At 41.7% G+C, this 144,179-nt stretch overlaps 1 protein-coding gene across 1 annotated transcript; it reads right to left on the reverse strand.

Moving 5' to 3' along the window:
• Positions 1-69,441: 69,441 nt before the first annotated feature.
• CACUL1 (CDK2 associated cullin domain 1) lies at positions 69,442-117,212 on the reverse strand. The gene is made up of 9 exons (XM_065843869.2): positions 116,814-117,212; positions 110,530-110,656; positions 106,202-106,304; positions 95,890-95,985; positions 91,863-91,965; positions 80,074-80,163; positions 76,835-76,973; positions 73,599-73,642; positions 69,442-72,464 (listed from the first exon to the last, which is right to left on the reverse strand). The coding sequence occupies exons 1-9, from the start codon at positions 117,085-117,087 to the stop codon at positions 72,424-72,426; spliced, it is 1,017 nt and encodes a 338-aa protein (XP_065699941.1). The 5' UTR covers positions 117,088-117,212; the 3' UTR covers positions 69,442-72,423.
• Between the last annotated feature and the right edge of the window lie 26,967 nt (positions 117,213-144,179).

Consider the following 144,179-nt stretch of genomic DNA (forward strand, 5'->3'; position numbering starts at 1 on the left):
CAAGGGAGGAACAAACATGTAGCTACATTGCTCGAGAGTGCCATCCTTCACTTCATAGATGTAGCAACCTACCCATGACCCATATAAAAAATGGGATGTTATATCCCACTCCAGAGTCCAGTCTCACCTATCTGAGCTGGATGGGACACAGGAGAATATAATACCTATATATCTCTACATACCCAAATCCAGAATAGGAGAGGGACCCGAGGGTGGAGGTTGCAAAGAGACAATAAAAAGGGGGATTTCCTACTTCTTTCACCACCCAGTGTAACCATGCTATTTGGTGATAAGCGACATGCTGCAAAAGTAATTCCTAAAACCCGTAAATGTGATTGTTTAACTTCATGTGGGAGAAAAGTGTGATCTGATTTAAATACTACAGAAGTAGGAATTGAGTAGGCCTGAGATGTGGTCTCTAGTATAAGCCAGAAAACACGGAAAAATGAACAGGGAACATATGTAAATGGCCTTCATACTGCCCACATCCTACTAGAATTGCTATGCTTTTGCTGGGAAAGAAGCCTCACAATAACATCAGTGCACACAAAATAATTGAAAATCTCATTTTTAACTAAGTGCTTTTTCTGTTTTGTTCCCAAGAGCTGCAGAGTAAATCCAATAAATATCTTCATTGTATTCCTATGAGAAAAAGGTTTATACTTTGCTATGTGAGAATAAAAATCAAAATATCATCTAAAATACTCTTCAAGGTCACCTTAATGTTCAGGTCTCAAAAACTTGTAAGTAACCTTTGAGGTTCTTTTATTTCAGTCTGTACCAAGTAATCTTCCTGCATTTTCTCTTACCTTTAACTGTACTGTTTTCACCTCTGAAACCAGTAACAGGTACACCTTCTGTTTGAAAGCTCCCACTCTATTTCTGTTAGTGATTTTCGGTTTGTTTTGGCTTCAGGCAGAAAATTTCTTCAGTTCAACTGTACTCTACAGCCAGGACCTGGAAAGATAATATTTAATAGTGGCTTGAGTAGGAAAAAACATTTCAGCATTTTACCCCAAAGAAATCCCCTTTCTTCCTTTCAAGATTGCAAATATTAATCTTGTTTCGAATTTTCTAGGCTAGGTGGAAAAGTCCTTCCTGAGCTGAGTATAAGTCTATTTCGCACACAGAATTTTCTCATTAAAAGAGAAAAGGTCACAGAAACTGCATTACTGTTCTACGAGAACTGTTTTGACATTTGAAATGTATAAGGGTGCCACACATAGGAATGCTGATTAGTGTCTAATTGACCGTAGTCTTCCTTGAGCCAAGGGAAATTGTTATATCTAGAGCCAGACCAACACTTCACAGAAACATTTCACAGCAGAGCTTTCACCATCTCTTATGCAAAGCTGTCCAACTCTGTACAGACACTGAGTACAAACATCGTGAGCTGATATGTGATGTACTCAAAGTGGTAAAACTCTTAAAGTGCTAACACTGTTCCTTACGTGCCTGTCTAATCATCCCTGTAGTTCCTAACTAAACCAGCATGATCCAGGAATAAGATCTGATCCTAGCACCTGTACCTGTAAAGCTCAACAGTACTTCTGAAGCCCTCTTCCATTATTTAGGCTTTACAGACCAAGAAATTTTCTTCTGTCATTAAAGTCTCACAATTTCAGGTGTTTAGTTTTCTGCATTCTTGTTTATTTGATATACATCTTCTTTTCCTGTATAACACAACATCTTTTCCATCACAGAACTCCTTTCAAAAGAGTCTTTCATATTCTTCCAAGAACGTTCTGTGCAGAGCAAATCAGATCAAATAGTTCTTGCAGAGCCTACAACAAAAATAGATGCTTTGCCTATTTTGAATGAAGTTGAGCTGGGGCTTTCTTTAGCAAATTCTTCTTTTGACCAGCCAGAACAAGGTTGTGTATCACACAATTTAAAGACAGGGCAGCCTGTCCCTCCATTTCTCATTTAGTCATATAAATGCATCCTCTCTGCTTCTGCTGTGGACTGAGGCATTACAGTCTCTAAACATCATGTTTACAACTAAGGGTTGTGGGGGCTTTTTTGTTAGCTTAGAGTTTGTTGTTGTTGCTTTTCTCAAATTCAAGGTACCAAATTTTGATAAATTCAGGATTCAGCTTAGAATAATTCATTTAAACTGAAGGAGAGCTTAACAACCTGAATGAAGAGGAGGCTTGAAATTAAGTCAAGAGATGCTTGAAGTTGCACATTAAATATGCTCTTACTTCTATGCTAAGAATTCTTAGTCTGCTAAGCTAAATGAAATTAGAAAAGTGAGCTTAGATGGGCAAGATCTTACACTAAAATAAAGATAACAGTGTAAAAACTGAGGACAAATACAGGCAGGCTCCTGGAAATGAAGGTGCTCAGTCACAATTACCGCAACAAGGTAAAAGTGAAATGTAGAAGTTAATAAACTTGTACTGTCAGGAGCCAGCTAATCCCCACTGCCAGGTCCAGCAAGAACAGGCACATGGAACTTGGGGGTGAAAAGCAAATGGGACACCTGTCCTTGAAAATGGGAAGGGAGAGGAAACACAATGAGAAAGTATGACAACAGCTTTACAGGAGGTTTTAGAGCAGATTTACAGGCAGAGTTGAGAGAGAGAGGAGACAGGACACCAAAGGAAGCTTTTGTCAAATCAACATTCTATCTAGGTTCTAGCTAACTGATTTTTCTCGACCCAAGATATGTGGTAGCTCTTCTCAGTTAGTGTTTGCAAAATATATATGATGTGGTAGCATATAAGAAACCATCAGATGTACCAGAGGAAATTTAAATTACCCTAACTGTGAAACAGGTGAAGATCAGCAACATTTATGAAGGAATTGTCCCAGAAGGCAGCAACCATTCATGTTCCTCAAGAACCTTGCTTGGGATCGACCAGCCTTCGTAGCTCTTTTCATTTTATTATGTTAGCATGAAAAGCAGGACCACACTGACTGAATTGGGTAGAACCACCAAGTTTGGAATCAGAGATGTTACAGAAGATGACTGCACAATAATATAGAAAAACTTTGAAAACCTCAAGGAGAATGGGAGGAACTGGGGTACATTACAGAGGAAAAACTTGTCATAAAAGACAGGATCAAGGTTATCTGATAATAAGCATTTTCACTATGGCTTAGGATGGAGCAAATTCTGTCGCAAGTCTAGACAAAGGAGCAGACAGTGCAATGAAAATGCAAGAAAATCTACTATTTTGTGACAGATTCTAGCATTAATTTGCCCCTACTTTATTGCAATCTCTGGACAATTTTCTTGCTGTAAGTGTCTACTCACCAGAGCAGAATTGCTCTGTATTCATTAAAAACACTGGGGAGGATGGTAAACTCCAGGGCAGGTGAAGGTGTATTTAAGCTAAGAAAAAATACTAATGAAAGAACAAATTCACCATGGGCAAATTTAGGATGGAAAGTAGAACACTTCTAAGCAGGAGGGCAACAAATTGCCCCTCGGAAGTGCTAGTTTTTTAAACAATCGAGGTATTGTGGGGGATAAAACACCTGTTTTAACAGAAAGCTTGATACATTTATCACATGCATGTGGTATGATTGCCTGCATGGTTCTTGGGCTTCAGGAGGTTCCTTTCCATCATACATCAACACAGATTTAGACTTTGGACTTTGCTCACTCCTTCTTCAAAATAACTCCACTATCATCATTTTCAACAGTATTCCCATTGATAATGTTCAAAAGATAGAAATAAAATTTATATGCATTGATACCCACACACATGGGCATGGCTGAGACTAAGTCCTAAGATGTTTCTAGTGTTCTTTGATGGAAAGATTTGTGCATTAGTGCCTGTGCAAGTCAACTAGAACAGCGCTTGAATATTTGCCACATGAACTCTCATCATTGCTGATCTTGGCACCTGCTCAGAGCAGCTGATCTACAAAACAGGTAGAAAGGCAGGATCAGCAGAGCCACACTGTACATACATTTCAGCTCCAAGGCACTTCAATCAGTACAATCACTGATTCTTCTTTCTCTGCCCCTGCCTTCCCGCAAAATTGCCACCCAGAGACTCGATATGAGCAAGCTTCATTCCCCACATACCCACACCCTCAAGGGTTCTTTTGCAAGCCAAACCCATGCAGGAATTAATGACCAAGAAAGAAGTTGGCAGGGTTTTTTATAAGTTAGGTTTTGGTATAGGCAGTTTTTTGGGTGGTGGTTCTTTTTAAAATTTATATTCTATTTAATTCTATTATGATCCACGAGGTATTCATGTTGAACATGTGCATGCACAATTTTGGTGAAAAATAGGGACTAGGTGAGCATGTCTGACCATCTCCCAGTTGTCTCGACAGATATCAATAGGATTTAAGATGTGTATTACAAATCCTTCTGTAAAACTATCACTGAAACAAAGACCATGTTAGCACCCTTACTACAGTAAGAGACAATTGCTGTCCTCAGAGTCCCTGTAGACAGGATGTGCAACACTAGAAAAAAATATACAAAAGTGGGGCAGAATCTTTAGAAATATCAGAGATGGAAGTTTCCTTTTTCATTTATAATTATGATTTTAGGCAATAGTGCTGACATATAATGGTAAAGTGTGCTTACATTTTTTATAGTTAAGTCAGGACTAACCTGGGAGAAGATATGTGAAAATAATTGATCTAAAGGCTGAAATGTTCCTTGTACAAGGAAGGATTGAAACGAAAAAGTATGAAGGCAGATTTGCATATCCATCAGATCCAACAATTCCCATCCCCACCAGAAAAACTGGCATTTCTCCTCTGCTCGCAAGCCCTGAAGGAATGCAGAGTACAATACCAATATGTGCCCCAAGCTAGAAGAGACTGTGGGAATTAGCTCCCAGAAACACCTGCAGATTAAATGCTGAGGCCTGGAGAAATTTAGAGTTAGAAATGTTCCCTGCAGATGTAAAAATTCAGGAGCCAGGGTCACTAGATAACCTCAGGTCATGCATGCAGCGTAACCCTTATGGAGAGGCGGGCTGGCAAGAAAAGCTAATGGCTGATCATAGAATCATAGAATGTCCTGAGATGGAAGGGATGCACAAGGATCATCGAGTCCAATTCCTGTCCCTGCATAGAACAACCCAAAACTTCACACCGTGTGTCTGAGGGTATTGTCCAATCACTTCTTGAATACTGTCAGGCTTGGGGCCATGTTGAATACTAGAGTTAGGTTAGGTTATGGTTGGACTTGATGATCCTGAGGGTCTCTTACAACTGAAACTATTCTATTCTATTCCATTCCATTCCATTCTGCCTCCCTGGGGAGCGTGTTCCAGTGCTCCACCACCCTCTGGGTGAAGAACCTTTTCCTGATAGCCAACCTAAACCTCCCCAGCACATCTTTCTACCATTCCTTCCCATTCTATCATCAACTGCCAGGAAGAAGAGGTCAGTGCCTCCCCCTCTTGACTGGCTGACAATGCTGTGCTTGATGCACCCCAGGACATGGTTGGCACTCTTGGCTGCCAGGGCACATTTCTGGCTCATGTTCGTCTTGCCATCAACAAGAACCCCCAGATCCCTCTCCTCGATGCTGCTCTCCAGCATCTCATTCCCCCATCTGTATATACACTCAGGGTTGCCATGTTCTAGGTGCAAAATCCAACATTTACCCGTGTTAAACTTCGCAACAACAGGGCAAGAATGCTGCCTGGCCAGTGACATTTCTCTACAGCATCACAGAGATGCAGTCCCTGTGGGTCTGGGGTCTGAACCCCTTCCAAGGGAAAGGAGCAGCCAGACTTCTCCCTGCCCCGGTTCCTCTGTCCCGTCCCGGCGGCTGCAGCACCAGGGACAGCGCCCGGCCCGGAGCCCGCGGGGGTCCCGGCGTCACCCGGGGACGAGCGTCTGTCCCCAAGGCGTGACAAGGCGGGTCAGCCCAGAGCACCCCTGAGGGGCAAGGACAGGACCCTCAGAAAATCCCCCTGCACATGAGAGTCCTTGCACCACATGCAAAATGTACTTTGCCCACAGAAACACTCAGTGTGCAATCCCTGAAATAAAGAGGCAGGCCAGTGATTACACTGAACCCAAAACAGAAACAAAACTCTCCTCAAAAGCTAAAGAAGGAAAAAGCAATTCCTACTTCTTCACTTTGAGGGTGCTAGAGCGCTGGAACAGGCTGCCCAGAGAGGTTGTGGAGTCTCCTTCTCTGGAGACATTCAAACCCACCTGGACACCTTCCTGTGTAACCTCATCTGGGTGTTCCTGCTCCAGCGGGGGGATTGAACTGGATGAGCTTTGGAGGTCCCTTCCAATTCCTGACATTCTGTGATTCTGTGACATGATCCTGTGTGATCTGTTCTGGTGACTCTGCTTTAACAGTTGGGTTGGACTGGTTGATCTCCAGAGGTCCCTTCCAACCCCAACCATTCTGTGACATACCACAGAATGGTAGAATATCTACTTAGATATCTACTTTCCTGCATTATTCTAAAGTGACCATCTACCCTGGTGATGGGTGAAGGGCAGAAGCAGAGAGGAGCAACAGCTACATGATGTCCTGTAGTGACCACACTGCCATGAGTAAACTTGCTGTATTCGTGGGGCAATGAGTTCAATTAATATTTGCCAAACAGAGTTGAAAAAATCCCAGAGGGCAAACAGCATCCCAACTGGTCTTAGTTGTTTATATAAAGTAATAAAATCCAGCTTTCATTTAATTAACCATCCCGCCAACAACAATCTGCCCTGGAGCTTTGAAAGCTGTTAATACTAAAGGTTTGTCTGAAGAACTGTCGTCTGGTTTGATTACAGTTTGCATAATAACATTACGTAGATATAAGAACGCTATTTGGAAATGCATTGTTCTGCTCTCATGCAAACTCATCTTAAAAAACAAAACAAAACAGAAGAGAGATTGGACTTTAATAGCCTACATTATCAGGGAACAAAAAAAAACCCCTACTACCAGCACTTGTAACGAAGCTTTCTGTATGTTTTCAGCACAGTTCAATTTAGACTGATGAAATGATATTAAAAAAAACCAACTTCAAACATATTCACAGCCAGGCTTGTTTACAGTCACCTCACCCTCCAAACATACAGATCTATATTTGCTATCAGGACTATTCTCTCTGTGTGTTTGTGTGCATTGTACCCATTTTAGCTATGCTTCAACATCTGGATTTATTCTCTTTCTTTGTCTCCATTTCTTTTCCACAATAGAATTTGGCTCCTTATTTTTTCCTTGTTTCATAGTGTCACTCACAGCAGCCACTAAAGGCAACCATTGCTGGACGAGCAAAATATGAGGCAGAAAAGGCTTAATGTGGGAGAAATGAGAGGAACACAGAAGGTGAATGACCATATCATGATGACTCCCATTGCCATGCCTTGTCCCCACATAACACTCCTGTCATTTATTCTCTCATGCTATTCTCATATACGTAGCACTGGTTATAAATGGAAATAATCATGACTGGAGATTCTCTTCTCATGAAAAGCCACATGAATTTTCCTGCAAATTTCAGTCTTGACCAGGTTCTTCTCTGTCCTTTTCTTTAATGTGTTTTCTTTAGAATACTTTTCTCTAGCTCTGTTAGTTTTTCCCCATCTTTTTATCTAATGAAAGAAATTAGAAACCACAAAGAGCATCAGGCTCACTTTACTGTCACTCCTTTTAACTCGCCTGTTTCAGCCCTTCCTTTGGATACTCTTCCAATGTTTAATGAATCTTGCCAAGCAGGAATCCTGCCCCATCTGTAGGTTTCCTCAGCTCATGCTAGCCAGTCCTATTATGACCCCATGGATACTATCAATTCCTTTACCTGATTGGCATTAGATTATGAGTGCCAACTGTTTCATTAAACAAGTGGCCTCCACTGTTTTATGAGTGCTGATTTCATACTTGTTAACCAAAGCATGCAGGAACCTTGACCTGGAATTTCATGTTCTGTCAGCTTTCCTAAAAATTGGCAGTAAAACACTGCAATGTCAAAATAACTAATGGCTCAAGTGCAGTTCTTTCTGATATTATATAGTACATAAGAAGAGTTGGCAGAAATGTTTGAGGTCTGCCAGTCCCGGATGTTTATAATTCTTATATCACTTTACATATATTTTTTTTTCATCATTGCAGCAAAATAATTCTTTCCTATCAACAAACATAAGTATTGTTTCAGATGTTTCACTCCTAGTAGCAGAGAATCAGGAGAACCATATCCTAATTAGGGCAAAATGAAAAAGTTCCATAGAAGTGTGCTGTTATATGCTAGTTAGGACTTATTATCTCAACCTCATTTCTCTAGTAGAACCCCAAGTGTTCAGAGAGACTTGCAATGAACATTATTTATCCAACAAGGTAAGACCTGCCCAAGCAGAAGACAACTTTAGTCCCTGCAAATGTAACAAGCCAAGAATCTCACAGTGTTTTATGCACGATAATCAACAGGTCTTCGTGACACCAAGCAAAGATCACTGTCCTCTCCACACTAGCGAGGGTGAAGCTGAGGCTGGATGATTTTTACCCTGGAGCAGAACAGATATTGCTGGTATAACTGAGAAGAGAATATTGATATGCTAATACCGCACCTAGACAAACTGCCTGCCCCTATTACTATATGAGGTGTCATCGCTGGAGAGGTAAGGAAGAAGGATAGGCAAGAATTTCTAGTTAACCATTCTCCCCTTCCCTTGTTTCCTTTCCAACATTGCAAAGCCTAGATTCAAGCACACAAAATCAAAATACACAGCTCTAGGCAACAAACTCCTCCAAAGCCTTTTCTGAAGATGCCCACACTGGTTACAGTTTTACTTAACAATAACGTTATACAACATTCTCATTAATAGCAAATGAAGGAAGAAAAAAAGACAATTCTGAACTCACAATTAGTCTCTTTGAGCACTGAAATAGTCTTCTTACAGTCATGAACCCAAATTATCTTCTTTTGGATAGCTTGGAGAGGAGCGGTGCACCTTAAAAACAGAACATAAAACATTATTTATAGGGAGTGACTAAGTATGATTTTTATGTAGAAGTTCAGAAGAAATGGAGTTGCTATGTTTATTTAAGTTATTATTTTGTTGTTATTGTTCCTACTGAGTATTTTAATTGAAAAATACCTATAAGAGTTTCTAGAATATTCAGGAAAATGCACCATCAAATGGTAATCTATAAAATTCTATTAAATCCTGAAGTAAGAGTAACAGCTTGACACCACGCTGAACAAAGTGAAATACTTGTGGAACATATGGGATGACACTGGCACTGACACAGTTTTCTGTGCAAGGCTATGGGTCACAGCCTTCAACACAGAGCTAAAGGGCTACTCTGCTTGCATCCACATCATGAGCCAGAAGAAATCAAGTCCATTCCCTTCTGCTCCCCAGTCTTGTTCTGGTTTACACTGACTAGCCTTGGCTACCGAGGGACAGGGCTTCAAGCTGAAAGATGGCAGCAGACATGAAACACACCTTTGAGGTCTGAAGACAGACTGAGGCCATAAACTGTGTGATGCGGGTCCTCGCATCCCACGTCTTCTTCTCAGCAGCGTGTGTCAGCTTAGCCATGCTCCCAGGTGAACAAAGACCTTCTCTCTCTCCTCAGGTAGCTCCACATGAACCCTAACAAGAGGAGATTTGTGCATCACAGATTTCAGCAGCTGGCATGGATATACCTGTTAACAAGAAGAGGCTGCACCACTGTGATCCTGAGGTACAGCCAGGTAAGTGGGCCAAGAGACCCGTGATCGCGCCAGCTTTTCTACAGTGTGCGGATCTCATTTTTTAGGGTAGAGTTTGTAAAATCTCAGCCTTTTCTCTGGTCCATAGTGAAAGTTAAAAGCTTTGAAATTACTCAGAAACTATTTTTCTCCAATTCCTCTGAAGCACATGTTACCCCACAAAGCAGCAGCTCTAGAGATGTGTTTCAAATCTCTTCGTTTGTATCCTTGGAAAAACGGAGCTACCGTGAGTTTAGAGCCTGAATTCCTGAGGTCTATTCGCTGATAAACAACCTTCATCTAAGATTTAAGCTCCTATTTTAATCCTAAAAACCCATCTTTGCCTTTGGTGCAAGAACACGGCATGATGGAAATACACCCCACCCAGCCTCCCCTTCCCCCACTTTAGTTTTAAATACTAAAGGTTATAATTTCCCTTCACATGACCCCTGAACCAAACCTACGTAGCCCTGGGTTCACACCTCGCTTCATAACGGAAAGTTTTAACAAATCGTGATGAAACCTCAATAGCTGAAAGCAAGACAAAGGCATCTTTTAATCGTCAAATTAGCTGGAGGGAAGAGCTGGAAATGCTTTCAGTCTGGAAAGAAGGGGAAATCATTAAAGGAAATCATCCCCTTTTCTTTTTCCCAGTAATTAGAAGAACCATCTGTATGTTCATTCTACTACTGTTAAGGGTGCAGATTAGCATTTCAGAGAGATTTGAGTTCAACCAGAAATACTTTGATGTGTTAACGTGAATGATGCTAAAATTTCTAAGGTGCTCAATGTTATACAAGTTAAAAAGGGTACACATGTCACTTTCCAGCCACTCTTTTCAAATGACTATTCAGTGAAACCAAGTTTACATTCAGAGAATTTTTCTTTTATCTCCATAAGCATATTAAAAAAACTAATATGTTCCCATTAAAATAAATGCAGTCTTTACCTAACACCCAGCTATAACCCAGTGGACCTATACTGCCAGACTGTGCAGCATATGCTGCCATAATGAAATAAAAATTGTACAAAAGGCTTATAAAATATCCAGACATAAACAAGTTAAGTAAACCTTTTATTAATGACTGTTTTTACCCAACAGGAAAAATAATCCCTCAGATATTTCTTTTGTGATTTAAAAGGGTATAGCAAAATTCCAGGCACAAAGTCATAAATAACTAAAGCACACTGAAAAGAGAAAATGAAAACAGAAAAGTTCTACAGACTTATTTTCACATATATAAACCCCAAGTCTCTAGTGTGGGACCACCTCTGGTTAATCTGGAAACAAATCTCTCCCACTATTAGTTCTCTGAGTACTATAGAAATCTGCATTTGACCTGGGGCAGAATGGAAATTATAGGATAATATAATAGACCCCGCAGACCTCATAAATAAAAGACTATAGGATGTCTAAATCGTTCAATACAAATCTCTCCATGATTGAAATTAAATAATATGGATAAATGAAGCTGAATCCAATTTTCCCAAGATCCTTTGTGACTGACCAATTCTCTTAGTATACTTGTTCAGGCTCAAAACAAAGTTCTGCCCATTTATTTACCAATAAATAGTAAAGTAGAGCTCCAGCAAGGCTAGAATTGCCCTCTGTGGACCCAAGTCTGTCCTCATCAGCCATCATTATAACTAATCAATTAACTTAAAAGAAAAATGCCTGTGTCAGGAAAGAGACCTTTGAGCAATGACCACAGCTTTAAATTTCCCAGCCATATAGTGAAAAAGCATCTTTTCCCTTGAAACAAAATGAACTTGCCAAGGAAAAACACAATACTCTAGAGTTGAGTATTGCAAACCACTAATAGCCATTTCTTACAGACCCTTCTGCTCAGGGAAGCTAAAGCCAGTGATGTCTGGGATGTTATTCTTTCTGGGCCAATTTCCAGGACATTCTAATGACAACGAGCTGTATTGTTTTGCCCATGGAATCAGAAAAGCAAAACAAAATATATAAAAAGAGAAGATACGCAAATAGAGGTCAGTAAAAAATTTAATCTGGTTTATACACACAGGAATTTGTCCTGTTTCCCCCCATGCTAGGACGTGGTCTGTGGAGAACCCGACTTCCTCCAATTTGGAATTTTAGTCTTCAGAACACACTCTAAGGAGGAAAATGTTGCCGCTCAATCTGCAAATGAGGAACTAAAACATGAAGTAACTAAGCAACTCTCTCAACAGGAGAAATATATAATAAAAGAGACAGAGACAGGTCTTAAAACCCCATTGCTAACCCCTGCAATACCTTTGCTCCATAAATGAAAGCAGAACGTGGAGGATGCTTGCCCAGATGGTAGTGGTTCAAATTTGAAGAATGACAAGAGGAGAAAGAAGCAATTTATTTTCCTGCATTAATTTTGCAAAAAAAGTTAATGTCATGGTTTCATTTCGCCACTGTGTCCAGGAGTTTTGTTCTTGACTTCTGCAGACCAAGGATCTTACCAAAATGATGAGGCTAACATACTTTATTGATTAATTAAATTGAAATTAAATGGTACCATGTAGCATACCTACCTGATGGAATCTGAACACACAACACACCCTCAAAACAAGATGGGAAGCTCTAATGCCTTCTCAGCATTTGTGTTTAGCAATGAGAGGTTTTCCTGCTAAAACAGATTCTCTATTAATGCAGTATGGTAATCTGTGGCAGAAGTAGATATTCACAAGGACTAAATTTAGCCTACTGAGATGTGTCTCTTTGGGTTTCCAGTGGGGTCAGTCTGACAGGAGACTACGAGCAGGTAATTAAAAAGCAGGTAAGTTTATCTACTGAATGGCTGGGTACCCAAATTTACCTGTCCCTTATAAAATGGCACCCAAGGAGTCTATGGTTTCACACTTTAGAAAGCCTTCATCTCCATTTGTGTAAAGTTGAGATTTTACTGCTACTTCTGGTTTTTTTTTTTGCTGTTCTGTTAATCTTAATAAGTTTAAGAGCTACTAATATGTGTCAAGATTATATTCGCTTATTACCACCTGTTACTCCTTGATTTGATTACTCAGACACTCTTTAACTTACCTTTTACTGTATATATAACTTCAACATCAAAAGGGCCTAGAAGTATGGATCTGAATGAGCATAGTAAATTATAATAATTTATTATAGCTACAATGCTTGCCCCCACAAAATACCCCATCACCAAGGGAGCAGTTTCCCTTTTGTCCCATTTTTCCCTGAAGTTAATACTGCTTGATTGCAATGAATCACAGTAGATGGTGCTTCCCATTATCAGGACAGCAAAAGTAGTCTATAATTCATAATGAAACAATTTTTAAGCCACTTGAAATGCTTTTTGCACTAAGAGTTGCCCTATTTTGTCCTGTGTACAGCAGCAGTTGCCTCCATCCAGTCCAGCTATTTGGTTGCAATACATAGACTTATTTCATGTGACTGAAATTACAAACCACTTGAAGGCTACAAAAAGGCTGCAGAAGCAGCAAAGAAGAAACAAGAGAGCAAAGAGATCACAGAAGCTGTGACTGCCTGAAAAATACACTTTGTGTGGACGGGGCTTAGAGGACACAAATCACTAGCATTTGCTCATTCGTTAAAAGTGAAACAGAAACAAAGCCCCGAGAGCCTGAAATGCAAAAACCTGGGATATCTATACATTCTTGCCATGGGGAAAGGCACATCTAAGTTGTTGGAGCAATTCATATGCATCTGGTTATCCAAGATCACACACCACATCCATAAACTGAAGAAGGAAACCTGGAAGGCTCAGTGAAGGTGTGCATTTGGTACAAAGGGGAGGGAAAAAGAAGCTACATAGATTCCCCTACAGTTCACCGGATCAACCTGATAGAGCCTTCCAAGTCATGTAACGTGGACACAGTTTACTGCTCTATAGCCACCATCATCCTTGACAGCACAGCTGGGAACAGGATAACCATAAATGGGTGCAGCTCTTTGGCTTCCAGGGTTTAAATATGTGTTAATTATCCAGCTGGAGAGTCTACAGTTACGGAACTGGAAGCAGAAGACATTAACTCCAGCCAAAGAAGGAATTATCCTGTTCTAAGACTCTTGCTGCTTTTAGGGTATTATTTGCACCAGGCGAGGACAATGCAATCTGCACTGTCCCAGCACATTATGAGGCATTTGGAGTCTTCCTCTTAAGTCAGCAGAGTTTCTGTCACTGACTGTCACGTAAACAACTTAGAGTTTTCATTATTTCAATACCCAGCTATCTAATAAGTTGTACCATAAAAAGCAGAATTACAAAATCCTGGTTTCTTTTATATATATATGTACACATATATTTTATATTTCCCATAACACAGCAGCTGTCCCACACTCATGTCCATTATGGCCTTCTCACCACGTTGCTCTCAGCTCCCCATTATAACCACCAGTTAGTGATGACTCACTGGCACTGGGAATATCTAGTATAGAATATCTAGTAGTTAAGTTAATGTTCATTCTAGGGATAAAAAGAAGCTGAAGAACGAACACTATTGTGGGACTTGTTTGTTAAGCAGATGTTCCTCAGGTTTTCTAATCCCACAGAAATGTAATCTTTCATGGGAACCCACTCACACGCACATTGTGCTATCACAGCTACTACATTTTACGTGTCAATAAAATTTTGGTGTTGAAAGTTTGGTCTTTCTGCCTAACATTATGATGCCTAATTATTTTATACAGATGTTATCTACATATCCACAGTTATCTACAGAATATCTACATTTTTTAAAAGGAAAAAAAATTACAAATAACTCCAAGAATAAGGACCAAAGAAAATTTTGGATGGCAATGATGCACAGTGATTTGTGAAAATGTGTTTGAGAAGGAACATGAAGAATCATGCAGTTAATGGAATATATGTTATGTATATATTACATAATTGTTATATAAATGTTATATATAAAGCATGAATCAAACACACTTTTGATACTTCCACTAGGGATATGACTCAGGTGTGTAAATGAGACTTGAAAGGCTTTGTATGAAAGTACAGAGAAATACTCCCCTAACAGGAGGCAAAAGGGGCGAATTATGTCTGTTGAATGAGGTCTGGAAAAGTTACTACAAGTCAACACTGTCCAAATCTTCCTGTTCTTTGTCCTTGAATAGTACTTGTGACTTTTTGAGTCATGAGCTAAATCCATGACTAAATTAATTTAACTTGCTTAAAGAATGGCAGCACTAGGATATCTAACCTATCTAGTCCAGCCGCCCATCTCTAGTAGTATCTCTTGGGAGAGGAAAGGAGGAACAGAAATAGTATATAGTGATGCTTTACCTGTGATGGCCTTCCAGCAATCAACAATTTGGGTTCTTTTAAGCCAGTGGCTTAATCCAGAGAGTTTTGTTCCACAGGCTTTTCTTCCACAAATTTGACCAATTATTTTCTCATCTCTGTTCATCCACATCCAAAACAATCTGAGATTGCATCTGAATGCCTGACTTCTTCAACCTACAGAGCAAGCAAAAGAATATAGTTATTTAGTACTGCTAAAGGCACAAATTGAACTTCAAAACAGGGGACTACATTGCCTACAGTACCTGGAACTTCTGAATAATTAGGAAGAAATACTGTTGGGATGTTGTCACTAAAAGTGATCAACATAACAGATATTACATTAAACAGATATCAATGTTAAATTTTAATAAGTTTTTGTTCTCTTATCCCTTCCTCAGCAATTCTCTCCTGCCTTCATTAGTTAATTAGTTCTGCCTGGAGCAGTAAGCTTGTGATGATTAAGAAAGAAACAGAAAGTCAGACCCTTGGAAGCTTTGATCATTTGTTCACTCATTTTAACTTACAAATCTTTCCTTTTTTTCTGTTTGAAAATTGCTATAAATTCCCACAGGAGAGTCTCAAGCGCTGCTGCTGGGCTTCTTTCAGGTGAACATCCAGTAAACATCTTCAGTCTTGTGTTGCTGTAGAGTTCTCCACAGGAGCTGGATGCCATGGAATAAACACATTAGCCAGCCACTCAGAGCTTCTCCAAATGATTAAGCATCTCTAATGAGATACCAAAGATGTGAATAAGTTCAGCATTTTTGACTTTTTAATTTCACCCCCTCAACAAAAACCAGTAGAAGGCAGCCATGAAACCATGTTCATCTGGACAGTTAATTCACCAGTTTTAGCACTTCAAGAAGTTACCACAAACCTCATGCAAAATCAACAGCAGTGTTTACTTCTCCATACCATGATCACGTCTCATTTGTCCTGCAGTAACCTAATTAATTCGTGATTTAATAATTAAGAATATCTTGCATCTATTATTCCTCCTAACAAGATCAGCAGCTTAGTCTCAGATGCAAAAGAAACTGAATATATTTGAAAACTCCATACATATGATCTGAAAACAATATTGATTTAGTTTGCATAGGTAGTGTTAATAGCTATAAATATTACTAAAAAGAAACACAAAATATGTTTTAAAAAAACATCTTCCTTCTCCAAGTAACAAACTGCATGATGAACCTTTTTTGTTCAAGCACTATCTACAAGAGATTCACACATTTCCCAGCAGAGCCACTGGTTTCAGGTTAGGCAATTTATTGGAATTTAAAACCATTGGTAATACAAAACTATCCATAACAGCACTTGGATCATTTTATTTACTGGATGACTGCAAAGTTAATATGGCAACAATTAATTTCCCAACTTAAACTGTTTCCAGAATGATAATCACACTGTAAAAGCCTGAATATAACTGGTTTAAGATGTAATTTGCAAACCAAGACAGAGATATATTCTCCAGCTTCTCTTTTAGGGAGAACTTTTTTGTGATATTAGCCTGCTAAAACATCAGATTGAGGCAAAATTAAGAGAGCAGCATTAGGAATCAGGAATTTCTGGGTTGTCCTTAGTCTACCTCTGCCTGAGCCTCAGGAGTGTAGGCAGTATTTTAAACATACAGAGTGCTTCAAGCACTTACCCCTGCAATTATTAATCACAGAATATTCTACTTTGAAATATTAGAAGAATAAGGATCTATTCGTATTTTATTCTGAAGATGTACAAGAATGAAGTTTTGCCTGTGAAGCTGGGATTCCACATCTTCCAATAAATTTACCAAAACAATAGATGTCTGTTCAAAAATCTGCGCCTTGACAAAGTCATGTATTTCACCTTCCCAGGCTCATCAGTGGCAAGGAATTCAGCTGATTAAGCTCTTGAGTTCTGGATCTTTTAAAAATCAGCTTCCTCTTCAGTTTCCATTGCCTTGCCAGCTCACAGCAAGGACAGCTAAGGAGCAGCGGTGGCTTTGAGACAAGCCTATGACTTCTTTCCTTCAAAGCTCCCAGCTCTGGCCACGTACTCAACTCTGCAGAAGCTGAAGAGACTTTTCTTCTTTTACCATTATGGACATGCCCAGGTACAAATTTCCACATGCCTGTGCTAAGCAAACCAGCCAACCCGTTGTAACATCAAGGCTGCTATTACAGTTCAGAGGTTGATTTACTTTGAAATGCAGAACTCCCTTAAATAGCAGAGACGGCTGATGGAGCCCCAAGTTCCTCTCCTGGCCTCCTCTTTGCTTCTCCCCCTCAGGTCTGCACTGAAAGTGTTTGGGCAGCTGCCCAGCGAGCTGGACTGGGGAACTGATCTGGCTTAAAAATAGCACAGCAAAAAGCAAAATGATTAATGAGCAGGGTTGGTTGATGGGCCGTTCCCAAACTGCTGTATCTGTGACTCACTACGGCAGGGACTGGAGGTGGACCGACCTTTGTGCCTTTCTGATAGCGGAGTAAAACATGTGGGTGTTTGCAAAGCAGTGCAAGGGGTGCCCACAGGTCTGAGAGAGATCCCCGGACTGAGATCCAGAACACTGTACCACAGCTCATTGATTCCTGAGAAAAGCTTATTTGATCAGATCATTTGCCTGTGTTGCCCCAAAATGTCCTAATTTCAGGGTGTCACTAAAGAGAGCCATTCATGTATTTTTAATGTTTTCCCTGTACATATTCTATTGCCACCCAATAGATCCAGTTAATTTTTCCTACATCCCACATACACACATATTTTTCAGTAAGTGGCAGCCAGATCCACATGAGTCACCCTCAGAAATGATCTTTTCTTACAAAGCTCCAACGGGTACAAAAATTGCAGCCAACTCATAAAAACCGACCTCGCCGAGTCCATCCTGTAAGTGGCATTGCTGATTGCTTCAGTCATACATGTGGCAATTAGCAAAGGAGGAGAAAGAGCCTTTTATGCACAATTCCCAGCTGTGAAAAGATCAGTGTGGCTGGCATGGGCTGTGCTGCAGTGACTCCAGCTCTTGGCTGGGTTTACTGACACACTCTGTGTTTCCTGCTCCACACATGGGAATGGAGATGGGGGTGAGGTCTGTGTTAAAAATCAGCACAGGCTCAATGCGACCTCCAAGTTTTTCAGCAGAGTTTCAGTGGGGCATCCAATCACTGCCTCAAAATCTGGCCCCATGTGACTATTGACTGTAAAGGTGAACAAATATATGAGTTTCCCAAAAGAGGCAATTGGCATAATACAGGCAATACAGAACTACCATATCTAAGTTCTGCTTATGAGACAACTAAGAAGGAGAAAATCCTTTTTTGTGTGCATGTGACGCAGAATACTTTCTGATGCTCCTCTCTCCCTTTCTTCCAGCTCATCTGCATCCAGAAATAAGTAGATTTTTTAAGCAGGTTTTTCAGATTCTTTTGTCAGACAATAAACCTTTCTTGCTTCTTCAAAGTATTAGCTGGGCTAAGGCCATGCAGGACAGCAAGTACTATGTGTAATTGCAGTGTGAATAACTAGCCACGCAGAACTACTTTCCTCCCACTGATTTCGTGCTGTCCCAAACATCTACCAGACTCTGCATCCACGTTTATTCATGCAATAGTCACCTTCACAAAGCTCGGTGGGACAGATCTACAGCTTATAGAGACTCAGTACAGAGCAGTACCACATGGTCCCCGACATCTGTCCCACAGAAAAAGCCCTGTCTGCTAAGCTGGGAATCAGATTTAGCAATATTTGCCCTGCACAATCAATAAGCATCCTTTGAAGGGCTGGATCTGAAAGTTCAGTTATTACACTGAAAGATTTTCTTTGATACCTTCTACCTTAGCCTGTCATCACTTTTTCTTCTAAACCGTGACTGCTCTGTAAAACAATTAGGTATAATAGGTATAATAGGTATAAAAGGGATGTTAATATTTGAAAAAAGATTACTAAGTACTTAAAGCGTCCTTGAGTAAAACTAATATAAATAAATACAAAAATAAATTAAAAGAGTGAGTGAATTACGCTGAAAATCATCCGCACTTTGAAAAATATAATCTTATTGACTTCCATACAAATTAAGTGCTATGGAGAACACCGAAGTGAAAACTACACTTTCGTCTACAAAAATTATCGGAAAGCAGTTAGGCAAGGTGATTGTTGTGCAAATGTAGATCCAACGCAATCACAAGGCCTAGGCGTATTTTCTTATAAAGCATTTTCACTCTTCCTAACACATTGTTTTAATATCTGCTCCCTTCTAACAGCTGTTGATTTAGGCCTTTCTAACCAGCCCCATTTACATTTTCTTAAGCAGAAATATTTGCAATTATGAACATTCACACATTAATACATTTTATATTTTTCACGAAATACAAATTTGGTTGACCAAGGAATCTGTGCTAACATAAATTAGCCTTCGTAAAGCATTTAATATACTGGTACATGGCATTTGGATCAAAAACCACAATATACGCAAAACCGATGTATTGTAGAAGGCAAGCTCAAATGTAGATCACATATATCTGAGAGACTAAAAGGTTATCACACCATCTCGTGGGAAAGGCCTATTTGGTTGTTCTATAAAACGTGCAGATGTCACAAAGGATAGGTTAGCACCAACGGGGCAATCAGGGAATGAAACAACAGTAATGTATCCCACAGGGACAAAAAACCAGCTCTGCCTGCACACATGCCAGCCTTGGCCATAGGAAGCTATGTCAAGGCACAGTGCAGGGTCACAAATGGCCACAGGTCCCAAATTAGCACTTGTCAAGATGCACAGCTGGCTTGTGCACCAGCTTTAATACTGTGTGTAAATAAGTACTACTCAGAGAAAGCTGTCCCTACAGTGAAGGTAGTTGTCTCACAGTCCCTGTTAAGTAAGGCTGTGTGCATGCACAGGTACTGCAGAGCAGCCAAAGAAATCTGTGATGGCCTCTGGTTGCTAGAGCTCAACCACAAGCCTTGGGTACAAAAGCAGAGGAACATCATCCCAAGGGACAGGAATGTTTGGTGGCAAATGATACAGCCTCAGCAGTATCATAGAATTATAGAATCATTTTCATTGGAAGAGACCCTCAAGATCAAGGCCAACCATAACCTAACACTGGCACTAAACCATGTCCTTAAGAACCTCATCTACACATCCTTTAAACCCCTCCAGGGATGGTGACTCCACCACTGCCCTGGGCAGCCTGTTCCAATGCCCAACAACCCTTTCTGTGAATATTTTTTTTCCTAACATCAAATCTGAACCTTCCCTGGTGCAACTTGAGGCCACTTCCTCTCATCCTGTTACTTGGGAGAAGAGACCAACACCCTCCATGCTACAACCTCCTTTCAGGCAGTGGCAAGGCCAAAGCCCAGTTTTAGGAGCGCTCTCACGGATCTTCTTGATGCATCAGCCGCAGTCCCTGACTGCAAACTTTTTCCAGCTCTGTCCTCACCTTCTGCATGGTCCCACTGTTCGGAGCCTTTACTGAGGTGAACAGTTAGCTCCCTTGGTAGCCCATCCTTCTCAGAGTATCCATCTCCCACAAATAGCCAACAAAACCCTGTTGTACCAGGTTGTCGACTGTTCCCATCTCATTCCTGCCATTTACAGCACCATGGTTGGGTGCTGGGAATTTGCTTTGCTATTTGCTCTTTCTCAGTTTCGAAATACCCTCTTGAACATGCCAGAAAAACAAATACTCTGGGGCTGCTTTTCCTCGACTTCACTGTTCTTGTGAAAGATGTGAAGGAGCTCAACATGAATTCAGCCAAGTGGAGGTTAAAAGGTGAAGCTGTTCCAATCCATGCAGAAACAAAGAGAACATCGATAATGGAGGGATTATTAATCTACCAAAGGCATAATGACAGCTGGAGGGGGATAAATTAATGCTAAAAATAAGGCACAAAACATTAGCTATGAAGATAATTGGACTTAAAATCTATTCTCTGAGTGTATGGATTCTCTCTTGCTTAAAAATCTTTCTATAGATTTTAAGATTTAAGTGATGATTCACTTTCTAGAATGTATTCTGCAGCTCACAGAGGACCTGCAATCTTTAAGCAATGAGTGATGTTGCTTGTGCTGTTTACAGAACCAAATTAGCCAGAGAAAGGCCCCCTCTTTCCTGAAACAATATACACCTCAGGAACTGAGAGGAGAATATACTTATTTATGCATTAAGAGTTAAACCATACATCTGTGTCTGATGCCAGGGATTCGTTTGTGCATTTGCCAAGAATTTTTCCTTCTACTTAAAGCCATCAACAAAGATGTTCATGAACCACGTGCTACATCCCTGGGTCACAAGCACAATTTCAGATCGAACTTGGAATAAAAGGCTCTGATGACGAAGGCTCAGGAGTTAAATTGAATTACAGGAAGAGCAGCTGAGCACGTGCTAAACAAAAGATTGTTACTGGAACAAGTATTGACACATTTAAAAGCTGGACAGAAGCAATTCAAGAATACTTTGTGTGTGTGTGTGTGTGTTCATTGCACTTGCTAAAAGCATGCTGCTCTCATGCTGTTTTAATCAGGCAGCAGTACACAGAATTAAGACACTCCTCCCAACAGACTGTCTCTTCATGTGTTTCTGCTTCTGCTCCATCTGTAACTCTTCTCAGCATAAAAAGAGATAACCACACAGCAGAGGGACCGTGTAGCTTTCATTTTAATGTGAGAAAAGACAAGAATTCTAGCTCCTTCTGAGATGAGCAAGGGATCTGCTCCCACATCCATGGATAATCATGGAGATGATCCCACTGGTGACAGCAGGCTGTGTGTCTGACCCATAGCTCTGTAGAATGTTTCTGCTAACAATGCCATGTACCTGAAATAACGATGAAATCTATGTTTGTTGGATTTAGAGCTTGGCTTTGGTTTTTGCTTTGTTTTGGTAACAGTTGTTTAAAAAAAAAACCAAAAGTGTGTTTTCTTACTATCTATTAAGTCTATTTATGGAATGGTGTCACACAGGAGAGCTGGAACTGTATGAAGTCCTTAAATGGATCCACAGTTAGCCAAAATTCTTTAAAAGATATGTGCATTTAAAAAATTATTATTAGAAAGCGGACTCTTACAACATCAGTCTATCACATACCATTGCAAATCCCAGCATTTGAATCTTTCCAAAGGGGTGCATTGCACCCAGAAATACCTATTTCCAATGCGTTCCTTTGGTAGCTGTAAATTACAGTTCCGGAGCACTGAAACCCTTGGAGACCATGAAGCTGGTTCTCTCAGCTGCCTGCACAAACCCACCCCATCCTGTCCTGCAGGCACAGCCCTGCACATTTCTGCTTTACCAATTAGCAGCTGCCTCTTCCCAGTTCATGTCAACAAGAGTTTCAGCTTAATACACTGCCTGGCAGGATGAGTGCTCTTGCTCACTGGGTGAGTAATGGATTTTGCAGTTTGAGGGAAGAATTAAAAAGGTATTCAAAAATCCTGGCTTAGGATAAACATTAGGAAAAAGTATATATATACGACTGGAGCAAAACAAAACAAACAAACAAATTTGATGCTAGGCAATGCTTTTCCCATTTGGGGTTGCTTCACCTTTTCTTCCATCATCAAAATATACAACATCAGTATGAAAAGTCAAAGTTGCTTTTTGAGAAAATAACAGCAACGTGAAAATTAAATATTTGGGCAATTCTGGAGTGAAGCTTTACATGTTTTTACATTCATTCTGTTCCTTTTATTCCTCCCCTGCCCCCAGCAGAATCTATTTCCTAAGCTCAATTCAAATTCACAAGTAATTCCTTTCCTCCCCATGCTCTCAAGAAACCCTCCAGTCTTGTGGTGAATTTACCACTCGAAAACCACCCACCCCAGCCTTTTGCGAAAGGCACTGCGTCTCCAGCCCCTCCTGGAAACCCACCCCCCTGAGCTATTTCCCTTCCCTGGTTCCATCCGACACCTTCCCCTCTGCTCCTCTTGCCCACACAAGCAGCTATTAACAACACATCTAACTTTCCTGAGTTTCAGATGTTTTTTGCCCGCAGCATCACAGAAGCGTTGGTGGAAGGGACTTCTGAAGGTCACATCCTCAAGCCTCCCCCTGCAGCAAGACTTCTGCCCACACTACACCCGTTCTGCAATGGCTTCATTTAAATGAAGGCTTGAGAGCCTCCAAGGGTTTCACGGCCTCTCTGAACAACCCATCCCAGTGCTGCACCCTTATCATGATTTTTTTTATTCTAACATCCAGCCTACACCTTCCCAGCAGCAATTTGTGGCTGCGACCATCCTGAGTTCAAGCCACAGTGGATTTAACTATCCAAGTCTCATCTAACTGCAACTTTCAGTATTCTGATATGGAAAGACTTAAAATGCATAGGAGCTGGTATTGCTCAAAGCTGAAAGAGCGTAAATGGAAGGATTAGGATCACTTTGTCAATGAGAGAGTCTAGCATATAGCCTGGGTACTCTCCTGATGGGATTTGAAGCCCCCTCAAGCAGGGGCTTCCAACAATGTTTTTTCAGATGGTCTCATGGAACAAAGAATAAAGGCAGAGCACTGGGTTTTTTTCCTATTCTCTTCCTCCCTATAGCTTTTTCAGTGCGATCAAAGAAAGGATGTCTCTAACATCAAAAGAGGGCTTATGGAGGAAAGCGGCTCCTGCAGCCCAGAGCTTGGATATTTTTAGTTGGACATCCTTGCTTACATCAACTTTGTGGGTAGCCAGGCATTTGCCCTGATAACTACATCTGCCCACCCTGTGCCTGGCAAGCTCCACTCTTAAAATTATGGCCATCATTTGCAAGGCATGCTCTGTGTCCGCCCGTACAGACAGATGTACTGTACACTGGGAGAAAACTATGCTTATACAAGAGTTAGGACACCGAATCTAGTCCTCCGAATTCACATTCCTCAATTCACCTGAAGTTTCCCTAGTGTTGCCATACCTACAGAGCCAAAGCATCATCCAGATAATAGCAGCACCTCCTCCATCCCATTTATAACCAAAGCTCCAGGCCAGTCACCGCATGGTGCAGCCTGACAAAGCCTCACCGACGTTAGCAGAGCTGGGGTGAGAATCTCCGCTCCCGGTTGCGGCATCTGTGCCAGCAGTTTAGGGTCTGTGCCCTCAGACAGCTGCCACGTGCTTCACGGGGGAGCAGATTCCTCCCGTCACAAACCCGCAGCTCAAACAGGTCGCTACAAGTCTTTGAAGGGAACAAGCAAAAGACATGAGCAATGCCAAGCAAGAGTAAGAAATGCCTTGCAACAAGCTGCATAAACATCGGTCTTTTCATTCAACAAGCACAGCAAGTTCTGGAATTAAATAGAGTCATGCTGTCAAGGCTGCTGCTGTTCTCAGCACAGCGGCAATGCTGCCCAGACCTCTCAGCTACCTTGGGACTTACTGTGTCTGTGCAAAGTGGCACACACATGTAGCAAAGCATAGGTGTCCTCTAATCTTCGATTAATAGTTTTATTTCATAAAAGAGACAAAATCAAATGTACATGCAACCCCATCTGACTTTGATATGGCAAGGAACTGAGTGATCTTATCACAGGGTTTAGACCTCTGGAGGAGTACAAAGAGCTTACTGACGTTGTTCATCAAAAGTTTTGCCAAAAATTCGGGCTCTCACCTGAACAGGAGTTGTGGCATGTAGTATCTGTAGTCCATAAAAAAGTTCTATTATGACCAAAAGGTGAAAGCCACACCAATCTGAAATATTGTACCAGGAAATCCCATCACTTTACTTCCTGGTAATTTAATTTTTGGAAATGGAACTTGAAGAAAATCCTAAGGCACCGCCTCCAGCTGACAAAGACACTGGTATTACAGAATCTCTTTAATAAATAGACTCAGCTAAGCATTAAGAGCATCTATGTTTTCTGTCCGCATACCTCCTCCCAAGGGCCTGGTCCAAATCCAACTGGTGCAACAGAAACCTCTTGAACTTGCAGTTAAATAATTCACAATGGCAAATAGTCTACAGTCTAAAGGATTATTCTAATGATTTTATGCTAAAGTAGATAAAGAATATACTGGATTTGTGAAAAGAGTTATTTTGTCAGTATTTGGCTTTTATTACAAGATTTCAAAGGAAAAGTTGTGAATTCATTATTTCAATTGCAATTCAGTTCCATAAATCATTCGCAAAGAGGTACCTGGGTCCCTCCCATCACCTGGGTTTCTGACCTGCATGACAATTACAAAATAAACCCCTCAGGTAATTTGAAAGCTAGCTAGAATACCCTGGTGTTTTTCAAAATTAGGACAGAAATATGTGTAAAAGAGAAGCTGTTCATCAGCAAAATGCTGATAGCTAAACACATTTTGCTTTTGAAAAGCGAAGTCCTACTGGCCTTTGTCAGATAGACTGCAAAGAGTAGGCAGAGGTTCGTTTTAAATGTGCTTGTTTCCACTGGCAACCAATGGAACAAAAGGACAATCAGATTTAATCACTTGATTTCAATGTGCTATTTTCAAATAGGTTTCCTTTAAATGATTCAAGAGACAAAAAGAGGGAGAGAAAAGTCAAGCAATAAAATGTAATGATTCTTATTAACTGCTATGTATTGGCTGTTGCATAGTTTAATTTTGGCAAGAACTGCGAGTTTTTCACATTTTCATCAGACGAGGTCTTATTTCCAAGCAAAGCCACAAAACTTCAATCTAGACTCCAATTCTTTTGTTTGGATGCTCATTTCAGAGTGGGTCCGTTTTAACTTAATTTGCCCCATAATTACGAATAACCGAAATAACTGTCTGTCTAAAACACCATCTGCATTTCCCTTTAATAAATCTTGATACATGAATCATCTGTATTTTTACGCTATTGCCAGAAGGACATAAAAACCTCATACCCAAATTGGAAATGCTATGAGGCTAGATGACATTTGCAAAGAATGCCTTGTCAGAACAGTTTTCCACTTAAAGTTAATAAGTTTATTTTCCATATATTTATTACTGTCAATAGAAGAACATTTTGTCCTGGAATAAAATATTTACAGACTTTCTATGTCATTGTTGCCTGGGTCTTCTAGTTCAAAGAACTGTTCAGAGGCTTTTAAACTGTTCACCATGACATACCCATAAAGAGATACTTTCACTGGGCTCTCTGCCCTTTTTCTGGTGTATTAATGAGCACTGGGAAAGTTTTTCCTTGAAATCTAAATGGTTTTCTCAAATGGACTTAGAAAAGTATTATTAATATACGTATTTGTAGTATTATTGTGTATTGCTAATAACGATTGCAAGTGATTTGTAGCAGCACCACAGGACACAACCAGCTCACAGACCTTATATTGCTCATGCTTGATTTAATTTTTTAATAGATCTAAATCCTTTTACATCCTGTTCAGACTCTTCAGGCTTCCAGTTCAGCATGTCTGGGGCACCTCTGAAACAATACAGCCAGCATATTACTAAGCCTTTTATTCTCTCCTCCACACTGCTTTCCTCTTCATATTTCCCCATCCACTATTAACCTTCATGTTCTTTGTGAAATTTGGCTATTCATTACCACACAGTCACACGTGCATCGGTGTTTCTCTTTGCAAGGAGCTGTAATGTGTTCTGAAGCCTTAACATATTAACAGCAGCACAGCCTTGGCAAACCCGCTCTTCCTAAATTCTCTGTCTTCTGGTATTTTTCCTGGGGTTATTTTAGCCCATTCCTGGTCAGTGCCCAGTAAGTTTATTACCAGGAACTTGGGCAGAAAGATTCTTGCACTTACCTCCTGCATTTGTTTTACTTGCTTGCCTCTGATTTCTCCTGTTCTTTACCCCTATGTTTCCTGTATTCTTCTGTGATTCCTTTTAAGCTGGTTCTCAGATGCAGATTTCATGTATAATCTAACAGTATTTTCTTCTATATCTCTCAAGGGAAAGAACATAGAGCAAACAAAAGTAGAAAACTGCTCTTTTGATGAGAGAAAAAAACTTGTGTGATGCTTTCCAAGCCACCACCTTGTGATGAGATTTCGCTACCTGGTAATTTGACATGATCACCTAGAGTGAGAATAGCGGGGAGGCTGCCAACCCACACTGTTCCCACAGCCTGTAAACCAGTTCCAGTTCCTCTTTGAAACAGATCTGTTGTTTCAAGAGTTTGTCAATATTCATAGCCTTTTCTCAGGAGTTGCATGGTTTTTCACCTTTAATGAGGAGGTTGAAAAGTTGGTAAACAAGCCAAGGAAGGTGTAAGATAATAGGGGAAAGGTTCAGACAGAATAAAGATTGCACTGCATTGAGGACAAATATAAAGACGTCCTCTGTGATTTATTCAGTACACAATGAACCACTCCATATTTCTGAATTCTCAGGGCAGACAACAGTTCTTTGATGGATTTAAGGTGAGAGGTGATACTAGTACACACAAAAATAAGGTCAAGAAAACATTAATTATGCTGCAAAGTATGGGTAAAAACGTCATGAAAAACATTCACTGCTGGCAAGAGAGAACAGGAGAACGAAGTTCAAACAGGATTTTAATTAGATGCCTTGTTTACTGTACTCTGTCAGACACAAGCTATCGACAAACCATGGCTGCAGCCATGCTTGGGGACTCAACATGGAGAAAAAAAGTTATACCTATCAGTGTAACTTCAAACTATTTGTAAAGGCCTAGAGTTAAGCCAGGAGATCAGTTAAGCTAAAGGAATCAATTACTGCAAACCAATGTAACATCCTTTTCAGACTGTGTAACAAGCTTTAAAGATGGGGAGCAGCAATAAATATCACACATACTGTAGGACTTCTGTCTTTCATTTGACCAAATTAACAAACATGATCTCTCTAGATAAAAATGTTATGGGGCAGGTGCAAAATCCCTCTCAGGCACAACCAGCAGTATTCACTGCCAAACATACCTTTCCTGCACAGTAGCATTTGGAGTAGAAGGATCTTGCTCCATTCAGTACATCTTGCATGGACCTGGATGATAGACTAGAAACGATCCCTGTAAAAATGCATACAAAGGCCAGCTGGAACTGGCTTCAGGAAGGTTTGAGGACAAGCTTAGAATATAAAAGGATCTTGTCAAACTAGAGAAATGATCTGAGAAAAATAGTATGTGACTGAAAAAAGATGAGTATGAAGTGCTATGTTTAGACAGGAATGGTCAGCTGCATGGACACGGAGTGTAGAACGGCACAGGTCACAGAGGCAGTCACCTCCAATATCCAGCTAGATGGAAAAACATCATCCAGTGAACAGAAAGCCTCCAGATAACTCACTCCTTGGTTCACATGGACCCTATTGCTCTCTGGAGTGTCAAATGTGTCAAACCATGTTTTTTTGACTGAGAGAGTCCCTGAAGGAGATCCTCCTTGGACATGTTGGCCTTAGCTCCAGTGACCCCTGCTGTAGAAAGCACCTGGGTCTGTGTGAAATCACCAGTTTATGGGGACCACAGCTTCAGCCAGATGAACCAAATCCTGTGAAGAACACATTTCAGGCAACAATTCAGATCTAAATGAACTGTGTTTCCTTTTCTCTGTCCTATTTTCATCTGATCCATTTTCACTTTGTTATCTGTTATTCCAGCGTGCTATTTGCTGTACATTTGGACGTTGAAAGCATGCACCTATTATCATGGATCAGATTTAGCAAATCTTTTCACTTCTTAACCATCACTTCTCTTCCACAACCTCCACTTCTTACCACCTCCTCAACAATTCTTCATGTAATCAAAGAATTTTTCACAGCTTTACTTCCTTACCAAATGAAAATATGTCTCATTTTACAGGTTGGTTGAGTATTGTGCATGGTTGATGATTTTATGAAAGGTCTCTGATATATTCCATGCATTGAGGAAAGCAAGGTGGAGACATCATATGAGCTGGTTCCACTCCTGTGCTCTATCTCTGGGTAGGAAATGAGAGAACCAGTCACCTCCACGCTCCATGACGCTCTCCAGATCTCAGCCCTGCTCCAGGATGGAGCCGATGGTGGGGAGCGCTGCCTCTCACACAGGCTGGAGATGGTGCACGCACCATGGTCCACCCTTTCCCACGTTGGAGAGGTGGGTGATGTGCAGCTGTGGGACGGCTTTGCTCATTACAGAGGTAGTTCCTGAAATAAAATTACCCGTCTGAGGACACTGGAAAGTGGAAATATGAAAACTTTCCTTTGGAAAGTCGATATCTAAATGTACAGGCTGACGTTAAAGGATATTTCACGTCAGGGAAGAAAACCAGGTACAACAAGGACATCAGAGAGAGCTGTCCTTGTGGACACAGCATGAAGCACAGATTGACAGGGCTTGAGGAAAGCCCTGTGGGATGAACACAGTCCACCCCACTATGAACATCCACAGCCTCAGCTGTGCTTAGTTTGTACCTGTCTGAGATGAGAAGCATGGATCAAAAACTGTCTTTCAAAACCTTTAGATCATAGGATTTTGAATGTAAAAAGGGCAACTGTTTCTTTACAGCTGGGGAGAGAAATAACTTAAGAAAATTAAAATTTATGGTGAATTATAGCGAAAAGAAAGCTGTCTTCTCTTACATCTGCTATCCCCATCTATTCCTTGTATCCACTTTATTTTCTGGCATTGTATTTTTATTTTCTGTACAAAATGAAGCAATGAAAGACCTGATCCCGTCTGCAAGGTTACTTCGGGGCTTGCAGTTTCCCTAAGCAATTAATGTTGAGTTCATACAGCTCTTCCCCTCCTCTAGCATGTGAAGCAGCTGCCCTGGCGCAGAGATAACCTGATGCAGAAATACAAACATGTACCTTACTGCAGGGGAGCTCAGGGTGCTCTCACTGCCCTTCCCCACATTGGGCACAGCCAGACTCTGATCCCAGGCAGAGGACACCTGTCATTTGTAGAAAATGAAATGTTGTTTTCCTTTGTTTTGGGCAGCAACCCATGACAAAGCGTATCCCTCAAGATCACTGCAGTTTGCCACAGAGCAAACAAGCCCAAAGGTGAAAATATAAGTATTGGATCTGGATCTCAAGAGACAGGACTGAGACGTGCAAGTTCACAGGACTGGCAGCTGGCTGCTGTAGCAATAAGGTTTCAGGCTCTATCTTGCTTTCTTCTCTCATGCTTATTAATATTTCACTCTGAGGCGGAAGGAGTACTATTCATTTTATATGATTAAACATCTGATAACTATGATTCATTCAATACTTGACTGCAGATTAGATAAAAGGCATTTCTCTGAGTCTGTCCTAAAGAACAAAATTAAAACATAAAAGCAGATGTCTAGGGAGATACAAAAAAAATCACAATATTTCTCCAACATTTCCTCTTTTTCAGTCTCATTACAGCAGAAATTACAACTGTTTTTATTATCCTGTCTTCAGCAGACAAGCATCACGACAGTGAACAATAAAGGCATTTTTTTATGAAATTCAGACAACTCTAAGAACACAAAGGTATGATTGCAAAAGGGAAGCATAGAAAACTTTTGGGAGAAGATTGATAGTTGTATAGTATATAAATCTCCAAAGACTGCTGCTGGAGTGACTAAGCCGAGATTTAGCAGATCAGGAGGTCAATATCCAAAGTATTTTATGACTTTGTATTTTGGAGCAATTGCAAACCATAAACCAGATTTGCTGTTCTTCTCATGTGTTGCCCTTCAACCATTCCTATTGCTAAATCCACTGCACAGCAATTCATTGAGGACTTGAAGTTATTGTGGCTTTTGCATGCTAGTTAGACTGATTATGAAATACATATCCTGCCAATCTACTGACTGCTTAGATTTTTGCTTTAACAGGCATTTTTCATGGAAATAGTTGTGATTTGATGAGTCTAAATATCGTTGTCAGTAGGGTACTGCCTGCTGGTTTGGAGATTAACTGTGTGACCAGAGGCGGTCAGGGATTTTCCATCTCGAACTTCAGGAGCATTGCTACACAACTGTCTGTGGTCTTCACGGCACCATGCAACTCATTTCCTCCAGACAGAGCATATTGAGAGAGGAATGTGCCAGTGGATGTTTCTGAGTTATAATAATTTAACTCTAGCTGTTTTCATTATCCTCTCATGGGAATAAAAACCCAAACACAGTCAATTCTGAACATAATGAAAGACATTCTTCTAGCTCATCTCAATGACTTTTAAAATGTGTCTTGCAATGGAATATAGAAACATTGAATAAAAAAACCCTTACTTTCTTATGTGAAGAGCCAAATATTGTGCAACATGATATTGAATTTCAGTATTTAATTACATGCTGCCAAATTCAGCTGTTTAACCTGTGGTTTCCCTGAAATGCTAGCAGTCGTTTCAGATAGTCTTTATGTCTCTGCCTCAAAGCCCATTGAAATGTATCACAAAATGTATTACAATCTTTCTATTGACTTCAATTAGTCCTAAATCAGATTCTCAGTGTTGGGGACATTACTGCAAAAAAGACAGGGCCAAGATTCTAGTCTTATTCACAGATGAATAGAAATGAGATCTTTGCAGTGCAACATTTCTTAAGGTATCAGTATCCAGGCTCTGATTCTGCACATACAGAAAAGGACAAAAAAATCATGTCCATTAGACTTTAATACCTGATTAATGAGTATTGGAAGCACAGAAATAATTTTAGAATTTCAGAGATTACATAGAATATTCAATTGTCCTTAGGGAGAAAAACTATTTTTCTGCCAATAGGCTCAAGTACAAAATACTTGTAAAAACAGCTGAGGACTGTCCAGATACGTAACTGCTAAGACTACGGCTATGGTACATGAACAGAGAGGCAGAGCTCCATATATTCATACTTGCATGATCATGCATCAATTAATAGATCACACATTGTAGCACTCGAAAAATTGAGAAATACAGCCTATATTAATAAAGAGGATTTTTCCCTATCAGCCATGGTACCTACCCTGTATTACCCACAGATATCCAATAGATAACCATCCTTTTTCAGGCTTAAATAATTCATACAGCATGTGTTTATTGTGGTTAGTCCTTTCATGCATCTGTAACCTCTGTGAGACTGAAGCCAAATAAAAAATAATTCTGCCACTTATGTTTCTTATGCAGCATAAACATAGAATCATAGAATGGTTTGGGTTGAAGGGACCTCCAAAGCTCCCCCAGTGCCACCCCTGCCATGAGCAGGGACATCTTCACCAGCTCAGGTTGCTCAGAGCCCTGTCCAGCCTGGCCTGGGATGTCTCCAGGAATGGGGCATCCACCACCTCTCTGGCCAACCTGGGCCAGGGTTTCACAAACCTCATTGTAAAAAATGTGTTCCTTATATCTAGTCTGAATCTCCCCTCCTTTTCTTTAAAACCATCACCCCTTGTCCTATCACAACAGGCCGTGCTAAAAAGTCTGTCCCCATCTTTCTCATAAGCCACTTTAATGAACATCATAACATTTATCTTACAAATTTTTTAACCAAGATTTTCATTGCACTTGACAAACTTGTTTCTTCTGCATGTAGATTCAACAGACCTTTCTGTAAAGCTGTATTAATCTGAGCCAAATATGAACTGCTACACAACCTCTTGGTCACTGCTTTCCTGCAGCAGGAAATGCTGATAAGCTGTGATGGGGCCAGGACCTAAAGGCAAAGGAGTTGATTCAAGGCTTATATTAGTTTCACTTGACATGCTCCTAGATTTAGATAGAAATGATTAATCCAATCTTATTCATATAGCAACAATTTTTCAATGGTCATTAGAGTTTACTCTGAAATATCAGTTTGGCACTGAAAATTATTTCAGCTGGATATTTCCTGTTCTGCTTCAGGTGCACAACACACACTCACTCCCAAGCAATGACAGGCCACATCAACTGAATTTTATGCCAGTTTCACTGGCACTGATCAGAAGCATCAAACCAGCCAGAGTAAAAGAAATAGAAATCTTCTTGACTGATATTTGCCTTTAAGTCAGAAAATGTAAACCAGTCAGCACACAGTGTATCGAGCATATAAATGTCACTAACAATAAACACACCTTTTCCAAATCGCATGGGGCCATAGCTGAAACAATAAACATGCTCTGCATTGCAATTCTAAAAGGAATGGTTTTTTCAAACCATAAATCATGGCTTGGTCTGAATGAGTATATCAGGCTATATGAGAGGAGACCCTGAGTCTTTCTGAATCCAGCTACCCAAGACATTGCGTGTCTGGAGGTGCTGCAAGCAACTGAACGCACATTGCCTTTGCTCCTCTGAGAAAGCAAACACCAAATAGCCAAGATCTTGATCCTTTTCCCTCCTGCACTCCAACTAAGCCAGCGTGGAGATGCGGAGCTGATGGCCCAGGCTGGTCATAGGGAAGGAAGCTGATGCAGAACATGCTCTTCTCCCACAAGTAGGTATTAGTCTGCTACATCTGTGGCCAGAAGTCCTTCCTGCCTCCATCTGCTCAAAGTTTTTAAATTGTTCAGGTTTGGGGGTAGGGGTGGTGGTGTTTTGTTTGTTTGTGTTGGTTTTTTTGTTGTTTGTTCTTTGATTTTTTTACTAGGCCATGTGGAAGAGCCAGGACAGCCCTGGTGGGGTTCTGCTGCTGAATTAAACTAGAGACCAGGAAGCATTATTCCTTCAGCAGATTTCAGCACGTGATTAGCTTTTGGATACCATGGGTAGGTACCATGGCTTACAGGGAGAAATCCTTTTTACTAATAAGGGTTGTATTTCTTGATTTTCCAAATATCTGCAAAGTGAAATTGCCTGTCTGGTAAAAGAGAATGTTCTATTTGAACATCAGAAGTCTCAGGCCAGAATGAGGTGATCTAAGCTGATCTCCTTTTCTTTGCACATAATCATTTCCTGCCTCACTGGATGGCAGATGGTACCATCTCAGAACAGGTAAATGTGATCGCTGTGCTCATACCTAAGGGCTGCGTGATATAACAACTAAAAAGCTGATCTATACGATAACACATGATCAATTCATCTCTCTAAACATACGTAGCTAATACGTTTAAGACACTTTATAGCATTCAAGGCATTCACATGGGGTTAGCAGATAGTATGCAGGACTAGGAAAGACCAACACCCTCTTGGAGGCACAGCTGGTGGCCAAGAAAGTTACACAAAAAGGTGTTAGATCCATGTATTCAAGCAACTGAATCAAGACCTAATTGACATTACTAGAAGAATTTGCCATATAAGAGACCTAAAAACCATGTTACTTGCAAGTAAATAATTACATGGAAGTATTTAGAGTCAGCACTTTCATGAGTACATGGAAGTATAAAATAGCAGAAATGAGCATCAGCCATTGATTGGATAAGGCCAGTAACACAAAGCAATCAGAATCACATTGCAAACAGAGCTAACTAAAATTCAAAACAAACAAACAAACAAAGTGCAATGAATTCTTTCATTGATATGAAATGTATGCTGAATGTTCCTTTCTCAAGCAGAGAAAAGGCCTACAGCAGTAAACTGGTGCCAGACAGACTCAAGTGAAAGGAAAACAAAAAGAGTTAATTTACACAAAACACTCAAGACCATTTATACTCCATTCAAAATGCTCACCAGTCTCCATTCCTTCCAACCATCTTAGCAAGCCTTGATGCGCCTTCCCGAAACACACACCTCAGCCCAAACCAGAAACTGTGCTTTGAGAAGAGGATCCTGGGTTCAAAATAGCAAATGCTCCAAAATTTAAGAGCATACAGCGAGGTCCTCTCTGGCTTTAAATTCTACATCAGTAGACACCAAGGAGGAGCAATGTATTATCACCTTTCATTTATAGGAGTTCACACAAATTCTAGGATGGCTGAGTCAAATATATCTCAACAGAGAGAGAATGGGAGTCATCCTCTTGGGCTGCAGCTGTCTAATCTCAGTGAGTTATCAAGGTGTGTGCTGTAATCAGTGGATCGGAGCAGGTGATTCATTTCCTGCTGCAATAGGTGCAGACACCCTTTCTGGCCGTGTTTTCTCTCTCCATCTCCCTTTCCATAATGGGGTGCTGGGCCACCAACTAAGATCAGACACCTGCCTTCTAGGTTGCTAAACTAGGTGTGATTATTCAATTACTGCTGACCCAAATGATTTGCAGCTGTTTCATATTCAGCAGCTCCAGAAGCACACATGCTGTTCACTTTCCTGTCCTTCTGATAACTGTTTACTTGCCAGGAACATGTCCAGAGTGTCAGTGCTTGCCAGGCTTTACCCAATGGAACCTGCTACTTCACCAGAGGACAGGTACATTTTTGTATTATTTGTTGGAAAGAAACAGGAAAACTAGCCTTATTTGGTCAGAAAAAAAAAAAAATCAAAAGAGAAATCACAAAACTGCCATTAAAAAACTGAAAGATTAAACAGGAAAGATACAACGAATGAAGTAGAAAAAATCCAAAGGATTTTTAAAGAAAACCAGTATTACCATTTTCTACCAAAATTCAGAGCTGACAATAAGTGACTCCTGCAAATTTCCACCACTCTGCATAGTATTGATCTACTTTCTAACCTGCACGTCTCAAATCTGAAGCTATGATGGCTCCATTTTGTAACAACCAGTGATTATATAAAAGATGAAACATGATCTGGCATAAATGGCAGATGGCAAACTGGAAGACTTGGGGGATATAGTGTCAAATACAAATTCTGAAGTTTAGAGACAAGGGACACCCACACACACTTGAGTTTATTCTTAAGCTGCATTAAATTCCCCATATCAATCAAAGCACTTCATTTCCCTTGCCATAATCTGTTTGTGTGGCATTTCTGTAAATAGCTACTCATAAGTATGTAGACACCTAAAAATAAGTAAAGTTATTACCACAAAGAGAGAAAAGACAGGCAAAAATTATCTCTGGACCTCTGAACAGCCAGAGGATTTTGTGTTATCTTTGCTGTCCTTGGCTGCATTTCAAAGCCAACTGGTATTGTACAACTTGAAATGTCTTCTTTTTTCCCCTCTTTTCCCTGAAACCTGAAGTAAAATAATGTCTCTTCAAAATGTTCTGCAGATGGTAGGCTTCTTTTGAACAATTATTTCAGGAGAGAACCAAGATAGTTTACTTTAAAGATGTTACTTTGGTGCCTTTTTTTTCCATGCTTTTTTTTTAGTGCTAGAGTTGGACTCGATGATCCAGAGTCTCTTCTAACAGCAATGATTCTATGATTTATGGGAATTGAACCTTGGCTTCTTTATGCTTCCAGCAGCTGGACCCAGAACTACCCACAATCAAGGGAAGGTAATTCCTGTGCTGTAAGCAGACCTGGAGAACCAGGAATCCCAGCAAAATTAGCTCACCTATATAATCATTAATGAGACTGCTGTGAGCTAGGGCAGAGCACACACCAGGAGCTGCCTCTTCTGCTGTATTCCCTCTTCCACCAGTTTTTCACCACACAACTGAGGCCAGAACCTCAGGGGTTTCTCTCTTTGCTCACCATAAATACACTGCAAGACACTCTGGTTTGGAAAGCAGCTGCTGTACGCTTTAATGAAAGGCCGAACCCTTATTCAAACGAGCAACCTCATATAAAAGACATGCTAATTTACTTTTAATTGAAGTGTTGACATTAAATATGGAACTTGAATTACATTAACCGATATAGCAAACTAGTCCAAGCTGCAGGATCCCTACATTATGATTAGCATATGCTGCGTGACTCAGGAACCTACACACAACTCATGACTCTGTCTACCCATCTCTAGATCAGCATTAAGGAATGCTGGCAGCTCAGTGAACCCTGCCTGGGAGAACAGCTACATGCAGCTCCGTAAAATTCCGTTTTCTCTAACTTCTATGGCAGTAAACTCTCCCCACTTCAATACAGTAAAAATAATGGTTAAAAAGTGCAGAAGCATTGGCACTTGGGAGGGATTCCCAGGGAAAAATGGAAATTCAGAGAAAGAAGAAGCTCTTTTTGTTGTACCTACAGCAGAGTCAAAAAAGAAGCTGACAGCAGGAGGGACTCCTGGGGTCTGAGGAGAAGTTGCATGGGCGATGGGTGCTCTTGGACTTCTTGGAGCGCTATGACTTGCAGCCAAAAATCCTTCAGAACAGAACTCAAGCAAGAAAAACATTCATTTTATTGTTGGATTTGGAATGGTTGGATTTGGAATATTTTGCAAAAAGTTCAAGGGTCTGTTCCTTCTATTGGCACAAACCTATGATGAATGTACAGGGCTCAAGCTCTGGGACCAGGTGTCTAAGTTACAAGGGCCTCTCCACAGAGCAGGGTCAGTCTTCGTTTGATGAGGGATCACTGAATCAGAAGATCCCATTTCCTTGAAGAGGTGAGAGAAGTTACACCTGTGAGGAGACTGAGAGCCCAAAGAGGTGCTGCTGAAATCCTTAGGACTTCAATGCTATAAAAGACAGGCCTCAGCTGGGCGAGGACAATGTAACAGTTATACTGTTATATCAAGTTTCTTGGTGAGAACTTTCCTCAGTACTAATCTTCCTTGTGGCTTTATGAGAAAATACAGCAAAGAAAAAGTCAGTGATAAAACAGCTGCCCATTAGCATGACCATGGCTTCGAGAGCAGGAATTGCAATTGTGCCTCTTGGATTGATTGAAAAATCAAGGCACCTTAACAAGCAGCAAACCAAAGAGTTTTACGATTTCACATTATATACAAGAAACACCTGTTTTTTTCAGTTGTCTCACCAGCACACCTTGAAACAGATATGATTCACAAAGACTGTTAACCTCTCTGTTTGCTCTGTTTGATGTTAAAACTGTGTTTGTGAATCAGGTGGCTCAGTCAGTCTCAACGATCAAGGCTGCTGTTGGAATGCCATAGATCTGTAAAACAAACCTCCTCGAGGCCAGGGTTTATCAGCTTTGGGTTTGCTTGAACTAAGCCTGGCCTCTTGCACCGTCTCACAGCTCACTACAGATTATGTAGCCTCGAAACACCAAAACCATAAATAACTCCTTCCAAAATCAATTGTAATCTACATATTTACGCCAACCATGTTCTCCTGCAGTTGGGAAGGGATTAGCCTTTGCTTATGCCAGGAGTTTGCCTTGCATTGAAGAAGATAACAAAAGCCCAATAAATTACATGTTTGGTGCAGCACCAGCCATGTGGAAGTTCAGAGTCAGTTCTACTGATATTCACTTAAGGGAGTAACTCATGTCAAAGCCCAGCAACTTGCAATCCAAATAAAACAAGGAAGAAAGTTTGCCCTTTAGTTTATATGTGCATTCATAACTCACACAGGCAGGATTCTCCTTCTGCATATTGGGAATGCATTTCTAAGTTGACACCCGCAGCAGTTTGCAGTGATATTTCATAGCCAGTTTATTATAGCCTTTGGGATGGAAAAATGGATGATCATTAACAAAACCAGCACAAGCATAACCATTAAAAATGAGCCTTAGAAACCAGCCAGGGTGGGAGAAGTACCTTGAGACAAAAAGCAAAACTCTTTGCAAAATACCAGATTCAACAAAAACCTTTTCTAATACCAGCTTCAAGAGTTTGACTTCACAGCTGTTTTACAATGTATTCTCAAGCCATTTACTTCACATGCTTTCATGGAAAGTGCATCATACTTTGTTTTCCGTCTTTAGGGATTTCAGACTGTGGTCAAACAATTATGTATACATCTGGCTCCCTCATTCAAATTTGGGTCACATAAAGTCCTATCGCTGATCACACTAGCTCTCTGTAACTTCTATTTTGTAATTAATTGCTCTATTCACAGAGAATAGCTGGCAGAATTACAGTTTTGGACGTGGAGCTGTTTTAAATATCAGCCAAAATTTAGTAGTGCTCATTTTATTTGAACTAGCAGGGTAAGTTATCTATTTCTACTTTTTAACTCACACTTACCAGCCTTTATCCAGCTGATGCAGGATTTGGAGCTTGTTTGTTGTCCAAGTAAGCCTCAGAAACTCAGGTGAACAAGTTCCCACAGCACTGGTACACAGCACAGTTTTACACAAATGATATAAGGGCATCATTCCGAGCTATTAGATAATACAGACTATCAGAAGTTGAGAAATTAAATCAACAAGAGAAATAACTAACACTTAAACAGATTCTTAAAGTTAATAGGATACACAGAAAGCTGTCCTAGACAAAAACTTTCATAGATAGTTTGAATCTTTTACATTGCAGAAACATTAAAAATCATTAAAACACATCTATCTACAGTGTTTTTATACACTGTAGTAATCACAGATAAACAGCTGCAATGACTTTGTGGTTCTATAACAAAAGTGTCCCAATTACATTGAACCTTATTTATAATGGAGTGATGTAACCAGCTCATTTCATTAATATCTGCAGTGTCATTTCTCCCTTCTTGGAACATGAACCAAGGCTTTATGAGACCACATGTTTGTCAGGGATACTCCAGGGCCTGATTTGCAATATGCTGAACACCCATGCGCTTTACTATGTCCATGGGGTGCATAATTCCTTGCAAGGTTCACCCTTTAGTCTCCTTGTTCATGTTTCCCACCCTCAGTTTCCATTTGGCAATGGAGTCATCACCACGTCACAAGGGCGAGCAATGAAAAAAGAATAAGAAGCTGAAAAAGTCTCTGTCATCTTCAATTCTCCCTTTCTCTAAGCTGTTCATGCTCTATCTTCCTAATTCCACTGCCCAAAAGAGATAATAGATTAAAAACAAAACAACAACAACAAAATTTACCAGTCCAATCTGACTTCTGCACCAGCAAAAACCTGCGGTCAGCAGGGGCTGCACCTCTCCACGTATAAGCTGCTGTTTTCTAATTATTTCATGGCCAGAGAGCACCTGTGCTTCTGAATATGATGCTTTTTAAACAAAGACCTAAAGCACTGGCATCATTTGCAATTCAGTTTTGTTTTTGAACATGGATTCCTGGTTGCTGGCTTCACTTTGCTTGTTGTTTTTTTAGCTGGACACTGTTATTTCTCATATTCCCTTCCCCTGTGGATCTTGTCAACCTGCGGAGTAACATCTCAGTATCCCAGATTTCTGCTTTTGAGTAAATAAATCCAGCATGCACATTAGGAGGAAGGCTTCGAACTGGGCATCTCTCAGCATTTGTTACACAGCCAGATTTATAATAAATGGTTGTGTCAGCCTGGAAGAGACTCAGAGTCCTCTGACAGCCAAAAGAGATGACCAAACAGGTTATTTTGACACAAACAGTTGATTCCTCAGACCACTTGTTGAATCTCCTACAATGTTGTAGCCCCAGTTGTCCCACAGCTAATGTCACCAGCCCATGTTCCCTACCCACAACTTTTAGGACAGGGGCGTGGGTACACACAGAAATGCAAATGGGAGGCTGACCCAAAACAAATCAGAGGACATATTTTTATACTGTATGAGTAAAGACTTCATTTAACATCTCCAGGAAGGTACTAGAGAAGCTTGCAGAACCAACAAGGTTGAGTTTTGGGTGCAGGGATTCAAGGTGGTGGAGTCACGTCTGGAGCGTTGAATACTTGGGCAACAGCAAAGCAAACCACTGAAATGCTGCGTGTCAGGGACGGGGTTAAATCACCACAGGCAAAGCAATCACTGGAGATGAGAAACTACATTCCAAAGATAAAATATACCAGATAAGAAGAAAACACATACATGTAGGTAGAGGAATCCAGTCAAGCCTTGCTGATTGCTTTTGAGAGATCAAAGGACATTGATCCTTCTGACAGATCAGTCCTACAGAGAAGAGGAGGAGGATTTTCTTAAGGTAGGTAAGAGAAAAGGCAAAGCAGTAGAAGTCCTGTATGCATTTCTCTGCCTAAGTTCCTCACTGTTTTCAAGCATTCCAAACTTACATTGCAGTTCAAGATCTCCTGTTCTCCACACAGTTTTTCGACAGGCCATTTTTGTGCAGCCAGCTCCTTTTAGTCCCACCTGAAACTAAAATGGATCCTTTTGCTACAACCATGTTTTTCTGGGGATCTTTTGTTGCTCAAATATGTTTGTCTCTAAGGCTCCTGTCTAAGTGTGCTAACAAGAGTGCAGGTCAGAAATGCGCTACACTTCTTAACAGAATGATGAGAAAATATTTTCCTGAAGGAATATTGATGTGGGATTTGTAGTTTATACATTTACCCTTCATATTCTGCTCTTGGATTTATTAAGAGACAGTGCTCTGTTCTGAGAAGTATCATTTCTGAGTCATTTCAATCAACTTTCATAACAGTAACACAGTTGGAGCCCATAGATGCAGCCAAGGAGCACGAAGCAATTGCAACAAAAGAGTTCATTGTGAGCCCTTTTCAATTCTGAATGGTGGCAAATGGGTGGACCCGTTTGCTGAGGTGCATCTTGTAGGATGGAACTCCACACCCTCCAGTGGGGGTGAGACTCTGGATGAATTCAGATGGGGTAGCAAGAAAGCTAATCTAGTAACCATAACAACCATAATCCTCACTCCAGGACTCTCAAAAACTTGTCTTGCTGCTATTTCTCCCTAAAAACACTTTAGCTTTCAGTATTCCTCCAACACCAGTAAAATGGAAATACTAAAATTAAGCTTATCCCAAAACTTTGCTACACCTGGAGTTAAAATATGTTAGTTGCTTCTTTATACCCTCCTTGAGTCCCTGTGTAAGGTCACCAAAGGAGAATTAAAATAGGTGTCCTCAAAGACACCTCATTATATGGTTATTCAGAGTATATTGGCCACAATCCAGTTCTAAACCACGTTTCTAATTATATAAACACACTGGACCCATGTTTGAAAGTTCAGCTGACCCGAATAATGGAAAAAAATAAAATAGGACCATGACAATATGTTGAAAGAGTAATTTAGCTGTTCTGCCAGCTCTTTAGGTCAATTCCACATCCCCTGTAATAAATGTGGAGATTTTGTGCTCTCAGCTATACTAGGAATGAAAAGAGTCATTTGGACTTGTAAACAGATTAATCTAGCCTTACATATGGAAAAGCAAGAAAATAGTCCAATTTCAAGAGTTTAAGTAGCTTAAGTATGCCTTTTGGTGTGCATTTGAAGACACCCAAACGAAGGGCTGGAAAGACTCATCAAGGGACCAGTGCTGGAGAAAGCTCAGGTCTCCAGGTGATCGAATCCCCAGGGGACAATCCCAGAGCCAGCTCTGCTCCTGGGTCTGCAGTGGTTGTCCTCAGTCACAGAAAGGAAGATGGCCAGAGCCAGGATGTGCTTTACTTAAACCCTGTTGCCTCAAAGATGTGACCAAGCAAGCTATTAAACGCAGAGCATCTTCTCTTTCATCTCCCAAGTCCTCGTATGGTAATGTCAAAGGCATTAAAATAAATTTTTAAATATTTGGGATTAGAAGGGCTGTACAGATACCAGAACAAAGCATGTCTTTTGGTCTTGTAGCAAACGGGATGTGCTGGAGTTATTAAATACCCCAAGAAGCATGTTGAAACACCTAAAGGAAGCACTTAAAATGTTAGGTACTTTTCTGTTAAATCACATCAGTAATACAAAACATGTCATGTTTATAGCTCCCCAAAGCACTACTTAAATATGATAATAGACATCTGACTAGTCTAACATTGGCTTTTTAATTAGAAGCTCTATTCCTCCTGACAGGAGCAAGCCAAAGAAAATACAATTGGGACACCACTCCAACCTCTTGAAAAATACTAGTGCTATTCTCTATAAAATAGTACCTTTGTAGCACAGTTTAGAGATTGCTCTGGCCTATGTGCCATACTCAAACATCTATAGTTCATCCTCAGAAGTGGAATTTTATGGCTGATTCAATTTGCTAACATGAAAAATGGCACAATCCCATGAACTCTTTTTCCCCCTCGGAGAATGTTTATTCTTCCCCCAGAAGATTTTTTTATCCAGTAATTTCCAACATGTTTTCCAGCACTAAAAATCAACTGAGCCTTCCAATTGTATCAAAATGTTTCCATTAGTTTGAATTTTTTTTTCAGGATTTCATCCTGCTAGAAACTGTCGCATTTTATCAAGAGTGTGAGCTACCCATTAAAGAGAAAGTCTAGTTTCCAGTCTGTTCCATCAAGCAACATGAGTGTGCAGAGCATAACAACTTGAGTCCCTATGCCTACATTTTTCCAGTAGGTCCAAATCTGTAGATCGTTGGGTGCAGTAGATCCCACCACTACTACACTCATCTCCACTAGCTGGATCACAGCCTTTGCTGTTTGTAAGACCCAGAGAACTCCCTTAATGTTCACAAAATCCAGTTTGTACCTATTTAAAAAAATAGGAGTCAACGTGGCACACATACAAGGGGAAGATAAACCTCATCAGTTGTTAAATACATCATCTTCCTATGTGATTGCTAGCAGCCGAAGTTGTCATTTCTGCCTTCAAAGGGCAGAGATATTTATCCCAATAAATACTACGTAGCCAACTCTGTACACTCATCACTTGCTATATGCGAGTAGCAATCCTTGTCTTTTTTTTGGTATATGCAGAAAGGACTGGAGTCTTCTCAAATGCTTTATTTTTATCAAACTGAGTGGTTTAATTGTCTTCTGCATGCTCGTGTGTGCTTAACAGGTCGTGGGCAAAGCACACTCACATTGCCATGCTTTGGGGGGCAAAGAACACTTTCAAGGAAAGTAATCAACCCTCAGAGAGCTTCTCAGATAACAGCAGAGATCAACAACAACCCATGAAAAGAAGGATAGTAGTTTTGCAATAAACTCCTGTGTCTGCGAGGAATAATGGATGACTAACACCCTATAATATTTTTTGCTTCTTTGAAAATAAGGATTTGCACACAGTGCTGATCCTGTGGTGAGGAGACTAGTTCCTTCACAAAAGCTTGTAGAGGAGAAGCAAAGAGGAGAGGCAGTCCTCACCTCTGCAGCAAAGCTGGTTTAAAATACGAAAAAAAATGCGTTAAACAGTCAAAAATATTAAAACTCCATGTCACTATTTATTGGGCTCTTCTTCGCTACTGAGGGGGAAGGAGCAATGGTGCAGCATCCAGCTCCATCCCCAGTCACCTTCTTGGATTTGGGCCTGAGCATGGTGGTGACACCTGCTCCTCACCTCCAGCCCCCAGATGCTTCTCTCTGCCCCATCAGCTGCCCCTGAGCTGGTCCCACAACCGCTCCCAGGTACAGCTAACAAACTGGGATAGCTTAATCAGCTTAGCTGCTCTTCCTTTACTAGCTCATTCGGCCAACAACGGAAAGCCACCAGCAGAGGTGACAGGGCTGCTGCCACAGTGGGGTTAACCCTGAGCACCTGGGGACAACAAGGGGACCAAGGTAAGCGCAGCCCTCTCACCTCTCAGGCCATAGCTCGGCACATCTTTGCTTGCCATCACCAGAGTTCAGTGGAATTTCATCATTTCTCAGAGTTCCCACAAGTAAACCAGCCTGAAGGACCTACACTGGGGGTGAAGCTGGAGACCCAGGGTTCTCCTGCAGTGATTTCATGGGAGAAATTCAGCACTTAGAATAGCACAGGTGAAGGAACGGTGATTTCAGCTCTCCCAGAGCGCTTGAGCATCTTTGAGTCCTATAACACAGCAGTTCAAAAACGTGCCCAAAACTGCCTGTTCCTTACCAGTGTGAAGTTCCTGTGGAGCACATGCACACCACAGCAGATTATATACCTGCACACACTATTTTGAGAACAAAGGGAAGCTGGTAGAGACATATTTTCTTTCAATTAGGTAATAAACCATTATTCTATTTGCATTACATTTTGTTGTGTACATTTTGTACATGAACAGCATCTGTAATTTGACTAATCTTTTGTGATACAACCAAAGGGAGCCACTATATTATATTGTATTACTATCATTTTCCTCACAGGACTCAATCATATTCCTTTACAGTCACCAGGACATATTTTTGCCTAGTAACGCACAGTAACTGCTGTTTTCTGAATGTTAAAGAGTAGAGAGCTGGTTGTGGAACTATGTGGCTACATAAAGAAATATAATGCTTTCCATTTCTCAAGGGCACTAGATGTACATGGCACTCACAAAACACATTTCAAGCCATGTGATAATTATCTGGGTTTTAGTTTGTTTAACTCAAGCTTGTTAAAAAAGCCACTAAGACCTGCAAACCCTTTAAGTGACGCTGAAATTTATTCCAATGAGTGATTTGTTGTCACTTAGAAATATGTATTTTTAGAAGTCACTTTGCTAACAACACATTTTGAGGAGAGAAAAATGAACAAATTAGAGTTTGGGTGGGTTTTTTTTCTTAATTCTCAGAGCTCGTACAAAATGTGTTCACCAAATTTGTCAAAGTCAGATAATGCTATGCAAATGCAGATATTTTTCATTAAACAGCAGGTAGCACTACCTGGTGCCAAGGCAATAGTCATGTCACAGACACAGGCAGGTTTCAGTCCTGATTCAAACTGGCTTTCCCAAAAAGAAGAGTTAAAAATGAATGCAAATGCTGTACTGACAAAAATATCTTCCTTTAGCCACAACGGCCTCTGACATCTGCTGTCTCCATATAGATACACAGTTCTGCTTCCTAGTGCAAGCTATAAGAAAAGATCCATCAGCATCTTTCCCTTTTCCCTTGAGCTGCTTTCCATTAACTCTTCATAAACACTCATGCTCTTTATTAATTCATTTCCTTTGCTGTTATTTATTAAAACTCTTCTATTCCTATGCTGATTTCAGACACTATACTGCAGCAAACCTCTTCCCACGAATTTCTTAGTTTCCTTGATTCACAGTAAAACCACGGAACAAAATATTTAAGTGAAAAAGTCATATTAATAATGGAAAATTAATTAGGGTAGCATCAATACTCATATACCACTATGTATAGGTAATAAATGAGCTGGATGCAGGCTGGGATTTCGGAGGATGACTGCCACCCGCAGGCATGCAGCTCTCCTGCCTGCTTTGATCAACTTCCCTGGAGGGTTTTAAATGGGTAGATCAGTTTCTCAATCACATGTTTTTTCTTGTAATAAAAATTAAACCTAAATGAAATGCAAACCGAAGTATGCTCATGAGATTAAAGACTTAATTTGCTCTTCCAACCATATCCGCCACTATCAGAAATGCAAAGCGACCTTCCTTCGCTGAGTGGGTCACACGGGGTGACTGGCAGTGGGCGTCACGGAACATTCATGAGGACACGTGAGGTCTACATGAGCATGAATCAGTCCTGGCATCCAAGAGCCAAGGAAGTAATTCCCCAGGCTTGTTCATAGTCAATGAGTAGACGTGTGGAAGTCACACTAGAACGATGTATTTCAATCCTTGCATTTTAATTCTATTCATATCTTTAAGGAAGAATACTGCGAGACCCGTAAAACTATGTTGCCTCTTGGTTAGGAGAGCACTGTTTTCCTGCAGGTGTTGTCCACTTTTTAGAAGAATATCAATGCTTTATCTAAGTGTTCCTGCTCTGGCAGGGGGATTGGACTGGATGATCTTTTGAGGTCCCTTCCAATCCCTAACATTCTGTGATTCTGTGAAAATCTGACATTTGACTGCAAGAAATCCATTCACCTTCAGCACCTTGAATAACAATTGTCTCTCTATTCAGAGAACAGAGCACAGAAGCAGCACACTTTGCTTTCTGATGTTGTATCAATCTTGCTTAATCCAGCAGTTATGGAGACTCCTAGAAATGAAGTCTGTGACAGCAAACATCATGCAAGAGAATATCTATTTTTTCAACTTCACATCATTAAGAACTAAGGCATTTTTTGTTGGAGGAGGTAGTAAGAATCCTTGGAGAAATCCAGAGACTGGTTTTTGGGCTCGGAAAATCCAGACTTGGAGCAGCAGCTAGGAAATGTTTCTGGAAGACTATTAAGCCGTTCAGAGTGGCCTAAGACAGGAAAGGTCTATTGAATGCAACAGCCAGTGGTATAATGTCTCTCCTTTTATGCACTGTTGGTACAGACAGTTCTCACTGGCAGAGTAATAACACAGTCAGACAGGAAAAGCAACGTCGAAGAGTTTCAGGTGTAACAGAAGAGCTACTGAAGTTTGAAACTGGTACTGCATTCGGTTGTGTGAGCCCCAAGAGAGCACTGAATTTACAAGCTTCTGTTTTCATGAGACCTGTTAATTAGAATTAAGATTACATAGACTGTAAATAGCTCTGTGATAAACAGATCAGTATTTATTATATGCTAGCTAATTTGGAGCCACATACGAAAGCCAAAATGGTGGAGGTCTAACAGTGAGTGAAGGGAATGCTTTCTCTTTGTAGTCACATTCTGCACAGCCCAAAATACTGCACCCATGGACACCCATCTCCTCTACCTCCAGTACCCTCACCTCCAGCCAAAGATAAATCTATCCCCTGAAGTAGCAGCTGTTCTCACAGAGGTGTGCGCTGTGTACACACAACTTCATTCAACAGGCTTCCCTGTATCACAGCATGGCACCGTCACACAGACCCTGACCAGGCTGGGTTTAGAGCCTTCAGAATGCAGATCACAAGAAAAACTCAGCAGAAAACTGGCCAGCTTCACAGGAATGGGTGCCCAGCCCCACAGTGACAACGGCTTTGAAGCTCTGCGTGTTTTCTGACGCTTGGAAGAAAAGCGTCACAGCCCATGTCATGGTTCCAGAAGAGCAGCAACCTCTGCAGGCTGCTGTGTCCTCTCTGGGACCATAGTGGTCCCTCCAACATCCACCTTTTTTACTGTCTCCATCATATTCTTACAGAATTTGGTAAATCACTAATGGACAAGAACATACCAAGGTCCAAGTTAGCTTTGCAAGCTTCTCTTTCTCCCGTTAGTCGGGATTTTCTACAGTTAGGCTTTTCTCACACTTCAGGATATTTGTTTTAAAATTAATCCAGCAGGTGTTGTGAAAATAATTGTGAATAGCATATGGCTTCGTTCAACCAACTTGGCCCTTACAACAGCCAAATGCTGATAATACCCACTCTATAGAAAGGTCTCCTCCAACACAGTTACTGAGCCACAGCAACAAAAACTGAATTAATATTATAGTCTTGTCAAAAACGTCCTTGGTGCACAGCAAGGCAGGCATCCATCTACAAGAGTCTGTATCACACGGTGTTGTTCTTTCCAGCCATTCTTTTATTTCTCTGCAATTAAGTTTTCAATGCGGTGGTGAGGGCAGGAAAGAGCATTTTAGGATGCGCTTGGAATAACTGGTGCATCAGGGGCTAGATCTTGTAATCCTTACTCATAATCCCCTTCAGGCTCAACACAAAGAGAAGAAGAGCTGAGCTGAACGCTGCTGGGAGTTCTCGTATTTGCAGACTCTATTATAGATTTAAAATATCAAAAGCAGGAACTCAATGGACCCTCCTCACACTATGGGTGGACAATTAAATAATCCCAAGGAGTGTGCTCAGAAGCGAAGCTGTCGCATGTAGCACCCCGTTGCCTTTTTTCACTTTCATTTCAAATAAAGCTGCAGGTTCATTTAATTATCTAAGTGAATAATTTAATGATAAATTCCATTCCATCTCTGACAGCTGAGTAATTCAAGAGAATTTTAATAGCGAATAATAAACTAGGCTTTTAAAAAATTCACTTTGGTTCCATCTCATCTTTAATTAAGTCAGTTCTGCAAAGATTCAAGTCATAAAGGTCATTGAAAGATGTCGGCAAATTCAGCAATTAGCATTAAAGTCTAAAATAAATACATAGGTCCAATCTCAGCAGAGGCATTAAGGTAACCTGAAAGGAAACTGCATGTCATCACCAAAATATACCATATATTAGTCTGAAATTTTAAAATTACCCAGGGTTAATTGTTAAATAAATACTTTTATTTTTAAACTGCACTTCCAACAAATTTGTTTTAGCCAAAGTAAAATAATGTTGTTTTCCAACTACTGACTAAAACTCGGAAAATAATGAATATTTCAGGTTTGGGGGATGAACTTTGGAAAATGGTTCACTTCCAAATAAATCGAACTTGAAATTTTTCTTCTCAAGTTGTCAGTGAGACAAGCAAACAAGAACACTCCACAGAACCACTCCTGGCAGATCCTGATGTCTCTGCTCCTTGAAGGTCCCTTCCAACCCAAACTATTCTATGATTCTACAGAACTGTTTGACTTGAAAGGTCATTTAAATCCATTTACTAACATTTGCTCGTGGCTCAAATCTTACATAAGGGAAGCTGATCAATAAAAAGTCAATGTTTCAAATAAAAAGAAAGTCAGTGCTTCCAAAAAAAAAAAAAGTGATAATTTTTTCCGCTCAACTGAAACAATTCCCTAACCATTCTCTAAATTCACAGCACACATCTGTTTTTTGGGGTCAACCCCCCATGTTGAAAGCCCTTCACCCAGATCTAGTTAAACCACTTCCAAAGAGTTTCCTCACTGGTTATCTAAAAGCATGGCTTGAATATCACCCAAACCGAATGCATCAGATGAGCACGGAGGCTATAGGTATCTACCCAAATGCAACGTGTTTATCATTCCATAATGGTCCCTTGGTTTGGTCAAACATCTCCTAGGACATTGCCTGCAGCAGAGGTGAGGGAACTGAAGGCAGAAACAAAAACCCAAGAGTCCTGGGCTCTACTTTGCCCCCAGCTCTCAGCCAGAAGTTTTTCTCCACTGCTGCTCTTTGCAGCTCAAAAGAAACCAGTGGCGCCTCCTGCAATGATTAATGAGACTCATAAAAGCATTAGGCTGCTCACTGCTCCATAAGGTTGCTGCAGAGATAGTCTAGCAGGGGTGCACTGTTGGCTGTCAATGCTCTGTGTAATGACAAGCACGCATAAAAATAAATGAATATATTTAGAATGATTTTACAAATATATATGAGAAATATTCACTGCACCTGCTCTCATGGAATGGGACTGCACTTAGCAAACATCTCCTGGAATCGCATTTTTGGCCTAAATGGATTAGCACTTACATTTATTATCTTCTTAGTCCAGACTGGACAGGACCAGAGCTCAAGTCCCTCGGGGAAACTTGTCGTCCCCAATCATCTCATCAGCCAAGAATAAGACAGAGTGCAGATCTCAAACTAAATGCAGCTGTACAGCATCCTAAGGACTGGTTTGTGCCTGACTTCAGGCCTGACGATCAGAAATACTCTCCTGTTTCCCAACGAAGCAAGTTTCCAGCAGACAGACAAGCCCTGGCTGGTTTCCTGCTGCCGTGAAAATTGACTCCATATCCACATGCCTGGTGAAAATGTATTCTGTCCTTGTGACAACCCAAGGTCAGAGAAGGTCATTTACAAATAGTGATGACTTAATATAAAAATTAAAGCAAACCATGCACTGAATTTGCGTAAGTTTGGGGCTTGGGGATTGCTAGTCTGTTCCAAGAAGCAAACTCCAGTTCAGACAAGATCCCTCATCGTCAGCACCATCCAAAAGCCACACAGGACTAGAAGCAAAACAATATCTGGAAAGTGAGGTTGTGAATCAGCATTCTCTGCTAGCGTTCAGATATCTGGTTATTTCCAAATCACAAGCCTTTATCTACCTCCCAAATAGAAGGCAGTCACAGCCAGCATGCAAAAGCTCTGTGTCATCCTTGGGTCATTCATCTGGCTTCCTGCTTTGAACAGAGGAACACCAAAGCTGCCTGGTGCCAAAGTGAGGACCATGTCCACCAGACCCAGCCTGTTGTCACCACAGAGGTCAGCTGCTTTCTGACTCCACAAGTATAAGCCCACAGGCACAAGCAAACCGCACAAAAACCTCCCCCCTCTTCTGTTGTTCATCCCCTTTTTGGGAACTGACTTCAGTGTTCACAGGCCAGACTGGGTCTGTCCCCTGTACCCACTGCCAAGAGGAAAAGGTCTTGCAGACCTCACTGCAGAAGCCAGCACAGAGCCCGAAAGCAAAAGTCCAAATGAGACCAAAATCACGTGCGTTGGTGGCATTAGCCAAGCCCAGCAGTGCGATGTCGTGTTGATACTTATGCGAGTGAAGATTAGGAGGAGGTGCCTGTTTTGAACAGATAAAAAGATGCAAGAGGATGAGGCAGCAGAACATCACTCCTCAGAGCTTCCCTCCAAGCTGCTGGGTTATTCCTCCTGCGGGAGGAGAGGGTACAGACTTGCTGATGATGTTCCTATCGCTTGTTGAAGCCACTGAATCTGCACAAGCACCCACCATGACGTCTGCCATGACCCCATCTGCCAAGTGCTATGCAGAGCCAGTGACACCTCCTCACTGCTGCCCCCCAGGAGTGGGTGGTAGCCCCGGTTCTCCTTCATCTCAGGAAAGCTGAGGAGACTTTACAGAGTGCAGAAGGCTTCCTACTTAAAGAAGGGAAATCAGATGTTATAACTTGGCTCCAAGTCCCAGACCCTTGAGAAATTTCTAAGAGTAGGAGACAGATCCTTGCCCAGGGCATGGGACTCTTCACATCTACCCACATCTAAGCACAGGGACTTCTGCATCAGCTCCAATGCCCCATCACAGGGGATGTGCCATAACTGATTTCATTCCTTAAGCTCTTTATTTGAAACTCAGCTGTAGCAGAGCTAGTACCACCATCCTGGTTTTGGACACATCCAAACATGACACAGCCAATGTAAATGCCAGTGCAACTCACCCACCTCCTGAGCTCATGTCCACATCCCCAGCAGAGACAGCCAGCTGCAACAGGCTAATCTCATGCTTATTTCCTTTACTTAAAAAAAAAAAACATCAGTGGCAACATCACTAACAGGAAATTCATCTCAAAGGATCAACAACCTGATTCAATACCAGCCTTAGACACCTCACCCGTGTGACACAGCTCATTAACCGCACGATTACTACAGGGATTTTACTATATACGTCAATGTGTGTACCTAATGCAGAAGCCTGTAACTTGCCATATACTTTAAAGCACAGTAAAGGGCCATCACATGAATTTTTCACTAAAGCATCTACAGTTCCTCTTGGAAATATTTATCTTCAGTAGGATTTGTGTCCAGGACCAAGCTCAGCTGCAGGTGACTTGTGCCTTACCTGGCTTTGGATCGTTGGGATGGGGAGTTGTTTTTCCAAGGAGATGCTTCAAAACCTAAGGGCTGGGTTTGGCGCAGAGCAAAGCTGTTCCCCAGAGCTGGTCCATGAGGGGGCTCAGGCACCACCCGTGGCCAGGCAGGGTTGGTGATCCCTCAGTCTCTGCTGAAACTCCTTTACATGTAGCTCCAGCCTAATCACACTGGAAACGTGAAAAACTGCACCTGACTGAAGTACACAATGTATTTGGCAAAAAGATTAAATTCATAACAAGCCAGTCTACATGTGGATACATCTGGATATGGAGAACCTGCTGCCCTCCCAGTAGCTTCTTCGAGCAGTTGATTTCTTAAAAAAAAATCGCTCCCTATTTCTCACTCTTCATTTCGAATCAGCCCCTCTCACTATTACTTCTGGTGTTACACAGAAGAGCCCTTTTAACACCAAGAATTATCTCCCTGAAGACGTTAGCATGCTTTAATCAAGTGCCCTGCAGTATTTCTATTAGCTAAAGCTGTTTTCTTGTCTCTGGTTCTCTTCTACCCAATCTCTACTTTTTCTGCTTTGTTTTAAGCACACAGATGGACACTCCCCAGCAGTGGTCCCACCAGCAGCATGCTCAGTGACCCGCGTTTGCCAGGCTGTTTTGCCATCTAGTTTTCATAGGATTAGCAAGGAAAAAACCTACCAGCAAAAAAAAATTAAGCACTGTCTGAAAGATTCCTGTTCATCTCAGCACATTTCTCTGCTTTTTTAGGAATTAATAATTTTTTAAAAAGTGTACTAGTGACTACTATGCCCATCAGTAATTGCCTTAATCCATCTGATCAAAATTCCTGTAGTTATCAATCATTACAAGTTCTCATTAGGCTTTCCTCTTCCTGATCTGCTGTGCCAGAGGCATCTCCACCACCAATGTGCAAAATTTTCCCTTATTCAAAGAGCCTGTTCACGTCCTGGGTATCAGAGCTACCTATTTACCAGACACAGCAAAACCACACATCTTCATGGATACTGAACTGATTACTTCAGAGCACTTCCAGTGATAACTTCAGCCTCATTGCTTGCGTGAGAGATGGTGAAAATTATTGGTTTACACTTTAGTAGATGCACAAAGAGGTATCAGGGCATGCCATTCACATAGCAACAGATATATCTAAGGACTCCTGTCTCCAGTTAATTGCTCAAACAGCAGTGCTACACTTCTGGCCAGGAAGAAACCAGAACACAAGTAGTTGCTGCAGTCAAATTGCTGGGAAACTGGAGTAGTTCAGGAATATTAATTCTGGTGAATTGTACCCCTGAACAGTGCAACATGCCAGGCTGTAAACAGCCTTCTATAAAGCAAAAAGTGGAGGTTTTTTATGAACTTATGACTATGGTAAAGGTGTGATCTGTTCACAAGGCAAACAGAAAGGGATGCAGCATGCTCAGGAGTCTCCGGTTCAGTGCCTTAGCTGGGACTCCATGAGTCTGTCTTTGCAAAGAAATACTTGTTAATGATAAAAACAAAGCCCATGGGTTTTCTTGAAGCCTGTCCTGGACATCAGTCATGCATAACTTTCAATGGTTTTACCTTGGTAGCAGCAACAAGCCCAAGGGCATGGATGAAGGTGTGACAGCAGAGACCTGGAGGAAATGAGTAAATAGAAAAGAGCTGCATAGGGCACAGAAGCTAAATAGAGGAAAGAGGATGGAAATGACCCACCCTAGACAGCCCAGAAGCTGAATTCCCACCATCCAAAGGCATTCTTAATCTCTTAATGCATTAAGGGATTCAGCAGTCCTCGCAACTGTCTTAGCATTTAAAGGTTAATTGTGACCAAGATGTTTTAACAAAGTTATGCCAGAGAATAAAAGTTTCAGGAAACGAAACCGCTACAATTAAGAGATGGACATCACAGATTCACATCTCTTTGTACAGTGCCTAACATTGTTTTTTTAATTTTTCTACAGGATTCAAAACAATACAAATAAATATGTCTCTCTGAAACTGAGGGCTTCAAAATGCAACAGATCATTTCTGCTGGGTCTGATTACAAAACCCAGGGCTATATTTAGAAGGCTCTACCCATTTCTTTAAAACTCTTGGATGAATAACACCACCCAGATACATATATTCAAATCTTCTTTCCTGTGGCTTTTTGGTCAGGAGCTTTACTTTTGCTTCTCCTGCAGTCTATCGAAGTCCCACAGTGACCCACAAAGGGGTTTGCCATGAAAAGCTACATGTGTGGGGAGTTGCTTCTCTCTATAGCAGATGTGAATCTTCAATAGGCTTCATCATACCTGTATCTTTGTGTTTCCATACTGCCTGGGTTGGCTGCTGACAAGGTCCTTGCCTGAGATCAGGGTAACTGGGAAAGATGTAGAAAACGCGTGGATGTGACAAAATAAATTTCTGGATGCGAATAATAAGAGTGTAAGAAGCTGGTGAGCATTACAGACAGTGCAGTAATGAATGGCTGGATTCACTGGTGCTGGCAGAGGAGTTACGTGAGAAACGGCCAAATTTCTCATAATAAAAGGGGAGAACAGGCAGCCTGGTGGGGAGTGGAGTCTTGCAAGGCCAGCATTGCCCAGGTAATCACATTGGTAATACCAGCTGCAAACCCGACAGCCATGACAAGCAGAGCTGCATAACAATTCCGTGCCTTAGTTCCACCAGAATTTACTCATTCATTTAGTGTTCAGCGCATTTCGTACAGGGGGAGCTCTGAGAAGAGAGTGTTTGTGAGCAAAGCTGACAAAAAAACAGATCACCTGCAGATCATCTGCCTGCTTGAAATAGCCTCTTTATAAACGTAAAAAACACTCTCTAAATCAACTGGTGTCTCACAGCTCACAGTCTCCTATATTAGGATGGTGTTTGTCCCCTTGAACTGGGCAAGGACAGACTGACGTGCAGGGCTGACATCCCAAACACAGAATTTATTCTTTTTTTGTCCAGTCTCTTTCATATCAAGTAGGTCTCTGCAAAGCGCAAGACCACTTTAAAAGCATAAAGAGTTGCCCCAAAACAGACACAAGAACAAGCTCTTAGCCAAGCATACAGGATCACTTGGACTAGTTTTGCGTACAGTAAGTCCAGTTCTTTCTCCACTTATACAAGTGCCTCGCAAGAGACCAGAGAGGTGGTGGATGCCCCATCCCTGGAGACATCCCAGGCCAGGCTGGACGGGGCTCTGAGCAACCTGAGCTGGTGAAGATGTCCCTGCTCATGGCAGAGGTGGCACTGGGGGAGCTTTGAAGGTCCCTTCCCACCCAAACTGTTCTATGATTCTAATTGTAAGATCAGAGCTCTGCTAATTCAAAATAGAATACCAAGGCTGTAAGAGAAGGGGAAGGAAAGAAGCATCGCTATCCTACAAAAAGCATGGCAGCTGGGCCAGCAACATTTCACTTGGACGGAATCAGATCTTTGCTCTATTTTCAAAACGAAATCAGAAAGCAGGGTTCGTGCCATGCCAGGAACATCACTTTTTTCAAAGCAGATCAGGAAATACGTTGAATTGTCTCAAGAATATTCATGGCTCAGAATCTCTCCTTTGACATCATGTGTGCCAGTGCTTTAAGACTCTACGTATTCCAAAATGCTTCAAAGCCCAATTACCATGGTTAACATCTAAGTCCTTTGCTCCAATTTCACATTGAGGGGAAAGAAGAAACTGAATAGGTGAGACCTCTTCCAGTACCGAATTGCTGAGAAATGAACTTTTGAAATTGCCTTTTAAAACAGGGATTTTTTTACCTGCTTTACACACTTCTGCCTTACCGCCAAGTTCAGGGAGTAGCTTAAAACTGAAACATGAAGGTACTAATGTGTCTTTACAACAAATTCTCTTTCTAGAAGCCAGGCTGTTTACTCCAGGTCTGGTAAGACTCCAGACACATTCTGCATGGAAACTGCTCAGATGGCACAAAATCCAAGTCCTGCTTCTTATAGTGAGTATTGGTCAATTTGTTGTCCACAGGAAGCAAAACACTCGTTTAGTCTTGATCTCATTTCTCATTAGCCCGGTTGCTAAGTGAAATATCTGACTTCAGATCCAGAAGGACCAGCCACAAAGGGAAAGGCTGATGACAACCAGCAGGGAGAGTCCTCAGTCTCTAAAGATCACAAGGTGTATGCAGTAGAAATCCCAATAACAAAGTGGAATGCCAAAAGTTGTGATAAATCTTTAAATCTGAGAGGATTCAGAGAGGGAAAGAAACAAAAATGCAATTTGGCTGCTACATTGAGCATTCAGTTCACCACTGATATAACAAAGACATAATTCTTCCAATTAACGTTGCAAGTAAAGAACCAGTGATTAATACTAAGTATTTGAATGTTCTGTTATATGATGTTAACAACCCTCTAAAACCGAGAATTGGTTCCAGGCACCTCGAGCACTCACAACGGCTTCTTCAAAGCCCCAGAGAGCCCTGTGAGAGGTATCAAGATCAAACTCAGGAAATTAGCTTTCATCTGTTACACAATAGCAATGCAAAAATTTATTACTTCAGCTAAGCCTGAAAAATAAGCCCCATTCCATTTCACGAGCTTTTCAAAAGTGATTAGGGCAGCATTTTGGATCAGTGGGAGCCCCACTTGAGCTCAGTTTTGGAGATGCAGATGATCCCACCGTGAGAAGACAGAGCACTAGAAGCTAAATGTATCTACCTTAAAATACACCTATGATGAAATCCAGCCTAAGTTCAAATGGGACAAGATTGCTTTTATGTGGCTGTTTGAAGTACAAGGCACCTGGCATCGTACATTCATGGAGCATCACTAAGAACAGCGTCGCCTCCATTCAATACACAATACATAAAACAGAAACCTGCTTCAGCGGGAATGGCTGGGAGGGAAATAGGAATAGCACAGGATATATAAAAAAATAAAAGGTATGAGAAATACTGAGGCCTGACAAGACAGCTGCAGTGTTCATTTTACCTGGCATCTGTGGAGAATGTCACAAGGAGTCCTGGCTCCTGGGTTGATAGAGGAGAGGCTCTGTGATGGAAAATATCTGCTTTATGTATGCATGCATGCACACAGGTGTGCATAGGGAATGACATACAAAACTCAGTCCTTGTTCTGTAGGGGAGCTACCCCAGAGGGCTCTCCCTAAACTCAGGCGTTAGGTGTCAGTGGGTGAGAAGGGAGAACAGTCCAGGCAGTGTCACCTCTCCATACCTGGAGCTGCTGCCACCAGCAGACTGAGCTGAAGGGCTTCCAGGTCCTGCAAAGTCATTTGCCATGAATAGCAGAACCCCACAGACCAGCAAAGGTGAGTCTAAATCCATCTGGACAAGATGAAGATCAAGAAGACTTCAAACATACAATCCTCCCTTGACAGAAAGAAGAGCAAAACAACCAACCAGACTAGAGTGATGCTCCTTAACATACTTCCGGAAAGTGCCCTGCTTTTGTATCGACACTACCTGCCCAGCTCAATAACTCATACACAACGCAAAGCAGGCAGTGGGAAGGTCATTTGGAAATTAAATTCTAAAAGAGACACTGCACATTTAAAAATTTCCAGCCTCGGGAGAACGGAATTGAGTTGTTTGTTCAGGAAGAAGCATGTCTGGCGAACATTGAGTCTGCATTTAATTGGCACTGATGAACAATAAAGTTGCAAATGCTTTTCACTAGTGCCTGAATGTGCAGAAAACAATCTGCCACGGAACATTATATAGGAAATATTGTCCTTCAGCATCATGCAGCCTTCTGCCATGTGAATCACAGAGCATTTAACAGTGACATTGATGCTAAGCTTCTCAGAGGAAGGAAAGGCAGCTCTGACCATTACACACCAGCCAATATCATTAGGGTCAATTACCCTATTAGCACTGAAACAGACCTTATACTTGAATAGTGAGCTTCAATACTTTTCAAGTACCACTTTCAACTAGAGACCAAAAATGGGCACATGAAAATGTTCAGCTACTTACAACCAGCCCTCAGCACCTAGCAGAATTGGGTCCCTAATTAGGCTTTAATAAGCTGGTAATTGTAATGGCAATGGTCTCATTAGCATGATGCCTCATTACTGTGAGCACAGATCAAGTCGAGAAAGCCAGTCAACCTTGCAAGCCTTTCCAAACAACGAGACTAGAGCTGATTAAAACAAGCACTGCTTTTGTGGTGGTTCCTAATGAAAAGTGAATTCATACCCAATGGTGAAACCAATGGTAATTTGTGTCACTCATTTTAAGAACATCTTTAGTAAGAGGCATGGGACCAGGAAGTTTGTTAATACAAAATAAATGCCAGAAATAGAAAGGAAGAATTTGTAGTCAGCTCTACAAAATGAGGAACATTGGACTGGAACAATGTTTGCTCTAAAGACAGTTCATAGAAATTACTAATGACTCCTCATTGCAAAATCTCTAAAGCAGACCAACACATTTCTGAATCACGAAGAACTTAATGGCCTTTGGTTGCTCGTTATGTTTATTTAAGCTGTCACTTCAGGTATACACTTGGGTGCTGCTCAATAGCAGGTGAAATCATGCTGGATTTTCACTGCAGTGTTCGACTTGCCTTTGATCACACAAACATCTTGTACGCTTCACCTTCTTTCAATCAAGAACATTAAGTTTACTGAGGTTAGGATTTTGCAGCAAGTCATTTTACATCATCTTTTCACCAGAAGGAAGGAATGTGAGCCTAGAGCTGGTAAAATTAATTCAAAAGAATTGACTCATTAAAAATAAATACTGGAATGGCTCCAGCAAAACCGAATCACTAACAGAAAGGACACTGCTGGGCTTGATTTCTGAGCATTCAACTAGACAATTTTAAAGTTTCTGTGAGTGGTTACCAAGGCAGAGACACATATTTAAAAGTCTTGTACAGAAGGGAATTGAAACTCATCAATTTGCTAGCATTATAATGGATTAACCATAGTTTTTCTGTGGTGAAAAGATGCCTGCGGAACAAATCTTTACATAGACTGCCTTTCGTTCAAAAAAAACCCAAAGAAAACAAATGCAATGACCTGCCAGAGAGAGCAAACTGTGCTGTTGCCCTTGTGAATCATTTCAGGCTGGCACAGGACGTTTTTGTACCAAGGCCTTGGAGCAGCAGCCACGGATCACAGTGCACGGACCATCAGCGCTCTCCCTCTGCAGCGCTTATGTGGTTGATAAGAAAAATAGCAACACTTATGGCCACCAAAAATGGATAAAACCCTCAAGAGCCTGAAAACGTGATTTTTTATATTTTTTTTTCAGCAGTGAAGGGGGTGTTATTTACGAAGGTGACTTCAGTGCTCTCCGGAACAGGTGTGGATCTCTCCAGTTCTGTGGGCTGAGGCTCAGGAGGGCACACAGCAGAAAATCACCTATTTGCCTTGTCTTGCTGGGCTGTTTCTTTGCTTTTGGTTCCCTGAACCAGCTTGCCTTGGGATGAAAAAATTAAAAAAATGAAAGAAACATCAATATCATCACTTTGAATGTAAATTGCGTTCTTACAGAGTTGACAGTGAATAAAACACACCTCTAAGAGACTCTAATACACACAGGGAGACCCTTATATGTGGCCCTAGACTAGTACAAGAGAGGAATTTCATAGAGGGATTTAATGCAAAAGAGGAACAAAGAGCTGTGACACGAGGAAGCCTTGCTGCCTGCTATTGTTTTCATACCATGGGCAATGAGAAACCCGGTCAGGAGAGGATTCAATGAGAAAGTCTGTGTGAAAGGCTCGGTTGGCCTTCAAGGAGCGGGTTTTATCCAAAGGTGCTGCAACAAACCACACCACTGGGTCTGCTGAAGGATTCCTGCATGAAGGCCCCATGGTGAGCTGCCCCTTGCCCACAGTGCAGGACCAGCGAGAGCCCTGACACAGCAGGACACGGGGGCACCCGGCAGGGTTGGATCTGGGTCTGCTTGAGCTTTGTCTTAGGCAACCGCTCACTGTTTGGGTGGCCAAAAAGGCCAACAGCATCCTGGCTTGTATGATGAAAGGTGTGGCCAGAAGAACCAGGGCAGCGATCGTCCCCCTGTCCTGGGCACTGGTGAGGCCAAACCTCCAATCCTGGGATCAGTTTTGGGCACCTCATGAGAAGAAAGCCCTTGAGGTGCTGGAGCAAATTGAGAGAAGGGAACGGAGCTGGTGAGGGGCTGGAGCACAAGTGTGATGGGAGCGGCTGAGGGACCTGGGAGGCTCAGCTGGAGAACAGGAGCTGAGGGGAGACCTTCTGATCTCTGAACTGCCTGAAAGGAGCTTGGAGCATGGAGGGGGTTGGTCTCTTCTCACAGGGTGATGGGATGAGAGGAGACGGCGTCAAGTTGCACCAGGAGAGGTTTAGATGATTGGATATTGGGAAAAAATTCTTCCTGGCAAGGGTTGTCAGGCATTGGAACAGGCTGCCCAGGGCAGTGGTGGAGTCACCATCCCTGGAGGAGTTTAAAGGACACATAGATGAGGTTCTTAGGGACGTGGTTTAGTGCCAGTGTTACGTTAACAGTTGGACTTGATGATCTCGAGGGTCTCTTCCACCCAAAATGACTCCATGATACGTTTAACAAAAAACCTTACACTGAGTGTTGGAGGTTCCTCATAGCAAGTGGGAAAGGAGGAAGTTAGTGCACGGTGCCAAACTCCAGCTATAGGTGAAGAGGCTGCTCTGCTCTGGCCCATGAACTGACCAGGAGTGGCCAACGTGCCCATCAGCCTCTCTGGTACCTCTGCCCACACGTTGCACATAGTTTTGTCGAGTTCTACTCATGGAAACCGCATCCTCTTAATTTCCTGCATTGCACAGAGCAAGGAAGGAGCAGCTTGTATGGCTTGATACCTCCTCCTGCTGCCAAGTGACTGTTCTTTATTGCATTGGTGTGGAACCTCTGGGCAGCAGACGAACCAACTGGGCAGCACAGTGGTGAGAGGAGTATCAGAGTCAGGACAGGATCTGTTCACTTGGCAGGAGTTACCACCTCCACATCCCTCCATGAGGCAGAAACGCAGAGGAAAAATGATCTGAGAAAGGCAGTTCCAGCAAATGAACACGCTGTATCGAACACATCCAGCTGCACCACACAACTGCTCTTTTGAGGGAAGTTACCAAAAGCACCATTTCTAGAGACTGAGCAGCAGCAGCCACAGCTGTATCTGTATTTAGAAGATGCAATCTCCATCAGAACCCTTTTGTGCACAGGGGGATGCACAGCCTCAACCAGACAATGTGATGAATAGCAAGGCAGAGAGGACATCAAAATCTGACAAGGACTTCCTCAAGCTTGTAAATTATTTAATGAGGCAAGACAAGCCTGCATTTGTAATCTGCACGGCATCATCTATGGGGAAACAGATGCAGTAGGGCTGGTAAAAAAAGACAGACAAGCACCCTGCTCTGTGGAGTATCCAAAACTGAGGTGAGGAAAAGCAATTACGTCTTTTTCATGGGTGGGGAATGGAGGTTTAGCAAGTCTAAAACACAGATTTTAAAAGTTAAGTACCGCAGTATATAGAAAAGCACCAAGAGTACTGTACAGTAGATGGCTAAAAAGTATCTGACACTGAGCTTCACTTAATTCAGCTGCATTTCTGTACTCAGATTCTCTTTTTAGCAGTTGAAGTGGATACTGAAGCGAGTGGGTGTGACTGGGGCGCAGCAAGAAATGAAATAGAAATTTCCAAAATCGCTGGCATCCTGCATCCTACCCCCCCTTACCATACTGCAATTTGTCTCAAAAATTTGTATTCCAATCTCCATAGTCTGTGCAGATTCAACAGTTCAGGACATGGGGAGCTCTCGCATTAGAGGCCAAAGAGATGGAGAAGGGGCAGCAGAAAAAGAGCAAGTCCAGAGATTGTGAAGCACAAAATCAGTATTGGGATTACAAGGATGTCCTGGAAAAGCCAAGCTTCAAGTAACACTGTGGAGAGCAAAAAGCAGCACTAGGATTTACAACCTTTGTGGGTTCAGCTCTCAGAAATCTGAGCCCACAACACCCGACCTGTGCAATGTTCCTGCACCCTGAGCACTCCCGTTGGCTTCGCAGCACAGAAAGAATCACAGCAGAACCAGCACTTTACTCCTTGCCTTATTCCAGGAGGATTTGTGAAATAGCTGTGCAAGGCACTGCCAGACCAGGAATCCCTGTGAGGAAGAGCAGAGCTAGGCTTCTTTTTTAATACATAAATTTATAATTCTGTTGTAAATTTAAGTGCTGAATGCCTTTTGCAATTGTTCATAAATTGTGTTATACTAACATTAACATTAATTTTGATGCTAGTGAATAATTGTACTTTGTGCAGTTCAATGAATTACAGCAAGCAAAATCTGATTTTAAGCAAAGAAAAAGATCTTGTAACTGCAACAAAAAGTCTCTTTTATGCTAAAGCCATAAAGTTATTTATCAAAAGTCACTGGGGTTTTTCCCACAGAGGGATCCATTTCCTGATATAGAAGGTAACAACCAGGTGTGGTAGTGATGGGGTCACTGGAACTACAAGCAACTTGTTGGGTAATGGCCCATCAAGCTACTGCAGCCCAGGGATGGTGAGCGGAGATCAGCAGATCCCTTCTTGCAGAGCCAAGGCTGGGATTTGCAGGAGCTCAACATCCTTTTGAGGGCCAGGGCATTATACCAACCTAATTTATAACTGTATCTGTTCCAGGTACCTGCTGCTGTACTTGAACAGATGGGGTCGGGCGAGGAACCGATGATGATGCTGAGGAACATGGCAGATATTGCAGACTGACCACTTGTATTGCCACAGGGTGGATTTTCTTCAGCCTTTTCGGTACCGCCATCCCTCAGGAGTCATGAGCAGAGCCATTTGTTTTGGATGAGTTTTTCCACCCCTTCACCACCGGTGCTCAGAAAACACTGCAAGCAAACCGAACCCATGTCATCTCCCTCACCACTTCTTGGTAAAGGAAATTATTTACCATGAGACGCCAGTAGACTCTAATATCTTGCCTTATTGTCTAACCTATTTCTGTACGTCTGGATCCTTCGCCTAAGCTAGTTTAATACAACATCCCTATTCATTTGTGTATCATTTAAGGAACAGCTGAATGTCATTTCCTTGCACATGAGCAGATGCAGCCGCATGTCTGAGAACTTTGGACGAACACCTCAAGTCAAAACTGCAGCTCTCGGTATTTTGCAGGGAAACCTCTATCAAGTTCAGCAGGGGCAGATCTTCAATCTGTTCTACATTAAATATATTTATTATATTTAATATATTTCAATCAGCATCCTTCACTGTGCATTTTGTGTGTCACCTTCTTTCACTATTTCATTACAACCATCACTTCATTTCATGGTTTGAGGGTTTTTTGCAGTTCCATGATTTAAAGACACTTAAAGTATAATTTCTCATTAAAATAAGGACCAGAAAAAACCTGTTACTCTGTGGTGAAACAAACCTGTGACATACTGAAGTAACAGCCAATGCTACCCGATGGACAGACACATTCAACTCATCTTCAAGCACATAGACGTCACCAAAGAACCCCTCAGTACCTTCCAGTAATCACTGAGAGTTAGGTGGTTTTCGTTTCTTCAGCTTCCAGGTATTTTGCACAAAGTAGGAATAAGCCTTTCTGACAGTTCTGACTCAGAGTGAGTGGCACAAGTAGTGACAGGTTTAAAACCAGAAGTAGTGACAGAATAAAACCAGAGAGAACACACCTGCAAATGATATCAACTTCATCCATATTGAAGTAGATGATAAAAAAGTGACAGCAGAAGAAAATCATACATTGCAGGAAGCCACAAATCAGGAGAACCTGACTGACAGCACAGTAACACCCAGAGAATAAGAGACTAGAATTGCTAGTAGAATGTTTAAATATATTTAAATTAATTCCCCCTTTCCTGAGAAAGTGATTATGTTGATGCTGGAAGTACCTGAGATTTCAATCTGTTTTGAAACATCAAGCTGCCAATATTTTCATCTTTTCTGCAATACAACCATCACGGCGAATTAAAAGGCAACATCGGTAAATGATTGCCAGTACATCATCTGCACAGGAGAGAGAGATGAAAGCTGCCTCACCCAGCTGCGGAAGCACATCGCTTGTGATAAACAACACACTCCTGATCATCACTCAAGGACATCAGCTCAGAAGGGAAAGGGTACAGGCAGCTTTAACACGGTGTAAAGGCTCTTCACAGCACATTTGGACAGCCAGAAGCACAGACCGCCAGACGGTTAAAACAGGATTACTAAACCCAGGGGAATTCAGGTCATGCTATTTCTCTTTAGAAAGGGACAAGGAGAGCACCTACCTGCGCTGTGGTCCTTCCTTAACCGGGTAGTCTTGTCCTGTCCCATCCCTTCTCCCCTCTCTGCTCACAGCATCTGCTTCTAGAGACGCGCAGAACAGTCCAAAGACCCCAAGGCTGGGGCAACACTGGGGGGCCTGAAAGTGTTCAGCATCTGCAGGTCAGATGAAACCAGAGAGACAGAGACAACACTTGACATCCACATGGAAAACTACAAACTTCAGGGACAATACAGGGGATGCATCGGAGAAGCTGAAATATGCTAAAATCCTGCCTATAAAGGTTGTTTTCTGAATTTTATCTAGCCAAGAAAAGAATTATTTCTTCTGCACAAATATCACTCTTTTGCTTTAAATTCAGTTTATTAGTCTTAATTTGATTCATATAAAAGTCAAGTCACAATGGCTCAATTAAAAGCAGCCAGATATGTTGGGGTTTTTTCTGTGCATATGTAGCCCATGGAAGAAATCAAGAGAATAATTTAATAAAGGCCAAAGCATTTGTTTGTATTCGGCACAAGAGGAATTCATCAGACTGGAGTAAGCTTGAACTAAGTCACTGTGAGGATGCAGGCCAACAGAAAGTTAGATTAGCTCCAGTGGGAACTAACTTCACATGCATTATTTGCCAGGATGTTTTTAAAAATCAATAAAGCTCTTGAAATACTTTAAACACGACCAAAGGCTGGCTGCAAAGTAGCTAAATCAATTTAAGAGCGGAGGTTTGTTCTGCCCTGGGAATTGCTAAATAGAAACACAAAATCCATTTGGTGGTACAAACACTAACGTCCTCCCCAGCCCAGCACACACGTCCAGCCCGGGCATGTGGCCGGCAGCTCTCCCACCACCAGTAGCTACAGAAACCCCAGGGGATCCTGTTCTGCTCAGCACCCTTTCTCAGCACATAGCTGCGCTGCAGAGCATTGGGAACAGTGCCCTCTGTCACCAAGGGCACATCATGCTGCTCTGGCAGGACGCTGGTTGTGTGGTTTGCCCAGTGTAATTCAGTGTTCCACTCTGTTCTTCCCCAAAGTACAAGGGAGAACTGTCTTTTCCAATCATGTTAAGTAAATCAGAATAATTTCGGCTGGAAGAGACCAGGAAGATGAAGTCCAACCCTTAACCTGACACTAGCACTAAACAATGTCCCTAAGAACCTCATCTATGTGTCGTTTAAACCCCTCCAGGGATGGTGACTCCACCACTGCCCTGGGCAGCCTGTTCCAATGCCTGACAACCCTTTCCGGGAATACATTTTTCCTGTTATCCAATCTAAACCTCCCCTGGCACAACTTGATGCCATTTCCTCTCATCCCATCACTTGCTACCTGTGAGAAGAGACCAACCCCCTCCATGCTCCAAGCTCCTTTCAGGCAGTTCAGAGATCAGAAGGTCTCCCCTCAGCTCCTGTTCTCCAGCTGAACCCCCCAGGTCCCTCAGCCGCTCCCATCGCACTTGTGCTCCAGCCCCTTCCCCAGTTCCGTTCCCTTCTCTCAATTTGCTCCAGCACAAGGTCTTTTTTCTCATGAGGTGCCCAAAACTGACCCCAGGATTGGAGGTTTGGCCTCCCCAGTGCCAAATCCAGGACAAAGGACAATCTTTTGTTTCCCTGTTTATTAAGCAAACCAAGTACAAACCCGACTGGCTAGCCACGTATGCACACCGTCATTACATCTTTAATTAAAACCTTTACTGCAACACACACAGCACCCACAGCATGGCCTCAGGTCCCACCATGGAGCAGGGATCCTCGCAGCAGCCGCTCCAATCCCACATGGGGTTTGGAACCAAAGCCCCACAGTTTTGGTTTCTTAACAAAAAGCCCAGCAGTGAGGTGCTTCAAGATGGGTACAGTGGCTTTACTAAATATGCCTCAAATGTGATTCCTGAAGCTTGCAGATCACTGACTGCAGTTTATTTTAATACGACAATTAAAGAAGCCAGTGTGATAATAGGTAATTTCAATCACAAGCCATTAAAGTGTCCTGTAGATGAAAGAGACCATTCTGCACCAACAACTGTGAATGTCAAACCTCAGCCACAGCAGCTGAATTGCTGCCAAATGGCTCAGTTTGGCTCTTCAGATGCAAGTGGGTCCTTAGAAGATGAGTAGCTGTGTTGGCAAGCAGACAGGAGCAGCTGGCAAACTCCAAGCTTGCTTGCTTTCTTGTCCCATATCAGCAAATCATGAAGTGGTGAACAACCAGCTGGTCTGAGCTCAGAGAATCTGCAGCAAATAAAAAGTTGTTGAAACTCTTAGCTAAATAAAATGAAATACTCTCATGCTAAAAGTCTTCCTTGTTTCCTTTCACCCAAGGAAATCATCTTGATAATTCCAAACTCATTAGCAGGATGAGAGCATGACATCCCAAATTCCCATGATCCTAATTTTACCTCCACAAGGAGCTACTATTACGCACAAGGTACATCTTGGGATTATAGAGCTCTAACAAGTGTTCACTTGATATACATTGGTTATTAAGAAAAGGCAAATTCAACATCGGGAATTATTAGAAAAGAAGAAAACATGATTATGCCGAAACATGAATGAGGTGAAGGATTTATAGCAATGATTGTGTGTGCAGTTTTTCAATTCATGACACACCACTGGAAGGAAAGATGAAAGAGAAAAATGCATGGAGAACTGCATGTTACTCCGTGGGTGTCTCTCTCCTGTGTATGTCCTCAACAACTACGACATTAGTAGCAGAAAATCGGAGCCACAACTGGAAAGCATATTATCACTTGAACATGCTTTCAGAAGCTGTGAGGGAACAAATAGGATAATGAGATTATGTAGATTACAAGTAGATAATCACCAGGTATGATGCATCTCTGTATTTTAAGGGAAATGGTTCTATAGCTCGGAAGAAATTCTGCCTAACATTCATTCCAACACACTAAAGCATCAAATCCACGTACCTTTAACAGCACCAGATGTTCAAGCAACGGGGAACAGCAGGTGCCTGCTCAGTGAAGGTGTAACACAAAAGTCATTATGTGAAAGAACCAAACAAGCCTGTTTTGCTCCTGCTCTTGCATCAGCAGGACAGGTCCTGTCTGGAAAGTTCTGCCTGGGGAATTTACACTCAGCACCTGTGTGTGCTCACCTACATGTGTGCTCACCTACGTGTGTGCTCACTTCGCAGTCACTCTGGGCTTCTGTGGGACAGCGGCATGAACCCAAGCAGATCCCAGAATCACAGAATGTCCTGGGTTGGAAGGGACCCACATGGACCATCGAGTGCAACTCCTGTCCCTGCACAGGACAACCCCACAGTTCACAGCGTGGGTCTGAGGGCAGATGAGCACCTCAGCTCTCCAGCAGCACACTAAGAGCTCCATCCATCTTCTGTCTTCTGTGTACCTCATCCACAGGGTAACACCTACCAACCACCCTGAGATATTAATTTATGAACTTCTACCTGTACAAAATCGTCCGATTTGCTGATAGATGGCAAATGGTGCTAACAAATAAGTTACCTGTTGCCTGCTAAGAGAAATCGGTGATGACCCAGTTCATCATGGAAACTGTAAGAGGTTTCTTAAGGAAGGGTTAATTGAAAAACAATACTAAAGAGGCAATAAGTGCTATTACTAAATTCATTCTGTTGTCGTCATTATGGGAGCCAGTTTTCCTGTTCTCTGCTAATTAGATCACTTAGCAGCAGCTTAGTAAGAACAGCATTAACCAAAGTGCATCTGGAGCATCCCAGGGACAGCCAGAGGGATTTCTGTGTACTCATTACCTATGAAGTTTTGGAAACCCCTTAAACCAGTCATTCAAGTCAGGTCAAGATACATGGGTTTAATCCTTGCACTCCCTCTAGCAAAGTACAAAGTACTTTGTCACGGAGCTTTCAACTCTGGCCAAATCAGCAAGTTTGTCGGTTTTATTAATGCAGTAATGCTGATCTTCTGCACCTCCTGCCAGGGGAGGCTTCCCCTCGCACCGGGTCCTGCTCCCCACTGCCAGTGTATTTCAGTGCTGATAAAGATGAAACTTCCGTCGTTTGCCTTTTTTCCGTTAACAGACACTATGGGTATAAAAAAATATCTTGTTGGGCCAGTATCACACCCACTTAAGCTATAATAAGTAATGTCCTTTCAGAAAAAATAGCTTCCTCTGACCTGTATATTCCTAGAATGACATCTGCCAGAGTAAGGCCACACTTTCCGCGATTACCACTACCTGAAGTTTGTAATCCTACCGAAAAGGTCACTGTTCATCCTAGATTAAGTGCAGAATTAAGTGCTAGAAGCATGGTGCACTCAATATGATTGACTGTCTTGTACCATGTTGCCTTGGAGACCAGCAGACAAAAATCAGAGATAGATGACCCACAGTCCTCTTCCTTGGAGGAAAAAATCTCTCTACCAGCTAGAGAATATTTCCCAAGAAAGCTCCAGAGGGAAAGCTCAGACTGTACCTGCAAATTCTCCTCTGTCTTACCCAGAAAGAAAAGACTGAGTAGCAGAGGCACATGAGTATGTGCCACAGCAATGACATGACATGGATGATGCATCAGCCCAGCAAAGCAGCGGCGCGGCCGGGCTGCACCTCCCCTGCTTGCACTCAGCCAAAGGAACGGTGGAGAAAAGGCTGCTCCTTGTACCGGCCAGGCACCTGGATCTGCTACTGCAGAGTCCCAGCTCGAGAAAGGGACACACAAAGCCTGACCACCTACATTCTTCCTGCCCCGTGACAGCGCTGGGAGCACAGTCTGCAGCTCAGTATTACCCCATGCAAGCACCTCCACAAAGACACAGTGACCTTTAATGTGCAATTTAAAAGCGTCCAGGGGAGGTGCTCTAAGAGCAGCAATGCAAACACCACTAGAGAACGCACATACTATCATTATCAGGCTTATTTACAGTATTCAGCTGTGAAAAGCAATCACAAGAGTTAGACAAGTGGCCAACACAAGACCTCCCTCAAAAAAGGCGTCTTTAATGAGAGTGGCATCAGCACAGAAACCATCCCCATGTTATCAGACAGACACATGAACCCAAGCAGTGACCGTTCCTCCCCAGCAGGACCTTTTCATGGTTGTCAATAGCTATATCGACCCTAAAGGTACCATAATTTGCACGTTGTGAGCTGAGCTAAGTGCCCTCTGGGAATCTGCTGCATGTCAAGTTGTCAAAACACCTGTTTTCTCTCATTTGGAGCTGGGGTCAAGACAGAAGTCAAATCCAAGTAGCTGGTTATTATTCTGTAGTTCTATGTAACAGTCCTTTCACCGGGGTTGTCATAGCGAACATGGAAAATATTTTTCAGTCATTAATTTTGGTTGGTGTCTGTGTTGTTTTGTTTTAAAACCTATAGAAAGCAAACAGTCACATTAGGGAGAAACTAAAAGGGATAAATCTGGCTGGTCGTATTTCCATCAAATGAAAGGAATCAAAAAAATTCGCTTCAAATATTCATCCACAAATACTGCCCCGACAACTGCAGAAGGGTATCGGGGAGATCCAACTGTAGAAGAGTTGAGTACTTACCTAGATAGACCACCCCCCCATCACCACTTGTATCAAAGACCATGCTGAACCACATGTTGACAGTCACCTACTATTACAGCAGGATGGAGTTAAATATTCCAACTTCCCAAATCAAGAAATGAAATTAATCTGAAAATATTTTAATGTAGCAAGTTCGGCTATAGAACCAGTGCAACATAGAGAGGACGCCCATTGTATAACCAACTTTACTGCTTAATCTTAACAGAGTAAGCTACAGAGGCAACAGATTTACCACAAGTTATCTGGTTAAATTAAATATTGCAGGTAGGAACATGCTGTTGGTAATTGTGGCTTTACAGTACCAATGCTCAAGTTGGCTGAGTTAGTTTTACTGTAAGTAAAATGCAAGTTTACAGAGAAACAAAATAATTTAGTATAGCACGCTGTATTGTTTCATGCTCAGTCACAATGATAACGTCTTTGACAGATAAACAATATTTCAGCATTATGTTAATAATGCCAAAACATACAGGAATTTTAATGCCAAATTTACAACATAATACAGTGCTTAACAAACAGATTTCTCAGGTATGGTGGCCAGGTGAGAATGCTACACAGGACTGAGAAGCATCCAAGCACTACCCAGTGCACACAAAGTGAACCACACCAACAGGAATGCTTTACCTTCTGATGGAATTATTGTTCTAGAAGTTTGTGTCCCAAACGTAATGCAACGTAAAACGAATGTTGAACCCTTGCCTCAAACATGAAGCAAAAGGAATACATGTTCTTTAAAAGCTTGAACCACTAAAACCACCTTAAGAACAGAAAAACATTGTGATCACTGGACAAAGATGACAGAGCTTGATTACTGTATTAGGTGAACTAGAATGGAAATGACGTTGTAAACACATTTTAACCAAATTTGGTTAATGTATCTATTCTTAACTCAAGAATATTGGCATTTCAGCAAACAGTGGTTTTTAAAGCTAAGGACACTATCAGAGATTTTATTTTTGTTTAAAGCCAAAACTGATTAAAAAAAATCTGGAAGCTGGCAAATCATTTTTCATTCCCTATCACCCTTCATTAACTTTTCCACTGCGTTCTTCAGCAAAATTTTCAAACCCCCTGTTTTTGTCTAATTCTGCCTCAACTTAAAGAGCTGGTAGCAAAGCTGAAGCAAACACTATGGACACTTGAAAATCCCAACCGCAAGTGGTTTGGTTTTCCAGTGCTGGGGGTGAGATCAGACCGCTGGCATTGCTCTGCATGGAAAGCAGAACACTGAAGCATTCATTTTTAACTTGAAAATAAAAACTTCCTTAAAAACAAATAGGCTTTCTGAATATGTAAAGAAATATATAGGTAAATCAGATTTTAATCTATCAATCACAGAAGTGTCCTCCACATTCTTCCCCACGCCCACCCTCCAAACTAACAGCATTGCCAAAGTGGCTGATGTGAACGGATAGAATTAAATTCATTTACATGGAGTCTGGCTACACAGAAGAATGAAAAAGAAATGTTGTCCCTGCCGCATATATTTTTTATCTTTTTCCTGCATGATGTAATGAAGTCACACAAGCACAACGGGGCTTGTGGGGGGTATTTGCGTGTAGTTCTTTTTTCAACAGGCGTAAGAGCTGTGCAAGATAAAACTGAACAAACTGCGTTTCACTTCAGAAAGAGTTTATATTACTGACTCATTTCTCTTTGTAACTAAGGTGATAAAAAATAAATCCATAGTAATAAAAGAGAAAAAACCACAACAAAAACACCTGTAGTCAAGCTGCTTTTTCAAGTATGTTTCTCCCCTCAGGAAAGAATTGCATTAGCCATACTACTGATTAAAGCCCCCGTCACAATCATTAGGATTCAGACCATAGGTCCAGATCTCCTGGAACTGGGCTCAGCTGGATCTCCAGCTGGGTTTGCCAAGGCTGGAAGCGGGGGCCGATGGGTACACGTGCCTGCGTTACGCTGCTCCTCAGCTCCCCGATGCCAACAACATCCACTTCACAGCCCCATCGCGTCCCCAGGACAGGAGAAACGGCACAGGAGCCACAAAGTGACCTTGGACAGGTGCCACTGTTGACTGATCAACCAGCTGCAAGTCTGGTTCGTGCTGCCAGAGATGCACTTTGCAGACCTACAAAACCCAAGAATTTTGCCCCAAATATTTCTACATAGCACAGCATCAAACACATCTTAGTATTTCATTCAGTCTGGAATTCACACCTCAATGTATTGCGATTATGGAAGCCACTGAAAAGTCAATGAGAGGGGTTCTACAAGAGTTGGTCCCAGCACTGAACACTAAAACGCATGTAAAATAAAAGGGGACAAACTTCCAATTCACGATTAGCGATGGTGATAGGTTCGACTTCTTTCTCAAATTCACCTCCCATTAACGCAAGAGAAAAGTGCAACTTTGCAGCATGTTTGTTCACGTCAAGTTTTGCCTCAAGAACACATTTTGCAGTAACAAAATATGGTCTATAAAGTTGCAAAGTGCACAAGCTGAAGGCACAGAGTACAAACACATAGGAAAACAGATTTCAAAATACAAACTAACAAGAAAAGAGCTAAAAGAAAAATCTGGAATTTAAAACTCCCTGACAGAAGATACATTTATATGGGACCAACTCTTAAAGGTGACCATTTTTAAACTAACGAACAAATATTGCAAAATAACAAAATTTTATTCTTATTAAGTAAAAGCTCCAGAAAATACCTTGAAGTTTAAAAACTAATACACTGACGTGTTAACTAGTTTTAAGAATGTCCTTAATATTAAGAAAAGAGTGCAAAAAGGATTCTTCCATTCTAACACTTTTGGAAGCTGCTGATTTCAGCTGCCCATTTCTACTTTGAAAGGATCGTTTTTCAAGGTGCATTCCTCACAAAAATCACAGAACATGAACTTGTTGAGAGGCCAGACCAAAGAATCATGTCTTTCAAAGTCATCCCAATTGTAGCAGCAACTGACATTTTATCGTATAAAGAAGTCCAAAACTCTTCTTTGAGGCATAGTTCGTGTCAGAGCTTGAGTATCAGCAGTTGCCAAAGGAGGCTCTGGATACCACCTGCGCTCCTCCAGTGTCTGTTCTGGTTAGGAAGAGAAGCTGATCCAGTATATTCACTATCTGTACCCCCTGGAGCTTGCACATCCTGATGAGCCATCTGAAATTACAGAAAAAGTTCAAGAAATTCTCTCATATTAAGCTTCATCTTAAGTCCTTTGCCCCCCTTTCCCCATCAACCCCAAAACCAGCATTGCCTGCAAAATGTTAACAGTGTAAACTGAAGTTGATGTACCAGGTAAACATCCACCTATTCATTTCAGGTTGTCATAAGAATTTATCATAAAACTGTATGACATTTTATGGTAGAAAATAAAGCAAACATACTCAGCGGAAAGCACAGGAGTAAACTTTGTGGAAATAATGCAATAAAATGAAGTCAACAATGGCACCAGCACAGATATTATTTCCCTGTCCCCAAGGCTAAATGACAATCAGGATCTTGTACTTAAACCCTGACCTAGTACGTATGGGACTAGATTCTCTCCTGGACAAATATTTAGTCAGCACAGAAGGCAGGACCTTTGACTGCACCCAAATTCAGGATGTCTGGAGTAAAGCAACTAAGCAAGAATGGAAGTATTCTTCCCCATGTCTCTTCTCCCCACCCCCTCATCTCTACTGGGGGAAATTAGGGGAGTAACGAAGTAAAGAACCTCACAGTTAAACATGCAGCAAGAGACTTCATCTACAAATGGAAGAGAAGTTCCCTGCTGCACAACTCGAGCATTTGTAGACAAATACTCAATACAGGCGGCTATCAGCTTGTATTAGACACATCACTGAGGGCTCCAAGTTGAAAAGCAAGATGTCTCCAAACTGTCCCTCCTGTCAGCAGACAGGAACACGCACCACCAGCACACGATTAATGCCAGAGGTGGCCTGGCTCATCACTTTGTTACCTGTTATATGTATCCTGACTTGGGACAACTACGTTCTTCTCCGTTAAGACCTCAGCTCTGTACTTAAGTGAAATATCTTGGCCTCAGCAGCTTGGATATCTCACTACCTTACAGGTGGCCATGGGACTCCAGCACAGTTAGCCAGGCTCTAGATCCAAGAAGATTGTATTTTTACTTGGAATGGTAAAGATTCCTTTGGCAGACTGAGCTACACGTGGAGGGGCAGCCTCTGACACCTCGACAGCCCCAAGAAGCCAGAAATCCAGCAGGAGCTGTGTGCCCAAAGCAGCGGGGACAGCAGGACAGCGGAGGGCAGGGAAATGCATACTCACTGTACGTTAACTCTTCTCCAGCTCTCTTGCGTGACTGGTCACCTCTACGAAAGAAGGGGAAGGAAAGTATTTTCATGATAATCTGTTCCAGTTGAAGATGTCCCTGCTCATTGCAGGGGGGTTGGACTAGATGACCTTTAGAGGTCCCTTCCAACCCAAACCATTTTATGAGTCTGTGATTTTAAAAAAGAGAAAACAATAGTGAAATACCTCAGCGCAATCATAATCAACTTTTACTGACTTTAGAAACAAAATTCAAACATAGTAGCAATAACACATGACTGCAGGATTCTGGATTTACTAAAACAGAAATGTAAGCTAGATTTTAAATATATCAAATCTAAAAGTTAAATATATAACTAGTTCATCTTCTGTCAAAGACAGTAGGTTTGATCTTGTAGCTTTTAACAAAATGAAGATAAGGAAAATTGCTCATATGCAGAGCAGTCTTAAGTCACGCATAGAATTGTTTTGCTTAACTTAAACTCCTCAACCAAGCTTTAGAGAACTACATAAACTCTGCATCTATCCATCTAAAAAGGTAAGATAGACCTGAAAACCCAGCAATGAGACTCTAAGCAAATCTGAGCTGACAGCACTTCCTCTTCAAGCACAAGATTCAATTAAATAACTAAAGCTGTATTGGCATCAATTGCTCCTGAAAACCCAAAGTCAAATTCCCTTCTATTTGGAAAACATTTCTTCTCCTTTTATTCTTGTGCACACAGACCCTTAAAGCTGGTAAATCTGGCTACTTCACAAGTTTCTCACTACGATACGCTATTGAAACTGTCATATAAGGAAGAGAGATTCCAATATATTTTCATCACAGTGGTTATAATTTAACATTTATCTGCTGGAAGTTGGTAGAATATTTTTTTCTCTCTAATAATATGAAGTGTTCTTCCTTGAAATGACTCTTAAAGTGATGGACCTGCTGTGTATGACTTAAGGCCTTTCTCAAGACAAATACTGCCAGGCAAATGGCTCGTGTTCCCACTTTCTGCAGCAAATAGTATTTAATGGTGTTGACAACCTGACTACTTCAAGTAGAACCCGATATGCTATCAGTGCTGCTGAAGACACCTCACTGTGCTGTGTTCCTCAAGGTTATTGTTGTAGGAAGTTCAGCGGCAAAGACATCACCATTTTTTGGCGCAATTATAGGAGAAGAGGTGACAACTCCTGCCAACCCAGAAGCGAACAGCCTTCGTACACTCCGTCGTAAAACAGATAAACAACCCTTTTGTACACACATATACATCTATACGCATAGGAATAGAACCTCTGAACAATGCTGAAAAGGTTATAAAGAATACAACCCATGTTCCTGATCATAAGCAGAAGCGCATTTTACCTCTTCAAATACATTTCAAGGAAAAATGCATTTCAAATACTACTTCAAAATGCCATGTAGCAAATTATATCACCTGTACTTTGGTTTTCTTTTGCCTCTGCCCTTTTCATGATGACTCTAACACTTTACAGAACCTCCATGTTTACCAGGCTGCACTGACTCCCCAGCAGTAAAACCATATAAATGTGTTTCGCAAAATACGTTCATCAGTTACTCCACTGCAGAGTTTTGGTTTGCACTTTAATAAATTGAAAGCAAGGTAGATAAAAACAGTAGTTGCACCAAAGCATGGGTTGGGATGGGACAATTTTCTAAACCTACAAGACATACCAAAACTCTTCACATGTCCAATACCCAGAAGATCCCATACTCAGAAAGACAAAAGGAACTCTTAGAAATTAGACTTTGAAACCAATATGTGACACAGAAGCCTTTACTTTGTTCTTCCCTGTATGATCTTTCTCAAGCCCTAATTTCTTCGTCCCCACAAGACAGAAACAATTTCCTATGGATTTGTATTATTTACAGTGCTAGGGAATTACTTTTCCGCATAAAACAGGAGTTGCTAAAATATATTCTGAAGATCCCATGAAGTTTCTAACAAGAGGGCACCACACAGGCCTCCAAATTTTGCAATGGTCAGTACCCTTTGTTTCCTTCTATACAGTACCAGCCAAAGAACTTCACGGTCAAGCTGACAAGTCTGTCTTATTTTCAGATACTGAGGGAAAAATATTCCTGAAACAAACTGATTTTGTGGATATGGATCATTACTACCTGAAACTTCATTTTTAATTATCTGTGAAGCAAGAAACAAGTGAAATGTGGTTGTATGTGGAACTATTATAAGCCACCTACAGAATTAATTAGATTGAAAATTAGACAAAACTAAAATGTTCCTTTTTTTTTGTTTTGTTCCGTACATTTCCTTCATCACCATTATATACCTACTCAGCTTCAAACAGTCTCAAACTTCTTTTTCTTGGGCCAAATGCACCACTTTTCACAGCCCAAGCTCTTAAGACTTTATTTTTAGCATCCTAACCTATCAAAATTTGTTTTGCTCAACAGAAAGCCTTACAAGGAATGAGTCTCCAATACCATTTGCATTTAGGTCAGCAGTAGAGTTCTGAAGCTCAATAATTTACCAAGCTTTGAAGAGAGAAATTACCTCCACGGAAAACTACACCAATGTGAAATCCAGGAGCACGTCTAACACTAAACCTACACACATTTAGTGGGTGTTTAAACTACAGGACCAGTTTCTCAGTGCTGCAGTTGCACAGGTAACAGGAAGGATGATTTATCCTTTTCCCACAGAAAGGAAACTGGGGAACAGAGCACAACAGGTTCCCCACGCTTGGTCCCAATGCTGTGCTTCCATCCAGGCAGCTCAACAACAGGCACAGCCCAGAATCACCAACATGAAAATTAACATGATGAAAATTTTCCACTGTCTCTTCTACTGTTTGTTCTTCAATTCTCAGAAGAGAAACGTGTATTTAAAATAAATACCTTGACTGTATAAATAGCGCTGAAAGTGGAATAAGGCGAAGTCGTCAACTGACATTTTCAGAAGCAACATAATCAGAAAATAAAAGGTCAAAGTAAAGGCTGAACAAAAGTATGATCATGCATTAGAAGCACAACGAAAACACAGGGTGGCATGAACTGTAAGCAATCTGTTATATGAAAATATTTGAAGACTTGTGATGATTTGCTCTTTGGTACCATCTGCCAGGTTGGTACTGCTCAAAATGTGTGGAAAATAAGACCATATTTCAGATACTGAGCTGTAAGGTTCTTCATTAATTCTTAAATTATTTCAAATGATTTCAGCACTGTCCAGCATCATTACTACTGAAGTAGTGATTATTACCTCGTAAATCCATTCTGCATAAGCTCTCTTTGAAGTTTCTGGTCTTGAGCAGCATATTCCTGAAGCTCAGATTCCACAGCAGGGGGTAGAATATTTGGGATGAATTTAGAAAATAAAGCTGGTGCCATCTGTACCCATTCTGTAAGAAGAGGGAAAGCAACAACAAAACATGTGGAAAAGATCTTTTGTGAAAATTTTACTCTTTGACAGATGTAACTTTGCTCTATTTTCAATACACGTTAGGATCTCGAACAAAAAACCAACCAAACAAAGAAACCCCACAACAACAAAACAAAACCATTCCCTAAACACACAGAAACCAAACCTTAAAGCAGAACAAATAACCAGACTGTTAAATGCTTAAATGTAGATAAAGGAATTAATGTTTTGTTTGGTCATCGACCTTGTGAGCAAACTGAAATTCAGTTCTTGCTGCATCTCACAGGGGCTGCTGAGCCTCAGGACACTTTTGAGTACAGCTGAAGATCAGCAAACTCACCTTGATAATCACAGAGTGCACTATCAGCAAGTTTGCTGCTGACACCAAGCTGGGAGGAGTGGCTGATGCTGGAAGCTGTGCTGCCATCCAGAGACCTGGACAGGCTGGAGAGTTGGGCAGGGAAAAATGTAATGAAATATAACAAGGGAAAGTGCAGAGTCTTGCATCTGGGCAGGAACAACCCCAGGTTCCAGTGTAAGTTGGGAATGACCTATTAGAGAGCAGCATAGGGGAAAGGGACCTGGGGCTCCTGGGGACAGCAGGATGACCATGAGCCAGCACTGGGCCCTTGTGGCCAGGAAGGTCAATGGCATCCTGGGTGTATCAGAAGGGGGTGGTCAGTAGGTCAGAGAGGTTCTCCTGCCCCTCTACTCTGCCCTGGTGAGAACACAGCTGGAATATTGTGTCCAGTTGTGGCCCCTCAGTTCCAGAAGGACAGGGAACTGCTGGAGAGAGTCCAGCACAGGGCAACGAAGATGCTGAAGGGAGTGGAGCATCTCCCGTGTGAGGAAAGGCTGAGGGAGCTGGGGCTCTTGGGCTTGGAGAAGAGGAGACTGAGGGGTGACCTCATTAATGTTTACAGATATATAAAGGGTGAGTGTCAGGAGGATGGAGCCAGGCTCTTCTCGGTGACAACCAATGGTAGGACAAGGGGCAATGGGTTCAAACTGGAACACAAGACATTCCACTTAAATTTGAGAAGAAACTTCTTCTCACTGAGAGTAACAGAGCTACCCAGGGGGGCTGTGGAGTCTCCTTCTCTGCAGACATTCAAACCCGCCTGGACACCTTCCTGTGGAACCTCAGCTGGGTGTTCCTGCTCCGGCGGGGGGATTGGACTGGATGAGCTTTTGAGGTCACTTCCAATCCCTGACATTCTATGATTCTGTGTAACACGTTAGTGTGGGAAGCTTGTTCACAAAATTTACACCTCTCTTCCCTGAGCCTTATTTCTAGAAAGCACAGTAATATCAACATATAACCCTGCTTCTCCATTACCCACTACAAATGAATTAATGCAATTCTCTCACTGATCTTCCAAAGCTCAGATGAACACTTTTTAATGTTCATTATATAATTCTAAACTGTATTAGTTCAGCTTCGGGATAGAAATGTGATTTAATTTCACTACACTGAACACTGCCTTACAGAAGCAAAACAGTTTACCTTAAAGCCGCTTCAAGGCTGATAAGAAACATAGACGACTGAGCAAAGGATGAAAATTGGGTTTACTGCAACTGTGTAAGAAGTTCTAAGAAAAATAAATACCCCACAAGTATTTCTGAAGCCAGACTTTCCAGAGGTTGCAGCAGTTACCTTCAACTTCATCTTTACTTGGAAAAAAAGGGATTCTTTTAAATATATCCACTAGGGTACACCACGAGCTTTTATCCAATTCCCACATATGGTCACCTAGTTGACGCCAGGTTTCAACAGCTTTTATTTCAATGAGCAAACTCACTAAATTATCATTATGAGTGTACATGTGGTTTAAAAAAAACCCAGTGCACTACCCTCCCTCATCACAGAACCATTCTGGTTGGAAAAGACCTTCAAGATCATCAAGTCCAACCATTAACCCAACACTTGGAATTCACAACATGAAACACTGTGGTATGTATTTCGTGCCACTGCCAGATCGTTATAGGTGAGAAAAGTATTTCAGGTTAAATTCAGGTAGGAAAACCAACACCCTGATGACAGCAGAGACAGAAAGATTTCATTCCTACCCAGCTGTGGGAATCAGGTACCACAACAGTAGGAATGGATTTTCATATTAAAAGGTCTTACAGACAGAAGACAACTATTCAAAATCTAGTTAGGCCCACGATTCCAACCCAAATCAATATCTGTCTTGTTGTGAAGTACACAGCAAGTCACGGATCATCTGAAATGGAAAACTGGGACACGACAAGTCCATCATCTACAATATTAAATGTGGTGCAAGAAAACCACCCTGAGCTTCTTTCAAAAGAATTATACCTATATATACCTCCTTCCTTCCTTTGGTACTGAACAGTTTGTAAAACTTCAATTAGTATTGCCTTAACAATGACGGTAAGATGTTAATTTTGAAGTTGTAAAAATAATCCTTTGCTAACTAACAGTACTTAATCCATGCATTTTGTAAACGGAGGGTCCACCATATTTCTGGCTTGTACACATGCTGAACATTGCACTAAAGCTTTTTTGTAAAGCTTTCCCCTCCTCACTTCTATTTCTATAACTGGGGATTGCAAAGTAAAACTCAACTGGAGCTCAGACACAATCCCTCTCTCAGTCACACTACGGTAAGAAGGAAGTACCAGTACTGTAAAAGAAAAGGACACAGGTGTCATATATTTATGGATATTTTGAATATTTCCTGTTTTTAAAGTATTTTCAAACACTCTTCAGTTCTCTAAAATTTACAGAACCAAAGATTTCAGTACAAAATTGATTAAAACCTGCAACACCATTTTCCTCTCAAGATAACAGTTGTTGCAGAAGAGCTCAAATTAAGCTCTTCCATGAAATAACACCGATCAAATAATGGCTTTATCAAAGAAAGTCATTCACCTCGTATCACAGATTTGGCCGCTTGAAGTGTGACTCACAATATAAATGTCATCATTTCAATACTTCTAAACTTCTGCCATGTTTAAATGTGCATTACACAGACAGTGACTGCGTGCATATTTAGGAAAACACATCACAACCACAGTATGAGGGACTCCTCAAAATATTGTGTCTTTTTTACCTGGTCGTAGTGTATACAGGCCTTTCACAATATTTGCCATGGTTGAAGGAGTTATTTGAAACGGTGTTGACTGAGCTTCCAAGAGTAAAGCTGAAATAAAATTAAGAGAATTAGCTATTTTTCTAATCAAGAAATACAGGCTCTTACGCATACATTTCTGCATCAAAGAAATACAGCAGTTGTGCATTTTTATCTGATGTCCTCACAAAGGCAACAGGCAGGTATCTGATTGACAACCTAATTCTCAAGAGTAACAAAACATCACCTTTCAATAGAAATATTCTGTTCAAATTATATATGATGAATATGTTAAATAACTTATGTTTCATCTGTTTTCAGATAGGTAAATGGAGTGAGGAAAAACCAACCAAGTGACGGCTCTAAGTATACCGGGCATGCTGAACACCTGGAGATCCCAAAACCCTCACTATACAATTTTTAGCATCTTGCCCATACAACTAAGGCTGGATTGAAATTCTACTAGTGAAGTATAAGTAGTGTAAAAACAAAGTAAAAATCAAATAAGAAAAGTTGTTCTTTTAAACACAAGTGAACATTTCTATTTCATTTTTGGTATTTTCTGTAGCAAACATTGCAGTAATTGCATCTTCCTCTTGTGGAAAGACCTGGCAATTGCAGATTTACCACTTGTATTAAAATATCCAGACCTTCAGCCTGCCTTGTATTTAGCTGAGTTTTGTAAATCCATCTGAATTACAGAAACAAGCAAAAAAATAAATCAATAAGGCTTAAACCAACTGCAGCCTTTCAGTTTTTATGCTTCTCCAAAGGAGCTGAGCAGTACACACACTGTCCACACTATGCAGGGGAGAAATTGCTTTTACACACCTTAGGTAGAATTGTATCTCTTGTGCTTACATTGTAGACTCTGGTTTTTAATCTTTAAAGCTTCACCAGTTCAGTCTTCAGCATCTGCCGCTACCACACTTGCCATAGAAAGAAAAATCCTTGGTGTAATAGGGAGATTAAAAAGGAAATATTTTTTCTAATCTCCAAGTAATGAAAGTGGTTACATTTCACTGTTATAGATGAATTTCTTTTACAAAGAACCATGCCGGAAGTGCTTGGACCTTTCAGCTGAAGCCTTGAAGGGGTGAGACGCTGTGATTTGTTTTGTAATAACACATTTACAGCCTCTTTCCTGAACAGTTTGTAAACAGCCAGGAAAGTTGCAAATCATAACATTTAAAAGGGAATGATGCTTTTTAAGGAAAATATGCAGACAGTAATGCACAATCCATACAACACGTGTATTTACATACATATATTTAATTAGACTGTAGCTACTTCAGCATAAGCTTCACCAATAGATTTGTAAAGCATCCACATTTCTTCTTCATACCTAGACATCAAATGATGTTCCAAAGCTACATATGACAAATTATTTAAAACGGAATAAGCCTAAAAATACTGATTTAAAGGCCACAAACTCCAGAAATAAGTAACTTGAAAATTTTAACAGATGTGAAATAGTAATTCGATCAACACAGCTTCACGATTTTATTCCTGATAAACTGAAAACTGTGTTCTGCAGTAGTATATAAGTTATAACTAGCAAGAGCCATTTAAAAATATTTCAGAAACTACTTTGTATAAATGTATATGTACAGGGCATACGTGGAAGAGAAAGCAGCTGTTCAGAGTCACTTTGGGGACAAACCCAAATGTTAACACAAGCACCCACAACTGCAGAACTAGAGGGCACCTGACTGCTTGATATCTCTGAGTAAATGGAAAATAGCCGGTCACACTTATTCCATCTATGGATGAGATCTGAAACACAGCGCTGAGCACACAGTCACGTGTACCGTTGTCTTTCAGTTTTTGTATTTTTGAATAACATAGGAGAAGTAGATGGCAGAGACAAAGAAAAATGTTATTTTCTGGTATATATGAATCAAAGACAGGAGGTGCTGAGCACACCGAACCGGTGGTCTGTGGTACTGGAGACACGCTGGGCCTGCGAGATGCTCCTACCTTTCTCCTTCCCTTCCAGTTAATGAGACCCCCACAGCACCCCCTTAATGTGTTCAAGCTGCTGACCACGAGAATTATTTGTAAGAGCAATAGCTTCAGAGGATAGTCCACATCTTGAGCACAGTTCACCACTATAAACATGCAATATTTCACCCATAAGGCCCATTTCAGTTGTGACCCTTTGAGATAACATGAACAGATATATCTGCAATATAAAGCGAGTAAAATGAGCAGCCACTTGTTTCTGTTCCAGGTTACTGACCAGATCACCTGGCATGAGAAAGGGATTTCATTAATAAATCAGTGAAAGAATTCACCTGGAGATCAATCCTAGAGATACATCTTGTTCATCACTTCACCATGGCTTCAGGAATTAACATTTAGCCTTTTTTCTGCAACTGCTTATACCACATGCGACAACGGAAACTTAAATCGCTCACGCCTGATTTACAGTCAATAAATACAAACATGATGGTAGTATATTCAACACCAATGTAAGAAAGGAATGGCATATATTTCCTGTTGCTCACTAAAGAAAACTAAAAGAATAGACCATTCATTAAACCATACAGTATAAATTACTCCAGCCCACACCTTTTCCAAAAGCTATATATCAATAGCTGAAGGATGAATAGCATTGCTGGAGGATATGCATTTTCAGAATGATTTCCATAAGAACGACAGGACTCCTCTCTCTGGATAGATTCAAGAAACCTCAGTCAGACACGTAAACACATAAAAGGTGTAAAACTCCTTCACACACAAATTTATCTTCAGTTTTGCAATGATATCTACCCAAACTTTCAATCCTAAATTAATTCTTGAGCGGTTCATTTAAACCAAAGGAATAGAAACAGCCATGTCAGACACACTAAGTTACCTCTGTTGTTATTTTACAATCTTACCAAATATTAAGGCTTTGGTTCTTGCTTTATTATAATAATTAATGAGACTCTACAACACAGCAGTTGCAAAGACTCTTTCTACCCCACGGCATTTACAAAGATGGATCAGGGTGAGGCAGAATAAAACTAAACCTCAGGTGAATGACAGTGGTAATGACACTATGATACGATCTGACCACCCTGGTGTTTATGAACCAAGATGGCATTTTACGGACTAAGTAACCCATATGCAAAGAAGTTAATTAACCTGCAAATAGTCCTGAAAATAACTCACGGCAGAATCAAAGAAGAGACGTGTGGGCTCCCATGATGAAATGCTTTGTGTGCAAAAAGATACAAGATGCTTTGAAATGTTGTTGAACTGAGGTAAGACAATACCCAGAATGGCCTCAGGACTTTTTTTGAGGAATGGTGGATGAACTATATTGGAATAAACAAGGTATGAACCCGCAGCACTTCAGGTACTCTGCAGTAACCGTGTCACTCCATTATTGCAGAATCACTCTGAAGCAGTGGGTACTACAGTGGGTACCTGGGGAAGATGCAGGACAGCCAGAATTCCAGGAGCAGAGATGGTATCTTACCAGTTCAAACTCACTTGTTCAGAACTCAAGATTCACTTGCCAAATCTAAAGGTTAGCTATCCTAAAAATACTCCTATCATTCATTTCAAAATAGACTTCTTTTACTTAGCAAAGATGTAATGTTTCTGGCAGAAGAGTGAAACTCTCGCATATTAGCACACAAGATTTTCTTTTCCTCCCTTTGCAGTAATGTAACAGAACTTCAGTGTAAACTACTTAACAAATCACACCTAAGTACGGCTTCAGCAGATGTATTCAAAGTTGTAATTATTCAACCATGCACTTAAAATTATACATCGTATTCCCATTAAAAGCAACTCTAACAGCTTCCCCAAGTAGGCGTTACTCAGCTGCTGCCCTCCAGCAGAAACAGAACTGATGGCTTAATGAAGCTAGAAAATAAAACAAATGTATTGCAGAGATCTTTATCCCACCGTACAAACTGTGCTCTCTTGTACTTAGCTCCAATACATATGCAATATTTACATTATTTTGCAGAACAACGACTTTGATATTTGCACAGAACTGGAGCCCTTACGCAACCGTACATGAGCTGTTGCTTCGTGTTCAGGTTTTCGGGGAGGTTGGTTGCTTTTTGGGGTTGGTTTTTGGTGGTTGTTTTTGGTGTTTTTGTTATAGTTGGTTCGTTTTTTGCTTTGGGGTTTTTGTCATTGTTGGGATTTGGTTGTTGGTTTGGTTTCTGCTTTTTGCTCCTTTCTGTGTTGGTGTGTTTGTTGTTGCATTAACCTACTGCCTATATAAACTGCCCAATAAATCTTGATCACATATTACCTTTTCATTACTTTAACCCATGTACAATTTGTAGGCGTTAACTATTGATCTAAAACTTCAAAAGCCTTTTGCATGAAAACCAACCTTCCCATTTGCAGTTACATCAAACTTCTCATGATTCTGGTGTTTTATTTTCCTTTAAACAGAACTAAAAATAAACTTTCAGCAACTTAAATTCTTCTAAAGTTTGTCCTGAATTAAAACTTGCATTAGAAAAAACCCACAAAAGTCGTATTTATTACTAAGCGTTTGCCACTAGGCCTTTAATAAAGCCATAGATTACTTTTAAAATATTCATTACATAGCCCAAAAGCTTTATGAAGTATCTAATAAAAATGCTGTGGGGTAAAAATGTCCAAGTCTTAATCACATGGAAAATATTCAGTGTTGTAACCTGAATAAACATGAAAAACAAAGCTATAAACGTAGAAATACAGACTTTTGGACTTCTATAACTGGAAAATAAGGTGATATTTTCATGTTTACAATTTTATGAAGGTTCATTGAAATGGGAACATTGTTCCTGTTTCTCTACCAAGGATCCAGATTAAACATTACAGTCATTATCTGAGACTGTATTTTCCTATTAAAAAACTGCCTTATTTTGAGGTGCTGCAACTTAACATGAAACAAGAAAAATAAGAAAAACAACTGTTTAAAATAACATAGTTCTTTAATTAAAAGTGCACTTCAGTGACAACTTTTGTGTGTAGATTAAGTGTTCTTTAAAGAATACAAGTGTATTCTAATATGCTTGGTAACACTACAGTTTCCAATATGGCTACAATACAATTACTTAACTCTGCCAAATCCCCACACATTGGAAAAGATGCAGAACACAGTGCAGTTGATTTTTTGTGACTACCGATATTTGGAATGAAGAAGGAAGGAAAATGTTGCTTTAAGGTTGAACGGGAATTTGAAGTGGAGGTAACGGGATTAAACTATTTGCCTATGTAGAATAAGCCGGAAACTAAACACTGAACAGATTCACAATCCCCTAAATGCACAAAAATCTTTTAAACATACTTTTAGTGAAGAACTTAATAATAATAAACACATCACTTCCTTACATGTCTAAAAGGACCCTTTATGCTACAGAACCCTCTTGGTCCCCCCAAAAAGTTGGTATTTCAACAGTTTTATATCCAGGAAGAATAAAATAGTTTGTTGTAGAGGAATTCTAACAGAAATCACCCCATTTTAGTCTTGTACAAATACGCTACAATAGATCGGTATTTTGCCTTTGTGCTACCCTATCTTGTTTCATTTTGAAGACTCTCAGGAAGAAATCTTATAATCTAAACACAGATTGATTAAAAATCAGAGAGCAAGTCACTCTGCAGGCAAATAATCCTACTGGTTTTTTTTAAATAAATCAACCATTTTATTTTTCTTTATCATCCTTAAATTTCAAGTAAGAAACATATCCTTATGAAGGTGGCAGAGCGAGGTTGTGCAGATTTTCTTCTCATACATTTTTCCTTACAATGTGCAAAAATCAGTAAGCAAAGCCGTGTCCAGGGGCTGAGTCACATCCAATATATTACAGGAGCAAAGCGCCTCAGCAATCAAATGGGACTTTACCATATTGCTTCTGCCATCACTGTAGTCACTCTGTGTCTCAAAGAAAAAAGAACAGTGATTTCAAATGCTTACGGGTAGATTCTATATTCATGCTTTAGTTCAGATTAGAAATGTGCTTTTGAAGCAAATTCACTGATCATCCCCACTTACTGCTCCTTGGTTCCTATGACAGAGCTGCCTGGGACCATATTAACTTAATTCCTTTTGGGCAAGATTAAACTAGATGTGCTCGAACTACTAACGGCCTTTCTGTCCACAGGACCAGACATTAGCAAGTGTGAAATAAAACTCTCCAAAACGCATGTAAAGGTGAACACTGAGTCCTCAACGCCAACACATAGGTGTTCCATACTCTCTAGATCTGCTCCCTGCTTAAACACCACTTATTAATGTAGACATAGCCTAAACCATGCTAGGAAACCTTCAGCGCTTGCAACAAGGCACATACCTTAAAACATATAAACCCGTGGTCATTGAACTTCTGCTGCACCAAAGTTATAATGATGATATACACATTTTTTCCAAGACCAGGAAACTGGGCTACACTGACTTTCGAACCAATTCAGCACAGCCACTCAAGAACAATTTTATTTATGAATCTAACTGCTATTTCCTTAGCAAGTATAATCATTAGATCTGACATGGAAACGAGAAGCACAAATTAAAACAATGTATTGAATGTAAATCTAGAAGGACAGCATAAAAAAAAAAGGGTGAAAAATAAGTGTTTTCCTCCCTTTTCAGGGGATTTTCTCTGCAGTTTGTGGGTCAAGGCAATGACAGCTTGCTTCTAATACACAGATTATTTGAGACACATGTCAAAACGGGGAAAAAAAATAAAGAAATGCCAACTGCAGCAGGGAAAAAAAGACAAGAAGAAGATGGATTGGATTGACCATCTCTGCCAAAGGGTGCAGTGTGGGGAGTAAAGTAAAAACCCCAACATGTCAAAATAAAGCCTGTGTTCTCTGTTGTAACTGTGAACCTGGCATCAATCACAGTCCTTCTCTCAGCCTTCTGTGCTGCTCCTCTTCTCCTGGGCTGCGCACAAACTAGAGCCCCACATGGAAACACAGCCTCTCCTGCACAAACACCAGGCAAACCTCTGCAAATGGTTATAATTTAGTTTATTCTCTGTAATTTTGTATTAAAATTGTACCTGGTGCAAGCGAAAAGGACAACTGCACAACTTCATCGTTAGAAGTTGTCAGCAACCTTGGCCAACTTTCCAGTCAACTTTCCTGGTACTTCTCAGTAAGCACCAACGCAATGGAAACAGCTTTCCTGCCATCTTTATAAAGGAAGAGCTTTTCAAACATAAACGGCCCTTCTATTAAGCTATAATATACCTCCAATAAAAACCTAAAAATTAAGAAAATGGAGCAGCAAGATTTCTCCAGCTGAATCCAAGTGACATAACTGGGAAGCAATGAAGCTGCCGTATGCAAAAATCTTCAGAGAAAAGTTTTTCCCAGTAACTAATTAGAAACTGTAAATATAATAAAATAGGTTACGATTCCTTCCCCTCCTCCAGACTTTTTACAAGGAATTTTTTTTTGTAAAGCCATGAGAAAAGTTGCTACTTTTGGTGAACACGCCTGATACGTTTCTACACTGGATTTTAGTTCTGAACTCACACAAGCACTGACATGAAGAACTACATTCTATAATTTACCTACATGCTATTAGAATCTACATACAGGGAACTGCTCCGTATCCTCATGCTTCAGCAGCTAATTCTGTAAGTATCTGGATATATCACGAGACAGCCAGTGCTCAAGATCTAGTGCTTTAATCCTCAACAATAATTTTGCCTAAATATCATGTGTTTTCAAGCCCATGTTCTAATTCTGAAACAGTAAATTTCAGGGAATTGCCTCATTCACAACCCATATTATCACTTTGGATCCTGATAACACTTTTAAGAGCTGTGAAGTCCTAGTCCCTATTTATTCTATTGCATTTTCACCATGGTCTAAGAGGTTTCCTTTTTCTCTGGATTAAAAGGTCCTGTTTCTATGACCTATTCCTGACAGAGAAGATCAAAGATGGGAACACGCAAACATCCATTCCAGCATGCTGTTAATAGCCTTTCTCTTCTGTTGCATTTAAAAGTGAGCTTGTTTTGGGCACTGAACTGCCAATAATAATTTAAAAAAAGAATAGCAGCTACTTGCAAATACTCTTTGCCATTGAATTTTACCTATTGGAAGTACTAGAAGTAGTTTCAGAAGCTGTTAGGTGTTTTCATCACTGAAGACAGATACATTTTGCAATAACTGCCATTCTTCTAGACTGAAGAACAAACAGGGAGATTACAAACTGAGATTACAGCCTAGGAAACAGTGGCTGCATAAACAAAACAAACAAGTCACATCGTGCAGAACTCTAGCAGGAACATAGACAACATTCCCTCCTTCCCTAGGGACAAGGGATATTATCTGCATCTTTCCCCCACCATTTCTGAAGCTTCTTGCAAATAAGATGCTACATCTTTGCTTATTACATTCAGTTAAGTAGCTGTGCACATCGCAACTTCTCACGAGCCATTTAATACAGCAGTGTTATCGGCAACAGCCAGCTCTGGCTTTGTAAGGAAAATAATCAGGTTATATTCACTTAGGTCAAATATATCCACTTTAATTTGAAGAGCATTGACTGGATAAATATGTGTGAGCATAAAAGTGTATTATCAAGCAAATACTTTAAAAACTGTAAGTGCTCAGAAGTGCGCTAGATAGAGTTGCCCTTTTTTTTTAACTAAAAAAAAAAAAAAAACAAAACCAACAACAAACATTCTCTATAAAAAATAAAGGACGTAGCGCAGGCAAAATTTGTCCAAGTCAAGTTCGCTTGAGTGATACTTCTTCTGTAAATAATGAATCCACACCTTAATCACTCTATTTTCTGCAACTAAGTGCTCAGGTAAGTGCTCCCACCAGAGAGACCATGGTACCGGGAGTTAATTTTGCATCTTTGTGCCTTTGAGCACGCAGCACAGGGACCAGGGCAGACACAACCAGCAGGACTTTGAGCCAGATCAAACACTAAGAAGGGATCTGTGCTGCACCGCTCTTCTGCCTTTCTTTTCTCCCCATCTTTTGAAGTGGAGCAGGAACTTTTTCTGAAATCAGATGAACCTGAAATGTACTTACAGCCCTTCCTGAACATAACTTCAAACAGAAACACCAGCTTCCAGGCTCTAATGGAATGATGAGATACTACAAACAAAAAACCCTTCATACAAAAAACATAGCAACAAATTTCAAGGGCAAGAGATGCTGTCCTTGTCCTTCCAGTCTACATCACAAACTGATTACACCGATTTTGTTGTTTCTTTTAAAAATGGAGTGCAGACATTCTGCTACTCACTGAAGTGGCAGCTGCAGCATCTCTTTAAAAAACAGCCCCAGGATTCCATTTCTCTATACAGACCACAATTTCACTGACTTTAATTGCCTACGCCTACCCACTCAAAACCTTCTTTTCCCCCCCTCATAATAAAAAAAACCACTTCTCTGTTGAACCAAATCTGTATCAAGAAACAGCACCAAATTCTGCCAATGACACCTGCAACTAAAGTAATTAACAGACACTGACTTCTATCTTACTTTCATAGGGCCCTTACACTTCTAAAAGTGAACATAATGGTCTTAGCTATTACAGTCTGAATTTCAGCGAGCTAGAAGAACAGCTGAGAATAAACACTAAAACTTCTTCAGCACCTCTGCAATACTATAGCATATGCTTTGTGCCTTCAAATATTTCCCAGGAATCCATTAGCAAGTTTAGAATTTTATGTAGCCATACTTTAACTCAATTTAAATATCCTATTATACAAGATTTAACCAAGCAAGATCACAGTTAGGAGTTTACACATGTCAGTATATATTATCTTACTTATATAGAGCAACACAGTGGGTGACAGCCTTTTTTAAATTTTATTTTCCAATGCTCTCTTCTGTGTTTACTTCTGCAACCAACACAGAGCTGGGGAGATGGCCCATCATCACAGGTCTTTTCCTTTCAATGGTTCATCTGCAATTTCTACTAGATTCTCATACTACCCAGACAAAACGAATTACATAGCAACACACATCTCTCATTACTTATGTTATAAACATCTGACCAATGTTACTTTTGCTTTGTCATTGGAAAGGAAAAAAAAAAATTAAAAGTCATCACATTAATGCTTTAATTGCCTGAAAAATACATACACTTAAAATTCAGTGTATTTCTTTTAAGGCAATAGCAGCTGAATTTTCCATGATCCTGTTGCAGCAATCATCTTACCAGATTTCATGATACCATTAAACCTCCTTGGCACAAAATAAAACATCAGGTCCATGTCCTGTTATTTCCAAGGTGATCTGATCTGCTATGTGGCTAAAAGTTCTTATGGAGGCTTTTCCAAAGGGCAAGGACAAGATGGCACCAGAGCTGGTGACCTCCCATTGTTCCAGAGTACTGGGCTCCCCAAGTTCAGGGTAGTCACCTTGTTCACCCACCCTTCTCACAGACACCAACTCACAGTGACCCTAAAAACACAGTGAAGCTCCCTGGCCTCAGCCCTTCACTGGAGAGAGAATCCCAGGCTGCTTGGGGTTGAAGGGACCTCTGGAGATCATCCAGTCCAACCCCCCTGCTCACGCAGCGTCACCAGAGCAGATCACACAGGATCGTGTCCAGGCGGGTTTGAATGTCTCCAGAGAAGGAGACTCCACAGCCTCTCTGGGCAGCCTGGGCCAGGCTCTGGCACCTCACAGGGAAGAAGTTTCTCCTCATACTAAGACAGAACCTCCTGTGCTTCAGTCTGTGCCCGCTGCCCCTCATCCTGTCATTGGGCACCACTGAACAGAGTCTGGTCCATCCTCTTGACACCCACCCTGGAGATATTTATAAACATTTATGAGATCCCCTCTCAGCTTCTCTTCTCCAGGCTGAATAGACCCAGCTCTCCCAGTCTCTCCTCATAAGAAAGGTGCTCCAGACCCTTTGTCATCTTCATAGCCTGGGCATCACTACCCAAGTAAAGACAAAAGGAGAAATACACTCTAATCGTCTATCATTTGGTCTCCATTTATCACACAGACAGCAATTTCTCCAGAGAGCAGAGGAGGGAAGCAGCTGTTCTAGGTGGACGCAGACACCACGGCAGGGCTGGGTTACACAAAGGAGTGCACCAGGCTCAACGCTCAACTCACCAGTTGCACAAAGCACCTGCAATTGTCCCAGCACGCTGGTCAGCCACTCACCGCTACACAAACTCTTCCAAACTGAACTCTGATTATCTCTGCCTTGGCTAATTGCCCCCTCGGGGAGCTCATAAGCCCAGCACCAGGTCCCTCTGCTCATGCAAACACCACTGGTGGTGGCAGCACACTCAGCGGTTCACCACAGGAGTTACTCACAGGAGCACTTAACGGGGTCACTCAGAGTATGTTCCATTTGCATTAACCCGTTACCTTAACGGAGAAACTCCTGTAGCATTATGCAGTTCACTGGCTAGCAGGGAGTGCTCGAGTACATGGTGACAATAACCCCAGCAGCATCACAATTCTTTGACCACACCACATTCTTAATGATACCTGTCAGTATTTTGATAAATAAGTCAAAGAGTAATAGCATATGCAACAGGAAAATGAAACATTTGTTTTGCCATAATCACAGGTGAGAAGGGAAAATATATATTCGTTCCCTCAGATACTCAAGAGAACTGTGACTTCATATAAAATCATATTTTTGAAAAAACAGGTTGACGTGTGCCACATTTCTTCATGTGAATGCCTTAAAAAGGAACATGTATTTACGTTCAATAACCATTTGCTATTTTCTCCCTATTTGCTGTAGATTTCTGCAATATATGAAAGCACTGTAGTTTTCCAGACTCCCATTATAAGAAAAACTCATGAGGTTTACTTACGCATTAGGTTGTAAATGTGCTTTTCTGCAACATGTTCCGTAAACAGCTTTATAAGGTCATCTTTTAAGTCTCTGTTAAGCTTGGTTTCTATGTAAAATTTATTCTGGAAAATAAGACAGAAGGTTTCAATTTTGTTGCTCATAACAGTAAATACAGCAAAGTTACTTTTTCCCTGAATGAAAATAGTTCAAAATGTTAAATCTGTAGAATATTCGAGCTCGGCAACTGCATTTATATGACATAAAACATTCCTGTACAGCCAAGAAACTTGTATTTAAAATCAAGAATGCATGTGGTGCCACTGGTAACAAACCCAATTACATACAGGCAACTTACACACAGACATGTATAACGAATTTTTTCCTATATCTACAGATATATCTCCATATCAGTCCAGGTTGGTGAATTTTAGAAGACACACTTTACTTTAGAACTTTATAAACACTCGAACACCAAAATAGGGCTGTATATAATAAAACATTTTTACTAATATCTTAAAGTGATTAAGCCATTAAAATAGGTATGTTACAATAATTTATCACCAGCACAGCTATCCACTCCCGCGGTTCATCGACAGACTCAGAGGACAGCTACTCAGAACTAATCAACTCTGGAAACAAGTGATATATAAAAATCTATACAAAACTGAACTACATCAATTTTTTTAGGATTCATTTATCTTTATCCAGTCAGCATTAATAATAAATTCACCTCTGCAGCCCTCAAAGGAAATTCTATTAATGGGTTCCTTGAGGACTTCTATACCTAATGTACTATTTGGTGTTATTCCTCAGTTCCCAGCCTGCAATTAATAGTAAGATTTCTTGCCTGTAATTTATTCATACGGGGGTTTTAAATGCTGTTTCAAGATAAATCTCCTGTCATTACAACACTAACATGGAAGTGGAACAACTGAATTCATATGGATGACTTTTGTAAAGGAGTTTAACAGAGACAGTAATAGAAAAATCAACGTAATCAAAAATAACAAACTGGAACACTTTTCTGAGAGATTTACTAGAGGAAGGGATATCTTAAGGGAAAAATGTTTGTCCACACTTTAAATCAAGTTGTTCTCCTGTTTGGTAACACATTTAACATAATTGGTACAAACCCTCACAACACTATTAAAGCAATCTCTTTTTTTTGTGAGACTCATTCTCTTGGTCATTACCAAAACCATACACATATCATAATAAACTGTCTATGCAGAAACAACTTAAATTTCCAAGGCAAGCATTCAGCAGCAATTATTTACCTCTAATGAAAACCGACCCTGTTGGAACAAAGGCAATCTGACAGCTGAATACTCGCCCCGATCGAAGTTTAGGTTTGTTGCAGCAATAGACAACAACCTTAGAAAGGTAGGGCTTTTTTTTTTTTAATTTAGTAAATTTAGTTCCCTCCCTGAAGCAATCCTACCTGTAGAGGTTTTGCCAAGGGCTATTACTTAGTTCTTTCACCCGCACCTGTGATTTGAACAGAGATTGAGGGAAAGGCTCTGCAGACAGAACAACTTGCCTTGTAAGAAACGGATTCACTTCATTTGCAGTATTTTTGGTCAATGGTGAATTCACAGCATCTAGAAGACACGCATCTTCTAGGAAGCATTAAGCACCATATCACAGTCTTTCAGACCTAACATCCCAAACCATTTCCACCTGCAGCTGCTGAGCACACACCAGCGCAAAGCACAGTGGTAACCAGAGCATCTCAGCCCAAGTCCACTGACCTGACCCAAACCTGCTTCTTAGGAGCTGACAGAGGACATGCACCCAGCTAAGGAAATAACTCACTCTGTTCCTTTCCCAGCCTCGAGACCTTCTTACGTTAAAACCAGTTGCCAACAATGTGCAAACCAAAATTCTTCCTTTTGTTCAAGCGTTGGAATGTCTATACCTTAAGTTTCATAACTAAAAAAGCAACAAAAAACCCCAGCAGTTTCAAACAGAAGAGTTACAACAGAGTACTTAGAACAACTGTAAAATACTCTTCACACTTGCTCACTTGAAAGCGACTTTCCAAAAAGATTCCACACTTGCACGAATCTAAATAGACAATGAAAAATCATCTAACACAAGTATTAATACTTCATTTCCAATCTGCACTGCAGAAAGGAGACAGCAGAAGTGCTGTCACCTTCCCCATTCTTGTTAGCGGAAAAACAGTATGATTTTCTGTATAAGATCTCGCTACTGAGTCTGTACCAGCATTTCTTGAAAAGTTTGTCAAGTCACCTGAGGGTCTCCCTGACAGGTAAAAGGTAGCCAGATAGTGATACCTGAGAAACTCAGAAATTATATAAGCACTTCTTTCTACAAACCACCATATCATAAAGCAAATGTTCAAAGACATAATTGAGCTAACATTATTATGCGGAAAGCAATAAATACTTGAAAGAGAAAAAACTGTATATGAGTGACTATTATTTCATTCACATATCTATACTCACATATATTTGTGTATACAAACACACATAAAATGCCCTCTAGCTTATAAGCAATGAAGTACAACACCAGCCAGTAAGAACAGTAATATTTTAGAGGCAATGAAATAAAAGAATCTTAACTACCCTAAAACCGCAGAGCTCACAAACGTTGGGCTCATTTCATGCCACAAGATTCAGCCACATCTCAAAGTATCACTAGCAATTGAGAACCTATTATAAAATGTATATTGTCTAAATGATGATTTTAATTTTTCTTGAAGTAGAAATATTATTTTTATTCATTCATGTGTGCTGCATACTGTGACATGTACAGTCTGTAAGCATCCAGAATAAGCTCACCTAGATTTACAAAGCAAACTAGGAATCATTCTTAGGAATGATTAGACTCACTGTGTGCCTAGCTGACTTCTAATTTACTCCACCTGCAGTTATATCCTGGAACTTTTGAAGGAGCGTAAACCCACAGAATTCTGGAGGGATAAAAGTGCTCTGGGCCTCCAAGCCTCCTTGAAAAGTCCATGGCATGAGACTGAAAAAATCCATTACCATGTGAAAAAGAAAACCACTAGTGCTCTAGCAAAAGGGGGAAAAAGAAAACTCCCTCAATTGGGAAGTCAGCCCTTTCACCTTTCCTGTATTCCCACCATTCACACACAAGAAAACTGTTTGGTACATAGGGGGAAAAGAATATAAGTGCTGCTGTTGATAGCAGAACATACAGGGCTAAGCCCAAGGCAATGCCTTTTTTGGTCACCAAGGGACATTGACATGTTCCAGTCGTACAAAAAACCTTTAGGTGCTATGAACCTAAGTTTGTCTGCATCCAGTCAACAGTATAAATTGCCTTATCAACTGACACGGACATTTGCAAGAGACATTTCTTTGTGTCTTGTCCAAATCTGTGGAATTTAAAAGCAACACTGGGTGTTGGTCTTTTCTCCCACGTAACATAACAAGAGGAAACGGTCTCAAGTTGCAGCCGGGGAGGTTTAGGCTGGATTTTGGGAACAAGTTCTTGACCTAAAGGGTTCTCAGGCATTGGAACAGGTTGCCCAGGGAGGTTGTGCAGTCACCAACCCTGGAGGGATTTAAAAGACCCATAGATGAGGTTCTTAAGGACATGGTCTAGAGGTGGACTTGGCAGTGCTGGGTTAATGGTTGGACTCCATGATCTCAAAGGTCTTTTCCAACCAAAACGATTCTATGATTCTATTATATTCTCTCTTTGTAACTACCAAGCCAACATATAACAAGCCAATACACTATCCCTATTCATACATAATGACCTAATTGTTTGGGATGGCTTTTTTCCAATCAAAACAGAAACCATTCGCCCCCGTTCCCAGGAAAGAAATATTAGGACAGAAACCAATTGCAAAACTCAACATTTAAAAGCACAGCTCCCCCTTCCTCTCCCAATACAACATGATCAGTACTGTTACACAGGTAGCAAAACCAGGCATGATTCATAAGTTCTACAAATTAAAAATCATTACAGCCGCATTTTATACTTTTCACTTTCAGTCAGGATCTTGTGTACTGTCAAACTTCATTGCAAAAGAATTTTCTAAAACTTACCATATATATGAAAAGAGGCACAATGCTCTGCAATGCTCCCATATACTGTCCAAGAGCTATGTTAAATCTTTCAATATAGAGATCTGGAGGGCTGGCCTGCAAAAAAGCGTAAAAGTCAGGTTGTAATTTGAACAAGAGAAAGATCTGGAACAGCATGGGTTACGCTTTCATAGCAAACTCAAAAAACTATAAAGCATTTGATGCACTAAATCCATAAAAAGCAAGCCACAAATCATTCCAGAGTTTCTGCCATAATTCCCTCCAGCAAAACCAGTTTTCTTCAGCAGCTGGTTTTTGCCAAGGACTATATGTCAGTGCCCAGCAAAAGGTCCATTCGATAAGAAATACAGAATGCCTGTCACAAATTAGCATGTAGCACACGCAAATAAAAACACTTATTAAAGACCAGACCTTCATTTTGAGAGAACTACCCGTCACACCTAGGATCTATACCCAAATTTCAGCAAGCACTGCGGTGTCTGCTCCAACCCCCCCGCAGCTTTTACTCCAAGACACAGGGTGACATTAAGCTGCTGCTTTGCATCAGAGCTGGCAAGCGGCACATCCACCAGCTCCAGGGAGCTCTGTCCTTCCTAGAAAACGCTTTGATGTTTTTGCTGGGTCACCTAAGGCAAGGCAAATATTGCGGTTATCGAGCTAGAGGGACTGCGGAGCAATGTCTTCAGATAGAGCTCCCCAGCTGGTTTCCAGCCCCACAAACATCCCTGCAGTCCTCCAACCCACGACATTACCCTGCAGCCCCAAGCAACGCTTTGCTCGACAAAACCCCAATGTGCCAACTTTACGGTAGGCTTTGTAGAGCCCACAGTGACCGCACTGTTTTCTCTATACATACAACCCTATCTTTCCCAATGAAAGAAATAAGGAGGCTAAAAAAATTTATCCTGCAGCAAGCTAAGTTACATCAAGAATGGAACCAGAAAAATGGGAAGCACTACCAGAGTTTATTTTATAAATATCTATTTGGAGGGATGCAGGGGAGCTCCATTAAAGCACTCAGGAGTGCACTTACACAGCCAGGGATGGAAATGGAGTTGGTGTAACGTGTTGCTCTGCTCTCCCCCTCTCCATCCCAACCTACCCTCTGGCTCAACTCCTGCTTTCATACTATGGTCTTTTCAGGGGGTAACTGCTCGTGTTTCTACTGTTCACATACATATACACTCCTATACATACCCAAAGTGTTGCTTGTTAATCAAAAAGCAAAAACTTCTCTTCCCTTGCACCATTCTCCTCTCTGACAGCACCAAGTCAGAAGAGGATGGAGAATGCAGCAGCAACTGGGACCTTGCAAGAAAACAAGCTCAAAGGTTTTCTAAAGCTGAAGCGTCTGTGGGATGAGAAAAGCTCAAGCCCAGCTGCACCTTGACCATCTTATTGAAACTTAAAACTCATATCTTAACGATGCAGATTTTTCAGCCTTTTTATGGACATTCACCAGGGGCCCTAAGAGAACTGCTGGAATTTATGTTGACTTTTTGATCTATTAAGTATTCTGAATTTATAAAAGTGTGGAGTTTTTTTCCCCTTTAAACTAGCTTATTTTGCCTCCCTCCTTAATACGCTTAATGAACACATGAGTAATTTTCACAGCGAACACCAGCACAGAGCAGAGGGTAAGGAAAGTGAAACTGGCAAAGGAATAAAGAGTGTTACTCTATTCATATGCTGTTGCCAAAGGTTATATATGGTTATTCATCATTCTGATTATAAGTTTTTAATCTTATTGCAGATGAAGTTCTCAGGGGTGGCCAAACAAATTTTAGTTCAAAATGCCAGCAACATATAAAAGTGGCTATCAGCTCTAAGAACTCCCTTTCATATATAGTTACATACATAATTCGTTGCAAATAACATGCAATGGAATCTGCATTTCTAAGCAGTATGTATTCCTGCTTTGCTCCCTTTTAACCTCAACTTTAAATATGGTTATACTCTCTGATTTGTAAAGACTTGGCATATAGCTTCCGAGATTAAAGGAAAAAAGGAAAATTGTGCTTCAGAAAACACGTCAGACAAAAGAAGACCCTCTCCTGACACAGGGCACTGCTCTTCTCTCACTGACAGCTTGCAATTCTTTTAAATAAAATTAAAAAATAACTTTAAAAAGAGACAAAAGTGGTCCAGACATTACGTGACTTAATCCCACACGTACAGACTCCAGGCAATGGCATGCAAACCTCCAAAACCTCGACAATCAACCTCTCCTCAACTACTGACTTGTAAACTAACAAATAACCCAAGCCAACAAGAAATCAATACTACTGTTTCCACAGCTCATCTATGAAATATCGTCATCTGTGTGGGGAACAGAACCATGCGTTTTCTGTTCATGAGGGCGTTACCGTACGGCTGCTTAAAACTGCCATGTCGAAATCACTTACTTGCTTGAGCATCAGAACTTGCTCCACATCTCTACATTCACATTAATAAGACAATAACTGAAGTGGGACTTGCTTTATATAAACTACATGGACGTTATAAAGTAAAAAGCAGTGCATGGCATTAAATTCATGAGTAAACAGACATTGCTAAGATTCTTCTATTAAATGGCCATCATTTGAGTAAAACTTGGCATCTAAAATTTATATCTATTCAGCTATAGCTATTACACAAAAAGTGAAAGAAACTGCTCAGGCTGACATTTTTCTCTTAGTGCAGAAATGATAACCCATGTGTTCAGCTACTTTAATTATGGGGGAAGGGCAGAATTAAGCACAACACTTCCAACAACCCCCCTAGAAAATACTAAGTCTTTAAAAACTACTCCTATCTTACCCAACTGATTTATTATAGAAGCTATTCAAAGAAAGAAAAACATACTGTTTGCTTAACATTTTCCAGGAAGGAAGAAAATCCTTCGTTCCTTCATTCCCCATCCTGAATCCTACAGAACTGTCAATCCAGTTTGTGGGGTTTTTTGGTGGGTTTGGGTCTTTTTTGGTTTTTAAGACACCTTATATGGGGAGACAACTTGAATCCTGTCCTACATGTGCTGTCCTCTACCACTCACAGGGTAAAGAACAGTTTTCCAGTAGCAACTGCTAGAGCATCTGTCCACAGGAGCACTGAACATTTGGTCAGGTTTCCCAAATAGTGATGCAGTTGCTTAACATCTTCAGATTGGTTTTGAACTGACTACTTCTCAGCATAAAATATGATGGCTGCTGTTAAAAGCTAATGTTAAGAACATCATTTAATCTCCTTACGCACCATAGGGGACACCTCAGCACCAAGAGAAATGAGAAGTAACAAGAAACACGTTTGAGAAAGGATGACATGTAAGACAAACATCTTCAAACAAAACAAGCAATTAGAAACCCAGTACGCTAAATTACCCTTATTTGAAATCTAATATCTAGGCGTTTCAATAAGCTTGTGGGCAAGAAACTGTATACATTAAGAAGATGTGGGTTTTTTTCAGTTTGAATATTATTCTTTGACTGAACATAAGAATGAAACCAGAAGATCCTGCTGGCTCAAGACAATTCAGAAATGGCTCAGAAGAAACAGCGACAACAGTTCTTTGCTTGAGGAACACAAACTTAATCTGTTCATGAATAGTCATCTGGCACAATGAGCGATATATTCAGAAAAGCTTACATTCCTACATTGAATGGGCAGTTTCATTTTCCTGGGAACACGCTCACTGCCAAAACACCAGCACAGATGCTGCGGCATCTCTCCCACGCCTGCCGAGCAAAAAGGGAGAAAGGCTCCGAGCACACAAATTAACCTGTTATTCACGTAAGTGGTCTGAAACTTTTAAACCAGTTTTTGTTCTTTCTCAAGAAAATCTAATTTGTTTACTTTGCCTTGCAGACAATTTATGCGATGCCCAGATCTACGTCACTAGACAAGGGTACTATTAAAACCTTTTATGAAAAACAGACATCAAGCCAAAGCACAATTCCTACCAAGGCTGACTGTGCCTTCCTAGTCAAGTCTGCGCTCAAAACTGTTCAAAGCTGCACAGCATCATAACATACTCTCGTATAATTGTCTTAGGGCAGGGTAGATGTAGGCCATGCTTCCATTTCCATTTTTCGAGTTTGTAAAACAAAAAAGATAGTGTATTGTGTTTAATAGTAAGATATATTTAGAACCTTTCCATCTAGTAAATACATATTCGTTTGTGCCATAGCTGGGGCTCTTTAGTTTGGAGAAGAGGAGACTGAGGGGTGACCTTATTAATGTTTATAAATATATAAAGGGTGAGTGCCACGAGGATGGAGCCAGGCTCTTCTCAGTGGCAAACAATGATAGGACAAGGGGCAATGGGATCAAGCTGGAACACAAGAGGTTCCACTTAAATTTGAGAAAGAACTTCTTCTCAGTGAGGGTAACAGAGCACTGGAACAGGCTGCCCAGGGAGGTTGTGGAGTCTCCTTCCCTGGAGACATTCAAACCCACCTGGACACCTTCCTGTGCGACCTCACCTAGGCGTTCCTGCTCCAGCAGGGGGATTGGACTAGATGATCTTTTGAGGTCCCTTCCAATCCCAAACATACTGTGATACTGTGATATTGTGACACCAGGGTCTGCAGCACTCAGTAGAGTGTGGCAAGGAACTAAAAATGACTGCAGGAATACAAGCCTTTTCGAACAGCTGCATGCAAGGATGCTTTTCTCAGGTTAGGTTGCTCATGACAATGTCATTCTTAATGGCAATTCTGGCAATATGGTGACCCTCACCTGCACCTCAGCTCACGAGCCATCTTTTTGATGTCCACGCATGCAGATGCACACACTTCTAACACTTCTGGTTTCTGCCATACAAGTTCTAACACTGAGCATTCATTTGATCTGATTCAATTCCGTGTGATTCACAGCATTAGAGGCTTGTTTCACACACAATAAAGCAACCAGCAGAACTGAAGGATGCTTTTTTTTCTCCTTTTAAATATTATGGACCAGATAAAAGGCCACTGAGTCTCCTCTTTAAGAAACAGTCTGTCAGTATTACCAGATTGCGCAGCTAACCCAAATGGACTTTAACACTAGTGACTGAACGTATTTAGTAAGAAAAGCTAGGAAAATGGAAGTTCTCAATTTTCATTTCCCAGCTCTATTTCTGATCTTATCTATAGGCAGAACGCAGAGGAGGCAGATCTGTTTTCTACATGAGCGTTTGAGAACGTATTGCAGCTATGGAAATTATTTCAGGGAATCAACTCATTTCAAATTAACAAGAGCTAATTTGAGTGCTATTTCTATGCTACAAGAGATGAGACAGGAGTTGTGAAGACTGCTCGCTATTCCTCATTTGGCTGGCAAGTTCAACAAATGCCCACACAAACAGTGTAATAAGAATGGGCTTCTTCATGTAAATGGAGTATAATAACCTGGCCTCCTGTAAGTCCACTACGGAATTCTAATCATAACTTCATTAGCAACCTGATTTACTAAGTTTGCACAAAACCAGACGTAGATGATGATGTCAAAAGTTCTACTTCACAGACTGGCATAGCTGCTCAATTACAATATATCACTATATAAAGGTAATACAATCATCAGTGTACCTTGGAAGGAAAGCAAAACATATCCATAAAAGAATCTGTGGTAAAATTACCTTAAAGTATAAATATCAAGAACTGTTACGAGGTGGTACCCAGCCCATAACTCTGTCCACAGTCAGAAGTTTGGATTCCCCAGTCCCTCAAAGCACTACTTGGATGTATTTTTATATCACTTACACACAAATCTCACCAGGCAAACACGTCAAAGCCACTTAATGCTTTTACTCCTGCAATCAGCAGAAATACTGGAAGTTATGCTGTTTCTAAAAGATAAATAAGGAAGTTCAGAAACTAATCTGAAGTTTGGATCTGTATTTATCAGATTACAGACAAGAGCTGGGGCAAGCAACGACAAGCTAGCTCCTCACCACTGGATGGCAAAACTCTGTATAATCACAGGGGACAAGCAGAAGGTAAAAATGAGGAAGACAAAAAGGCAAGGAAGGAACAGGTTGTCCACAGATATTGCTGACAGATTTTCAAGAACAGATGGCAACCGACAGTGACGTGAGACAAGGCACTCAGTTCCAGGGATTTGGAAGCCCTCAAAATAGCAGAATGGCTTTTACACCTGACTCTAATGCATATTCTTCCAAAGAAACAATACGTGAGAAGATATTTTCACACACTGCACCAACTGGGTGGAGAGCTGATGAGACAGAGAAATTGTAAGGATTAATACAAGGTAGCAAAGCTTTCTGGCAAGACCCTAAATCTGCAGGTCCTGGGGGCCAAACAACCACCATGTAAATTATCTACCCACACCAGTCACTGCTCAGTTCGGTCATGTTCATTACAACGAAATATATTGTTCCTGATAAACAAAAAAATTACACACATGCATACATATATCAAGATGTAATAGAGAAGAAGCAGCCCAAACCTCCTGAAGCACTGAGGAGCCTACATACACTATCAGCAACTGGCTCCAAATTTAATCCAGTGCTTTTAGACAGGTGGAATCTGAGCAAGAAATTCTGGTGGTTTAGCTCTACCACTTCTGTTTGATTTAAAATAGAAACGATGTAAGCAAACCAGCGTTTATTTTCTCAGAGAAAGACTGATTCTCGCTTATTAACTTCGGTGAACACAAAAATTACGTACAATTAGTGAATTCAACTGTTTCTGGTGAAGGCGAAAAAAATCCCACAACAACAAACACACGAACAAACAATAATAGATCCCTTTTTTCTCTAAATAAAAGGACGGTACAAAATGACAACTGTTTTTCAGCTCTCAGTCATTTCCTAAAGGAATTATTGCGATTATTATAACAAAAATGAAAATATTTCACTGCACCTGTACAAAACATCTACTTCTGGTATGGGCCAGCTCAATGCCTCAGTGCACTTTGACTGCCAGCGCTTAAAGGACTTTCCAAGGCCTTTCTGAAGAGATATGTAATGGGCAGAGTACTCGATTTTAAATGACTGTCTCAGAGTGCACAAGAATAAGGTAAGTCAGAAACGCTAGTGCCTAATGCAAATATAGTTTTATTCATTTTAAAAAGAGATGTATTTAAGTTGAAAGCATATGCTGTGTATCCACCCTGCCTCATACATCTGAATGACTCAGCGCCTACCCACAAAACCAGCTCTCATTATCTTAAACCACAACATACTGGGCTATGTCCATTACCATTACAACGTTTCCAAATAAAGCACCTTGGAAAAATCATCTGTATGCTACAGGCTTCACAGACCTCAGGACAACAGGAAACATGGTCATTTGCATTTTCTGCAGCCACCCATAATTTTTTTGGTTAAGCAAAAAACAAAATTCTGATCAACTCAAGAATTAGGGAACTTTAATTCTCAATTACTGGAAGCTCCACATGGCAAAACCCAGTCTTACTGATGCAGAGAAACTGGTCAGACATCAACTGCAAGAAAGAAAGGCAACTCTTGCTCAGAGTCTTTCCATAACTGAAACAGCCTGAAGAGAGGATCAGCTACTTATACATAGTAAGGAGGAACCAGAAATGTTTTGGGCTATAGGAGGTTGGTATCAAAGAGCTGATGGTCTGACAAGAAATTCATCTCATCTCAATGCAGTACTACTCAGCAGGCAACGTTCACTGCTTTTCACCCAACATCCAACACGCAGATAATACATCACCCCACTCACATTCTGATAATGCCTCTGCCATCACCGAAAATGATCTATTTTTGGTGAAAACCTGTGAAGCAGATCTTCGGGAGTGCACGTGGTGACAAACACCAACCACACAAGGTGTCTGGCAGTCTGGAAGAGCAGAAGTCAGGCATGGGATGAGCAGGGAGCGCAATTGACCCCATGTGCCCATGGGGCTGCGGCAGCACCTGAGATAGCGGCTGAGGCCAGCCCAGGGCTACACAGGAGAAAAATAATAATAATATAGGAATTTCTGCAGTGAACACCTTGCAAAAAGAAGACAAACTGCAATAATGAGTTTGCAAGAGTGAGTTTGACTGGTCCCCCAGGATGCTCCCGTTTTTACTATTTGTTATCTGACAGTTTTATTGCTTTTGCTGTTGATGAGAGGTTCTTGTAGGAAATAGCTTGCTCTGGTATGTTGGTTACATGCTGATATTCTGCTGCCCACTTGCCATTGAAGTGCTGCACTTCTATGGAAAGAAGTTGGTTGGTTCATCCACAATAAGACACTGCATTTACCTGCCATTTCAGTTTTCATGATCATCTGCTTTCTCACACAAACCAACATTCCTGCTTATATTGGGCTACATTTGCATCTCTGCATATAAAAAAAAGAAAAAAATTATCTTGCATCAAGTTACACCTTGCCAATTAAACAGAACTCTGCAATTAGATTAAATATTGTTGGCAGGTGGAATGAGTTTATGCCAGAGAAAGCAAACCACCAAATATTGTCCATTAAAAGGATTCACATACATATATTTTTGTTTGTTTGTTTGCTTGCGTGAACCAGAAACTTCCAAGTGCCTAACATTTAGAAAGTAATTTGTTATTGTTGCTCAGGTAAAAGATTTGGCACTGCATTTTCAACTAAAACCAAAGTGACTGAGTGTCACCAAAATGCATTAAGATCAAAGTAGTATCAGGATAAGAAAATATATTGCAGTAAAATAATTTCTTAACAGTAAATTTCACAACCCACAGCTAAAACAGTTTCTTGACAGGACAATTTTCTAAGGCAGATAGGTTTTACTTCAAGCAGCATAAAAAGATGGGTTTACCATCCAAAGCCAAAGTCAGGTTCACGTCAGACAAAACTCACGTAATATACACAAAGATGGTATCAGGTTATATTACACTCCTCTCGCCTCCTGCCACAAGGTGTGTCTAACCTACGTAAGGAAACTTTTGCAAGACAAAGATTGCATTAAATAGTTGTCTCAATTATTCTTTCAACAGCTGCTGTTGAGAAGGCAGCCTTGGTTTTAGGCAGAAGGATTTAATGCACAGATGCACTAAAGCAAACTTCAAAAGCAGCTGCCTCGGTCAGTTTGGGAACTTTAGAGGAAACAATCAAGGGCTACCACAGAGCAGAGAATTGGGGGGTATTCCCAAACTCAAAGCATGGTAATGCAGTACATTACCGTGGGATGGATCAGAGGAACTGGCCAAACCTGTACAGCTGCAGCGATTTGCAGTTCTTACAAGCAGAAGAAAAATGCACAGGCTGCACCAGCTCAGCAGAACCAGGGAAGGCTTTACTCTAAATACTACGCCCATCTACTCTGATCGATTTTTACAGAACAGTGAGGCTGTCATTCCACAAGGAATAAAGAAACTGTAAAAGAGGAATGAAGCAAAGAACATAGCTCAAGATGACCGAGATATTTTATAGTCAAAGAATGCCCCAAAGATTGTGCCCATTAAATGCAGAGTGGTTATTTTTCTTTATAAGGAAAGCAAGAAAAAAAGACTGAAACGAGAAGGACATCAGAGCAATCACAGCGATACATATTTTGATGGGAACGCATGTTTAGCCAGAAGTACCTGATGCAATTAAAAGTAGTAAGACTGCTTTTGACTGACAGAAATGAGTTATCAATTGTCAGAAGCACTGAAGGAGCTGCTGTAGTTTAGGATTCCTACATATTTGGCATCTCTACTTGATGCAGTGCAAGTCAGTACAGAACTCAAACATCAGTTATGACAATTTCAAAAACATGTCTGGAGATTCTAGCCTAAATGGAATTTTCAACAGGGAACACACAAGAAATAAACATGGATGCACAAATAAGAAGCAGAGAAGGACAGGGATATACAAACTGTATTAGGACTGCTGTAAACCACTGACATCTAGAGATAGGCAAGAAAAATGCAGAATAAACCATAGCACAAAAATTTCATAGGCAATCATTCCCGATTTATACTTCACAATTAATTTTTAATTCACTTCAACTTTTTGCTTTAGATTTTCCCTTTTGTGTTGCTTGTGACACACAAGGACCATCAACAGTTTATATAGATTAACACGGCAATGGCAGACATCCATGGAGTGCGCTCAGATCAGGTTTGACTGCAGCATTTACATCCTAGATTATACTGTAGGATTCTATAGTATACGTTCAAGTTCAGCCACTGCTCTCCAGGTGGTTCAGATCTCCAAGGCCAGTCAGTGCCGTGCGATCAGATCCAGCAGTCAGGATTCTGACAGCCAGTTAGCGAAGGAAGCAGTCCACAATTTAGTAAGCGGGTGTAAATCAGTCTTAATTGCAACCCCCTCCATGGGCTGTCTACATGCTGCTCTGATAGAATCACAAAACCCAGGAAAGACAGAATTAGATTGTGCAGCTTCTTACCTGCAGCTCCTTTGAGACTCTCTCTAAGTGGTTAGTTATCTTTTTTATTAGGTCACTATACATCTGTTCCGAATGCTGCTGGCATACACACTTATACACACAACTGCAGAAACAAATATAGGAACAAACAATGAACTCACAACAGTTTGCAATGAAAGGTAACAGACTTCAAAATATTTTCTTCAAGTCTCAGTTTACAGGAAAATAGAGTTAACTGAATGACTGTTCAACTTTTAAATACAGCCCTAAGCTTGGAACGAACTCCAGCAAACTCTTAAGTCTCCCCTGGAGCCCCCAGCGTGTCCATCCCATTCCCATTTCCCCTCTCTGACCTCACTTGAACTCACAATGAGTTCTCTTAACAGTACAGGATAATTCTGTCAACAGCACACTCCTAATTCTGGCTTTTGTCTCTCCTATGTGAATGAAGTCCCCATTAAAATAAGCAGGTTTAATCACTATGGGCATTCTAGAGCAAAACTCTTTTTAAAAGAAGGGCAACAGTGACAAGTAGTCATAGAAGTTGCACCAAAACTGTGCTGGCATTTAAAACAAAACAAAGCAAAACCACACAGCAAAAGTTCCAAAATTAAAAATTACAGACCCAAAAGTGTTACACCATCCCTTGTTACTTAAAGAAAACCCTGCATTTTCAGAATGAACAAAGATGCAAAGAAAGAGCAACAAAACTTGAATTCTACATTCCATGGCTTGGCTGTATTAACTCTGGTCTTCAGTGCTACTTTTGTTTTTTAAGAACATTTTATTGCTATCATTCTGCAATACAACATATCTGCAAAATAAGGCTATGTATTGAAAACATATTTACCACAGTTGTAAAACAAATACATATTTTACTTTCAGCAAGGAGGTACGTTAAGGTAGTCATCATCATCATCAGGACTAACACCAACATTAGCTATACCAAGCAGTTTTTAATTCTCTTGAGTGTTTTCATACTTGGAAGTAAGCATTTTGAAAACTATCTGCCAAAGATGTACAATGACAAACAAACTGCAAAGATGGAATAAAATCAACTACAGACTAAGGGCTCTTGGAATTTTTTAATGCAAGTGAGAGGTTGGGCACCGAGTCTAAGCCTTCTGGGGCCAAGACAGCGCTCTCATCCAACAACTGCCACCCCCTAAGTCTTCTGCAGGAAGGCTTTACAAGTCAAGTTTCTATTTATTCCCTTTGGCAACTTCAAAAGCCCCAAAAATACAGCGTTCATCCCTATGCAAAGTCTGCTCATTAGACAAACCACGTTATTTCTTAAAAACCAAAAGGCACTGCACACCTTTCCTACTATTATAGTTTAAAAATAATTAGCATCTGTAGTTTGGTATCATTTACATAATAATAGTCAAAGTCATCCTGCTTCTTTCTCATGAAGTCTACCAATAGCAGATCCTATTTTTGAACTAGCAAAAGACATTTTGGCATGATGAAGTAACAGCAAAAATATCGATTTAATTTGGATCAAACAAACACTGACAAGAAAAGCCAGATGCATTTTTGTGATCTCTTACAAACCAGCCAGCTAGGTAAGAAGGGCAACCAGTCGTATCTGTGTGTGCTTCATAAGTAATTAGTACATATCCACTTCCACAAGTTTGCAATGACTTCACTTGCAAGGATGTAACTGAACTGAATTTTAAAGTACACATCTGCTTACATGCAATATTTCTGCAACGCATTCTGTAGCCAAACGTCAATCTTGGTATGTACATGCAGAGTGTGTTTACACCTTATTTGAACACTTCTATTTAGAAGTTCCTTCCCCTTTTTCAGATCCTGTTTTCAGTTCCTGATTGTGGGCTGATTCTCTGAATCATCCTTGCCCTGTTGTTACCCAAAAGAAGTGGGCAGCTTGTTAGTCCTTCAGCATAACCAAACACCTCAGGAAAACAAAGACCCAAGCAGGACACTAGAAGGTAAGCACTGATGGAGAGGGATGAAGATCTAAGGTCTAAGTTGTCCTGAAGAACAGGGATCTAACCACATTGTGCCTGGGACGCAGCTGTAACGGGTGCCAGAAGTACAACTGTTCACATTTTCCTTGTCTCAAACTTCCCTTCACATCTCTCTGTGGATATATTTAACCCTTGTGATAGACAGTGACTATACACAGGCAGGTTTTGGACTCAAAGATGAAAACAGTCACTAATCACACTTCAGAACCTTACAGGCAACTGATCCATAGTAAACACCTGCATACACACCTTTGAAATGATCTCCTAGCTGTGGGGTAGACACCTACAGTTAGCACTGATCATGTCAAATACAGTAGTTTGGATATCTAATAATATATTTTGAGTCTGCACTATGGAAACCTTGATTCCGTTAGTCAGCACAAAGACAATCAAAAAGATCACTGTATTTTCAGCTGTTTCACTGTAAAAAAAAATTATAAAAGATATGTAGCTGTTTGAACCACTTCAAAAAAACCACCCCATTTTCAGGCTAAAGAACCAGTCTGGAGGAGCAGAGAGGATCTAAACCTCTAGTCTGCTGCAGATTTTCTGCAATAGTCCAAGCAAGCATCATCGTTAAATTTAAGAAAAAAGCAGTTTTTCATCCCTATGTTGTCTAAATTGTAAGTCAAGTAAAGGGATACCCACTAAAATAAAATAAAGTTTAAAAACCATCCTCTGATCTTATGTCAGAATAATTAGAGACATAATTTTTAAAAGAAAACTCAAACTGACATGCTAGCTTTATCAGTAACACTAACCTACAGATAATCTTTTGTTTTGGTAAAACACATGCAACACACATCTGTGCATCATTACGACACTGCATCAAGTGTCACCCTCATGTATAAGAGTTATCTACTAGAAACGTAAACCCCATTATTCCTTTATTATTAAACCTTTTGAGGAGCAAAAAGATGGCAAAGATAAGCTGCAGTTATCTGAAAACCAGTATTATAACAGTATTAAAGCATTAATTTTGCACACTACTCTCTATCAGAGATGACTGTGGGGAGACATTGGATTAACTCTTCCTGCCAGCTGTTTGCACACTGAGGATTTCAAGTGAGGAAAAGGAATTTGATTACTTACACTAAAGCTGCAAAATGTGTCTCAATTCAAATTTACCATCTCAATTACTGGTATACAAGTTGATGTTAGAGTCCTGGTAACAGCAATTCCAAAAGTTTGAAGAGGAAAGAGGAAATTTATCAGACTTTTAAAGTGGAGTTAAGAGGGCAGACTAAACCCCTGCTGTACTTGGGTCTGGTTCTCTAATCCTGAGTTTCAAACTGGATAGACAAAGTGGATAAGAGCAAGTGGGCACGAGACAGAGCTGAAAGTCTCTAAAAACAGCAATCAGTGACTGAGCTGCCAACACTGTTTCATGGAGCGCAACACTGTGGTAACAACACCCAAGACAGCAGCGCTACTGGACGTGCTGCTGGCGAGGGCAGCGGTTTTAATGGCATCTTGGCCAGTAAATGCAGCAGCAGCCACTCAGTTTCCATCCTATTTACCAACACCCTGGATAACTGTCACCTACAAAACAAAAAAATCTCCATTTTAGTCAATCTCTTAGGAAACTGCCAGGTCTCTAAAGCACTCAGCATTTCGGTTTGGTGTGATCTTGAAGCAAATCTCCCCCTACCATCTCCACTACTGAGCAGTGGCTTGGTCTGCAGAGCAGTTCTGGTGCATGACCTGATGCTTTTTAAAGCAAAGTAAACTGCAGCTCCAGGTCAGGCACAAACCACATGTTATCCAGACAAGAATGGACATATAAAGGACTGAACTTTGTGTCTGTCCTTCAGAGAGCCTCTAAACGCACATGCAGCGGGGTGGCTGGGCCCAGGGGAAATCAGCCTAAATCCACCTGATGTAAAAAGATGCAAACAAGAGTTTACACGGATGGACCTTGGCACCAGTTGCTTCTGTTCTGCACCTCTACTGCACCAAGGTGGTTCCTATCAGACACAACAAAGAAGCTTTTGTAACAGTAAACAAAATGCCAACCATGCCAGCCTCTTCTTCCGCTTTGAGGAAAGGGATGTTGAGACTTCAATATATTTCTTAATATACTACACAAAGCAACTGTGGCAGAGCTTACTTTAATGTTAATGTTTTCAGCACTCATGCATTTTAATTCTTTAGTATTTTTTCTTGTTAACATGGAGTGTCAATATATGCATCTCTTATTTATTCCTTCCAACCATTTAAACAATATTGTACTTCAAATAACATTCCCACTTTCCTCCTCGTAAATACAAAATAAGCCATATGCATAGGCTGCAAGATAACACAAACATTTAACTTTAAATAAAAAGTAACGTAATGCTTAAAAGATTTCCTTACCTGTATATTTGTTCATAGGAGATAGGGATGTAGTCACCAGGACTCTGAGTTAAAAGCTGATCTATGGCACTGTCCAACTTTGGCCAATATGTGCTCTTATAGTCTTCAATTGTTATAACATTCATTACTACAAGAAGAAGATAAAACTACATTTAGTAACTGTAGCGAAAAGATTTAGAAGCAAGCGAATGCTCTGCCATTTCATCTCATATTGATAAGGTGGCCAAGAAACCTGGGAACAGTTCACTTCTGCTAAGATAACCTCATCTGAAACTAAAGCCCAGACTTGCATTTGTACCTTTTTATCTACAGAAAATAAAACAAAATGGGAAAACCTGTCAAATCATTGCTTAGATATTTCTTAGGGGTGCAAGTAGCTGCGAAAAACAAACTCCTGAGAGTTGTGGTGTGACAATACAATAATAATTTAAAAAGAAAAAATAGTTCAGTAGTTAGTTCAGATTAATAAATTACATAACTTTGTGAGAGTCCAGAATCAACAATTAACACTGGGGTCCTCACATGGAGAATAACAAGCTATGGTCAAGACTGGTAGTTTTTGGAAAGTCTGTCTCTGAGATGCACTAATTTCACAGGTCTCAGGTGGGATGAGCAGTTCGCTTGGCTAAAAGCTGATGCAATTCCTTCTGCTCCTTCAATTCCAGTCAGGCTCCCAGGCAACGTTTTTGGATTCATATTACAGTTGCCCCTCCAGTAGGCACAATAATAATCCTTTTCCAGGTAAGAACCAACACAAGGAAGAATAGGAGGTATTTAAATTAGCATTCCCCATCACTCCCTGATTTTCCTCCTGAGCTTCCCAACCTCTTGCACAAGCCACTCTGTGCCTCGGTTGCATTTTAAATCCATGTGGAAATGTAGATTCACTGCTGGGTTTTGGGATCAAAGTTTCTGAAATGCTATTTTCACAAAGGGTTGAAAGGAGCTTGGTAAAGTCACTTTTGGCAGTGTTATGAAGCACAATTCTAGGGAAATACAGGCAAAACTTAACAGTATCACAAGAAAAAGCATAGAGAGAACATGGAATAAACAGAGGTGTGAGAAAAGACAGTGTTTGAGCATTATCTGTAACAGCAGGAGCTACAGATTCCTGTTGTGTCTCTTTTTAGGGTATTTCATCCATCTCACAACGACTTGTTTGAGTTCTCATCGCTTACAGAGCCCAGGCTCTGGGCACATGTTCTAAGGAGCAGTTTCTACGTCGTAGCTTTAATACTTGTGCTTACACGCAGCAGCAACAACATTTGAGCATTTCCATTTCACTCTTTCCCCCAAAAACGTGGGTCTCCACAGAAGCGCTCTGTTCCACGGAAAACATTCAACCCAAGTCAGCAAAAATATTAGACCAAGTCCCGATTTCAGATTTCTATGTAAAATCACACCCACATCTGCTTTAACATATTAAATGAGTTGTGTTCGTTTGAAAGAAAACAGCCAAGCAAGAATTGGGAACACTGCAATATAATTTTTTAACAGGCTGTTGAGATGGTTTTTTGTTTGTTTTTCACAACACAGCAAAAGAAGTAGCAGCCAGGCAGGGCTGCCCATCGGAAATGCTGCACAGGTAAAGGACAAAATGCTTTTACAAACAGCCCCGGGAGACCTGCATAGGAAACACAGATGAGTAACATTCTAGAAAAGCTTCATTTTTATTCAAAAGACTCTTATAAGTATTATTCCATTTGATTTCCACACTATGGTTCTGACACTAAGCCAACCATAATATTTATAGAGTTAAGAGTCCAAATACTACGCACTGAACAGTCATTGTTTTTATTCTTCATCCGGAAAACAAATTAAAATTTTAATAACTGTCACAAGTTAGCAGTGTCCTTTTTAGCCCGGTAGCACTTAAAAAGTGCAAAGGATGAGTTAAAGTAGCACCTTTCAATGACAAACTCTTCAAGAACAACCTCAAGACCCAGAGGGAATCACACAAATCCTTCGAAAGAAAAGTCACATTGCCCTTTTAGAAACTTCTTTACTTTTACTTTCCTGTCTTTTTAGGATGTCATTCTTAAACGTTTATCTCTATATTAAGTATTCAAGATTTGAAAGGGTTTGCCCAACAGCCTCCGTTTCCAAATCGCAAGGACAGGGTGATGCTAAAAGACGACTTGCATTTCGCTGACATTTATTGAATTTCTGGGAAGTGACACGGACATTTAGCAACCAAGCTCGCCAGAATGCAGAATTTTATCCAACTACAGCAAGTTTGGGGTGGGGCTGGGAGAGAAATCAGGCTGATCAAATGGAAAGGAAGCCAGGATTTTCCAGAGAATTATAAGAGACTTCACAAGTAAAGGCTGAGAAGCAACAGCTGCTTTTCCAGGTACAGAAAAGTTCAAAAGAAAAACTGTTTAAGAAAAATGCAGCAGTGAAACCACATAAGTGAAAAAGAATATGCATGAGCTTCATACCCTAACCTAGATACTTCACAGCCAGAACTGAAACATAGGCTGCTCCTTTCTACCCAATTCTTTGATACCAACTTCAATCAGAAGAACAGCAAAAAGCACTAAGATTTAAATAAAAAAGTCCAAGAGTAGGTACACATCACTCATGAAATGGATAAAAACTTACAAACACACATAGCTCAAAAAGATGTTGCAACAGGAACAGGCATAGGATGTGAAGAATAGAAAATCATTTTTAAAAATTAAAAAATTGAGAGTGTTACTGTTGTCATTTGGACGATACAACTCGAAAAACTGCTCAAAAAGCTGACTACGTTCATCTATTAAAAACATCCTTCTTTTAAAACTATAGCTAAAAAAGCAGGGGACAGAGTAGGACTGATAACCCAACCTACTGACAAATAAGCAGACGTCAGCCTGACAATGGTCTGTCATTTATTCTGACCACAAAGAAAGCAGCTAGGCATCTTTCACCAGCTGTATTTCATCTCAGAGAGTGACATATACGAAGTTTTACTGCTTAATTAGCAATGCACCCTACAATCCTAAAATATTTTGTCAAAGTGTACAAACTCCTCCAGCAGATGCCCAAGACTGATGTTCAGACTTGCAGCTATTGCTGTGGCTCTGCACTTTGCTTTTTCTCAACCCTCAACGTGTTTACAGAACAGATTTTGTCACATCCCCTGCCTGCCAGCTCCTTGCATACATTAGCAATTTTATCAGTCTGCCCTGGAGTTGCTTTCAAGTCTATTTTTATTACGTGTTTCTCAGTCTGTGTTCAGACTGGTTGGTAAAAGTAGCGTTAAAACTTCTTCATCTGTTTGCCTACGCAGCAAAGCACAAACGCTGCGCTGAACTGCATTATGCAACAGGGTAGCCAAGGAATTTAATGGACACGCCAACGCTCCCAGCCACATGTGCCCATCCTAAATGAGACTGGGGTTAAATACAGTTATAATCACCTTGCCTACAAATGATTAAATAAAAAGTAAACACCCCAAGAGAGAAAACTTCATTTTCTTCACAATCCAGATGTACTGCAATTACTAGTACAGAAAAGTTTTCCTTAAAGTATTAAATGCCCTTATGCTTCTTTTCTCCCTTATGGCCTTTTAAAAATATTTTTCATTAATATTTTTATACATTGATAACTATGATTGAAGCTGATCAACTGCAAACAAACGTTTAGTTATAAGTTTACCAAAACATGGAACATTTTCTCAAGATGCTTCAACTGGAGAAAAACAATTAAACAAAATACACATTATTATATCTGATTTTAGTTCTCAGTCTCGTCAAAACCTCAAGGAAGGAGAACTGGATTAGGCCCTTTAGAAAGATTTTAAAGGATCTACAACCAGTGTTCTTACTCCATTATTCTGCCAGCTGAATTAGACCAAAAAAAGCCCACCAGGCACTTTGGTCTGCAGCTACAAACACGAATAAAACCAACATGTTGCACATAATTATGTACTGGAACACAAGCATCGAGATTTTTTTTTTTGGAGGAAAGAATCAGGAGGGGAAAACCTATCTGAATGCTCCAATTTATCATGGGATTGTGGGGAACCGTACGTCACCCACATTTTTGAAGGTCACCTGCAGGATAACCTAAGAATGAGTCTCTGCATCACACAGCAAGATAGTACAAGTCCTGCTCATTCAACCACCAGTTCTCCATGCAGCAGAGAACAAACAACTTTCCTGTCAAGCTTAAGAGGGACAATCAGCTTCTCTACGCATGTTCTGCAGTTGCTAAGACAGAGCAGGCAGGAGGGGATCAAACACATCATCTCCCCCTTTTCACTGTATGTTCATATCAAAAATGCCCTTTCCCACACATGAAAATTAAAGAGAGGAGATTAAAGGATCCTCTGTCAGAGCCAGGATTAGAACAGGCAGGATCCCACCTCACCTCCTGTACTTTCTCAGTCCATAATACTTCACTGGACTTGTTCTGTTCATAAAATCACTGAGGTTGGAAAAGACCCTTAAGATCGAGTCCAACTGTTAATATACATATACTGTGAAAACTATCCACTAAACAAAGGCATAGAAAAGTCCTAATGAACTTAACTCAGATAATTTTCTATTTTACAGGAATTTTAATTTTCTCTAAAACAACACTTCAGATCAGCACACAGATAGCAATGCTGGAGAAGTGAAAACAAGAACTCAAAACCCACACTCTAAGCAAAATCACACTCAGCCGCCTCTTCTCGCCCTCAGACATAAACTGCAGATCAGCTGGAAAAATCACCTTCCCTCTTGGTGAAGATCCAGCTTGAAAACCATTTTCATGCTGAAACAGAAGCAAAAAACTAAGACTCTCAATTTCTGGACTGAAAGCTCAGTTTAGCAAGGCTGGACAACATTTAATTTCAACTGACTCAAGTGTTTATGAGCCACCCCAAGGTACCTGGAGCCCTGACAAACAAGACAGGTCGAGAGCCAGAAAGCTGAGGGAGTCTGGGAGCCTCAACTTCAAAGCTGCCGGCCTTGGCAACGCGCCTGGAGCCACAAAACCCAGCCTGCCAGAGATGTGGGGATCCAGGAGCCCCATCCTGGGGCTGCTGAGCAGCTCTGAGCCGGACAGGTGAGCTAGCACTGAGAAGCAGTGGGGAAACAAAGGAAAAACAATGTGTTTCCCATCAAAATTTCATCGTGGCAGTTACACAGTTACGTTCCCAGGAATAGCTTTAACTAGCCAATCCAAATTTTCCTGCAGCCACTAGAGAAAAGGGCATATTCTGCCTGGAGGCATGACTGCTGGGAATGGAAGTTGAAATTGTCATTCATTTCAATGAATAACAGAAAGGTCTTCCCTCTCCTCAACCTCAGAAAAACAACAGAAAAATCTGCTTTTTTGGGTAAATTCTTCAGTTGTTCTCATCAGGCCTTTGCAGACACACGTCATTTCGCAGGGCTCTGCACCCACCATCATCTGCTGTCAGCAATTACAGGCGGCTTTCAGACCCACCTTGGGCTTTCTCGGGCAAAACAAGTCTTAAGGAAAATACAACCTGAGTTAAAAGCTCCAGGAAAAGCCCCGGCGGCTCCGCACAGCCCAAAGCACAACCTACACCCGCTCTCCCGCTTTTACTGCCAGACCCACCACATCACCCCATCATGACAGGAAAGATTATTTTCTCCTCCCGAGGTGCTTTAAGTCATTTTATTTCACTTCAAGAAGCCTCTCGGGCCACGACCCATGGTGAGGACCTGGCATAGGACAGACCTGAGCCTAAACCTAAGGTTAAGCCAAAGCCTGAGCCTAAGCTCCAGAAGCAAGAGAAGCAAACCCTCAGTTCAAGGAGGACAGGGAACTGCTGGAGAGAGTCCAGCACAGAGCAACGAAGATGAGGAAGGGAGTGGAGCATCTCCTGTGTGAGGAAAGGCTGAGGGAGCTGGGGCTCTTGAGCTTGGAGGAGACTGAGGCGTGACCTCATTAACGTTTACAAATATGTAAAGGGTGAGTGTCAGGAGGATGGAGCCAGGCTCTTCTCGGTGACAACCAATGATAGGACAAGGGGCAATGGGTACAAACTGGAACACAGGAGGTTCCACTTAAATGTGAGAAGAAACTTCTCCACAGTGAGGGTGACAGAGCCTGGCCCAGGCTGCCCAGGGGGGTTGTGGAGCCTCCTTCTCTGCAGACATTCAAACCCGCCTGGACACCTTCCTGTGTAACCTCAGCTGGGTGTTCCTGCTCCTGCAGGGGGACCGGACTGGATGAGCTTCCCAGGTCCCTTCCAATCCCTGACATTCCGTGGTTTTGCGAAGCGAGGCAGCCCAGCCTGAGGACGGCCAGAGGTCCCGACCCCCCCGTCCCCGGTCACTCACGGAACTTGGAGGTCGAGGCGTTGATGTTGATGGCGGCGGCGATGGCTCCGGCTCCCCCCTTCCCCGGGCCGCCCCCCGCCTCGCAGCCCCGCAATACGCCGTTGTGCTCGGGCAGCTCCGGGGCGGCGGCGGCGGGGCCGTGCGGGAGGCGGCCCCCGGCCGGGCCCAGCAGGTGCCGCCCGTAGCCGCCGGCGCCCCAGTTGTTGTGGTTCTGGTCGTCCATCATGGCCTCGCAGCCGCCGCTGCCCTCCTCCTCCATGCTCTCCTCCTCCATGGCGGCTGCCTGGCGGGGAGCGGGGCGGGGAATCACCGTCCGCCGCCCATGGGGCCGCTCTGGGCCCGGCGGGGCTCCCGGCGGCTCCGCTCCGGGCACGGCCCGGCCGCCAGCCAGCCTCCGGCCGCGCGGCGCGACACTTTGCGGCGGAGCGGAACACGGCGGGCGGGCCGGGCGGCCGGCACCGCGGGGCATGCTGGGGAGTGTAGTCCTACGGGGCCGAGCCGCCATTGGCTGCGTTGCCGGGAGGAGGCGGGGCTGGCGGCGGGCCTCCCGCGGTGCATTGTGGGACGGTGGCGGGGCGGGGGTCGCGACCCGTCGGGCGTGGGGCGCTCCGGTCCCTTTCCTCCAGCACCCCGTGGTTAATTTCAGCCTGGGAGGGGTGTCCAGCAGGCTGGGTTCCTTTCCCCGCTGAGGGCAGAGCGGCCGGATCGCCCCCCCCAGGCCGGGGCCTGCGCTCGGTGTCAGGCGTGAGGCTCCATCCCCCTCTAGCGGGAAACGGGCGGCGGGAAAGCGCAAAATCCACAATCGAAAAACACCCAAACAGGGCTGTGGATATTACACCCGCCTTCCCACCCCTCTTACGCTATGTAAAGAAACGTTGGTGTTTCACAGCGTTTCGTTTCTCCTGTTAATGGCGCAAAAGTCTGCACAAATAATACATGAAACTGTTTTTCTTGTCAATGGACACAGTTTAAAGTTTCTTGGTATTTGTCTAGTTCCCTCCAAGCATATTTACTTCAGGTTTTATTTTCATTTGCAACTGGCTGCTGTGGTTGAAGGATGGAAATGAACAGTGGGGTTTTATGGAAAATAAAAACGCGCTGTGTGGGGTTTTGCTCTTGCTTGGAAAACAAAGTGAAAACTGTCGATAAAAGCAGAGGTGTCTGGCCTGCTTCCCTAAGTGAAAAGTGAAAAACACATTATTTGTTTTCTGAATAGAAACACCAATTCCTATTTTAGCGTGAGACAAAATTGTCCTGTTTTATAATAGCAGAAGCTGCCACCGATTTCACTGCACTGCGGAGCAGTTCTGCCTCAAGTCGCTTTGACAAAAGCAAACTCCAAAAGGAATTTGCCCCTATTGCACTTTTTTCTTATATATTTGAACTAATAGCAGTTTTCTTGGATGTAAAGATCAAACTATGAACACTGATGGCTTGTTTGAACCAATATACCGTCCCCTCCCTTTTCTGTCTTGGTAGAGTCACAATTTGTCTCAGAGACCAAAAGCTGATTTGGTGAATCACGTCTAGATCTGAGATGACGGATTCAGCATGTTCAGACGCCTGTCTCGGCCGTTGATTTATTTCTATCTACACCCTAACCACAGCTGGAAAAAGGACAGAAAGGGGGTTTTTGTTCACTTGTGCTTCACCTTTGCGTTTACTGAGCGGGATGTGTAATATAATGTAAATATCAGTGGAGCAATCTATAATGAGTACTAAACTTGGGATGCTAAAGCAGCAAAGCGTTTTTAGCTCAGGTAAGTGTTGCAATTTTCTGGTAATCGCAAAGAAACGTAAACGAAGTTTGCGTCTCGTCACTGCTTCAAGAAAGACGTGTTTGTGTTCTCAACCTGCAGAGCAACTCGGTCACACCCTCCTGCTCACCCGCTTCCACTGCTCTCAGGAGCAGGTCTCGGGTTGTTGGCAGGTTTTAAAAATAGGAGAAACGGAGAATTTATCCTTATCAGTATAGCTGTATCTTTTTCTTATTAATTTTGAAAGCGCTTATGTTAACATCTAAAAGCAGTGAAAAGACAAACTCGGCATTTTTCAGTTCTAGCATTTCTTATGTTCTGTTTCACACTCCCTTGTTGCACACACCTATTTTTGCTACCATCTCTGTAATTTCCTGACCAGCTGGGGTCTTTCATGTGTTTTATTTTGCCCTGATCTCTAAAGGTGTGCTTTCTTTCTCATCCATTTTGCGCTGAGACTTCACTCACCGCACTTCCTTGTGGCGGGAGTCCAGAAAAGCTGAGGAAATTCTTCACTGTGGAGTTCTCCACAGAGCCGCCTCTGTTGCCTTGTGCAACGCGCCAGCTCGTCTTGCACATCAAACAAGCAGCTCTTTCTTGCCTCCCGTAAGGCAAATGACAAGCTGCAACACTCCTCCATGGCTCACGCTCTTGGAACACATGACTGCGAGCTGATAAAGGGGCTATCAGATCCTCTGCGGTTAAAGCCGCGCTTGTTTTTGCATGCGCTTCACAGACTTCTCCACGGTGTTTCCTTATTTCCTCGTCAGCATGTGAAAGTTGGATTCAGGCTTTAAATATTGTCTTGGCAAAAATCGCATCTTGCAACACCGCAGCCATAATTATTTGCAATGTTAGTTTGAGAATACAACATGCAATCCTGATGACACCTGAGTATCCTCACGTCTCCATAAAATCCCTGGAGACTTCAGACTTGTCTGCGCTGTAACGACCTCATCAGTAACTCCAGTGCTTCAGCCAACAAAGCATCACGCAGATGTCACACTTTGGTTTTAGACTTCTGAATCTGTATTTTATTACCTAGACAAGTATCAGAAGCGTTTGTTACATCTTCATAATATTTACCTTTTTATTATTTTTTTCTGACTCTGCACTTTTGGTAATCAGGTCACAGCCGCGAGCTTTGCTACAAATTAAAAGGAAGATCAAAGTTTCCTAACAGTACCCGTGGAAGGATTTATAGCTCTGGTTCTAAAAACCAAATTAAAAAGGAAAATAATTCTGACAGGAAAGAAATACGAATGCTAAGCAGGCACGCGTGGCTATTTTCTGCCGAATGCCACTGCTTGCTGGCATTTCTTAAAGCCGAACGAGAGTTCCACTTTTTGCGCAATGTAATCTGCCTTTTTTTAAAAAACAAACCAAAACAAAACCCACGCAAAACCCCCGAGAGAACCACGACCGGCTCTGGCCCTGCAGCTCCCGCGCTCAGCACGCACCAGCGTGGTCTCACTGGGGCCAGAGCCCCATCATTCTGGCTCCCCGATGAATTTTGGTTCTTCAGGAGAGGCCTGATGCATCGAATGCAGTGAAAAGCTGAAAAAGTTTCACCAGTGCTGTCTTTACAGCCCACCATTAGATATCAGCCCGGGACCACGGGGTCATCAGCCCCATGGACACATCCAGTGCCATCCACATAGAGTGGCACTTGGCAATAAACATGAAAGCACCGGTTCTATGAATGCAAAAAAGCAGCATGTAAATTTTCTGCTGTTTCATCATGTTTTCTCATTTGACTTGCTCCATCATCTCCTGGTAATCTGCCGCTGAGCCTACGCCTCCGCTCGTGTCTGTGAAGTCTATTGTGAAGCTCTCCGAAAGCATCCCCTTTGTCAAACAAGTGCTTCTTTAAAAGCAAAAAGGAAACGCTAGACTTCTCAGAGCAGAATTTGTTTATCCCATCATTAAGTATTTCATTTATCTTTCACAATGTATTCAGAGAATACGTGTGAGTCCGTGAAAACTTTGGTTCCAGCACATGAAGAATAAATCATAGAATACATTAAGTAAGGTTTCCAGAGAATCTGCCAAAGCTTTTGTGCTTTAATCTTCAACCCAAGTCCCCCTTCCTGCTTCGTAAGATGAGAACGCAAATACAAAGATGTGCGGGGTATAAAAGCACAACAATTTTAGGAGTTTAAAAAAAAGTTTAAAGGATTTTGATATTACCTGTTGCCAGTAGGATTTTCTCAGGAGTGAGGAACTTTTTTAAAATGGACATTACCAGTAAAATTTAGGAAATATTTGGGAGTTTTTCATACTAGAGTGAATAAACTGAAAACTCCCATTCCTCCTGGACTTTCCCCGGGGAAGTGTAACAGCAGCATTGTGCCAGTCACTGAGAGCAATCCATGTAACTAAACATTCTGGTTTGTTTTTTTCCCAAAAATGAAAATTAAAACAAAACAAAACAGCATAAACAGTCACTGAAAATTAAAAAAAAAAAAAAAGTGGACAAACAATAACAACAAAACCTACAACAGCATAAACGCTGATGGGCAGATCACCCTGTAAAGCCAGCTGTCCTTCGCCTAGAGGTGGAGCCAGTCATCTGCAGGGCTGAACACAGAGGAACGACATTTTCTGAGCAATAATGCAGGAAAACAGGGAAAATAAATAAAAAAGAAAACAGGAAAGAAAAATTTAGTTGTGTCTTTGCTTGAATAATGGCTATATATGTGTGATACATCCTCACCGGTAGTGAGCAGATTACTGCAAAGTTCAGAATACATTTGTGATCGCCACGAGACAATTTTTCAAGGGAAAATCTGGGGAGACTGGGATGGGGAGGAAGAATCATTGCATGAGCAAAATCAATATATAAAGGGGAAGGGAACCAGTAGCACTTCCCTTACACAGCTTTCCTACCCTACCATACAGAGCCTGTTAATGATTCCTGTCTGGCACAATGCTTTGAGGTGTTTAGCTGCTGTTTCAAAACCAGGCCTTTCTAGGACAGTTAAAGCAGTCAGTAGGAAAGATTTGTCCATCGCATCTTTCATTTGCTTTCACTTCTAAGACGTTCTGGAAAATAATGTGCACACCTGGGTGTTGTGAACCACCAGCGTGCAGCAACAGAACTGGCGCCTGGTCTTTGTTTTGTGTTAGATACTGGATATCAACTTCCTCATTCTTGCTGTTTTCTCACGAAATGGAAAAATAGCATCTACGTTTCCTCTTGCTGGGAGATAACATGTGAATCCACCGCGTCTTAAGTTTTAAATGGGGGCGCCATCTTTCCATAACTATAAGAGAAAAAACACCGGTTCATAAAAACGTTTTCTGTCAATAAGCTGCCATGGTGGGGAAGACTTTAATGCAGTCTCTTTGTGGTTATTGTAGCTATTGTGTGGTTTCTTGGTCTGCTTTGGATTTGGTACTTAAAGGGAGGCCCACCCATGTATTCTATGGGACTTGCTGCCACTGCTTTCCATTCTGCATCGTCCAGGTTCAGAAGTTGACAATTACTCTGATCCGCTCCAAAATCTCAGCTGAACAAACTCGTGTCCCCTCTGTAAATTACTTCAGGGTGAGAGGAATTACACAAATGCAAGAGGTTTTGCAGACAAACTTAAACACAGAAATAACAAATGCAAGAGATTTTTAAGTGTTCTCAGTCAAGGGCCAAAGACACACAGACGCCAGCCTCCAGCCCTCACGATTGCTGTTCTTAGCCCAGCAAGTGGCCTTATCTTAATCAAACCTCACAATCAGCACTCCAGCCTCCTTCCCCTCAAGCTGCCCAGAGCTTTGGCATCATTCACAACCCACAATCATGTCTGGCCTGACTGCTTTGCTCAGTACTCTCTAATTTTCTTCCTATTTCTTCAGCTATTTCTTTCCTTCAGCCTCTCTTCCCCCACCCAGGTTGTGTTTGTGTCCCTGGCTTAACTTTCTCTGCTCCTCCCTTCCTTTCTGGGAGTAATAACAATCTCAGCATATCAAACTACAAGTTCAACTTCAAAGAGAGCTTTAAATTTCCCTCCGGACTCACAGCCTGATCTCTTCCCTCACCTCTTCTCCTGGGTCCAGTCCCATCATCCCACCCGGGTGCTGCCCTGGCTTGGGCACCATGTCCCACATCAACTGGTGCCAGTCACATTTTGGCAAACAGCCTCTCTTACCCACCCCGAGTCTCCTGAGCAGGTTCTCTGCTCTGTCCTTTATTTCACTCCCCCTCACCAAATGCAGTAATGTTCTCCCCTTATCCATCAAATCCACCGCGTTACTAAACCACACCAGACCCCTCTTGAGTTTCTGGACCCCCTTCTCCATCTCATTAACCACAAGTTTCACTTTCAAGGTTCTTTATGATCTAGTTCTTACCTTTCGTTAAGTATCAGGAAACCGAGTCTGTCCTCTGATCTCTTTACGATAAACCCCCCTATCTCCCATTTGTTAAAACACACACTCAGGCACCTTTGTGCTTTTTCCCAGGCAGTTATAAGTACCTGTGAAACTATCCTCATTATCCTTAAAATCCTCCTTTGACATTACGTCAATAAAATCCTTAACTGTCAGGCTGCCGGTGTGCTGAAACCCTCTGACTAACAGTGGCTCATGTTTCTTTCTGCCTCCCTGTCTGTCTATGCCCATTCATTAGTTCTTGTTTCATAGTGAGACCTCAGGCTTTGAAGGACAGACATCACCTTTCTCTTGCACAGCCCCCACCACAACAGGGTCTCGATCTCTGACCAGCTGCCGTGTTACAACAGTAAGCCAGTAAATCAATCCATAGTCTTTTCCCATCAAAATTACCAAAAAATTACAAAATGACATGTATAACATTGCGTGACAAAAGGAAGCAATGAACCGGCAAGAACGTCGATGAACATAATTGAAGACTAATTCTGACTTCATATTAGAATGGAAATAAAAATCAATACAAAACTTCCTGATGGCACATCAGCAGAAAAGTGATAAAAACAAGCAAAAACATTCCTGGGAGGTTTTTATGTGTACAATATTTTGTACACCACCTTTACTTCTGTCAAGTTTTTGTATATAACCACTGGTAGACCATGTCAGAAAATGAAAATAAGACAAGAAGGAGGCTTTTAAAGGATTCCTAAAACTCCACCACCCTTTAAGTATCATCTTCTGATGTTGCAAAAAAAATCAGATCCCATCCTGTTTTGTGGTTGTTCCATGGTAATAAGTTACATTAACGGATTATGCTTCAGGGCAATTAGTTTCTCTGCTCTTGCTGCTCCTTCTTGCAAACTGCTCCCTCCTTGCTGCAGGACTGATGGACCAGGACACATTTTATCCTTCAATCAGAGAAATATCCATTTGGCTTCATAGAGGTTTCTCTTGAAGTCAGAGCAGAATTCAAAGAATTCATATTCATACAGTCAAAAATACTGTGTTTTCCCGTTAGACAACAATTTCTAAGCCATAAATCTTTTCTAGGGCAACTTTTGATGGCAGAATTTTAGTGGCCGCAGAGCTACCATAGCATCCCTGATGCTTTACACTGCAAACACCACCTGTTTGACATATGTCTACATCTAGAATGGAGGGACTAATCTTTTAAACAGCTTCATTCATTGGTGCAATCTCTTTGATATATCTCACCTGAAAATGTCACCCAGGATCAAAATCATCATGGGGATGTTACAAAACAACAAAGTGAATGGAAGGCAATTCATGAGCAAATATGCACAAAATAAACTTTATTTACAGCAAATAAAAGGACACGAGACAATAACAAACAAATCTCTTCATGTGTATTCATTAGTGTGGCTTAAGGCATGTGGAAATTTTACTACAAAACTCACTGCTGTAATGCATAATGAGGCAAAGCACAGGCACTACTTACCGTTACGGCAAGAAATCTCAGCTGAATCCAACCACCTTTCACATAGTTTATTTCAAGCGTTCCCTGTTGAGGTGTAAGGAGAATTACCATATTGTGGGTGAGCTTTTATGTGCTGCTTTATAAAGATGGTCATTTATATGAAAAGAAAAAGAAATCACAATGGAGGAAGTGGTTGAATTAGACAAAACAAATGAAATACTCAGTAAGCTGTTACTTACTTACATAAAAATAAATTTTAAAAGGTAGCAAGTAGCCTGTCATGTGTGTTAACTTCACAGACAAATACTTTAAGTTCTCTTTAAATGTTTCTTCTGTGAATGAAATAGGTAAAGAAAAGCCCACATGACAAAAATAAGAGGAATTAGCTCAGCTTCCAGACTCATCCATCAGTATAAGTGCAGCGCATTTCCAGCTCATACAATTCCAAAATAATTTAAAGTGATTGTTTTCAAGTCCATCTTCCATTGCCCGCCTTTCTTTTTGCCAGAAATAGCACCTCACAATTTATCCTCTATGTGAAGCTTTGCACCAGCTGCCCCCTCCTGAGCCACTGAACCCAGTATACTGCATCTGCTTTCAATATACACACTGGAACCATATTTTCTCTATTGCCTTCACCTGTCAAATATGGTTTAAGAGAACACGCCTCAGATAATGCTAAGAAATGCTACATCCACCAGACTACTTCCGTGCTTATAATTCAGTGTGTTCGTGACCTGTCTTGAAAAGCTGACAGAACTTCATCAACCTTCACCACATTGCAATGAACTAATGCTGCCAGTTTATGGGTTGGATGCCAGACACAAGTTGGCTGATAATTTTTCAGTTTCTAAAATTAGACGTTGCCTTGGACCCAAACATGTCAAATTTCTGCCTCCAAAAGATGGTGAAACCTTCCATGCTCTTTTTCCAACCCCCCTGTATTGCAACCACTCTGGGACACTTACCTCCAATGAATCCCCAGGGCCTTTCCCAGCTCCCAGGTCGGGGTGTGAACCCCCTCCATGTGCCGGCTCTGTGAACATAAGACTCAAGCATGACGAGCGCTTGTCCCTCTCCATCTTGACCTTGATGCTTTAACCAGAAAAAAAATCTGGATGCACGGGTCGAAAGCGAACGTACTTTGGGCAGGTACCTGTTCTGGGCAATCAGGACCAAGATTACGGTTGACATTGTGCACAGGCATAGCATCCTTCCCTTTATAAAAGCCGATTACAAGGTCCCAGTGTACCCAGGCTGCTGTGCCCAAGTTCTTCCCTCTCTGCAACTTGCCAGAAGGTCCCTCTGGCTCTTCACATTGCCCAAATGAAATTTAGCCTGATGCAATCAGAAGAACACTGGCAGAAGGGGCCACCAGGCTCTTGCCATTTATTATCTGTTGTCAGAGTCTACCTGGAAACCCACGCCCAGTCACAGGGCCCTGCTGTACCAGGCACAAGAGACCAGAGGAATCCGGCAACAAATCTCTGTTCTGCACAATGTACCAAGCAGATGTTGGGCAGGATAAAAAGAACAATACAGATTATGGGAGAAGGCTCTACCTCGAATCCCGTGTTCAGTTTTGGGCTCCTCACAACAAGAAAGCCCTTGAGGTGCTGGAGTGAGTTGAGAGAAGGGAACAGAGCTGGGGAAGGGCCTGGAGCACAAGAGTGGTGGGTGCGGCTGAGGGACCTGGGGGGTTCAGCTGGAGAACAGGAGCTGAGGGGAGACCTTCTGATCTCTGAACTGCCTGAAAGGAGCTTGGAGCATGGAGGGGGTTGGTCTCTTCTACCAGGTAACAAGTTATAGAACAAGAAGAAATGGCCTCAAGTTGCGCCAGGGGAGGTTTAGATTGGATATTAGGAAAAAATTCTTCCTGAAAAGGGTTGTCAGGCATTGGAACAGGCTGCCCAGGGCAGTGGTGGAGTCACCATCCCTGGAGGGGTTTAAAAGACATGTAGATGAAGTTCTTAGGTTTAGTGACAGTGTTGGGTTAACCATTGGACTCAATGATCTTGAGGGTCTCTTCCAACCAAAATGATTCTGTGATTCTATGGTACCAGGTTATTCATCTGTTTCACACCCCCACTGCTCTGAAGCCGCAGATTCACAATTCATGTCTGAACGTGCACAATAAGATTCAAGTAAATGGCAATTGGCACGTGGCAGTTTGAATTCCTTTTATTCTTCATCTTTCAAAGAGTAGAAGCAGCAGCCAGTCTGAACTGGAATGCAACCAGCTTCATGTTGAAAAGGGAAGAATTCTCTTGGAGAGTTTAGTATCCAACCTCAGCTTTGTTCAGCACCACCTCTTGAATAGCATGAATTTTATTTTAAAGGTATGTTCTTTTGAGCTGCTCCTGAATAGGAAAAAACTATAGGAGACTGAACAATTTTACAACAAAAAAAAGGATGCGCTCTTCTCCCTTTACTGATCCAATGCTCAAAGAGCACAGAAATCCCCTCCTGCAGGAGCCAGGCTTTGAGAACAAAACAAACAAACAAAAATAAAAGAAAAATGGATAATCTGGTAACTATGGAGAGGCTAAAAAATGTTTTTCTAGGTCACTGAAAGGACACAAAACATGGGAAATGTTTTCTATTACGACTTGTCTCTCTACTCCCCCCCAGACATAAATAGTTCATGATTCTTTGGAAAGGTGCTCTTTCTTTTTTGAACCTTGAAAGAACATATAATTGCTTTTTCCATATACTGGCAATGATGAGAAACATCAAGATACATTTTTTACATAAAGCAACATGTCATTAATTAAAATTCCTACTGCCTGAGTTGAGGAGTTTCTAGCAGAAGTGACATCTTCTCAGAACGTGTATTCAAAAGAAGTCAGATAAACAGAAATTGTCTCCTCTTACTTTTACACAACATATCAAACTCCGGTTTTCAGCTTAACAAAACCTGTCTTCTATGTTCTCATGGGAGTCACAGGTTTGTTAAAATACCAGCCCAAAACTGGTGTGTACATTTATCTGTGTATACACAATACTGGCCTTGAGTTGTGCCAGGGAGGTTTAGATTGGATATTAGGAAAAATTTCTTCCCGAAAAGGGTTGTCAGGCATTGGAACAGGCTGCCCAGGGCAGTGGTGGAGTCACCATCCCTGGAGGGGTTTAAAAGATGTATAAGTGAGGTTCTTAGGGACATGGGTTAGTGGTGGACTTGGCAATGTGAGTGTAACAGTTGGACTTGATGATCTTAAAGGTCTTTTCCAACCAAAATGATTCTATGAATATTTTTAAAATTAATTCTCCATTATTCCAACTGTTACCAAACAGTGAAATATTTCATCTTTTATAATTCTTTGCATTCTAAGTGTATAGTTTTAAGCAGTGTTGGACTAAATATATACCATTTGTTACACCACTGCAATCAACAAATTGAAAGATATATTTGGCTAAAGGGTTATGTTTTCAACAGTTAAATAATTAGGAGTTGTGAACAAGGAAGGAAACAGTGGAAGGACAGGGAACTGCTGGAGAGGGTCCAGCGTAGGGCAACAAAGAAGATGAAGAGAGTGGAGCATCTCCCTTATTAGGAAAGGCTGAGGGAGCTGGGGCTCTGGAGCTTGGAAAAGAGGAGACTGAGGGGTGACCTCATTAATGTTTACGGATATATCAAGGGTGAGTGTCAGGAGGATGGAGCCAGGCTCTTCTCAGTGGTAGGACAAGGGGCAATGGGTACAAACTGGAACACAAAAGGTTCCATTTAAATTTGAGAAGAAACTTCTTCACAGTGAGGGTGCCAGAGCCTGGCCCAGGCTGCCCAGGGAGGTTGTGGAGTCTCCTTCTCTGCAGACATTCAAACCCGCCTGGACACCTTCTTGTGTAACCTCGTCTGGGTGTTCCTGCTCCATGGGGGATTGCACTGGATGAGCTTTCCAGGTCCCTTCCAATCCCTGGCATTCTGTGATTCTGTGATTCAGTGGACTCTGTTACAAGCATCATCACTCAGTGAGCCATTCTGTGCATACATACATACATTCTGTACATACATACCTTATGTTTCACCCTGCAGCGGTCCTCTCGAGCCTTAAAAACTTGCAGAAGCTCTCTCCGCTGATCATGTCATCTCCCCACCACTATCTGGTGCACAGTATCAGCGACAGACCTGCGAGACCTCCACGGCATTCATTTCAAGAACACTTGTATGGCAAGAAATCTCGGAGCTCTCATGCAACAAAAAATGAAAGTATACCCTTGGTCAAGAGCAATTTGTTCCCTGTCTGTCAGTGCATCCCCTGCGAGGGCGGCAGCACCCAGCGCTTGTCACACCAGCTGCACAGCGGGGAGATAAAGGGGAACATGCTCTTGATTTTTAAAGCAGTGTTACAGAGTCAGAATGACATCCCTTTTCCTAGGATGCACCTTGCTGTACAGCAAATGCAACACATCAATTGCTGATGTTATCAAAGGAAATAGCATTTCCAGCCACATGGGAAATATGTCAGCAAAACAAATGGATTCAAATAAACGGCAGCAGAAGGCGCATAGAAATATTGATTCACGGCTTTTTATCCTCTGTCCTTTTCAAATGGTCCCTTTCCAGCACTCAGGCTGCTGTGATAAATACCTCGTCCTGTTGATGTATTCTTGACTATTGAGAAAACGCTTTGTGCGGCTTTCTGAGTGGGGAAAAGAAGGAAAAAAGACACCTAAATTTTTTTAGTGATTCTGGTTTCGAGTCATTAGTTTGCTCTACAGCATCAGGCATCACTTTGAACAACTCGCTCATACAACAATGGCTGATTTGTATCAAGGTGCTTCTCAGTAAAGGCAAGAAATTTGAGAAAAAACACTGAATTAAGTGTCATTAACAAAAGATTAGCAGTAGAAATGCATCAAAGGAAGCAAGATCAAAATCACTATGAAGTGAGCATCTGAAGCAACTGGAAAAGTCTTTCCCATTCAGGTGGTCACCTATTCAAGTCCAACCTAAATCAAAAGTGAAAATGAGTCTTCTGTAGCTTTGAAGAAATGAGACGAGAGGTCTCTCTGCTGGGTTTACATTCAATAGACAGCCCCATCACAAAAACAGTTGCCATCCATTTTAGCAAATGACAATATGAGGTTGTAGGTTTGGCTAATTCATTCAAAATATTTGTAAAAAAACGTTGTGCTCATTTTTTGAAAAAAAGCCACTACCAGAACATTTTTCCTTCCTAACCGTAAAAGCACAGAAAAGATGTGCAAATGTGTTTTGTTGTGAATGGATGAGAGGGAGGCAACACAGCATGGGCAGCGTCTGAGGCTGCGAGACTTTGAAACCTCACGGTGAGGGTCTCGGCTCCATAGATCTACCAGCAGAAGTGCCACCTCCTGCTTCCCATCCCAGCTGCCTCCAGGGAACCACAACGTTGTCCTGCGCTTGCAGACGAACAGGATTGTACCCGAGCCACCAATGCCGCCTCTTCGCAGCCTACCTAGTGCCTAGATCAGGTTACGCATTTGAGGAATACCGAGAAAATTTTAAGTCCTGTCCTTCAGCTTTCCTAATACCCCGAATTCTTACAGCAGAGCAGCGCTGGCAGTTCAGGTCTTGCCCATCCCCAGAAGTGACAATTCACCTTCAAAGTGGAGGCAGCAAAGGGATGTTGCTGATCCATTCCCTGTGCCCTGATGCTCAGCAACTTCATAGGTACAGGAAGAAGTAAAAAAAAGCCTTATAAATGTAAGGAATTGCTTGTGCTGACCTCAGTCCACTGGACTGGTTGCCCTGACTGACATCGATCTTATTCCCCACCTGCCCTGGCGGAACACACAGGCTAAAACCCTATTGATGGCCCCGTAGCACAGTTTTGGGGAGAAACGTGGGGGTTTTAGTGAGCTGATGCTGATCTGCCAAATGATCTGTAAGTGCTTATTTCCCCTCAATCTCTACTGTAGTTGTCCTTTGTTACTGCCATAAAAATATCACTATGACCGCATGAATAACCACCCCAGATGAATTTCAGTAGTTTCAACACATACTTGAAAAGCTGAAGTCATTAGCAAGTACCTATTTGACCACTGACAGCTGAAACAGTGAGAAGAGCGATCATTTAATAACAGTTAAGGTTAAATATATTCCTGTAGTTTATCATCATTCATTTTCCCTAAATGCACGACATCAAGTAGTAAACGTTGAGGAGATGGACAGCGTGAATTACGCGGTGTGGCAGATATAACCATCAGCAGCAGCCTTTAACATCAAACCAATTCAATGCAGGAGCCTGACAAACAATGCCAGGGGATCATCATACGACATTCAAGTCCTCATAATATCATCCTCTCGTGAGTGTGATATATTGGAGGCGGCTCTCGGGCAGCCCATAATGGCCCACCTGCCACCGCAATGATACATGCACTGTGTATTAAGGAAATGAAACAGGAATTATGCATCATTTCTCTTGCTAGCATCGTTGGGCAGGGAAGACCGCAGCACCCTGCACATTCAGGATAAAACAGGATTCTAAGTTCTTTATTGATATGAATGGGGGTGTGATTTGTGAATAAAGGGTTTATTCCATTGGGGGAAGAATGGAGATTCGAGTTCGGCCCGTGGGTCAGTGAAAGGGAGGAGCGCAGCTTGTGTAGCCCCAGCTCTCAGTCAGCCACGAGCTGACAGAGGAACAAGCTTTTAATCATAGATTTCAGTTGTGGGCCTATGGATTGTTTTGCAATGAAAGCTCTTCCTCCAAATTACAAGTTCAAAGGTGCTCTGAGACCTGGAGCAGCCAAGCTAGCTGTCAAGTTTCCTTTGACCATCAGCAAAAGTGACTTCAGCTTCTTGAGGGGACCATTCACAGCATTTCAGCTCCCTACATATCCAACAGAGAAAATTAAGTTAGATACAAAAACAAGCCTGTGAACACTCTCCCACATACAGAAATGTTTTATCTGAAAATTCCTGTGTAATTTTCAATATCAATTCTGTTTGCAAATAAGCAAAAGAGCTCCCCGGAGAAGCATTTAAACTGTATCTCTTCTCAGGACACATTTACTGTCCTAATTTACTGTTTTTATAGGAGTGACACAAGGCCATACAGATCATTAGCAAGCGATGGCAGTGGGAACCCGCAACCCAGCTCGCTCTGTGCAAAAAGGGAAGGGGAGCGCTCTTGAATTCCATCTCCAGAGGAGGGCATGGGAAGCCGAGCATTGCTCCGAGCAAAAGGTCAGACCCACCCTGTGCCACGTCCATTCCTCGGGGGAAGCCCTGGGACTGCTCCCTCCACCTTGTCCTCTTCTCTATTGGAAAACCCCATCTCATTGCCTATTTTGGCCACAAACACCCTAGCAGATGATTAGGACACAAAATCATTAGCCAACGTAGTGGTTCATCACCTTAATTGCACTAAGTGGTGCTTTTATATCTGATTTCAAAGGCTGTACCTGGAAAGCGCAGCATTTCCATGTGTAGAGGAAACTACACGAGCAAAGTGCAGGTGCAGGCGAGATACTGAAGGCTTATCCAGGCAAGAATTCCTAATGACAGAAAAGAATTCCGTCCAAGGACAGACTGACAGCTCAGTCCTGCTGCCGGCTTTGCGTAGACTCACCCTAGGACTGTGGAGTCTCCATGCAGAATGAAGGAGACACTTGTCTTCCCTGGCAGGTGCCGGAGTGTGTGCGCAGCTTACAGACCATACCATCTGTGGTCGGTTATTTTGGGGGGAATCATAGAGGAGTTTGGGTTGAAGGGACCCTCAAAGCTCCCCCAGTGCCACCCCTGCCATGAGCAGGGACATCTTGACCAGCTCAGGTTGCTCAGAGCCCCGTCCAGCCTGGTCTGGGATGTCTCCAGGTATGGTTCATCCACCACCTCTCTGGCCAATCTGGGGCAGGGTTTCACCACCCTCAGTGTAAAAAATTTATACTTCATGATCAGCCTGAACCTCCCCTCCTTTAGTTTAAAACCATCACCCCTTGTCCTGTCACAATAGACCCTGCTAAAAAGTCTGTCCCCATCTTTCTTACAGGCCCCTTTTAAGTATGGAAAGGCTGCAATAAGGTCTCCCTGGAGCCTTCCCTTCTCCAGGTTGAACACCCCAGCTCTCTCAGCCTGTCCTCCCACCAGAGATGCTCCACTACTGCAAGCTGCGTAGGGCTTCAGAATTTGGAGGCAGTTCATAACCTCCTCCACCCTCTTTCCTATGACTGATCCAACACTTGATGATGAAGGTTCTAGCTGTGCTTGATTCTATTCTCTAACTCAAGATCTAGAGAGTTTCCAGCAGAAGGGAGAGAAGAGCAGATCTAAGTTCTACTCTACTTGTCACACAATATTTTTGAAGCCTGTGTCCCTTCAGTCCTACCCACCCGCTCAGCCCAGGCAGCCTGGAAACCCGGCCACAGCGCAGGTACCTCTAAGGTGAAGCTGCATCAGCTTCCAAAAAAATGCCCTGGTTATTCTGGCCCAGAGGGATGGAGAGGAACCTCAACAACCTGCTGTGAACAGGGTGGCCCCATCTCGTTTCAATATAAAAACATGCAAGGTTTGGATCACCACTAGGCTGCCTTGTCTGCATATTTACAGACAATTATATATACTCATCAGCTTTTCGAGAGAAAAAAAAACAGCAAAACCTGTGGCCTTTTAGTTTGGGTGGCCATGCTGTTCATCCTGCAAGTTAGGAGTAAAAATGCTCTTGACTCATGAGAGGATCTTCCACTACTTAAAGCAGGTGCTACAGACCCAGCAAATGAGGAGATACAAATCCAGAAAGACAAGATCTGTTAGAAAGCCACACTATGTGTCAAGAAATAACAGCCTGTTCCTTTCCCAGTTGTACTACCTGAGGGCTAACTAGCAAACACACACTTTTCTTTCCTGCTCCAAGCCCTGCTCCATTCCTTGTTGCAGGAATGGGGCTGGAAGGGTAAGGAGTTTGCCAGCCCTCCCTTCCACACCCTGCATGGGTCAGAGCAGCCCGAGGATGCTCCAGCTCACTCCCAGTACGATAACTGAAGGACCTCATGCCAGTAGAGAAAGAGGAGAATTATATGCTTATCTACAGCTCAACATGGCTTTTTCAACAGAATGCCAGTGCACAACAGCAAAGCAAAAATAACAGCTATGTCTGTCACCTTTGCAACAGCAGGTAGCTTTTCAGTCCAAGTTTCCTGTGCAGTCATTTATAGCAGCACAGAGCAGGTGGAAATCATTGCTGTTCTGATCTGGTGGCATTTTACACCCACTCTGGATCAGGGGAAGTGGTTATAAAGAGGTACGGTGACAGAGAGAAATATAGAGCACGAACAGTCTCCTTAAGACAAACGTTTGGCAGCAGGTAGTTTCCATGCTCACCATCGCATACCTGCAAATAAAATTAGTCTGCCTAGGCAAATGGAATTGTGAGATGCTCTGGAGCACTGACAGAAGAGAGGAATCTGCTCAGACACTCACAAGCGCGCATCTGCGGCACGGAGCAGGTGCAAATCCCAGCTCCAGCCTGCGCATCCCTCCCGGGTCAGCTCACCTTCTGCAGGTTTTCTCCCTCTCTGGGGAGCAGGGGAGGCAAACTCCCTCTTCTCGCTCCCAGCACATTTGCATCTGTCATTCAGCATCTATGTTTTCTTATTACAGAGCTGACAAAGTGACAGCAATAATTAATCTTACTGTGTACAGAGCTGATTGATATCAAGCAGAATTAAACTACTGTAATCAAGTTAGCCCGTTGCAGATGTGTGAAGTGCTACAGTTTATCAAATTCTGCAGGCACACAATTTGATTCTGCATAATGAGGGAGAACAATACTGACAAGATAGTGGAGAGCCAATAATATGATGCAGGATTTCATGAATCCCTTTTTTTAGCTCTGAAAAGTGCCACGCTTGTCAGCTGTACAAAAGGTGACATGACATGTTAATACATGTCACATCAAAATTGTCAAAGGAGGCTGCACGCTGGCTCCGTGGGGATGTGCTCTGTCTTCAAATCAACATGTGCATGCACAGATTTACTGTGAGACACCAGAACTTCAGAAGCTGAAGGCTCCTGAAATCAAGTAATGGAAGTAAATGTACAGATCTATAAAGGTGTGAAAAGATGCTGCTAAGGGGGGTGTTGAAATAGAAGCAAGACTCAACAAGGACAATTATCTCTGTCAAAGGTTTTTGGTGATCAATGTCAGCCGCCGTCACAGCAGGAGGAGGGAAAACCACAACATGAATATTTGATCAAATTAGGCCCACCTGAAGTCTCTGCCAGAGCATGTGATGCGCTTTGTTTTCTATGGGGTGGCAGGGGTTTTTCTTTCACAATGGATTGTATCTGTGTCTTGCTTCACCAGTTTTTTCTTCGTGTTCAGCTGAAGTGCTTTTAGTGCTCATAACAAAAGGCAGGGCTGTCAGCGCTGGGACATCTGCCACCCCATGCCAGCTGGGCAGCAGACCCGCTCACCTGGGCTGCAATTGGTGCACGGGCAGGGCAGCCAGCCAGGCAGAGCTGATCCAGCATTCGGCTGCCTGCAGAACCAGGCAGCCCTGCTCTTCCATCCCACATCTCCCCCCACTTTAGGTCTGCACGTTCCTGGCCCTTTGGTTGACCCTCAGCCACCTTCAAGATGATTCAATGCACTAAGCAGGCAGATACCGAATCTGGAGGATGAAAACATGTGACATTTGCTATTCCAGAGCCAGTACAAGGCCGAGGGACAACAACATGAGCAAGGATGCCAGAAGGGGGAAGAGGCAGGACCCTCATGCAACAGTGAGAAATTGGCTCAGCTCTCCCAAAAGCTAGAGGAGCTGGTGCATTCAGACAAAGAAAGTGCTCTCAGGCCTTTATTTGCTGCACCTCAAGCAGCTGAGGCAGCCCAGGGACCATCTACACAGAATTTACTAAACCCTTGGCATTTATTCCCTTTTCACTCATGAGGCTTTACATCTAACCCAGATGATAGATTTCCTGTACTCCATCCTGTTCCTCATTCCCTGTAGAGAACTAAGCTGCTCTGCACTCTCTTGAGCACCACGTGCTGTTAACAAATCACCTGCAGTGCGGATGTTTGCTTGCAAAGACTGACCTGTAGGAAATGGCTTGTTTTCATTAGCAGCCTGGTCTATTCTACACAGATCCTGAACCTGAAAGGTGTAACCCAACTTTTCTGGCAGATACCACCAGAATAGGAATCTTTTGGTACCTGGAGCAACTCCACAGACCATGCTGTCAAGCAGTCACCTCATAGAATCACAGAACAGTTTGGGTTGGAAAGGACCTTCCAGGCTCATCCAGTGCCACCCTGCCATGAGCAGGGACATCTTCACCAGCTCAGGTTGCTCAGAGCCCCGTCCAGCCTGGCCTGGGATGTCTCCAGGGATGGGGCATCCACCACCTCTCTGAGCAACATGGGCCAATACTTTACCACCCTCAGTGTCAAAAATGTATTCCCCATGTCTGAGGAATCTTACCTCTTTTAGTTTAAAACCACCACTCTTTGTCCTGTTGTAACAGGATCTCTACCTGCCCCAAACAGGGACATGTCCACCCATCCTGCCGACCCCCTTCTCCCACAGGATGGAATTAGATGTTTCTAATCCATCAAGGCAGTGAGAAATCAGCAAGTCAGAATGGATCAGACAGGAAAATGGGTATTTCCTCCCTAAGGAAAAACTGTACATGGTGGCATTTACTGCACGTGCCTGTGAAAGCTACCCACCAGTACTGGAAGAGACCTTCGAGGTTGCTAAGACTCACTCTTGCTATCACAAATAGCTCTTCCATGTAAAATCGCACATAAATTGATCAAACTCTCTCTTTAAACTAATTAAGTCTGCGGCATCTGTTGCAGGGCCACATTCCCCTAATGCCTAAAAGCTCTCTGCCACTTTCCAGAATCTGCTCATTTTGCAGCTGGTTTATACTCATTTTCTCTTTTTACCTCTTCTCAAGTCCATTAACTGACTCCTTGACCTCATATTATTTAGTGTTTCATTGTGCTCCTTCATGCTCCAACAGTAACAAAAAATAAGCACAAACACACGAGAACACGTTCAGAGCAGCAGGAAGAATCTCACAGCTTTAAACAATTATAAAGGGATGTGGCAAAAGGTAGGGGAATAGCCCACAGCTGAATCTTGCCGTTTTCTGCACAATAAATAAACAAAGAATGACTAGAAAATTGGACCTATGAGTTTGAGATGAAACGAGATTCTTCATGCCGCACGCAGATGGAACAGCATTAATAATCTCATACAATGGCCACTTACGTGTTAGATCTGTATTAATGGGGCTGAGCAAACACAGCTGGGAAACAGGCTTTGGGGGAGAAGGAAGACTTGAGAAAAAGAAACTCAATTGTTGGAAAGAGCCAAGGCGGCAAATTCACTGTTATTGGAATATCATGGTAGAACTCACCAGGCAATCCTTGTAAATAGATGTGGGAAGTGATGCTTCCTCTGCTCTGCAGAGGGAAGACGACCATGAAGAGTCCATGTCTTGCCTCAAAGCAAGCAAGAGCTTTAGTGTCCTTTGATTCTGTGGAAGAAGAACCACGGTTCAGGAGCTGGGTGGTACACGGGCTGGATCTGGCCAAAAACATGTTGGGGTACGTCAGAGAGAACGGCCCTGCAACAAACAAGGCTTCCTCTCTGCAGCGATTCGCTCTTGCCTGGTACAAGTCCATTCTTTATTCGTGTTTCTCCCCTCTTTCCAATTAATAGCACTCCCTCCCCAGCATTACCAGAATGGACAGTACACAGAGCAGTTGAAAGAGAAACAGAGAGCTCTTAAAATAGAGCAGTTTTGTTTCTGTGAAGCTCTCAAGGTTATTTTTCCTGGCTTTCAAGACACTTGTTTGCGACACCTCCTCATTCAATAATCAAGACTCCAAGTTTCTGAAGTCTTTTATGGAAAATCTCCTGAACTGTATCACAGAACATCTTGAATTCAGGCAACAGAAAATACCTTTGCAGGCAACAAGCAATGAGGTAACTTAACAAAGAATCGTTATAGGAATGATTAGGCTTTCTGCTGGAAACATCAAAGAGTTTATTTACTTGATATAGGACTGGAAAATAGACCAGAAAATGCTATAAAATGTGCCAGCTCATCTGAGAGCAAGCACAAAAGCTTCATGTACAATTGTATCGCCCTTTCTAAGCTGAAAGCGAATAAAAGCCTTGTGATGAATTCATGAGTACAAAACCATGAGAGGGTCCAACCACAGTGTGGTTAAGTATCTACAGAGATGGAACTTAGTTTCAGATAAATTCTCGTGGACAAGTCAAACCATTTTCCTTTCCATGTTTAACAAAGTTTGAGAATTTTTGAAGTTGCACTGAAAACCTCAAAAATTGATCTTTTTTTCATTTCAAATCAGAAAAGCTTAGGTTTTAGTTGCTGGAAAACATTCTTTTCCACATTTTTTCTCAAATAAAAACTTAGAAACAATCCGCAAAAATAGTATTTTGGGTGCAATTTCCATTTCTGTCAAAGCTTTTGCCACTGAAAATTCTGGCAAAGTTGTTTTGTTGTTGCTGGTGCTACAGTGATTGTAAAAATCAGGTAAATCTCCAGAAACAAGCACAAGCAATTAATGGTCTCTTTATTAAGTCATTCCCAGAAGCAGGAGCTGAGATGCCCTGAGGAGGAGTCTGTGCTGCTTAGGAGTGATGGGACAAGTAGGATCAGATGGGGCTGCAGGTGGTCACATCCTGAGGATGAAATAACATGAAGATACCACAACTTAGCAGGGTGGTGGTGACAGCACCTGGCACCATCCAAACCAGCTCCAGTTCAGACCCCAGTACACATCCTAGGTCCAGTCATTTGCTCTTGGACTAGCAGAATTGTCTACATTTCGTGGGGGTAAGCACATAAGAGAGAATATTTGTACCAAAACACAGCACAGACCTGGTCAACTGAAACAGTTCACAAATTCCAGTTTCTCCCTGGAAAACATACCAATTTTTTTTCTGGTAAAAGCACGCTAGGTCATTCATTCTCACATTTTCAGAACAACATATTCTTTTCTATGTCAAAGAAATGCTTGGGCAAACACAATCCTTTTTAGCTTTTTAATTTTACATTTCTGTGGGAAGATGAAAAAAGTTCGGGGGATCAGCCCACAAGCATTTTCCTCACACATTCATCGTTCAGTCAGCAAACCAAAAAATCAATTCTTCACCCGTTTCTAATGCACAGGGTCACTACATGTGAAACGCATTTTTCTCCAGGAAGTCGTTCCTAATAAAAGGCATGAATCACAGTGGGCAAATGGCTTTTGTGTAGATCTGGAGACATACAAGTTGAAATTAAAACAGTGTCCACCATCCCTTTTTCTCAGGTATTGAAGGGGAATGGTTTTCTAGACACTAGTGGATGTGTGGGTTAAATTGTTCAATAGGTTTTATGATGATTTTTCCATCCGTTCAGCATAAATAGCATTTTACTTTAGTGGTTTCTGTACAGATAAAGGTATTGGATGTATTTCAATGAAGCATTTTGCTAATTGTCACTATTATGAGGTTAGTTTAATAAATAGATGATAGCAGATGAATGGTCTTGCTCTCAATGTCTAATTTTCTTCCATTCCTCTCTTCACAGAAGGGGCATTTACATTCATGTGGACAGAGGGGAAGGCAGCGGTGTGAGCAGGTCCTTTGCTGATCTATTAATAACATTTTGTTTTCTGTAGCTACTGAATTCCCAGTATGTTTCTGCAATATAAAGTTCTGGGTCTTTACACATCACTTAGCAGCATGGTGGGGTGGAGACGGCTTGACTTTCACAGGACCCTCTTGCATCCATCCCAGCACAATTTAATAGTGATACTAAAAATACAGTAAAGCTTTTGCCATGTAGGAAACGAGAGCAGTCACTCCCCTCCTGCTTCAGCCCACACACTTTGTTCCACCAAAGAAGGTGACCGAGTCCCTCTCATCTCTTCCAAACCCAGGACTGCTTTGCTTGCAAGGGTTTGGAAGCTATTTCAATGTTTTCTCGCAGTTGGTCATTGGGAGATAACCCAGCAATCCCGAGCGCCTCCTGTCCCCATCACACACTCTCCCTCCCGGCCACACAGCTCCCACCACCAGCAATGCAGCCACTGTCCTGTGTATTTTTCAACTCACACAAACCATGCATCTCATGATTTCAGGACACAAAGCACTCCCACAACGACAGGTTTTTGCACAGCTGCAGTGGTCCCACGTCCTGTGCCAAAGTCCTGGAGGCAGCGTGCCTGCCGCCGCGGGAGCGAGGGGATGCTCAGGGGATGCAGCACCACCAGACACAGTTCCTGTGCCTCCAGCCGCAGCTCTCACACCAGATCTGCCCTCCTGCTCCTGCCTCTCCCCTTGCCCTGGCAGAAGCTCCTTGTCTGGGCACAGCCCAGCTCTTCTCTTTGGATTTGGAAAGTTCAATGTTGCCAGGAGGGACAGGGAGCTGCCAGCCAGGTCCTGGAGCCATACACATGGATCGGTGAGACATGCACAACCTGAGGCTGCAGCACAGATTGTCCATAGCAGCTCTGCAGACCTCTGCCTCCACAAAGGCTCGGGGACAGCATCCAAATGCACCCCTCCATTTCATCTATAGTTCCAGGAGTCATTTTCTCCTGCCTCCTGATATTGGGAGGTACAGAGCTGCAATGAGAAAATGACTCCTGGAAGTTTGAGCAGAGATTTCCAGGGTGGGGGGAGACTGGCTGTATTTCTTGCTTCAGTACAGCCCATCGTGTGTTCCCCATGTAGCTTCTCTCACTCTGGGACATCACTGTAGCTATACAAAGACATGACTTCTCCTTACCCACAGGTATACACACACACATACTCAGGATGAAGCCAGAGTTATAACTCCATCATATAGCTTTGTCACAGCTGTCACCAGTTCAGGAAAAAGAGCCGTGAAACTCCTCTTCCATTCTGAGCTAGCCACTGAGCAGCATGTTAATTTTCTGGGTCAGCATCCCAGGATTTTCCTTTTCCTAGCATGCTGTTCAATACTCTCCACTCTTTGACATCATGTACAACTTCTATAGCAAGAGAGTGCTTAATCCTCTCTGAAGTAATTTCTTTCTTCTTTTATGACTGGAGCCCTGGACAGTCTGTTATGCTTCAACCCCAGTGCTATATTTAACTCAGCCATCTTGTTCATTTTTCCTCTCATCTACAGCTTGACTAAAAGGAAGAAATTGCAGTCATGAATAAAATACCAGGAAGAAAGTCAAACTGTTCAACACGCTTTTAGGCAAGTTGCAGCATCTAGAGAAGGGCTGGATTTCTACAACCTCCCGCTTAGGGCGAATTTCCATACAGCTTGCTGCTCGAAGGCGAAATGCGAGAGTTAAAAAGATGAGACCTCGGGAACATAACAAATGGGACAGAATTTGAAACAGTGGTTGGATAGTATTAAAATTACTCTGGTCACAGGGAGCTGCCTCAGACTCCTGACCTAAGCTGAGGGCTTGCTTCTGCAAATCAGGTAACAGCACATGCGATGGGCAAATGTAGCTCCCAGGGTATATACATGGTGTTTCAAAACAAGGGACCCAATTTGAAATCACTGTATTTCTACAGCCATGAACCGCCCATGAATGAAATTCTTACCACTTGAAAGGGCAGGACACAGACTAAACATGAACTAAAACTTGATAACTCATTCAACCATTTGTAAATTTTTGTGTAACTGTAACATGTTGCCGTCCTGAAAAATACACTGCTTTGAAATTGGGTCCATCTTTTTGAAACACCCTGTATTTTACAGAATCATTGCCAGCAAACTTTGGCCACCACCATACAACCTTGCTCAAGCAAAACCAGCTCAACTTGGCATTTATCATCACTTCCAAAAAAAGAAGACTCCATTTGTCTACATTTAGATGCCACCACTCTGTACGTAACTCATTACCCTCTGTGTTAGTTCTGGCACCCTCTTCACAACAAGTGCCCCCTCGTTTTGTTATAATCACAGGATGCAGCCGCAACACAATGAAGAGGAAGAACATGCCTTGGGGCTGCCTGATCCTGACATTGATCATATGGTTGTCCTGCCTCCGCTGTATCATATGGATACGGCCTTTATCATCTCACCTAAACAGAGAGGAATGACCACAAATACAGTATTGACAATCCTGAAATGTCTTATGCACAATAATTAGGTATGTTTGTTCTTTGTCTGAGCACCTGTCTTCAACATCTCTACAGCTTATTTAATGCCAATTTTTCACCTTTAGCAGGGGCATATTTTCCTGAGGTTTACAGAGCTTGCATTTACAGCTGTTTCAAACACCTCTGCCTAAAATAAGGCTCCTACCTACATGTAAAAGCATATGAATCTGATCTTCAGAAGGATGGTAGATCCAGATAATTTTTAATCACCCAGGGTCAAAAGTTGCCAATTCTGCCTCTATTCAGTTGGTTTTCTAAATACAACATTCTCATTTTCTGTTTCACCTGAGCGCACACAATGGAGAAGCTCCAGGTTCCAGCCTTTGAAATGTTAGTACAACTGTGTGGGCGACAGCCCCCAAAGCAGACACCAGCGCACACGTGCTCACAACACAAGCGTTCAGATAAGTCTGAATTCACAGAAGCATAACGTGCTGAAAAAGTTCATCAGCACTCACATTTTTAAACAATTTCAATCTGCTCTATTTCATACATTCTTCCTGGTGACAGCAAAACCTCAGGCAAATCTGCTGCATATTCCCAGCAATAGAAGGGGCTTGTGTACACATTGGCAACAAATGATGAATTTCACATTAAGCTTTGAGATAGAACCAACTGAACTTAAAACCCACCTACAAAGGAACGGCACACACATTAACAAAGTTTCCATTCCCAAATGTACCAAGCAATAACTATTTTACTCTGAATTTAGACCCTTTTTCACTGTTCCCTAAAGCTGGAACTGATGGTGAAGCACAGATTAGGTAACAGCACCAATATTTGTTTAGTAGCCAGTTAAAGGAAGAGCCAACTCCTTTAACATGTTAAACTTTAGACTGGTGTCACAAATGAACCAGGAAAGAGATGAGGCAAGAGAAAATGAAGCCTTTAGCCTGTGACATCCTGCACTCAGCAGGGATTTCTATCACAGACAGATGCTCCATATCCCCAAGCCCTCTTCATGGCGCTGCTTCCAGAAACAACCACCACCCTCCTCTGCACCCCTGGCCGCAGAGAGGGCTGGTGGGAGATGATGCCTCCAGCCACCACCAGGGAAATATTCCCTGTTCCCACTGTCCCTGTGGTAAATAAGGGAGGTGTGGAGAGGCCAGTTGCTTTGCACCAGCTGGCCAGGGGGCTGGAGGAAGGCCAAGCTCCTCATTGTTCTGCGAGGCTGCTCACAAAGACTTTTATTTTTTATTGTTTTGTGTCCTTTTAGCTCCACCAGACCCACTCTAAAGAGGCATCTCCTTTGCTATTAATTAAATCCGCTTCCATTTCAAAAGTTCTGTTTGCAGGCTGTAATCTCGGTCCCAGCCCAACTCAAATATCTGTTGTTTTGGTGGTGGGCTTCTGGACCACATCCCTCTCGCTCGATGCCAAAAGCGTAACACAGAAAATTTCACCCACCGTTAGGAGCCATCTGGTTATGATGCTCTGAAAAGTGAGACAGATAAGGAGCTGTATGACACCCATGTAAGGCAATTTGCTGGCCTGTTTATCATACCTGACTCGGGGGTGCACAGCTTTATTTTGATTTGATAAAAAGCAAAGGAGTGCAGCTGTAGCACACGGCTGCTTCGCTGAGCCGACAGATGGGCAGCACTGTAAGGAAGCCACATGGCTCTTTTTTTTTTGTTTTGTTAAATTCAGCTCATTAGGTTTTATCTGCAATATGTTGCTGTATTGGCAGAAAACCTTTTAGCAAGCAGAAACATTAACCAAAGTTTGTCAACAGATATGGGGAAGATCCTATTGTGGAAGGATACGTGCTGGGGTAAGAGTGGGGTCTGATGGCTTCTCAGTGCACAAAAGTCAATTTGTGAAACTTTTTTCAGCTCATTCTATAATTTATAACGAAATGGTAGTGCTGACTAACGTATTAATAGAGCTGCTATTCACAGTTCGCAATTGCTGGTGCGTTTCAAGACAGTTCACAAATCACTTTATCTCAATAGGTGCAGGAAGTTTGTCAGCAAAACCTGGAAAGTGGGAATTTCTCTTTGCCTCTAACAATCAACAAAAACCATTTCCGTAAAAGTGAAAAGTACATTTCGAAGTTGAGAACCACCTCTGCTTTTAGAGGCTGCGTTATTTTGAGACATTTTTCCAACCAAAATGATTCTATGACTCTATTAGGAGCTCTCTGAGGTCCCTCTGGCACACAAACATACACCAACTCATTAAAGGTCATTTTGTTAGCCATTAAGCCACATCTCAGTCCATGTCAGAACTCTGCTTTTGAAGCAACTGTCCTGACCGTTCCCACTTTGCTTTGGGTGACATCCATGAAGCAGCCTGGGAGCACACACTCTGGATTCCTCTTGGATGAAACTAAACCACCAAATAAGCTGCAGTAACACCTTGGTCCTTAGTGGGCATTCAGTCCATGAATTGGTCTGGAGTAACTCCCAGTAGGGACATCAGAGCCTCAGCGTCATTTCACCCTCTACATCTACAGAACAGGATTACTTGCTAAAGTAAATGCATCAAAGGATTTCTCTTGTTTTAATTTACGGGTGGTAAATTTAATTTTACACTGGGGGATTTCATTTACTTCAAATTTAAACCAAATCAAATCAAACTCAACCAAAATTTAATAACCAAAGTAGGAATATCCACACAGTTTTTTTAGTTACTCTAAATTTACCAGTCTAATATGTTGCTTTGAATTAAACC

Source organism: Patagioenas fasciata, chromosome 8 (genome assembly GCF_037038585.1).
Source record: "Patagioenas fasciata isolate bPatFas1 chromosome 8, bPatFas1.hap1, whole genome shotgun sequence".
Classification (NCBI taxonomy): Eukaryota; Metazoa; Chordata; class Aves; order Columbiformes; family Columbidae; genus Patagioenas; species Patagioenas fasciata.

Coding starts and splice junctions, on each gene's coding strand:
- CACUL1 (XM_065843869.2), bottom strand. CDS start 117,087: ATGGAGGAGGAGAGCATGGAGGAGGAGGGCAGCGGCGGCTGCGAGGCC. Junction 80,164..91,862: donor GCACATTTACAACCTAATGC/GTAAGTAAACCT, acceptor ATTTTATTTCAG/CTTTACTCTTGGAAGCTCAG. Junction 72,465..73,598: donor TGGAGAAGAGTTAACGTACA/GTGAGTATGCAT, acceptor CTGTAATTTCAG/ATGGCTCATCAGGATGTGCA.